Source organism: Lithobates pipiens, unplaced genomic scaffold (assembly GCF_037356315.1).
Source record: "Lithobates pipiens isolate NorthernLeopardFrog02 unplaced genomic scaffold, aLitPip1_a1.2 Scaffold_1, whole genome shotgun sequence".
NCBI classification, from domain to species: Eukaryota; Metazoa; Chordata; class Amphibia; order Anura; family Ranidae; genus Lithobates; species Lithobates pipiens.
The window spans coordinates 73,878,570-73,994,488 of record NW_027507685.1 but is presented as its reverse complement, the minus strand read 5'-3'; the positions used below and the strand labels follow the sequence as shown (position 1 = coordinate 73,994,488).

Below are 115,919 nucleotides of genomic sequence, written 5' to 3'. Positions count from 1 at the left end.
TAGGAGATAAGGAAGATTGTACAGCTTAACCAAGGAAAACATGGGGTCCCTGCCTGTGCAGTGAGAGTCAGAAGACTGACTAAACAGAATTATAAATATATACAATTTTAATTTAAAATGGGATTTAGTTTTTATGAATGGCTAAAGAGATTTGTAAATATATAGCTGATACATACAGTATTTGTCAGGTTCAAACAAACAGAATAAGCTAGAAAATTGTACAAACATTACCCAGAAATGATTGCAAAAAGCTAGTGCCATTGTGTAAACAAAGACAAAATACAAAGATATTTCCTTGCTACACCTTGTGTCCTGATCAATGGTTTGTAGATGGTATATACAGTATACGTCTCTCAGATGCAAATAGATAGCGTGGAAATTCTCCCAGATAGGTGCATGAATCATCTTAAAGTATGTTGTAAGTTGTAGCGAATTCAGCAGTGGAACTCGTCACTGGCTGATAACAGGGAAGAAACCCTGGGAATCCATCTCTCCTTTGCTGAGGAGCTTACATTGGCTAACCGTAAAAAATCGGATCACGTGCAAGACCCTTTGCCTCACCCACAAATGCGTGCATAGAGAAGCTCCGCAATACCTAATGGAGAAAATAAATCATTACACACCAAACCGCAGTCTTCGATCAGCCAACAAAAACCTCCTCCTCGTGCCCAAAGCCTGGTATAAATCCAAGGGGGATCGGAGATTCGCTGTCCAAGGGCCTCTGCTATGGAATGCTCTACCAATCAACATCCGCCTGGAAGAAAATCACCTGGCTTTTAGGAAAAAACTCAAGACCTTCCTCTTTTAGCAGATAATCAAAGCTCGCCACAGCGCCTAGAGGCGATTCAGTTCACATTGTGCGCTATACAAGTATTTCATTCATTCATTCAACTCACTTTTGATGTCCTCGCTGACTCTGTGCCTGGACAGTGTTCCCAGCCTGCTCTCTTCCCATTGTTTAACACAGGCTGGTCATCTTTTTTGGGATGACCTTTGTGTTGGGGTAGGTTGGAGGACATCTAGAAAATGCAATACCTGCCTTTTGTCATAACCAATCATGTTGTCTTTCGTTAAAGTGGCTGTAAACCCTTTACAACCACTTTATACTACAGGCAAGCCTATAATTAGGCTTACCTGTAGCTACACTGGATATCTCCTAAACCTGCGTGGTTTAGGAGATATCCCTGTATTTGCATGTGCCAACGTTATCGGCACATGTGCACTTAAGCAAACTGAAGCAAAAGACACGCACGTTTGACTTATGCTATTATTTAACAAATTGTACAGCAAAGAAGAATGGAGGCAGGCACTGTATAAGCGCCCTGGCTCCGGCGCTGTAATTGGCGGAAGCCACAATAACCGGAAGTACCCTCCCCCCGGAGAGATGTCGGCTGCCGGAGTGGTGAACGAGGACCACTGCGCGGGCTTCGATCTCAGGTAAGTAATTCATAATGAGCTAATATGCTATGCATATTAACTCAATATGCCTTTGTCTTGCAGTTTTTTTTTTGTTTTTTTTTTTTAAAGGGTTTACAACCACTTTAACTGGTTGTACACTTACAGATTTCTTTCAACCAGCCTACCAGCTGAACAAAGAAATCCAACAGATTTTTCATCCACGCTGGCAGCAAGGGTGGGCTAACCTTCCACTGCAATAAACTCCTGTTGCCTGCACCTGATTATATTTAGGTGATATTGGGCAGAAAATTTTACACCCAACTACTTTGACGAACATCGATTGAAAAATCGACTTTTGTCAATCTGGGGGTTGCTGACAGGGTCACCTGCGGTGTGAATTTTGGTAGATTTAGCATGAATAGGCCAAAATTCAATGCATGTATGGCCAGGTTTAGACGTCTTTCTCTTTATGCTGCTCATACATTGCCTGTCTCCATTCTTCTTTGCTGTATTTACCCTAATACTGCTGATTTGTTAAATAATAGCACAAGCCAAAAGGGAATACAGTGGGATGGACAGCTTTGCTTCTGAATCAGATAATCCCCTTAGATATACTTATATTAAGGATAATAAGGATGTGACATAAGCTTTGAATTTGTACTCTTCATGATATTGATAAAAGAGGAAATCACTTTATTTTTCTTCTAGAAAGCAGAGACTGCATGCTCACTCACTTGGCTCTTGGTAAGTATACCATCTATACATGTAGACAGTTAAATATGCTTTGTATAATAAAACACTATTTATGGTCGAAATCCTACAACCGAGAGAGTTATAAACCACATAAAGACACCACAAGACTTACAACATAACATAGACCTGAGGTGTGTCCTGGTCGGCTGGTCGGGGTGTGTGAAAGACGGGGAAAATGCTGTGTTTATGGTGAGTGGTACTATGATTAAGTGAAGGACTGAGTCTGAGGACAATCGTACGAACGATTCATAAGTCAATTCGCAGGTGGGGAACAACAAGGCAGCAGAACCTATGGTGATGGTAACTTAACGAATAGGAACATGACGAATCGAACAACAACACTTAAAACAAGAAAGTGTTATGAAGCCTACCTGCGACAGTGAGCAGGAAATGATCGACAAAAGCCACGAACGGGGAAAACCGCAACACACTGGAATTCTAATACACAGACTCACGAACATGCAGTGAGCTGGCAGAGTCAGCCTGGTGACGTAATACCATGCACTGGAACCGACAAGGACCACAGGTGAGCGGTCTGTTTATATAGCTCCCTGACTCCCCCCATAAATTCTTTCTTTTTTTTTTTTTTTTGTAACATTTTAATCATAACCTTTTATTTGTTTTAAATGTTTTTATTATGTTTTCAGAAGTTTAAACAACAGATGTACAGTAATATCATATGTGGAAATACATTTGACAGAATAGAAGATAATAGAAATTAAAGGGGTTGTAAAGCTTTGTTTTTTATTTTCTAAATAGGTTCCTTTAAGCTAGTGCATTGTTGGTTCACTTAACTTTTCCTTCGATTTCCCTTCTCAATGTTTTTTTTCTTTGTCTGAATTTCTCACTTCCTGTTTCTCCTCAATAAACTTCACACCATCATCCGAGCGGTGTTTAGTCAACCAAAACAGCTTACTTAGGAGGAACAGGAAGTGAGAAATTCAGACAAAGAAAACAAAAAAAAAAACATTTAGAAGGGAAATCGAAGGAAAAGTTAAGTAAACCAACAATGCACTAGCTTAAAGGAACCTATTTAGAAAATAGAAAATAAACCTTTACAACCCCTTTAAAGCAGTGTTGTACTCACATTTTAAAAAGCTCACAAGCCAGTGTTTTTCCCATAGATGCCAAAACGAACCTTTATAAAAATCTGATCGCCGCAATTAACTTTTAATTTACATTTCAAAGGTGACTTCTGGGCTCTCCTCCCATGGGAGTAGGCATGGTTATCGCCTTTCCCCAGCTCTGCAAAGTCCCCTGGGAGGTTTCTCACATTGTTCCCATGAATCAGTGGGGAACGCTGTCCTGCCGAAATCTCGTGAGATTTCGGCGTCACATGACGCCGGTCATGTGACGAGGGCGTGTCAGAAGGCACCATTGTTTATTTCGTTGCCATCACAACAGGGTGGGAACTTCCGAGGACGCCGTCCGTTGTGATGGCAACCCGAAGTTTTACAGCGCTGCTCGCTGCTATCAATGAGCATGCGTGGAATCGAGCGGTGAATGCTGGGAGCACAGCATCACCGCATCCCGGAAGGAAATGCTTGTAGGCTTCAAATGCCCACAAGCAATATGGAAACAGCCGGCATGAATTTTTAAAACTGTTTCTTCTGCAAGAAATCGCCAAGCCGGGGAGTAAAAAGCCACAAGTAGTGAGTACAAAAACACATTAGTAAACGCATAACAAAGACACAGAAAAAAAAAAAAATTCGGCAGCGGAATCCCGCTTTAAGTTTCATTAGTAATAAACATTAAAATAAGCTATAAGGTAAACATTTGTAGATGATACAAAGTTACTTGTAACATATATGACTGAAATTAGGATACTTCTTATTTCAGGAATGAGTATGGGGAATAGAAATAATTCAATAGAATATTGTACCTATGGTTTTGAGTGAAGAGGCAGGTAGGTAAAATATGTATGAGATGGTACATTAGGAGTCTTACAGGGCAATCGAGAGAAATAGGTACGTTTTCCAGGGCCAAGTTCCTGCAAATTGGCTTGGCATTATGTGGAAATATGTGTAATATTTCTCCCCCCATAAATTCAAGCCACCATACTGGTCTTCTTATTTATAATATTCCTGGAATATCTTTTTAAATCAAATTAATTAACTAAATGCGTAATTGAATTAAGCTAACATGGCAAGATTGAATTTTCATTTATCCTGGGAAAAGGTTTTGTAGTTAATATTATTTCTCTTCAGGGATGAAAGCAAGTTATTAATGGGCTTCATAGTAATTTGGCTGATATCATTTTTACTTTAATTATGGAATTAATCCAGACACAGACAATCATTTAAATAAAACCTGTCAAAGAAAAAATGTATTTGTTGAATTTAAAAGAAATCTGAATTATAAGCTGCCATCACTGATCTCGGCTTCTAAAAATGCTAATTGCCTGCATCTCAGTTCTGATAAAATATTTACATGATTTTTTGTCACTAGGAACAACACTTGTCACTTAGGAACAACAAGCAAATATGGAGGTTGGACTTGCTCTGGCCTTAGTTATTGCATGCTTGTTCCAGATAATTGTGATTTAGGTCCCATTTACACTATCAGAAAGGTTTTACCTCCTTCGTGACCAGACCATTTTTTGCTATTTATCACTGTGCTACTTAACTGGCAATTGTGCGGATACGACATGTATATAATTTTTTTCCCACAGATTTCTTTTGGTGATATTAAATTGCCACTGGGTTTTTAATTTTTTTATTATATAGATGAAAAAAGACTGAAATGTTTAAAAAAATATATATTTTCTACTTTTAGTTATAAAACATATCCAATAAAATCAAATGTCTTCATAAATGTAGGCTAAAATGTATTCTGCAAAAAAAAAAAAATCCTAATAAGTGTATAATAATTGGTTTGTGTGAAAATCATAGCGTCTACAAACTATGGTATATACTCGAGTATATTCTGACCCGAATATAAGCCAAGGCACCTAATTTTACCATAAAAAAACTCGGAAAACGTATTGACTTGAGTATAAGCCTAGGGTGGAAATGTAGCTACTACTGGGTAAACAATGCCTAATTTGCAGCCTCACTGTGCCCATGTGCAGTCTCACTGTGCCCATCTGCAGCCTCACTGTGCCCACCTGTATCATCAGTGCCCATCTGCAGCCTCACTGTTCCCATCTGCAGCCCCACTGTGCCCATTTTCAGCCTCACTGTGCACATCTGCAGCCTCATTGTGCCCACCTGTATAATCAGTGCACATCTGCAGCCTCACTGTTCCCATCTGCAGCCCCACTGTGCTCATTTGCAGCCTCACTGTGCCCATTTGCAGCCTCATTGTGCCCATCTGCAGCCTCACTGTGCCCATCTGCAGCCATACCTTTGTTAACTAAAACAGCGGGCGTCTCCTGCTGTGTAATGCAGTCTGTTCGGTGGCCGTCCATTGTAACCTCCTCCTCCTCCGTGATAGAAGAACACTGATACAATGCTGGGAAACTGTATCAGTGTTCTGTCTATCACGGACGAGGAGGAGGTGGAGCTTTATTAGAATGGACGGCCGCCGAATAGACTGCGTAACACAGCAGGAGACACACTCTGTTTTAGTTATCAAAGGTACGGCTGCAAAATAAATTTTGCCACACCTACTGTTATATGCGGCACACTATAAGCACTGCATTATTACTCTGTCACAGGCAGCTAAAGTGTTCGGGTTTGGCTTGAAGAAAAGGTGGCAACCCTACCTGCACCTCCCTGGTAATCTGCCAAACTCTTTTCTTTTGGCTCTGTCCTATATTGCTCTACCACAGCTCTTCACAGCCTGTCTCTCGCTTGTAGCTTGTCCTGGCGCACAGCTGCAGCCTTTTAGTTTCTTCACTCAGTTCTCTTGCTAGCAGCTCAGTTTGCACTGCCCTGGGCTCATGGTGTGCTAAGTCCAGCACAGCTTACTGCTGTTGCCCCATGTCCCTGGCCTCTGGCAGCTCAGTTTTGTTCCCATGGATCTTTGTTTGTACAGCAGCAGCACAATACAGCAACATGTGGCTCAGCAACATGGACTCCTCCTGCTTTCTCTACCTCCAGGCTGTCCAAATGTCCTCTGGTTCCTGTCTCTGCCTTCTTAAAATCAACCTGGGCTCTTGGCTCAGTTTACAGGGTCCCCCAAAATGTGAGCTCCTGTTTTATACTCCAGCTGTTGCTGGTCTCCCTTGCCCCCCCACCTTAGGTGGGGGAACAGTTTGTGAGCTACACTACCCAGTCATAATCCTCCTGCCCCTTTACTAGTGGCAGTGGCAGTGACAGTGGCAGCCAATTAGTGTCCTCCTTCTGCTGTCCTCCCCATGTACAGGGAGGGGAAAACAATCTACAGTGTGTCATACTGCTAGGCAGCTTAAAAGGGTCGCCAGCCAGTGCTACAGATAGACTAGAAATTAGAATTGTCAGGTTCTGGCCAAATTGGCCCAAACAAAGCTATTTTCTGCACTAATAGGTGCACTTGCCTCAGCTACATACAGCGCTTTGTTCCAGCAGTGGAATGGGAACTTCCTGGCCCACTCCCAGAACAAAATAGTGTCCGGCTGAGAGCAGCTCAGACATTTGTGGGAAGCTTTGTTTTTATGCATGAATAAAAAGTTTCCTCTAATTGGCTTGAGCTGCAAGCAGAGTAGATGATATCACAGTCTTCTCCTAAGCCAATCAGAGGAATAATCACTGTCAACTGTTTTCATTTGAGCTGATATATACAGTACTAATAACTGGCTATTCCCTTATTATTGCTCATGTTTAAAGCCATATTTGTAATTTTGATTACATAGTTAGAAGTAAGACCCTTTTTAGGTGTTTTTTTTCCTTCTTTCTGATTTGGGAAACACACAGGGAAGCCCCATACACACTATCAGATTTTCTGCTGATTTTTGTCTTCAGATTTACCAAAACCATGTAGTGCAAGGGCCTGCCTGATTGCATACAAATTGAAACTCCTAAGGTTTGACCTCATATTACATGGTTTTGGTAAATCTGAAGGAAAAAAATCAGCAGAAAATCTGATAGTGTGTATGGGGCTTAAAAGTGAATTTTTCCAATGAGACAAAGGTGGAAAAAAATACTAAGGGTCACCACAGATGTTACAATCTGACCTAAACTCACTCTTCAATCAGATAGGCCCTTGCACTACATTATTGTTTGTAGATCTTAGCCCAGGTTAGGTTCACACTGAAATGATGCAGGCTAGAAATTTTGCGAGTTCAGGTGAACTCGTACAATTTCAAACCAGCAATGCACTCCGACTTCGGGGGCGAGTTGACAGACATCTATGCGGGTGAATGCACAGATGTCTATTCAAATTACCCCCGAAGTCACCAAAAGTAGTACAGAAACAACTTTTTGGATTCGGTGGGGCACCAAGTCAGTGTCGCACCGATTAGGGCGGTGCCATTGCTGGCAATAGCCACCGATTTGGCATGCGATTTGAAGTCATATCACATTCCAAATCAGCCCAATGGGTATGCAGGCTAAAGGCGATAATAATGAAAGGGGAGGATTGGCTGGAGTGATGGTTGGTGGAGTGCCCCTGCAATCACTTACATGTGTCCCCAAAAAAAAAGGGTAAAACGGATCCTAAAAAGGAGCAGCGTCCCGATTGTATGGCATGCCAACTGTGTGAGGGTTAAGCCATAAATACCCGTCCAGCCCACGTGCACTCCAGACACCACCAGCATCACGTGAGCACGGCAGGACAGGGCGGGGAGGGTCTTCCCCCTCACACAGTTGGTGTGTCATATAATCGGGACCCTGCTCCTTTTTACTCTACGGTTACTTAGATGTGGCATGCTCCTGTTTTGTTTGTGTCATTTCACTGGCTGCTTAGTATATATACATCTTTTTACTTATTTATCAGTATACCAGGATATACTGATTATGTATCTTTCTACTCTAGATCCATCTCGGCAGTCAATATTGGTATAGTACCCTTCTTACCATGCAATTTGGCAATTCATGTTTTATGTGTGGGGGGGCTTCTGTGTATGCCCCCCGCCACGGTGTGCCCCCATTACCTCAGCTCCCGGCATGGACTACTATTGCGGCCCTGGCTCCATATGTCTCACGTCTCCCTGTATTGGTTTTATGTAAGTATTTAGGGTGGGCTTACTCACCCTTCCCTTTTCTTTTTTGATATTTGGACATATGTAAATTAATATTATTCTATTATACTTTATAGATATCTCCCAGCATCTGCCCCTGATGAGTGGAAACGCGTCGGGCAGTTGATGATGCAGACATATGGTTATATCTCACTATAAAATTTGGAACATTTTTTTTACAATCATGGTTTATCAATTTTCTATTCTACATTTGTCACCTTTGTTATTATGCTGCTATGTTGTATATATATGAAATTATTGTGTTTATTTATTTTATTGTTTGTGACCACTATGTGGCGTCGGGTTGACATTTAATTTATATACCTTTGATGTGCTGTGCAATGCGCATATATTATGTGACGTATGCATTTATGGAACAGCATTCACTATAATGTTCTTCCTTTATGTGGTTGTGCAAATGGCATGTTTTATGCATTTTTATAGTTTCAATAAATATGCAACTCAGATTCAATTAACCCACACACTGTCCATGACCTCATTTAAAGTCCCAACTTTCCAGTTTTTTAACCTTTTCCAAGTTTTTCCAAGTTTGGAAGCAAAAGATTTAGCGGGGTTTCACTCTAGATGTTTCACTTCATTTGATATATTGGTCAACATAAACATTTGGACAATAAAACATTTTTCCCTACAATAATGGTATATGTTAATTCTGGTGTTTAAGCTTCACCCACATAGGAGAAGTACTGAGCCTTGCAAATCAACAAGGAAAAGGAACTAACAAATTCACTTCCTAATTAAAAAAACAAGCTTTCATTGCAAAATATCTTGCAACCTATGTGGAAGTTATACAAGATTATCAAAGCACTTTTGCAAATGTGGTTTCTTCACTAATCTACAGATAAATTCCACACCCTTGCAAATATGATTGGAACCCTGAGAACCACAGCACTAGAATAGCATGGAGTGCACATGACTGGATGAGGCATGTTGGTAACTATTGGGTCTGGGCAAAGAGAAGAAACCAGAATCACTTTCAAAATTACTCCAAGACCTGACTAGGGAATCTATAGAGTTTTTAATATATATTTACCAATTTCAACCAAAGGTGGCAAGAACAATATAAAAGAGACACTCATGAAATGGATTTGTAATAAAAGAATAGGAGATATCAGATTACAGTGCCTTGAAAAAGTATTCATACCCCTTGAAATTTTCCACTTTTTGTCATATTACAACCAAAAACTTAAATGTGTTTTATTGGGATTTTTTGTGATAGACCAAAACAAAGTGGCACATAATTGTGTAGTAGAAAGAAAATGATAAATGGTTTTCATTTTTTTTTACAAATAAATATGTGAACAGTGTGGTGTGCATTTGTTATTCAGCCCCCCCTGAGTCAATACTTTGTAGAACAAAATTTCGCTGCAATAACAGCTGCAAGTCTTTTTGGGGATGTCTCTACCTGCTTTGCACATCTAGAGAGTGAAATTTTTGCCAGTTCTCAGTGGCGTCACTAGGGTTGGTGTCACCACCTCCCCCTCACCCCTGGTCACTGAACAAGCTGCAATCCAGGGCACTGAGCAGGCTAGCGCATCAGCACAGCTCTCCCCCCTAGCCTGCCACATTGCTCTGTCCTGCTGCTGTGGAGTGACAGTAGGAGCTGGACAGAGCAGTAGACACTGGGCAGGCTAGTGCATTGGGCTCTGCCTAGCCTGCCACAGTGCTCTGCAGGATGCTGGGCAGGCTAGTTTCAGGATGGCAGCGATCGCAGTGTGCACCCCAAACCGGCCCCTGTAAATGTCGTGGCTTATGCCAGTGCGCCAGTCCATGCATTGTCACGGATGGGGATGACACCATCACGGTCCGATATCACTTCCTTCTTAATGGTGTCACCGAGGCCTGGACTGGGACAAAAAATAGGCCCAGGCATTTTAGACTGAGCAGCCCAGTGTAATCCCCAAGTCTAAATCCCCTCCAGTGTAATTCTCCCAATGTAACAATGTAATCCCCTCCCAGTATAATCCCCCTGTGTAATTCCCCCCCCCCCCGTGTAAGCCCGCTAATGAATCCCCCCTAATGTAGCCCCCCATGTAATCCCCCTAATGTACCCCCCATGTAATCCCCCTAATGTACCCCCATGTAGTCCCCCTAATGTACCCCCCGTGTAATCCTCCTAATGTACCCCCTGTGTATTCCCCCTAATTTACCCCCCTAATGTAACCACCCCCTGTGTAATTCCGCTGATGTATCCCACTAATGTACTCCCCTGTGTAATCCCCCTAATGTACCCCCTAATGTACCCCCTGTGTAATCCTGCTAATGTATCTCCCTAATGTACACCCCCCCCCCCCCGTGTATATCTGCCCATTGTGAAAATATGTATATCTCCCCTCCCTACATTCACAGACCTCAGATCAGCATGGCTCTGTCCACATGGATGTCCTTCCTCCTAGGCTTCTCCTCCTGTTGTAGATGTACTGTCAGTGTGAAGGAGGAGCCTTTGCTCCAAGGAGCGTAATTGTGATAGGCAGCCGGCATCTCTCCCCACCTGCCTTTCACAATAATAGGGGATTGCAGTGCCAGTGTTGTGCCAAGAATGCAACACCGGTTCCTGGAGGACATGTGGGCACCTGGCATTGGGCTATGGGAACCAGAGTTGGCTGCCTCACAATTCTTTCTCTTCCTCCTTCCCCAAACATCGCTGAGCAGAGATACCTGAGTGTCACCCCTCTGTCGAGTGTCACCCGGGTGTGGCCCGCATCCCCCACTCCCCCCCTGGCGTTGCCACTGCCCCTTCTTTGCAAAATAGCTCAAGCTCTGTCAGATTGGATGGAGAGCGTCTGTGAACAGCAATTTTCAAGTCTTTCCACAGATTCTCAATTGGATTTAGGTCTGGACACTTTGTGTTGGTCTATAACATAAAATCTCAATAAAATACATTTACGTTTTGGTTGTAACATGACAAAATGTGGAAAATTTCAAGGTGTATGTTTAAAGTACAGCTGAAATTGTAAGCGATGTATAGTCTGTTAAAATACCAATTATGTTGTGTGTGTGAGGTGAAGGGGAAGAGATGTGCTCATGTAATGAACAGGGTTCAGAATAACTAGGCGTATATGAACTTCAATGCACATTATGATTGCAAGACAGACCTTGAACAGAATTGCATTTATCAAATTGTGGCCCTTCATGTGCCACCATTACAATATTTGTACTATTACTATACAATACTTGCCCACCATCTACAACACTGCCTAAAAACTTTTTCTGTTTAGTTTTGGAAACAAGCATAAAGGGTGTATTGCTGTCTGTGTCTCAAATTTTCATGTTTTTTCCCAGAACAGAAATAGAGAAGTCTTGCAATATGGACATTTGTTCTGGTGAAAACTTTCTAAATGGGGAATTCCCTCACTTTGGACAAATTTCCTCTGTCTTCCTTATGGTTTAAACGGATCATAGAAAGTGTTGGGGACTACTGAATGTGACTTCAGTGAGGTTACAGGACTGACAGTGGTCATGGTCTTGTTCTCCTCAGCTATTCTAGCTAGATAAACGTTGTTTTTGTAGAGTTTTTTGGAGTGTTTTTTCAGCAGAAACGCTCCTAAGGCTGGGTTCACACTGGTTTCCCCGCATCCATTTTGCATATCAGGAGACTGTGACTGTCTCTCAGTGGAACCGGTTCACACAGCTGCGGAGCGAATTGCAGAGGAGTCCTGTGCATCTTTTGGTGCATTTCAGGTCTGAATTTTTTGCTGAAATCTGACCTGAAATGGTGAACAGGGACACACCGGATCCCTGCTGCGACCCACTCTGCAAGGCAGTGTGAACCCAACCTAAATGCTGCTAAATGCTACTAATAACTTTTTACCCCCCTCCTGACCAGAGTACTTTTGCGATTCGGCACTGCGTTGCTTTAACTGATAATTGTGCGATTTTTTCCTCAGTTTAGGTTAATATGTATTCTTCTACATATTTTTGGTAAAAAATTGCAATAAGCGATTATTGATTGGTTTGCGCAAAAGTTATTGCGTTTACAAAATAGGGGATAGTTTTATGGCATTTTTATTAATTATTTTTTTTAAATGGCGGCGATCAGCGATTTTTATCGTGACTACGACATTATGCCGGACACTTCGGACATTTTTGGGACCACTGTCATTTATACAGCAATCAGTGCTCTACAAATGCACTGATTCCTGTGTAAATGACACTGGCAGCGAAGGGGTTAACCACTAGGTGGCAGTGTAGGGGTTAAGTGTGTCCTGGGGCATGTTTCTAACAGTGGGGGGGGGTGTGGCTGTGTGTGACACGTCACTGATCTCTGCTCTGATCACAGGGAGCAGAGATCAGTGACACTGTCACTAGGCACAATGGGGAGATGCTTGTTTACATTAGCATCTCCCTGTTCTTCCTCCCCGTGGGGCGACTTCTTCCTCCCCATGAGGCTGGCTGTCTCTTAAAGGGCAACATACAGGTACGCGATTCTGCCTGTACAAGCCCTTCTGCCAACGTATATCGGCGTCAGGCGGTCGGCAAGCGTTTAAGCTAAAAAAATGCTGGAAAAATGGCTGGATGAAAAAAACACTGGTAATAGCTTTTTGTAGAAGCGTTTTAGGAGTGTTTAGGAGAATTAGTGTTTAATTATCATTTTTGGCATTAAAAGGAAATAAAAGCTAAAAAAAAAGGCTATTAGTAGCATTTCTGCTGGAAAAACGCTACTAGAAACGCTACAAAAACATTTTTTTTATTCTCCTCCTAGACACTGAAGCTCATACAATGCTAATAGCCTAAAGTAGTGTGCATGGACACATAGGTAACACTATTTAGCTTCTAGGAGCTTAAAAAACATTGCTAAGAACAGCTTCTAGGAGCTTAAAAAAACGCTAGTGTGCCAGTGAACCATGCCTGCAGAATTATCAGCAGGGCTGCATTCATTCCCCACCGGAAGTATATGTGACTGGGTGAGAAGAGAAGAAGAGAAGAACAGAAGAACAGAGGAAGAGAAGAACAGAAGAACAGAAGGTGGCAGCGGCGACAGAAGACCGGGCCACCGCCAGGAAAAAGAGCTGGAAGAAGTGGAGGCCCGGCAAGAAGAACCGAAGAGGGGGACAAAACCCGGTGGTGGTGAAGAAGAAAGCAGGGCTCCTCCGCTAGTAAAAGAGCTAGCAGAAGATAGCGGAGGAGTCTGGCGAGAAGACCCCCCAAGACAGAAGAAAACCCCTGGAGCTGTGCAATAAACTATTTTTAACCCTTGTGTGTTGTGTTTTATTTACACTTTTTTCACAGGTGAATGGGTAGGGGTACATTGTACCCCATACTCATTCACATAGGGTGAATTAAAGAGGGCTCCCGGATTCCGATAAGCCCCCTGCCCACAGACCCCGACAACCAACGGCCAGGGTTGTCAGGAAGAGGCCCTTGTCCTCATCAACATGGGGACAAGGTGCTTTGGGGTGGGGGGGCCCCCCTTCCCCAAAGCACCTCCCATGTTGAGGGCACGTGGCCTGGTACGACTCAGGTGGGGGGGGGGGCGCTTGCTCATCCCCACCCCCTTTCTTGACCGGCCGGGTAGCGTGCTCGGATAAGGGTCTGATATGGACCTAGGGGGAGACCACCACACCATTTTTCGGGCGTAGGGCTTCCCCTTTAAGTCAATACCATGTGACGGGGCCAGCGACGTGTCAGAATGTCCGATCGCGTGTACGTGGCAAAAGACGCTCTTTCCTTCCTTTGTTCCCCTCCTCAATAGGTGTAAAACAGACACTGATTGTGTACCAATGTGTGGCCTCTTCTTTACTTTTCCTCCACTTCTTTTAATATAATCTTCATGCAACAATGTATGGTTTTCTCATATAGACAGGTATTGAATATGGGTATATGGTCTCCCCTTTTACTTCTCCTCCACTCCTCTAGTGGTTCTCCAAACTGACAGTCCCAGACGCCGTGCCTGCCCTCTTTCCGCCAGGCGCTTCTGGTAACAGATTACAATCTGCGTTCTGCTCCGGTACACACACTGCCCACTCTAGCTCCATACAACACGAGAAGCCAGGTGCACAAAATGAAAACATTTGCTCTAGAGCTGAACTGGTTAAATTAGATTGTACAGTCAGGGTATTGCCATTTTTAGCTTTAGACTGTGCATAGAATGGCTGTGGTAAGACAGGGTTCAACAAATCCCAGGCGCCAGGTCGACATGGCCCGAATGCTTCCACACCCCGCGCGTGTCCCCCCGCTATGTATCCCAGGCACCACTTGCCCATCCCTGGGACCTGGGACCAGCATTGCGGATGATGCCGGGTAGAGGGGAGGGAGGAGAGTAGACACACATCTGCTCTCCTCCATTTCTTGTTGCTGACCTGGAAGTAATGTGTATAACGTCCCTTCCGGGTCCTTGTTGACAGTTCAAGAATGTAATGCAGTGCGATGTGCATTGCATTATATTCAGTGGAGCACAGGGGAGACATGCAGCATCTTTTAGATCCTGGATGTCACATTAAAGAGAACCTGTCACCAAATGTGATAAAAAAAAAAAAAAAAAAAGTTAAAGCGGAGTTCTACCCTGAAAAAACACTGTAGTGGCTGACTATTAAGGACACTTATCTTTCCAGGGAGCCCATGATGTCAGCCCCCTGAGGCTGATCTGTCTATTGGATCGGGTGCAGGCGCCGCCATATAGCTAAGGGAAACCGGCAGTGGAGCCTTCACAGCCAGTTTCCTACTGCTCATGCGCGAGTCGCGTATCACTTTCTGAATGGCCCAGTCCTCTTCTGGGACACACACAGATCCCAGAAGGCAGTGTGGGGAAGGAGGAGGGGCAGAGCCAGAAGAGGACATGACGTACCTCGCCACAGCCAGGCTGGGACGGAAGTTCACAGTTAAACTACTAAGTGAGTGAAAAAATAAACTATCCAAAAATAAGGGGTGGAGAGGTGGTCTTTCCTTTAAGAGCAAGTTCGAAAAGTTCGGTGGAACTCTGGTTTAAGTAAAAAAAACTTTTTTTTAATTGTAAAAAAAAATTACACCCAAGCACATAAAATCTCCCCCCCACCTCACATATACACACGAACAAACGTAAACGCATCGGGGCACCTACGTCCAAAAACATTGATTGTGATACACATGTTACATATCGCCTCATGCGCTGAAATGAGAGAAATAATTCTAGCACTAGACCTCCTTTGTAACACTAAATTGATGACCTATAGGAAGCTTTTCTTGCCATCTCACGGGTGCATGCAAATTTAAGGTTTGGCAAGTTGGGTATCTATTTACTTCATGCAACCTCAGCTTTTATAGTCTACCAAAAATTGTGTCATTTATTTCATTTTTGTGCTCTTTAAAATTAACTTTAATTTGTTTTGTATTTCCTAGACCTTTGCGGTAACATCACATGACATGGCAGCACAGTGGTGTAGTGGTTAGTGGTTGCTGGTTCGAATCCTGACCACGACACCATCTGCCTGGAGTTCTCTCTGTGCCTGTGTGGGTTTTCTCCCACACGCTAAAGACATGCTGGTAGGTTAATCAGATCCTGTCTAAATTGGGCCTAGTATGTATGAATGTGTGTTAGAGACCTTGATGGCAGGGACCGATGTACAATGTATATGTAAAGCGCTGCATAAATTGACAGCGCTATAGAAGTACCAGAAATAAAAAAAAGTTGGAACTATCACTATTTTATTCTCTAGGTGTCTACTTTCAGAAAATATATAATATTTTGGGAGTTTTATGTAATCTTTAGACCTAAAATGATATTTTAGGAGGTCTCAGTAAAAATTCACAGGCAACTGTTTTTGATAAATGTTATCACAATAAATTATAGTTTGAAAACGGCAACTGGACTCATTACCAAAAAGCTTACAAGTCACATAAACAGTAATAAAATGTTTTCTTCCTTCACTGCTGTGAAAGAAATCTGTACGCTGTGTCTAAGGCAGCCGATGTACTTGGCATCGTACTAGCTCTTCTGCCCCATTGTCACATTCCTAAGGCCGCGTACACACGAGAGGACTGTCCGTCCAACTTAGTCCGCCGAAACACATTTCAGCGGACAGTCCGCTCGTGTGTGGGCTTCAGCGGACTTTTTCAGCGTGCAGTCTGGCGGACTAAGTATTTCGGAATTTCCGTAATATTGTCCGTCCAACTTTGGTTTCAGCGGACAGTCCGCTCGTGAGTAGGCTAGTTGGACGGACTAAGTATGGCGCATGCTCAGAAAGGATTTACACGGCGAAAGGTTGCATTGTTGTGTATTGGACTTCCGATTTCTAGTCCCGTCGTATGTGCTGTACACGTCATCGCGCAAGCTTTCAACGGACTGTTTGTTCATCGTGTGTGGTCAAGTCCGTTCATTCGAAAGTAGGACGGACTGTCTGTCGGATTGTCTGACGGACTAAGTTGGCCATACAGTCCGCCCGTGTGTACGCGGCCTAAGACCCTAATAAGAAACCATCCAACCTATGTACTGCTTACAATAGTAATATTAATGTGATACCTACATTATGCATTATAAAAAAAAAAACTCAAATGCCCTAATTAAACAGAACAATTATTTGGAAATATGCTGGGTGTAAGTTTTTGTGTCTGTTCCCTATTGAAGTAGTTATTATTCATTATTATTCATAAAATGAGCATAGAAACATAGTTGTCAACATTGTGAAAAAATTATTAAGGACACTTTTTATTTGTGTCTGGGCAGAAAGTCGATTAAGGGGCAGGACAAGAGAATTTGGGCGTAGCCAAAGGAAACAAGGATGTGGCGCGTGAAGAACAGCGCAGCTGTGAAAAATGGGCATGGCTAAAATGATGCTAAATACTAGGCAGTTGTACAGAGGTCCGTAGGATGTAGGATAGTGTACAGGAGGTCCATAGTATGTAGGGTAGTGTGCAGGAAGTCCATAGTATGTAGGGTAGTGTACAGGTGGTCCGCAGTATGTAGGGCAGTGTACAGGAGGTCAGTAGTATGGGGTAGTGTACAGGAGGTCCATAGTATGTAGGGCAGCGTACAGGAGGTCCGTAATATGTAGAGCAGTGCACAGGAGGTCAGTAGTATGTAGGGTAGTGTACAGGAGGTCCATAGTATGTAGGGCAGTGTACAGGAGGTCAGTAGTATGTAAGGCAGTGTACAGCAGGTCAGTATTATGGGGTAGTGTACAGGAGGTCCATAATATGTAGGGCAGTGCACAGGAGGTCAGTAATATGTAGGGTAGTGTACAGGAGGTCCATAATATGTAGGGCAGTGCACAGGAGATCAGTAATATGTAGGGTAGTGTACAGGAGGTCCATAGTATGTAGGGCAGTGTACAGGAGGTCAGTAGTATGTAAGGCAGTGTACAGCGGGTCAGTAGTGTAGGGTAGTGTACAGGAGGTCTGTAGTATGTAGGGCAGTGTACAGTAGGTCAGTAGTATCTAGGGCAGTGTACAGGAGGTCAGTAGTATGTAGGGCAGTGTACATGAGGTCTGTAGTATGTAGGGCAGTGTACAGGAGGTCAGTAGTATGTAGGGTAGTGTACAGGTGGTCCGTAGTATGTAGGATAGCGTACAGGAGGTCAGTAGTATGTAGGGTAGTGTACAGGAGGTCCGTAGTATGTAGGATAGCGTACAGGAGGTCAGTAATGTAGGGTAGTGTACAGGAGGGTCATAGTATGTAGGGCAGTGTACAGGTCAGTAGTATGTAGGGTTGTGTACAGGAGGTCCGTAGTATGCAGGATAGCGTACAGGAGGTCAGTAGTATGTAGGGTAGTGTACAGGAGGTCCATAGTATGTAGGGTAGTGTAAAGGTCAGTAGTATGTAGGGCAGTGTACAGGAGATCAGAAGTATGTAGGGCAGTGTACAGGAGGTCAGTAGTATGTAGGATAATGTACAGGAGGTCTATAGTATGTAGGGCAGTGTAAAAGAGAGGGTCAGAGACTGCTGGAGGGGTAAAAGAGAGGGTCAGAGACTGAAGGCTTAGTACAAGAGAGGGTCAGAGACTGCTGGCATTGTACATGAGAGGGTCAGAGACAGAAGGCTTAGTACAAGAGAGTCAGTTGGAAAAGCAGAAAATGCAGCTCCAGGTGATAGCAATCCCTACTCTACTAATTGGGTGCAGGTGCAGTCTGCGGTCTGGGTAAGTAAAATAAGAACAACTTGTTGACCGCACTCCAAAACATAGAAGAAATTATGTGGTTTATTCCAAGTAAAACATCAAGGTAACAACGATACAAACATATACAGGTACCAGCAGAGATTGATGCGTTTCACGAATCAAGTTTGCTTAGTCATAATCCAAGATACATCACTGAACGTAACATTTAAAATAGTACATACACAGCTGAAATATATACACTTTTTTCTATATCTTTTTTCCTTAATTTTTTTTTCTTAAAGTGCTATTTTTGGTTTGTTTTATTTATCATTTTTGCTATATTCCAGTAGGCTATATGCACAATGATTCAAGTTTATTGACAATGATTTTTTTGATAAAGTTTATTGTATATAAATGTGAACATTTGATTTGAAATATCTGTGCATGTTCCTTTTAGGTGCATTGTTTATATTTGTTTACCACTGGTTTATGCTAATATTTGTAATTACAATATGATCTATTGATTATTAAATGTTTTTTTATGATTAATATATGGTTCTCATATCGGTGACAAAATCTCTACAGAAATGAAAGGAATGCTTTTCTTCTTTTTTCTATTTGTACATTGTTTTTAAACATGTGCATTCTTTGTCCTCTCTGGCCCTGATTTATTGAAGGAGCCCTAGAAGAGGGTTAACCAGCATAATCAAACAGTCAATGATTTCATACTCTGATGTAAGGGGAAGAGGGCACACTTGTGTAAGGAGGGGGGGGTGGGCTCTGGTTACCAAAAACACTTACATCACAATCTGCAGCATTCCTCTTTACATCAGGGTCCACAGAGTTCCCCCTTACACTGTAAAGGGGACCTCTGTGGAATCTGATGTAAGGGAGAACTTTATGTTAGATGTAATCAAGCATTTAACCTTCACAGTACATAGGGTTGCCACCTCATCCCTTTAAGGCTGGGTTCACACATGTGCAGCTGCAGGTTCGTGCCTGGGGTCTAGTGTGTTCCTGTACATTGGTTCAGGTGCGATTTAGATCCAAATTTTAGCCTAAATTCGCACCTTAATCGGATTCATGGGAGGATATAAAACTTTCAGTGGCGTTCAGCTTTAACATTTTGATGGTGGAGCTTATATTGTGTTCTGCTGAATCTGAAGCTCCCTCTTTTCTATCCTCCCTTATTACCCTGCCCAGCAATTACCTTAGATTGGGTTCTCATAGCTCCCAACTGTCCCTAATTTGGAGGGACTGTCCCTGATTTGGAGCAATGTCCCTCTGTCCTCCTCATTTTAGTCTGATCTATATAGATGTATATAAAAATCACTTTTTACCTTTCAAAAGGTGTTTTCCAGTGCTAAACCTTTCATCCAAATTCTAAATGGCTGCATTTGTAAATTGAAAAGCCAATATAAAAGGAATAGTGGTGGTAAAAAAAAAAAAAAAAAAAGTCTTTGTGGATTTAATTAACTTTTTTTTTCCAGTTAGGTCTACTTTAAGGGAGTGTGTCGGGGTAGGGTGACCAGGTGTCCCTGGTTTCAGGGGACGGACCCCGGATTGAGGACACTGTCCCCGGACCAATTCTGTCCCCAGTTTTGTCCCCGGATTTGACTTCAACAGGAGCTGGGGCAATTTTCACAGACAGTCAGTGCAGAATAAAAAGAAAATCTGAATTACACACCTGCGCTCCTACTAGCTTAGGGGGTGTATCTTTTCCATTATCTGGGTCCCTTTCTGATGATGATGTGCTGGTCAGAGTGGATGGACTATTCGTTCAGTTTCCGGCACATGCCCATTCAGCTCCGCTCACATGTTCTTCCGCCTTGGCTCAAATCCCGGCCAGCCGCCTGCCTGCTTATCTCCTTGCCTTCCCCGGCAGAGTCATTTTCCTCCGCTAACCCACCCAGTAGTACCCGGGGCCCGGAGAGTGAGACCTGAGAGGCTGTGAGGCGGCAACGGGCAGAGAGAGGCAGCTGAGCTCAGCTGATGATGTCCAGCAGCAGGAATAGAGGGGAAGCAGATCCAATCGTGGGGCTGCCAGTGCCTTCAAGACAGGTGTGCTTTGGGGGTGTCTGTGAATAGACTACACTGAACTGTGTCTGTCTCTCTGGCATAATGGATGGTATCAGAACTCACAGGCAGCAGGCACTTATTGGTCATAAGTTAACAGAATCAGCACCCAGCAGCCATGTAATGTGACACACTGTGACAGAGCCAGCCAGAGCCATGGTAGAGTGCCTGCTGCCTATGAGTTATCATAATGATGATGAGCTTAACCAATTGCCGATCGCCTGATAGCATATTTACTTCTACGGGGCAGTCTCGCTGCGCAGGATCACTTATATACGTGCTCCTACATTTCTGGGTATCAGAGCCAATCAGCGGATCCGGTGGACTCGCCTAGCGGTCTGCCTATGTAAACAAGGCAGTTCGTAATTCTGTCAGTGTGGAAGACATTGATCCTGCAAAGCAAGTACAGGGATCTGTTTTCCCTTAGTAAAATCACCTCCCCTACAGTGAGAAAACACTTTTTAGGCACACATTTAACCCATTGATTGCCGTAGATGTTATCCCCTTTACAGCCAGTGTCATTAGTACAGTGACAGTACATATTTTTAGCACTGATCACAGTATTAGTGTCACTGGTTCCCACAAAGTGTCAAAAGTGCCACTAATGCCGTGTACACAGAAAAAGCCCGACAGAATCTTTTCATCGAATATTCCAATCGTGTGTGCCTCTGACTTTTTTTTTTTTTTTTTATTCTGACGGACCTAGAAATAGAACATGTTCTAAATATTTCCGGCGGAACAAATTCCTATCGGGAAAAACGTTCGTCTGCATGCTGTTCCGACGGACCAAAAACGGCGCATGCTCTGAAGCAAGTGCGAGATGCAGCTTTTGGCTACTGACTATTGAACTTCCTTTTTCTAGTCCTGGCATACATGCTGTACGTCACCGCGTTCTAGACGGTCGGACTTTGGTGTGATCGTGTGTAGGCAAGACAGTTTCAGTGGAACTCCGTCGGAAAAACCTTCAGAGTTTATTCCGATGGGAAAACCGGTCGTGTGTACACGACATTAGTGTCAGATTTGTCCACTGCAATATCGCAGTCCCGATATGAGTCACTGGTTGCTGCCATTAGTAGTAAAAAAAAAAAAAAAAGTATGTCCCAAGATTTCATTTTAAAAATCTGGTCACATTAGTCAGGGAGCGTGTCCTATGCCTACATGCGTTTGCTAGTAGGTGTCCCTCATTTATATCTCAACATGCTGAGAGGTATTGGTTCTTAGTACTACGTCAAGGCAAGCTAGTACTCCATAATTATAATTGTTAACTCTCAGATATACACCGCTACCTTCAATAGAGAGCAATACAACGAAGGAGAAGTTAGTACATTCGTGTGTCACCCCAGTAAACAACACCCAACCCTTTTGTCCTCACTGATCACATGCAAACAATCCGGTCATGTGACGCGTTAAGATATAACACACCCCCTTTTCAGGTTACAGGATTTGCGGAAATGACACCACGATCCAAGCCTCGGTTCGGCGCACAGCTGGTGGAACGCAAACCCGGAAGTCGTAGTCTCCATGCGAACAGGTAAGATGGTTAGTTGCTCGCCTTTGGCTTTTTGTGCTGCTTGTTGTTATGTCCTCCATGGCTCATAGTTGTACTTAGCGTTACATACACGTATTCTCAGACTTCCTGCAAGGACAAGAGAGAACACCTGTTCTGCCATGCAGTGTCACTACTACCCTATATTATTCTATTTTGAAGCTTTGCTGATGAGCTGGTATCTAAAAGCTGCTCTTGTCATTGTTTTAGAATCCTTTGTGCAGGGAACTTTGAGAAGGAGCTGGTAAGCAGGGATGAGCTTGGGTGTGTTGGATCCAAACCCATGTGAGCGAGCCTGATAGAAGGGTGTCACCTGTACGGGCCAAGTATTTGTGGCCGGGGGGCATTTCCTGCCGTGCAGCTGCATATATACACGCTCCTTGTATGCATGTGGTTCAAGGGAAGAGAATGCCGCAGATGATTGGCCCGTACAGGTCTTACGTGGATTCACCTCTATTGGTAAGTCTCGTTGATATGGATGGCGTTGTGAAAGCTATTCAAATCATTGTATGATTACGTAAAAAAGATGGCAAAAATCGCAAAACTCACATTTAAGGCCTCATTTACTTGGAGCAATTGTATCTGTATCCCATGCAGGGCCAGACATCTCAATCTGCAGAAACTCATTTCAGGGAGGTGGCGATTAGCGCCCGCAAAGCCCCCCCCCTTCCCGCAGCAAAATATTATTTAAATCGCTTTTTCAATATTTTTTCGCAGTGCTTCTAGGGAAGGGGGTGGGGGTGGGGGGTATGTGGACGGTGCCAGTAGTTTTATTTTTTTATGTTTAATATGTGATTTTTTTTTTTTTTAACAATTTTATTTTGTTTTTACTTCACAATGCTTTTTTTGGGGTGGGGGAGTGGTGGTAGGGCAGGGCAGAGTGGTGTCAGTAGTTTTTTTAATTTTATTTTTTTTTACACTTTTTCATTTTTTTACAATTTTTTTGGGGGGGCTTTGATGAGATATCAGGGGTCTAAACAGAACCCTGACATCTCCCCCTTGAGACAGACAAAGGGACTGAGGACATACATTCCCCAGTCCCTTTCTCTGCACTAAAGATGAATAAACAGGAGACAGCGGCTGCTGTCCATTCATAAACTGAGCAGAGTAAACATAATTTACTCTGTTCATTTATCACAGGACACAGGAGTGATCTCGCTGGTGGGAGACAGGGTGGGGGGGCAGTGAAGTACATGGAGGGGGCTCAGGAGGAGCACACAGAGCAGCTGAGGGTGATCAGTGTGGCTGGGGGGACAGCTGTGATCACTGATCTCCCTGTATAGCTTTTTAACTGACAGCCTGGGAGGGAGAGATAGAGAAGTGGCTGTCAGCTAAAAATCGATACAAAGGAGATCAGTGATCACAGCTGTTCCCCGCCACACCAATCATTCCCGGGAGATCAGGGGGCGCTTGCAGGTGTGTGGGAACAGCTGCAGAAATGCGGGAGACTTGAGATGTCTGCAGGGCCAGCACGGGCAAGGAACACCTGTGCATCCAGATGCTGGTAAAACATGGCCCGGCATAGATGTAATTGCCCTGTGTGAACAAGGCCTAAACAGGTCTAAAAACAGACATGAGAGGAGAATTCTGTCCAGGTGAGCCTGCCATCTCAGTGAATAATGTCTCACTGATGGATGAGATATAATATTTGGATTATTATAATGCAAGGTCACATAGTAGCCGTACAAGCTGTTAAAGTATATTTTTTTGGGAGGCTTTTAATTGCTGTCAGTTTATATTTTTTGCTGTCTGTGTACCTATTGGGAGCTTTCCCTTCACTTCCTTGTCTACTGCCACAACAGGAAATGACAGACAAAACCTCTAGACAGAACCTCTAGCAATCTCAGGGGGACCCTGGTTGAAAAAAAAAAAAAAGACTGGTTGAGGGGCTAATATGCCAACCAACTTTGTGTTTCCTTGGTGAAACCTTGACCACAAAAATCTTCAGTGAGCAGTAAAAATTTTGCCATTTGAAAGTTGACAAGAGGTATGTCCTAATCTTGACTGGGGCTGAAGTTGGGGATCTATTTACAGATTGGCTCTAAAATCCAAGAGGACTCCATGAGGACAAGGATTTATTTGAATAATTACACATATATTTGTACAGTAAATATCACATGACACTTATTCTCGGTGCTCTGTTACATTATACATTTTTTATATATGTGTGTGTGTGTATATGTGTATGTATGTATATATATATATATATATATATATATATATATATATAAATATATATATATATATATATATATAAAGCTTAGGCCAGTTTTACATTAAATTATTGACTTGTTTTTTTCTAAATACTTTGTTGTAATTATAAAGTTTTAGATCCATGAATCTTTAGCATGGAAAGAGAGGGAACCAGCAGTCGCTGGGACTGGTGCAGTCCTGAAACGCGTAGACGTCTGGAAGACCTGTTCTTTGATGAGCGCAGTTGCATCAAATCTAACTCAGAAGAAAGCAGAGAGTTTTGGGTGTTTTTTGAACGCTATCATCGATTTCAAAGTGTTCAGAAACAAAACACAAGAAGGAGTGAAGTGGGAGAGGAAGAAGGGCAGAAGAAGAAACTTACTGACCTTCCAAAGGAATATGATCCAAGATATCGCATTAACATGTCTATTATTTTGAGCCGAGAGGCTGAGAAAGCTCTTCATGGTCATCAGAAGAAAGGTCATAAATCCAGAGACTGTGAAGTAATACCCAAAGACAAACTGGCTGAATTCAAAAAAGCCATCCTTCACTATTTGGACTTTAACCAGAGACAGAGTTTTGGCAAGTTGACTAAGCTTCGGAAAGAGAGGTCAAGCTTGCCTATCTTTCAGTACAAAGATAAAATTGTGCAGATGTTGAGGGACCACCAGGTTGTGGTGGTGGCGGGGGACACTGGATGTGGAAAGTCCACCCAGGTTCCTCAATACCTACTTGCAGCTGGGTTTGGACACATTGCATGTACTCAACCTCGTAGGATTGCCTGTATTTCATTAGCAAAGCGAGTTGGATTTGAGAGCCTTAACCAATATGGATCAAAGGTGAGATTCCATTTTTAGGAACCCGATAATGTATCTAATGCAGAATGTTATTTTTTGGAAATTTGTTGAAGCTGAATTTCACGCAAACAGTTAATACCTAGATAAGAAACTAGTTTACTTGCCAAATTTTTATTCTGTTCATTCATTCTTGGCATTTACACAGATCTGCCACACATCACAGTTCTGTTTGGTGGGGCAAAGTTTTTCTTTCCTGTAGTTAAAGTGGGTCTTAACCCACACTAATAACTCCATATAATCCTATTTGTTTCCTAATGATATGTGCTCCTGTCTCTGTATTTTATTGAAAAAAAAATGCAGTTTTATACCTCCTTTGAGAGTGCCACTTGGCGTTGAGGTGACTGGCCAGCTCTCTCCTCTCCCCCACTGACAGCTGCAGCGGGTGGATCCGAGGAGAAAGCTGGCCGGTCACGTTAACTCTGAGCGGTGGTCCGAAAACAAGTATAAATTGCATTTCGTTTATAAAACGCAGTCAGGGAGGGGAGGGGGAAGGAGGACAGAGGGAGACACAGGAGAGCTGCAGATAGCTGTGGATGATGGAGGCACGTAATCTGACCATGGTGTCTGGGCTCAGTAGCCATGACAAACAGTGGTCAATTTCCAGGGGGAGGGCAGAATCGGCCAAGTATTTCAGGTGATACAGGGGGCCAAATCACACGGCACATGGACTTTTTTTTTTTGTTGCCCCCCCAAAAAAAGTTGTCCATTTATAAGATATTTCTAGCACATAGCATTTATATAGCAGAAATTACGCCCAAAAATATATTGTGCTACTCTTCCTGAGTATAGCGATACAACGTGTGTGAGACTTTTACACAGCCTGGCCCAACATGCAGGGAGCACCATCAGGTGTTCTAGGGACATAAATTTCAAATCTAATTTGACTACCTATTACACTTTTGTGAGAACTGATGTGGCACGGTTGATCACTGATGTGGCATGGATGAGCTAGGGGTGGAGCATTAATGAGGATGGATGAGCCAGGGATGGCGCATGAATGAGAATGGATGAGCCAGGGATGGCGCATGAATGAGGATGGATGAGCCAGGGATGGCGCATGAATGAGGATGGATGGAGCATGTATGAGGATGGATGAGCCACGGAGGGAGCATGGATGAGCATGAATGTGGATGGATGAGCCAGGAATGGAGCATGAGCCAGGGATGGATGAGCCAGGGATGGGCACAGATCAGCGCTGTGGACACTTCAGATCCAGCCCACAGCACCAGCTCCCTCCTCTCCTCACACGCTGTACCGATAAGCGTGAGGGGCAGAAAGGAGCCGAACCGGCATGCTCTAGTTTTTAGCAATTGATCATGCCATCATTGGATGGCGTGATCACATAGTAAACATCGGCCCTTTACCCAGGATGTTATAGTACGCCCTCCCAGAGTTATCTGCTCACATAGTTTGTAATAAAAACATCTTTGCCATTCCGAAGCTTCCCTCCATCACTTATGCATATTATTTTTTATATATATATATATATATATATACACTTTGATTCTTTACTTGCCAAATATGCTGCAGAAATCTCCCTCCACTAAGTTTGGCTGCAGCCATTTTAACTGTGGACAGCTGAAGCTGCTGCCTGTTCACTTCCTGGATTTACACAGGCACACCTCCATCTCTGCAGCTCTCATTAGCCCTCTTATGACTCAGCCCCCCCTCCCTTCCTGGCAAGAGTGGAAGAGAGAGATCTGTGCATGATGTCTGATGCCTAGGCTTTTTACCAGACAAGAAACATTGAAGTGGGCTGTATAAGGGATTTACTGGCAGAAAAAGAAATTTCCCTAATCGTCTTTCAGGACAGCCACTATGAGAGATAGACTCCTCCTCTTCCTCTGGAAACACTGCGCCAGCCCATAAATTCTTACTTCCCCTGCCGGACCTCAGTTATTAGTGTTTCCTCCGGCGGGGAGACACTGTGCAAGGAACCAGGCCGATCAGCTGGGGAGGCTGTGGCCGTTTTGTCGTTAAAAGAACCCGGTTGAAAGAAGCAGGGGCTTCGTTTGGAGAAAGCTGGGTTCAAACCGTTCGAAACCAACGTCCGCGTGTCGGACGGGTCGAACGGTTTACTTACCTCACCAGGTACTGCCACCCCTTCCGAGTCGAGCGCGGCTTCAGGTCGTGGGGGACTCCTATCGCGTCTACAGGGACGCAGCTGGCAAGCCGTTCGGATGATTTCCCTGTACATGGGTACAGTCCGCCCCTTTTTTTCTTTGAACCAAGCGGGCCGAACGACGGGCGACCTCGTATCCGGCGGAAACGAAGGCTTGACCTCGAAAAAAGATCGACTTCCGGTTCCGGGTCGTGGAGCTGATACGAGGGCCGGGCACAAGCTGGAGATGAGTTCAGAACGTGCACAGGCAACGTGGAACTCTGTAGTAAGCAGCCACCTGCAGTCATGTCGGAAGCTGAGGCTCAAACGACAGACTCTATCTCCAGCATTCCTAAGGTAAGAGCGCCCTGGGGAGGGGTACTCTCGATCTAGGATCCCCCCCACCCCAATGTATGGTTCTATCATGGGTGGGGGGGCAGATCCCCTGGGTGGCCAGGGGGGAGGGGAGGCTCAGATCCCTTCGTTTTAAAAAAGGGTCTAGTGCACTCCCAGGGTTGTATCCCGAGCTTTTGATTGACTTTGTCTTTTCTGTTTTTTTCTTTTTTCCTTTTTTTTTAGAAAGCTACGGAAAAAGCTAGGTCTACGCATAGCTCTAAAAAGAAGTGTGCCTCCTGTAGGGACATTTTAGGGGAATCTTGGACCAAAGTGTTGTGCAAAGGCTGTATTGACTCCCTCGTTAGGGAAAGGGAATCTGAACAGGAGTCAGGACTAGCAGCTTCAGTCAAGGAGCTCTCGTCCACCTTCTCTTCTTTTAGGTCCCTTTTTGAAAAATTTCAGCTTCCCACGGGTCCATCTCCCCAGGATACAACCCCACCTCTAGCACAGAGTTCTGCGCCAGTCCAACCTGCTAGTACAGGGGGGACAGGTAGGGAACTTCCAGACAGTTCCTCTTCCGATTCCCAGGAGGGTTCCGAGGGGGAGGACCAGGACGGGTCCAGGAAAGCCTCCAGATATAAGTTATCCCTTGATGAGGTAGAGGACCTCTTAAAGGCAATTTATGCAACCCTCGGTATCCAGACGGATAAAAAGCCCCTAACCCTGCATGACCAAATGTATTCAGGTTTAGGGGAGCCAAAAAGAAGGGTGTTTCCAGTACACGAAGTTTTAATGGAAACAGTTAGAAAAGAGTGGCAGGATCCGGAGAGAAAACCCTTTTTATCTAGATCCCTCAAAAGAAGGTTCCCATTTTCAGAGGACCCGGCATGCCTTTGGAATAAAAGTCCCAAATTGGATGCCGCGTTCTCCCAGGTCTCCAGACACACAGATTTGGCGTTTGAAGACATGGGGGCCTTGGCAGATGTCATGGACAAAAGGATTGACTCCCTGCTTAAAAAGACGTGGGACTCGGCTATCGGCAATTTAAAGCCTGAAATGGCAGTTACAGTTGTGGCTCGCAATTTAGAGCACTGGCTCTCACAGATCCAACAACATATTGAGGCAGGCACAGATAAGGAAACCATTCTGTCATCCTTCCCTACTATGCTGCGAGGGATCACTTACATAGCTGATGCCTCTGCTGAGTCCATCCGCATGTCGGGCAGAACGGCGGCTCTAGCCAATTCGGCCAGAAGGGCCCTCTGGTTAAAAACATGGCCAGGGGATAATGCCTCCAAGATAAAGCTATGTGGGATACCCCTGACGGGGGACCTCCTGTTTGGCCCAGGGCTAGAGACGGTTCTAGACCGGACAGCGGACAGGAAAAAGTCCTTTCCTCTCAAACGGAAAACCCCCGTACCAACAAAAAAGGGGTTTCGCCCGCAGGGGCGTAAGAAACCTCTAAACCAGAGGGTAAAAAGAAAACCTGGCCCCAAAAAGGCAGGGGCAGAGGAGGGGCGATTTTTCGCCCTACTATCCAGCCCCGTAAAACCCAGTGACTTTCCAGCTACAGTGGGAGGAAGACTGGGGGCCTTTCTTCCACAGTGGGAGACAATATCCCCCAATCAATTTATTTTAGGGGTAATAAGAAGAGGGTACCTCTTGGAATTCCTATGACCACCCCCTCAAAGGCTCCTTGTCACGCATCTACCCAGGTGCATGGTAAAGGCCGAGGCCTTGCTAGAAGCTCTGAGGGAATTGGAGAATCAGGATGTTATTCTCAGGGTCCCAAAAGCAGAAGAGGGAAGGGGGTTTTATTCTCACATCTTCATAGTGAAAAAACCCTCAGGGAAGTTCAGGTTGATTCTGAACTTAAAGCCCCTGAACGCTTCAGTGACATACAAAAGATTCCGCATGGAATCGATCTTTTCAGTAAAAGCGCTTCTCCCCCACAACTGCTTCATGGTATCTCTGGACTTAAGGGACGCGTATTTACACATCCCTATAGCGGAGGCCTCGCAGAAGTTTCTACGCCTTGCCATAGATCTGGGCGGAGAAATAGTACACTTTCAGTTTCAGACCCTGCCATTCGGGCTATCCTCTGCACCCCGCATTTTTACCAAAGTCCTGGCAGAAGCCATGGCCTTTCTTCGGCTCCAGGGGGTATGTATAATTGCCTACCTGGACGACCTGCTTCTGTTTGCAGCATCCCCAACACAGTTGGTCAAGGACCTGGATCTAACCAAAAGGGTCCTTACAGACCTGGGGTGGCTTCTGAACTTGGAAAAGTCCAGCCTGATCCCCTCACAACAGATCTCCTATCTAGGTTTCCTGTTGGACTCAACACTGTTGAGAGTTTTTCTGCCAAGAGAAAAGGTACGAAAACTGGACAGTGCGGTGGCCTCTCTTCAGAGCAACCAGCTGGTTTCCATAAGGGTTCTGATGTCAGTACTGGGTCTTCTTACATCCACCCTTCCAGCAGTGCAGTGGGCAGGGTTACACTTTCGTCCCCTACAGACCTTCATCCTAGGGGTGTGGGACCACAGTCAGGAGGCCCTAGACACCCTAGTACATATTCCCCACCAGGTAAAGAGATCCCTCTGGTGGTGGAGGAAAGTGACAAATCTGTCGCAAGGTCGTCTGTGGCTCATCCCGGTTTCTCGGGTAGTAACCACAGATGCAAGTGGAAAAGGTTGGGGGACACATTTGGGTTCCCTTCTAGCCCAGGGCAATTGGGAGGACGGCAAGTTGACTCGATCGTCCAATTGGAAAGAACTAAGGGCAGTGGGACTAGCCCTCAGATTCTTCAAAGAAGAGCTCCGGGGTCACCACATTCAGGTGCGGTCGGACAACTCTTCCGTAGTGGCCTATGTGAACAAACAGGGTGGCACCAGAAGCGGAGCCCTGTTGTCTTTAGCGACAGAGATTCTGTCCTGGGCCGAAACCTACACCCTTTCGCTCTCAGCCGTTTTCCTGAGGGGAGAGGAAAACGTAGTAGCAGATTTTCTCAGCCGAAAGAGGCTGAGGGAGGGCGATTGGGTTCTCAACCAGGAGGTCTTCAATCTCATAGTAAAGAGATGGGGGTCTCCAGAGGTGGACCTGTTCGCGTCCAAAAACAATGCAAAAACCCACTGTTTTTTCTCCCTAAAAAGGGGAGAGGGAGCTCTAGGGGTGGACGCTTTGAGCCAGAATTGGCATTTCAGAACTTGCTATGCCTTCCCACCTCCAGTGTTGTTGCCAGCAGTTCTGAGAAAGTTTCAGATGGAAAGCACATCTCTGATTCTGGTGGCTCCACATTGGCCAAAGAGAGCATGGTTCTCAGTGCTAAAGCAGTTGGCGGTAGAACCTCCCCTGCTCTTGCCCCCTCGGGAGGATCTCCTCTCTCAGGGGCCAGTCCTATGCCCACAGGTACGTCAGTGGAAGTTAGCGGCCTGGCTACTGAGGAGGGTTTATTAAAATCTAAAGGATTCTCAGAGAGACTAGTTTCTACCCTCCTGGACAGTAGGAAGAAGGAAACTCGCCAGATCTATGAAAGGGTCTGGTTACGTTTCAACAAGTGGTGCGCAGAGAGCTTTTTCCCAGTACGAAGCTCCTCCGCAGTGTTGGAATTTTTACAATGCGGGGCAGATAAGGGCTTATCCATTAGTACCCTTAGGGGTCAAGTATCAGCCCTCAGTGTTTATTTGGAGGATCATTTGGCTGCCAACCCATGGGTAGTCAGGTTCTTTAGGTCCCTGTCCAGACAGAGACCGGTCCAGGGTCTGTCCTTTCCCAGATGGGATTTATCTTTAGTTTTGCAGAGCTTTGCAGAACTGGACCCCCCTTTTGAGCCTTTAAAGGAGTGTTCTCTGAGAGAGCTTACTCTGAAGACAGTGTTCCTGGTAGCAGTAACAACTGCCAGGAGGGTCAGTGAGATGGAGGCCTTATCAGTCAGGGCTCCCTTTTGTGTTATCTTTCCGGATCGGATAGTTTTAAAGACCGATCCAGCCTTTTTGCCGAAGGTGGCATCCAGCTTTCATAGAAGCCAGGAAATTGTTTTGCCCTCCTTTTGTCCCAATCCCTCCGGTGAGAAGGAACTAAAGTTTCATTATTTAGATGTTAGGAGATGTATCCTACACTATCTGGAACTGACCAAGGCATTCAGAAGGTCAGATTCCTTATTTGTTTTATTTTCCGGGGCCAGAAAAGGTTGTAAAGCGTCCCGGCGCACTATTGCTAGGTGGCTCAGAGTAGCCATTGAGCAGGCTTATTTAGTTGCAGGGAAAGAAATCCCAGTGGGTATTAAAGCACACTCCACTAGAGCTATGGCAGCCTCCCAGGCAGAAAGAGCGGGAGCAACGCCAGAGCAGATTTGCAGAGCAGCAACATGGTCCAGCTATTCCACTTTCGTAAAACACTACAGAGTGGATTTGGTGTCGGCAGGTGAGCAAACCTTTGGGCGAAAGGTTTTGCCAGCTGTAGTCCCACCCTAACTGGTAAGTGCTCGCTTATCCTCTCATAGTGGCTGTCCTGAAAGACGATTAGGGAAAATTAGAGTTACGCTTACCGGTAACGTCTTTTCCAGTAGTCTTTCAGGACAGCCCTAGTTCCCACCCGAAAATTGGGGGGGAGTCTTACAAAAGACCAGAGCGCAGCAAGATAATGGTATTTGATAAATATGTTATTAATGTGTTCTTGTGTCTCCCCAGCTGGCCGGAGGTATTCTCGATATAAACTGAGGTCCGGCAGGGGAAGTAAGAATTTATGGGCTGGCGCAGTGTTTCCAGAGGAAGAGGAGGAGTCTATCTCTCATAGTGGCTGTCCTGAAAGACTACTGGAAAAGACGTTACCGGTAAGCGTAACTCTAATTTTTTACTATCCAAAGTTAAAACAACAAGGGCAGAAGATGTAATAGATGGAAAGAAGAAAAAAATGACTGAAGTTCCCTGTATTTGGTTAAAAAAACATCTCGCTACTTCCCCCACCTTATCCCTAAACACATACCTGTCTGTTCTCACACTTCAGCTGTGTCCCAGCTGCAGCCCCGTTGTCTCTTTCTTACTGGATTCATGTATACAGAGCTTCATTAAGGCTTTATGTACACTTGGCCATGATGTGCCGCAGCCAGTGGTCAAAGTGTTCCTATCCTGAATGCGATTCTTCTGCATTCAGGAGAGGGAGGTTAAGGCTTCATGTACACACAGTCTACTTTAACCGCTGGCTGCGCCAAAATGCAAAACGGAACAAAATTGCTTATCCTGAATGTGATTCTTCTATGTTCAGGAGAGGGAGGTTGAAGCTCCCGTAACTCTGGTAAGGCTTCATGTACACTAGTAGCTGCTAAACTTGCGTTTAGGAGCTTTTGGCATTTTTTTTTTTTTTTTTTGCCAAAGCTCTTAAACTCCACGGCATAAAAGCCTATGTGTCAATGTACACATAGGCTTATAGCTGGTCTAGGAGCTTCTGCAGTTAGGGGAGCTTAAACCTTCCTCTCCTGAATGTGAAAGAACAGCGTTTAGGATAGGAACGTTTTGCTGTGGCAGTGGTAAATGTAGTGTGGATAAATAAGAAGGTGAATATAAATCTGCCCATCCAAATAACCATAAAATATCACCTTGTAGCGCTAGGGGGGTCACGGACACTGATGGTGTGTGGTGAAGGCTTTACCATTACTATATGGACACTGATAAGATTTGCACATGAAAAGGATTTGATTTTTCAGATTTTTTCCTATGGACTATTGTTTTTGTTTGAAAGGATATAAACACTTGCATTGTATTATTATTTTGTGATTATCACATTGAGTTTGTTATTCACAAATATATATTTTCTTATATCTGGTTCTAGATATGTTTTCGTGAGAAACACAAATTATTGTTTGAGGGGTAACTTTAATGTGATTATTTTTTACACTAGTTTAGCGCTACAAGGTGATATTTTATGGTTATTTGGATGGGCAGATTTATATTCACCTTCTTATTTATCGATTTATATATTTAAGTAGCAGCTGGGGGAGGGGTTGTGTTTGGCGCAGTGATGATACACTTAGGTGGCGATTTTTGAGGTGTGTATCGAGTTTTATATAGGTAAATGTAGTGTACCTGAAGCCTATGGGGGTTATTTACAAAAGGCAAATCCACTTTGCACTGAAAGTGCAATCGCTCTCAATCTAAGGGGTAGATATGAAATGAGGGGAAGCTCTGCTAATTTTATCATCCAATCATGTGCAAGCTAAAATGCTGTTTTCTATTTTTTTTGCATATCCCCCTTGGATCTAAAGTGACTTTACTTCCGAGTGCAAAGTGGAATAACCCCCTATGTGTACATGGACACAGGCTTTTATGGAGTTGAGTTTAGGAGCTTTGACAAAAAAAAACACCATAAGCTCCCAGCTGTGCTGTACATGAAGCCTAATTTGTGTTTTTATGTTTGAGTAGAGCTCGGCTTTAATTTACTGTTTGAAATGTTTTCTTTACTCTTGTCAGGTTGGCTACCAAATCCGCTTTGAGAGCAGTCGTTCTCCAGCCACGAAGATTGTGTTTCTTACAGAAGGTTTATTACTTCGTCAGATCCAGAAAGATTCTGACATTCCTCAGTACCAGGTTCTTATTGTCGATGAAGTTCACGAGAGACATCTGCATAGTGACTTTCTGCTGGGAGTCTTGCGAGGGCTGCTTCCTCTGAGGCCTGATCTGAAGGTCATTCTCATGTCTGCCACAATAAACATCAAACTCTTCTCTGAATATTTTGACCAGGCGCCAGTTCTGCAGGTTCCAGGAAGACTTTTCCCTATACAGGTAGTTTGTTTGCTTCTATTTTGCTCAAGTTAATCTAATAGGTTCACACTGAATTTTACCAGATATTTTTTATATTTCAGGTAATTTATCAGCCAATTCCTCAAGAAGAAGCGGTGTCAAAGTCAGAGAAACTAGACCCCAGACCTTATCTTCGCGTGCTTCAAGCCATCGATCACAAATACCCTTCAGATGAACGTGGTGACCTTCTTATCTTCCTGAGTGGGGTGACTGAGATTAGCACAGTGCTAGAGGCAATACAGGTCTATGCCACCCACACCCAACGCTGGATTGTGCTTCCACTGCACAGCACTTTGTCCATTGCAGAACAAGATAAGGTGAGACTATTGCAATACCCATTCTCTTACTTTTTACAAATCATTTTCTTAATGCAGTCAGATTAAGGCCCCTTTCACACCAGCGGACCGATTCAGGCAGCCCCGATTGGACCATCTATTGTTCTCTATGGGGTGGCGGATGTCAGAGGACATGTGTCTGCTGTCACCTGCCAGCATCCGATCTGGCCTGCAAAAAACAGAGGGATGGGGATACGTTTGTCATCTGTATGGCGGATTGGATTGGATGGAAATGGAAATGCAGCCTGTGTGCGTGTTCGCTCTTCATTGCGGAGTGGACATGGACCTGTCATCCACCTGCTCAGCAAGGATCAGTAAAGAGATCCCTCGCTGAACAGGTGGATCCACTTGGATGGATCCCCCCCCCCCCCACATATGAAAGGGGCCTAAAACGTTTGGTTATTTTAGTTCTGCTCTTCTTCCCTTTTTTTTTTTTTTTAAATATTGTTTTATTTATGTTTTTTTGCAATATATGCTCCACAAATAATTGTTGTTTTACAAATAAACATTTATTACATGAAAAAGGATTCGCAGAGCACATTGGGTTAGCAACAGAGATAGCGGACACAAATTTCTCTGAGGATCCATTTTTCTAATTTATATTTTGGGCATCTTTTAAAGGGTGATTCACTGCTCTTGCTCAATGGGCATATAAAAAGATGGCTAGGCACCATTGAGGGCGCAAAAAGAGATCGCTGTTCTGTTCTTTTTCTTTTCTTTTTTTTTTTTTATAAAAAATTTTTTATGCAGTTTATTCTGATAAATATCATTTTTTCTACAACATGCAAACACCGCTGATCGCTCAGTTCTCCCCTCCTCTCTGAGCAGACAGCTGTGACTGTCAGCCAGTGGCTCTCTGCTGTCCTCTCCAATGCTCACTGGATAGCTGAGCTGTTAAGAGAGCTGGCTCAGTCTCCCAGCGACTCGCTGAGAGGCTGAGCCAGCTGCCAGTGCTGGGTGGATTTTGACTGTAAAGTTTGGATCAATCCAGCACCTAAACCGGCTGAGTGACACCAGAAAATGGGTCACAGGAGTGCAGAACAAACTGCAGCCCTTTAAACCAAAATAGATTTGGCCATACCTCTATACTTCTCCTTTTAAAGCTAAAGTTTAGCTAAAAAAATATATGCCCTGCATCTTTAGTCACTTACCTGTAGTGAAGTATGTGTTCCATATTGTGCAGGCAGCAGGATACTGTTGAAACCTTCACTGCAGGAATGCCTGTCCTCTTCCTGGCTCTGACCTTCAGGGGCTGCAATAGTTAACAGCTTTGGATCTTCAGGTAGAATAGCAGTTCAGATTGTCCAGTGGAGATGCATCCTCCCTTCCTTCTCTCCTTGAGAAAAGTTATTTTAATTGAATACTTCTTGTAATGTGATTTGTGAATAGGGGAGAGTATATGATATAATCGTATCATTGTTGATAATGCAAGGTCTTTGTTCTTGTATTTATCCTACCCACAGGTTTTCGACTTGGTTCCTCCTGGGGTCAGAAAATGTATAATCTCCACTAACATTGCTGAGACCTCTGTCACCATAGATGGAGTAAGATTTGTTCTAGACTCCGGTAAGTAGTCCTAGGGGGTTTATTTACTAAAACTGGAGAGTGCAAAATCTGTTGCAGCTCTGCATAGAAACCAATCTGTTTCTAGGTTGTATTGCCAACGATTAATTGAACAAGCTGAATTTAGAAGCTGATTGGCTACTATGCACAGTTGCACCAGATTTTGATTGCACCAGTTTTAGTAAATCCCTCCCATAGGATAAATGTATTAGGTAGGAGTGTTTTTACATTCGGTATTTGAGCCTGTGCAGAGTAGTCTGTTCTTTGGAAATGCAATATGGTTCACTTCATTTACATGCTATATGTATGCATCTCTGATTGCATGCCTGTTGGATCAAGGATGTCCTGCATATGCTGTCCACACAGATGGTAAAACTGAAATATCACTGAAATGTGCTCAATTAACATACATTTCATAAAATATATACTTTTTTAAATTTAGTTACAACATTGCAAATGCTAAAAAATGTCTAGTGTCAGAAAACCCCAAAATGTTCTATGTGTCATTTGCTCTAAAATGAATTGCTTTTACTTAATGTTTCTTCCATTGCTATGTTTTTGTATAGTAAATGCCTTGTTGATTCTGAGATTTCCCTCTACTTCCTTATTCAGTGTGGCAACGCTGTTCTAATTGATCCACATCTTCACATCTGTTGCCTCTCTCATTGCGCATACTCCAGTTTTACTCCAGTTTTGCCCCATGAAAGCACACATCCCAAGTATCCCTTTTAAAGTGGTTGTAAACCTTTTACAACCACATTTTACTACAGGCAAACCTATAATTAGGCTTACCTGTAGCTACACTGGGTATCTCTTAAACCTGCACGGTTTAGGAGATGTCCCTGTATTTGCATGTGCTGACATCACCGGCACATGCGCAGTTAAGCAAACTGAAGCAATGGCGTGTACGTGCCGATTCTTCAGTTAGACTTGCCGTTACCGGCGGCTCCCGTTCACGTGCACGGGAGTGACATCATTGTGGCTCAGGCCAATCACAGCGCGGGAGCCTCGATACCCGGAAGTAACCCCCTTGGAGAGATGTCTACCACTGGAGCGGTGAACGTGGACCGCTGCTGGAGCTATGATCTCAGGTTATTTTTTTATTTATTTTTTTATTTATTTTTTCGCCTTCCTCTGGATCAATTGTGGGCATAAAATTGGGTATTTGGATTGTACGGTTATTTTTTTATTTTATTTGTTTTTAAGGTTGAACTGGATGGACTTGTGTCTTTTTTCAACCTGACTAACTATGTAACTATGTAGCTAGCTCATTATGTCTTTGTCTTGCAGATTATTATTATTATTTTTTATTTTTTTATTAGGGTTTACAACCACTTTAAAGCAGGGGTCTCAAACTGATGGCCCTCCATTGCAGAACTACAATTCCCATGAGGCATTGCAAGACTGACGGTTGCAAACATGACTCCCATAGGCAGAGACATGATGGGACTTTTAGTTCCGCAACAGCTGGAGGGCTGCGAGTTAGTTTAGATGCACATGTTTCTCCCTGTTGTTCATCGGGTGTTTGAAGGCATTGGCTGTGAGATCTATTCAGAAGTGTAATCAAGCAACTGCTCAGCAAACTGTACAGTTAAAGTCAACCACCCAATGGCCAAGAGGAAAGACCCTGCAAGAGATTCCGGGAGATGTTCTTTAATTCTCAGAGGATCACCACACACTGATTCACAAACGAATCCCCACCTCAGTATAGGATAGTAATGTGTGGAGGTACATGAGCTTTATCATATGAAAGGTATTTGAACTGATTTAAGTATTGTGATTTATGGCCAGTTGTTTATTAAATCTTGGGTAATGCAATAGAGGTAGTTCCATTGGGTGTACAGACAGTTTAAAGTGAAAGTCCACAGTTGGTAAAAAAACAAAACAAATGGTAAATGTAGCAACATTGGTCTCGTGATCAGTGTGCTTTTACTAATTTTTTTATTTTATTTTTTAAATGAAGTCTGCAGAGTATTACACCCGTGATCATTGTGCAATGCACAGGCAATGTTTTCCTCCTAGTCTAAGATCAGCATAGAAATGTATCTCCCACATGCTCTGCATAGTGCCACTGCCTCAGTGGCAGTTGAGACGTGGTTGTTGCTTATAAACAACGATGGACTTGAATGACATGACTGTGCAGATGGAACCATGCACAGCGAAGCTGAATTTAAATAGAAACTGATTTCTACATGGAGAATCACCCTGCGATTCAGGTAAAGGGATGCGGGTTGGGTTTTGGGCATAGTGTACAGCAGGGGTCTCAAACTGGCGGCCCTCAAGCTGTTGCGAAACTACAAGTCCCATCATGCCTCTGCCTGTGGGAGTCTTGCTTGCAATGCCTCATGGGACTTGCAGTTTTGCAACAGCTGGAGGACCACCAGTTTGAGACCCCTGGTGTACAGTATGTGTCCATGCTGCATGTTCCATTGTTAATGTGAGTGTAACGTGAATTTTTATTTAGATTACAAAACATATTTGTTCTGGAGAAGAAGGGTTGTAGTTCTGTGCTATGGTGACAATGCTCCTCCTCCATAGATACAGTACTGTATTGAGCATTGCCTCCCCCCAAGGACAGAAAGTATGTTACTGGCAGAATCACCAGCTAAAAATAAAGCAAAAGAATCCTAAAAAGGAAAACTAGTGCAGTCACCACATCTGAAGACTGGTAAGCTTCAATATATTACATCTTTGTGATTGGGTTTAGTTATAGTTTAATAGACTGTATAACACATTGGATGTTACCGGTATGTGCATCTGCTGTGGTTAGCCCGATTGCCCATGAAGCCAATAGCTGATTACATTATCACTAAGGCTGCATTCACACCTGAGCGTTTTGTAGCTTGAAGCTTGAATAATATGTAATAATACATTAATAAATAACCTCTAACCTTAAATATTAAATACATTATTATTAATAATAATAACAAACGCCCAAACTTGAACAAAAAAATACATTCATTATAATAATGTAGGGTGTTTAGTTGATTATTATTTTTTTTTTTAAGTGGTAAGGGTTAAAGGTTAATTATTTATTGTTACTTAGTACCTATTGAATTTATTTATTTTTGTTTTATTTTTATTTGTGTATTTATTTTACATGTATTTATTATTATTCATATAATAAAAATAAATAACCCTAACCCCAACGCCTAATCCTAACCCTAACCTAAACTGAACTCAAACCACTTACTGTAATGAAAAAACATTATAATAAATGAATAATAATAAGAAGAAATAAAAGCTAATGGAAAAGCTAAAAAAGGCTGAAATACCTAGCAACAAATGATGCAACAGATATTTCTCTATTGGCCAATAAAAAAACGCCAAAGCATACAAACGAGCAAAGGCGCTACGCTCAAGTGTGAACGCAGCCTTACAGCTGAGGGGATATACCTTCTAATACTTTTTTATTTGCCAAGTAACTTTGATATTAACCACCTTCAGACCGGACCATTTTGCTGGTAAATGACCAGAGGTCTTTTTACAACTTGGCACTGCGCTGCTTTAACTGGTAATTGCGCGGTCATGCAATGTTGTACCCAAACAAAATTTGCGTCCTTTTCTTCCCACAAATAGAGCTTTCTTTTGATGGTATTTGATTGCCTCTGCGATTTTATATTTTTTGCGATAAAAAAAATGATATTTTCTACTTTTTGTTATTAGAAAAATCCAATAAACTCAATTTTAGTCATACATTTAGGCCAAAATGTATTCAGCCACATGTCTTTGGTAAAAAAAAAGTCAATAATTGTATATTTATTGGTTTGCGCAAAAGTTGTCACATCTACAAACTAAGGTACGTTTTCTGGAATTTACGCAGCTTTTAGTTTACGACTGCCTATCTCATTTCTTGAGGTGCTAAAATGGCAGGGCAGTACAAAACCCCCCCAAATGACCCCATTTTGGAAAGTAGACACCCTGAGGAAATTGATAAGTGGCATGTTGAGCCCATTGAATATTTTATTTTTTTGCCTCAATCGATTGAATAATGACAAAAAAAATTTTTTTTTTTTTTTTACACAAAGTTGTCACTAAATGATATATTGCTCACACATGCTATGGGCATATGTGAAATGACACCCCAAAATAAATTCTGCTGCTTCTCCTGAGTATGGGGATACCACATATGTGGGACTTTTTGGGAGCCTAGCCGCGTACGGGGCCCCGAAAACCAAGCACCGCCTTCAGGCTTTCTAAGGGCGTAAATTTTTGATTTCACGCCTCACTACCTATTACAGTTTTGAAGGCCATAAAATGCCTAGATGGCACAAAACTCCCACAAATGACCCCATTTTAGAAAGTAGACACCCCAAGCTATTTGCTGAGAGGCATTTTGAGTCCATGGAATATTTTATATTTTGCCACAAGTTGCGGGAAAATTACAAACTTTAATTTTTTTTTATTTTTTTTTCACAAAGTTGTCACTAAATGATATATTGCTCACACATGCTATGGGCATATGTGAAATGACACCCCAAAATAAATTCTGCTGCTTCTCCTGAGTACGGGGATACCACATATGTGGGACTTTTTGGGAGCCTAGCCGCGTACGGGGCCCCGAAAACCAAGCACCGCCTTCAGGTTTTCTAAGGGCGTAAATATTTGACTTCACTCCTCACTACCTATTACAGTTTTGAAGGCCATAAAATGCCAAGATGGCACAAAACCCCCACAAATGACCCCATTTTAGAAAGTAGACACCCCAAGCTATTTGCTGAGAGGCATGTTGAGTCCATGGAATATTTTATATTTTGCCACAAGTTGCGGGAAAATTACAAACTTTTTTTTTTTTTTTTCACAAAGTTGTCACTAAATGATATATTGCTCACGCATGCCATGGGCATATGTGAAATGACACCCCAAAATAAATTCTGCTGCTTCTCCTGAGTACGGGGATACCACATATGTGGGACTTTTTGGGAGCCTAGCCACGTACGGGGCCCCGAAAACCAAGCACCGCCTTCAGGCTTTCTAAGGGCGTTGCAGTTTTGAAGGCCATAAAATGCCAAGATGGCACAAACCCCCCCCAAATGACCCCATTTTGGAAAGTAGACACCCCTAAATTTAGGGGTACACTAGTGAGACTAGGTAATAAATGGCGGGTGCCCTGAAACTATAAAAAAAATAACTAACCAATCAGCGTCACCTGTAACAGTTATATGGTGATCACTGGTGAAAGGGTTAACTAGGGGGCAATCAGGGGGCTTTATGCGGTAGTATATGGGGGTCCCTGGCACTATAAAAAGCTGCGGCGAACCTAAATACCTACCTGCCTAACTAGCGTCACCTGTGACACTAATACAGCGATCAGAAAAACGATCGCTTATTAGGCTGGGTTCACACTGGAGCGATGCGGGAACGCCACGAATCCGCGGCGGGTTCCCGCATCGCATGCCTCCCGGCGGCAGTTCACACTGCCCTATGCGAACTGCTGGGAGTGTCAGTGAAATGTTAATGACACCCCCAGATCAGTTCGCATATCGCAGTGCGATCTGCAAACTCGGATCGCATGGTGTGAACACCCATGCGATCCGATTCTGCTGCGGGCCAAAAAAAGGGTCCCGTGCGAATTTGCGGCGGGTGTGGCGGGTGCGGCGAATGGCTGAACTTGAATCGCACAGAGATCGGATGTGATTTGCACTGCAGTGCGGTGCGAATCACATTCGTTCTCATAAACCGCTGCAATGTGAACCCTGCCTTAGTGACACTGGCGACGGGGGGTGATCACGGGGTTAAACCTTTATTGGGGGGGTTAGGGGGGCACATTAGAACTAAAGGGGGCTAACCCTAACTGCCCTAACAGTTATTACAGTCACAAATGACACCAATGCAAAAAAAAAAAAAAAAAAAAAAAAAAAAAAAAAAAAAAGCTATTGGTGTCACTGTGACTGGGGGGGCAGGGGTAATTGGGGGGTGATCGGGGGGTAAAGGGGGGGTGTGAGTGTGCCTGGCATGTTCTACTGTGTAGTGTAGTGCTTGTGCAACTCACCGATGCTCTCTCCTCGGTGCCGGAACGAAAACTACCGACACGGAGGAGAGAATACATCACTTCCTCTCCTGTGTTTACATTACAGGAGAGGAAGTGATGTCACCGGACAATTTCATTCGCCGGGAGCGATCGCGAGGGGGTGGCCATGAATGAATGGCCGTCCCCTCGTCCGGGATCGCTCCCGAACGAATACCGACCGCCGCAGGCACCGGGCGGGGGCCCGATCGGGCCCCCGACCCGCGGGAGGCAAGGGACGTACATGTAAGCCCTTATGCCTGCCCGTGCCATTCTGCCGACGTACATCGGCGTGCGGCGGTCGGCAAGTGGTTAAACATCTTGCAGCTTTCTTTTTTCAATATTGATTTCTGCAAACTTGTCCTGATTTGATCAGAAAGCGGGATCACATTGCAGTTTGATTTGTATTATGAGTATTTGTTAGCATTTGTGCTGCTTTGTAAAAAGTAGTATTCACCATGTACAGGCAGCAGCATTTCTTTGCCAGGAAAGCTTTTTTCAAACCATAGCATACCTAGTTTTTGTCACTTGATATCTGGTTGGTTATTTCTGGTACTTTTGGTATTGTAGGGAAAGTGAAGGAGATGAGTTTTGATCCCAAAGCTAAGATGCAGCGACTACAGGAATTCTGGATCAGCCGTGCCAGTGCTGAGCAGAGAAAAGGACGAGCAGGCAGAACCGGCCCTGGTGTATGTTACCGTCTGTATGCAGAATCAGATTACGATGCTTTTGCGGCATATCCTGTGCCGGAGATTCAGCGCGTGGCCTTGGATGCTCTTATACTTCAGGTATCTTTTGAATTCCGTATGTTTTAATCAGCTAGTGACCGCTATTAAAGGACATTTCCAGACTGATATATAAAACACTTCTAAAGCTGAACGTGAGGCAGATACTTAAAAACGCACCATCTAACCTATTTATGTATTCATTAAAATGTATTTTTAAATAGTGCTTATTTAAGTATCTTAATTGTGTCATAAGGTTTACTTTCTGTAAACCATTGTGTAGCACAAGACATCCTGAGACAGACAGATCTCTCTTGGGTTGTACAGGACTGTTGGTCCTCCATTGTGAACATGCTTAAAGTGATTGTAAACCCTCTCCCACAACTTTGTCCCATGTAAATCAGCATAAAAAACCCTAATGAACACTGCATGTAGAGATCTCCTTACTTGCTTAGTATTGTTTTAATCCTTGTTCTGTAGAATGAAGTCACTGAGCATGCCCAGATCTCCCCTGATTTAAGGCACACTCTCTAGGTCTTATCTATCTGTAATCCGGACTTCCTACGACACAACACTGAACTCTGCTAATCATTCAGAGCTTCCTCCTACACACCATGTGACATGACATACAGTCTAAACTTGGCCATTACTGCAGTCTTATCAGCTGAAGCTGATAAGTCTGACAAAGGGAAACAGACATCGGCACAAGTAAATGCGATTAAATAAACAAGTAAGCTATGAACAGGGAAGCAGGGTTGCCATAGAAACGTTGGGTTGAGAAGGAGGCTTGGTTAACAGTACAGGAAGTGCTCAATGTAAGGGCAGAAATACACTCCACTGTGGACTCAGAAAACAATACTGCTGCCTAACCCCTGGAAACAAGTTTTTTAAAGTTTCTTTAAACAGTAAGTAACATGCGATTTGGGCTGGATTACAGTGGCTATAGTCTGATAATGACTTATTATAATGGATTAAATGAAAAGAAGCATCAGAGTAGGAGAGTTTGCTTCCTCTTTAAAGGAGTGTAGAGCACATGGATGACTTTATGTTGTTGCTCTTTTGAATTATGGTAATATTATTTTTTTTTTTAATATTATCATCCAATCAACAGACAGGGGTGGGTCCCTTTCCAAGCTATATCAGTTGGAAATATAATATTACTTTTTCACTGACACTAACCAGCTGAATGTTAAAATCTGACTTCCAATAGAAAGGCTGGCTGTCAAAGCTAGAAGCAGAAGAGGAGAAGGTACTTAGATCCGCTCTGCAGGAATTTAGGCTTAGAAAAAGTGTTAATTTTATTTATTACAGATACTTATATAGCGCTGTTCATTCATGCAGCACTTTATATTTATAAATAAAATATATAATATTACATTTATATCAGTCCCTGCCCTCAAGGAGCTTACAATCTAAGGTCCCTAATTTGCATTCATACATATACATACTAGAGCCAATTTAGACAGGAGACAGGTAACCTACCAGCATGTCTTTGGAGTGTAGGAAGAAACCGCCATGCTCAGAGGAAACCCCTGCAGGCACAGGGAGAACATGCAGTCTTTGTGTAAGTAGTACTGTGGTAAGGGTTTGAACCAACGACCCTAGTGCTGCTAGGCGTAAGTCCTAACCACTTGGCCCTATGTGCTGCCTGCAGTAATCAAACATATAGTACAGCAGTATTTGGTGGATAAAGTGAGCCTGCGTGTTTTATTTGTCTTATCTGGTTAGGGTTAGCCTGGTTTATTAAAATGCATAGTTTGCTGTTTTTATGTGCTTATCCTTTGGGCTACTCCTAGCAGCCTCAGTTTTAGGGCCCATGCACATGGCTGTGGCTGGCAATATAGTGTAAATTCTGGCATATGCACATTATCATAAGTACCTGCATAAGCATACAACTCTGGGCACAGAAATTTTCCTCCTGAGTTATACACCTTTACACACATGTACAACAGGAAACAAATAAATCAAGTACGGCGCTGTCACATCCTATCCAGTTCCTCCAGAATACCTCTGCACAATATATATTGCTTGTTACATCCACTCTGGGTGTTGCTGCTCTTATTAAAGTCCACTGGGTGGCAGACAAACCTAAAAAGCACAGAGAAACAGAGCGCACACCAGCCCTAGTGCATTAAAGTTTATTTAACTCAGTAAAAGGTTAAAAAAGCCAGGTATGTCACTCACAAACATCCGTTGAGTAGTAGCATTGGTATTTACAGCCTCCACTGTTGCCTCCTTCCCCGATTTTAGGCTCCCTGCAGTAGCTAGCAATACGGATGGTTAAGTACTCAGTTCGCTTGCTGGCTGCAGGTACACTCTCTCTCCACGCCTCACACGCACGGACCTGCCGGCTCTGGATGACGTCACTCGCAACGGGGGGCGGATCTCTCAACGTGTGTACTGACTCTGACGCTGGCTATAACTGTTCCCAAGACAACATGTTTCGGAGGCGTGGCCTCCTTCTTCAGGTGACGCCCTAATGTGTGCTTACAGCATAAATACGCTGACACCCTCCCCGCCCTCCCTGCTAGTGCCAGTCACAGGGAGCCTAACATCTAGGGGAGGAGACAAGCCCATCTACCAATCAAGAAGAGCAACAAGGATATTATAAGACTACTATTACAATCATAGCTATTAGAAGTTCTTTCAATGTATATCTGCATGTAACCATAACAAGGAAATAAAATAAAATTATATTATATATACGGTACATAAAATTAAGATAATACTAAAAACTGAACCAACAAAATTAGTATATATAAAGAATTAAATTAGAAAAAAGAATTTTATATCAAATTAAAAATAAAAATGAAAAATAAAAAATAATAAAATAAAAATTAAAAATAAAATTAATATAAATAAAAATAAAAACAAAAAATGTATATAATTATATACATATATATATATATATACATACACATATATACATGTACACATACATACATACACACACATGCACCTAGAAAAATTTTTTTGCAAATGGATGAATGAACTATATGAATTTTTTAAAAAAGGATAAAAGATAAAAAAAAATTGAAATATATATATAAATTAGAAGTCTATTGGAGGGGACTAGTACAGATGGGTTTCTGAGATATATAGATATATAGATATATAAATTTTCTTCATATGGAGACAAAAGCTATTTCTTTGTAGCAAGTGTATATATATACATAACAAATACATCATATATATATACATTATATTATATATAATATACAAATATTCTGCATATATATCTCTCTCTGTATATACTTGCACCTCTGCATACCAGCATGCATGTTATCAGCTTGAACACTCCTTTCATCTGGTGGGCGGTATAGATAGCCTAGGGTTATATGAGGGCCCCAATTTCCAGCTCCTCGTTTAGCCCTTCCGGTGCCATACTATTTAACGTAAAAATCCAGAAGGATTCACGTTTGCACAATCTGTCAAACCGTTCACCCTCCGGTATGGACATCGGAATGGCTTCTATACCAAACAATTCTAACCCTTTGGTGCTACCGTCATGCTTGTGTTTAAAGTGGCGGGGTACACTATGTTTCTCTATTTTCTTCTCTATAAATCTCCTGTGTTCACCGAAGCGAGTTCTCATTTCGCGTACTGTCCTACCCGCGTAGAGGAACCCACAAGGGCACCTTAGCCCATAGATTACAAACTGTGTACTGCAACATATGAATTGTTTAATCTGAAACTTACGGCCATCCTTGCAGCTAAATGTTGTTAATCCATGTGTGATAAATCTGCATGCCTTACATTTTTTACTTTTACATTTAAAGCTGCCTATAATATCAAAAAGCTGGGGTATAGTACGCATATTTTGATTGTGACTTTTCACCTTTTTGATACGACTGGGGGCAATAATACTCTTTATGTTTTTAGCGCGTCTAAACACTACCTGAGGTTTTTTTGGGAGAATTTTACCCAAAATTTTATCCTGGCCCAAAATAGGCCAATACTTTTGTACTGCTCTCTTTATAGCCCAGTGTTGGTCATTAAAGGTGGTGATAAATGGTATATCACGCTGATCTTTTTCCCACATATTTTCCTTCTTGTTATCAGGGATTCCGTTCATATAGCGGTTTTTTGCTTCTTCTATTTGTTTTTCTTCATATCCCTTTTCCAAGAATTTTTTAGACAATATGGCCGCCTGAGCTTCATAGTCCTTAATATCGCTACAGTTTCTCCGTAATCTACAGAATTGGCTATGGGGTATATTTTCTTTCCATCTGGGATGGTGGCAGCTCTTACGATGTAAATAGGAGTTGCCTGCTGTTTCTTTAAAATGTGTTTTTGACATGATGTTACCATATGTGTCATAGCTAAGCTCAAGATCCAAGAATACTAGTGACCTAGCATCCACTACATAAGTAAAGTGGATGCCAAAGGTATTGTTGTTACAGTATGAGACAAATTCTTGGACTAAATCCAATGTCCCATCCCAGATGATAAGAATATCATCAATGACCTCCCATAGTACACTAGATGTTTAGCAAATGGGTTATGCTGCCAAATACAGAATTTTTCCCAGTATCCCATAAAGAGATTGGCATAGCAGGGTGCAAAATGCGCGCCCATTGCTGTGCCTGCCTTCTGCCTATAATATTTATCCTGGAAAAAGAAATAATTATTTTCTAAAGCAAACTGGATACACTGGCATATGAACTTAGACTGATTAGGGTTCATAAATTCTGCTTCAGATAGGAAGTATTCGACTGCCCTTAGTCCACCCTCATGGGGGATTGATGTATAGAGTGAGCTGACATCAAGAGATAACCAGAGGTACCCTGATTCCCACTTATACTGCTGCAACGTTTCCAACACATGTGAAGAATCTTTTATATATGCAGGAAGGGAGGTCACCAAAGGTTGTAAGAACACATCTACATACTGAGACACTCTACTAGTGATACTGTCCATACTGGCTACAATGGGTCTGCCAGGTGGACATATCGGGTCCTTATGGACCTTCGGTGTATGATAGAAATATGGCGTTTTAAAATAGTTGGTTACAAAGAAATGTTTTTCTGATTTTTGTATTAATCCTTGAGTAAAGGCTTGATTCATCAAGGTTATAAGTTCCTCTTTATAGCCTTGCAGAGGGTCATGTCGGAGTATCTCATAGGTAGCGCTATCCGATAGGAGTCTATGTGCCTCCTTTAGGTATTCATCCCTATCCTGGATCACAATACCACCTCCTTTATCCGCCATACGGATCACTAGGTCTCCATTTTCTTTGAATGCCAACAACGCCTCTCTCTCCTGTTTAGATAGATTATGTGTGTTCATTTTGCCATGCTGTGCCTCGCATATTTTCTCAAAATCTGTATACACCATGGCACAGAATGTTTTAATATATTCATTTTTCACATGATGTGGGTAAAATGTTGACTTTGGGCGGAATGTGGACTCAATGATCTTATTGGCATAAGGTGTAGATATAAATGCCTCCGTCTCCATTCCCCCCTCCCATAGTAGATCCTCAAGGATATATAGAGCTTCTTCCTCTGCTTTATTAATTATAGTGTTTCCGCAAACTATTTCAGGAACACTTTTAGATTCTTTTTGGGTATCCCTTAATTCACCCATAGTTATATTCCCATCCTTTTTTGGATTTTCATCTATTTTTGAATCTGTTTTTATTTTTGAATCTGGTATTTTTCTTTTCTCGGATAGGGGAGGGGGGTGCACTAAAAAATAGCGGAGGATAACATTGAGCATACTGGGGAGATGATCGGTAATTTTTTAGTGCACCCCCCTCCCCTATCCGAGAAAAGAAAAATACCAGAAGAAGGAGAGGAACTAGAGGAGGGGTTAGAGGGAGAAAACAAAAGAGTATCAAAAAGAGGGAAGATAGAGAACCAAAATCTACAGTAAAAATCTTCAACCTCTCGTCACATATACTAGCAGAAGGTGAGATCAGTCTTTTGCAGAAAGGCTTAAACTTTGCCCCAAGCAGTAATGCAAATCTATTTGAGCTATTTAAAGATCTACACAAATATATTAGAGATATCACGGTGAGGCGTTTCTTTGGTCTAAAAACAGATTCAAAAATAGATGAAAATCCAAAAAAGGATGGGAATATAACTATGGGTGAATTAAGGGATACCCAAAAAGAATCTAAAAGTGTTCCTGAAATAGTTTGCGGAAACACTATAATTAATAAAGCAGAGGAAGAAGCTCTATATATCCTTGAGGATCTACTATGGGAGGGGGGAATGGAGACGGAGGCATTTATATCTACACCTTATGCCAATAAGATCATTGAGTCCACATTCCGCCCAAAGTCAACATTTTACCCACATCATGTGAAAAATTAATATATTAAAACATTCTGTGCCATGGTGTATACAGATTTTGAGAAAATATGCGAGGCACAGCATGGCAAAATGAACACACATAATCTATCTAAACAGGAGAGAGATGCGTTGTTGGCATTCAAAGAAAATGGAGACCTAGTGATCCGTATGGCAGATAAAGGAGGTGGTATTGTGATCCAGGATAGGGATGAATACCTAAAGGAGGCACATAGACTCCTATCGGATAGCGCTACCTATGAGATACTCCGACATGACCCTCTGCAAGGCTATAAAGAGGAACTTATAACCTTGATGAATCAAGCCTTTACTCAAGGATTAATACAAAAATCAGAAAAAAATTTCTTTGTAACCAACTATTTTAAAACGCCATATTTCTATCATACACCGAAGGTCCATAAGGACCCGATATGTCCACCTGGCAGACCCATTGTAGCCAGTATGGACAGTATCACTAGTAGAGTGTCTCAGTATGTAGATGTGTTCTTACAACCTTTGGTGACCTCCCTTCCTGCATATATAAAAGATTCTTCACATGTGTTGGAAACGTTGCAGCAGTATAAGTGGGAATCAGGGTACCTCTGGTTATCTCTTGATGTCAGCTCACTCTATACATCAATCCCCCATGAGGGTGGACTAAGGGCAGTCGAATACTTCCTATCTGAAGCAGAATTTATGAACCCTAATCAGTCTAAGTTCATATGCCAGTGTATCCAGTTTGCTTTAGAAAAGAATTATTTCTTTTTCCAGGATAAATATTATAGGCAGAAGGCAGGCACAGCAATGGGCGCGCATTTTGCACCCTGCTATGCCAATCTCTTTATGGGATACTGGGAAAAATTCTGTATTTGGCAGCATAACCCATTTGCTAAACATCTAGTGTACTATGGGAGGTACATTGATGATATTCTTATCATCTGGGATGGGACATTGGATTTAGTCCAAGAATTTGTCTCATACTGTAACAACAATACCTTTGGCATCCACTTTACTTATGTAGTGGATGCTAGGTCACTAGTATTCTTGGATCTTGAGCTTAGCTATGACACATATGGTAACATCATGTCAAAAACACATTTTAAAGAAACGGCAGGCAACTCCTATTTACATCGTAAGAGCTGCCACCATCCCAGATGGAAAGAAAATATACCCCATAGCCAATTCTGTAGATTACGGAGAAACTGTAGCGATATTAAGGACTATGAAGCTCAGGCGGCCATATTGTCTAAAAAATTCTTGGAAAAGGGATATGAAGAAAAACAAATAGAAGAAGCAAAAAACCGCTATATGAACGGAATCCCTGATAACAAGAAGGAAAATATGTGGGAAAAAGATCAGCGTGATATACCATTTATCACCACCTTTAATGACCAACACTGGGCTATAAAGAGAGCAGTACAAAAGTATTGGCCTATTTTGGGCCAGGATAAAATTTTGGGTAAAATTCTCCCAAAAAAACCTCAGGTAGTGTTTAGACGCGCTAAAAACATAAAGAGTATTATTGCCCCCAGTCGTATCAAAAAGGTGAAAAGTCACAATCAAAATATGCGTACTATACCCCAGCTTTTTGATATTATAGGCAGCTTTAAATGTAAAAGTAAAAAATGTAAGGCATGCAGATTTATCACACATGGATTAACAACATTTAGCTGCAAGGATGGCCGTAAGTTTCAGATTAAACAATTCATATGTTGCAGTACACAGTTTGTAATCTATGGGCTAAGGTGCCCTTGTGGGTTCCTCTACGTGGGTAGGACAGTACGCGAAATGAGAACTCGCTTCGGTGAACACAGGAGATTTATAGAGAAGAAAATAGAGAAACATAGTGTACCCCGCCACTTTAAACACAAGCATGACGGTAGCACCAAAGGGTTAGAATTGTTTGGTATAGAAGCCATTCCGATGTCCATACCGGAGGGTGAACGGTTTGACAGATTGTGCAAACGTGAATCCTTCTGGATTTTTACGTTAAATAGTATGGCACCGGAAGGGCTAAACGAGGAGCTGGAAATTGGGGCCCTCATATAACCCTAGGCTATCTATACCGCCCACCAGATGAAAGGAGTGTTCAAGCTGATAACATGCATGCTGGTATGCAGAGGTGCAAGTATATACAGAGAGAGATATATATGCAGAATATTTGTATATTATATATAATATAATGTATATATATATATGATGTATTTGTTATGTATGTATATATATATATATATATATATATATATATATATATATATATATATATATATATATACACTTGCTACAAAGAAATAGCTTTTGTCTCCATATGAAGAAAATGTATATATCTATATATCTATATATCTCAGAAACCCATCTGTACTAGTCCCCTCCAATAGACTTCTAATTTATATATATATTTCAATTTTTTTTTATCTTTTATCCTTTTTTAAAAAATTCATATAGTTCATTCATCCATTTGCAAAAATTTTTTTCTAGGTGCATGTGTGTGTATGTATGTATGTGTACATGTATATATGTGTATGTGTATATATATATATATATATATATGTATATAATTATATACATTTTTTGTTTTTATTTTTATTTATATTAATTTTATTTTTATTTTTATTATTTTTTATTTTTCATTTTTATTTTTATTTTTAATTTGATATAAAATTCTTTTTTCTAATTTAATTCTTTATATATACTAATTTTGTTGGTTCAGTTTTTAGTATTATCTTAATTTTATGTATATATAATATAATTTTATTTTATTTCCTTGTTATGGTTACATGCAGATATACATTGAAAGAACTTCTAATAGCTATGATTGTAATAGTAGTCTTATAATATCCTTGTTTCCTTGTCGCTCTTCTTGATTGGTAGATGGGCTTGTCTCCTCCCCTAGATGTTAGGCTCCCTGTGATTGGCACTAGCAGGGAGGGCGGGGAGGGTGTCAGCGTATTTATGCTGTAAGCACACATTAGGGCGTCACCTGAAGAAGGAGGCCACGCCTCCGAAACATGTTGTCTTGGGAACAGTTATAGCCAGCGTCAGAGTCAGTACACACGTTGAGAGATCCGCCCCCCGTTGCGAGTGACGTCATCCAGAGCCGGCAGGTCCGTGCGTGTGAGGCGTGGAGAGAGAGTGTACCTGCAGCCAGCAAGCGAACTGAGTACTTAACCATCCGTATTGCTAGCTACTGCAGGGAGCCTAAAATCGGGGAAGGAGGCAACAGTGGAGGCTGTAAATACCAATGCTACTACTCAACGGATGTTTGTGAGTGACATACCTGGCTTTTTTAACCTTTTACTGAGTTAAATAAACTTTAATGCACTAGGGCTGGTGTGCGCTCTGTTTCTCTGTACCTTTACACACATGCATGTTTACATAGGTATGCCGATAGATAAAGAGAGCCGGTGTCTTGTCAAATAACGTCCTCCATCAGATAGTGTCCGCTGCGTACTGCGCATGCGCAGTACACAGCAACACAGATTCCGAAAATTGCAGAGGATGAACGGCGCCTGTGCCGTGAGTCCAGGTTCTATCCCCACTATCCAAGTGGACATAGAGTTGGAATAAAAAAGAGCCGAGCGCAGTGAGCGAAGCTCGCCCGCGAGGGGCCCTCTAAAATTCACAACCCTATGTCCGCTTGGATGGTGGGGCTACCACCTCCACTCACGACGCAGGCGCCGTTCAGCTTCGGAGATTTTCCGAAGCTTCGTCTGCTCGGAGCAGACACTATTTCATGGCCGGACACTATACGGCAGAACACCGGCAACTTGCACATCCGTATCAAAGTCTTCAATATAGAATAGTGATAAGAACAGCTTACATGTTTCAGCAAATATCTACGACTATGACTAAAGGCCCCTTTCACATGGGTGCCTCTGCTAAGCGGAATTCACTTGCTCAGGGGGGGATCTCTCCGTTGATCCACTCTGAGCAGGTGGATGACAGGTCTGTATCTGCCCTGCTACACAGAGTGGACACTGACAGTCCTGCTCTCCTCTATGAGGCAATTGGGGGGGCAAACCGACTGTCCGTTTTCTATCCGATGCAATGCGATCTGCCAGACCGATGGGGATTACATTACACACTTATCTTTACCAGTAAACTCCACTTATATGGTGAAATTCAATATTTTGAAATCTGTAACACCCGTTTTGATGTTGAATTTTAAAAGCACTGGCAAGCCTGATGATCTCGCAGGTTTGCTAGTCTGACAATACTGCTGCCTTTATATTTATAAACTGAGATTACTGGTAAAAAAAAAAACAGGTATGAAAATCAACCATGTTCATACATACATATACATAGAAATATATAACCACGTGGAGGCAAAATATTGTGTATATAAATGTATAGTGCCCCGTCGTTGGTGTCAGTGGGAGCAATAATGCCCCGTCGTTGGTGTCAGTGGGAGCAATAGTGCCACATCGTTGGTGTCAGTGGGAGGACTAGTGCCCCATCGTTAAAATTAGTGGGAAGAATATTGCCTTATCATTAGTTTCTTTGGTGAGAATTATGCCCCACTGTTCATGTCAGTGGAAGAAACAGAGCCCCAGTACTAGTGGGAGGAATAGTGCCCCAAGGGCCCCGATACAGTCTAGCAAAGGGCCGCAGTTTACAGACCACTGCTCTACTTCATCTGCACTGATCGTTGACTTGCAGATTAGCCCCTGCTTGTTTGGACTGCTCCTTGATCGTCACATCCGTCCATGTTCTCACTGTTTCTGGACCCAAGACTTCTGTTCCTTCTCTGCACAGTATATCTATTATACTCCTATCATCAGTTTTCTTATATGCGTTTTATTTGTGTGTGTATAGCCAGTTGGTTAGAGTGGTCTCACATCTTCTCTGTGATATTTTTCAGATGAAAAGCATGGGCCTGGGAGATCCCCGTATTTTTCCATTTATTGAGCAGCCTCCTATGTCCAGTGTAGAGACAGCCATTCTATACTTGAAAGATCAAGGAGCATTGGATGTTTATGAGGAGCTCACGCCAATCGGTAACCTGCTGGCAAAGCTTCCGGTGGATGTAGTTATTGGTAATAATGCTTTTTTTTTTATTTATTTATTTATTTTTTTACTATTTTTGTTTCTTTATTTTGAATCTGAAGTCTTCCAATACATAAAGATTTAAATGTTCAAGTAACAAATTTGTAAAGTTCAGTAGCTCATAATTCAGTCAGCAATCCTCTTTCCCTGGCCTAACTGATGTTAATCTCATTTGCTTTGGGTTAATAAACTTTGAATGTCACCCTTGCTCCTAATATATAACATCATTCTTATTATCTAACATTGCCCTGCAGGAAAGATGCTTATCCTGGGATCACTGTTCAGCCTTGTGGAACCGGTCTTGACTATAGCAGCTGCCCTTAGTGTACAGTCTCCATTTCTACGAAATGCCACCAACAATCCAGAATGCACCACAGCCAGGAAACCCTTAGAGAGTGAGCTTGGAGATCCATTCACATTGCTCAATGTCTTCAACGAGTGGCTCCAGGTGACTGAGTGCAATCTAAAAACATTATAATTATGAATTTGTATAAAAACATATTGTGAAGTTTTGATTTGAAAATGTGATATTAGCATTGGTGAGAGGGAGATCTTATTGATAACAAGAAAAGAGAGCACTCGCATCATCCGTGAATAGTTATGGGAATACAAAAAAGAAGGGTCCCAAAAGGTGACTCAAGGTCGGGCTTTAACGACACAGTAAACAATAAGGATATAGAAAAGTAATATTTATTGAAACATAGAAAAATACACAGTATATAGTATAAAAAAAACATGAAAAAAGATTAAAAAACCATATGCATAGAAATATATAGTATGTAATGTGAGCCCTAGTGCGTCAATGCGTTTCACCGTTAAGCTTCATCGGGACACATTCGGGATTCGTTAGTTGCAAGAAAAAGGAAAACGGGTCTCACCGTCTTACAAGAGAGTAGGTCTTGTTCAACATATAGTTAAAGAAGAATTGTCCAATGTAGGAAAAGAGTTGGCTCACAGAAAGAGAGCAATTCTCAAGGATTCATAGAAACCAGCTACTGGCTCATAAATTAAAGCGTCCTTGTAGTATACACTCAAACAGGGGGTGGTACATATGAGGAAAAATGAGAAGATAACCATATATAGGTTGTCACAATATAAATGGATACAATCTTCCAATCCAAGATATCCAATAAACAGACATAGCAGATCATTTCACTCTCTCCCAGGGGGTTACGTTGATGTTTTCATACAACCAACTTGTTTTGAGGGCAATAGCATGGCCTTTAGTACAACATACTCTTGTGTTTTGGATTTAGCTGAGCTTGTCTGTTTATTGGATATCTTGGATTGGAAGATTGTAGCCATATATAGATTGTCGCAATATAAATGGATATCTTCTGGTTGTTACTCGTATGTACCACACCCTGTTTGAGGCTATAATACAAGGATACTTTAATTTATGAGCCAGTAGCTGGTTTCTATGAATCCTTGAGAATTGCTCTCTTTCTGTGAGCCAACTCTTTTCCTACATTGGACTATTCTTCTTTAACTATATGTTGAACAAGACTGACTCTATTGCAAGATAGTGAGACCCTTTTCCCTTTTCTTGCAACCAACAAATCCCGAATGTGTCCTGATCATATTAACCATACAATATTAGTGCAACTAAAAAACTATTTTATATATAATATATAAAATGCAATTGGTGTTTGGTGTGAAACAATCCTTGGTGAACAATAAGTCCTTGTAAATATAGTTGATGACAAAGTTCCAGACCATGCTCCCCTCTTATGTGCCCACACTCACCAGCTCATAATAGATTAATCGCCTGTGTTGAAATGGGATCTGCAGTTGCCCAAGCAATGGCTGTATAGCTTTTTCCTGATACTCCAGCAGGTGAGTGGTAGCTCCTCATATGGATATAGGACCAAAGAGATTCATAGTGTAATTCCATTTTTTATTGGTAAAAAGAAAAAGCATAAATGCAAAATGCGCACTTACAATGTACTCCTCTTGTATGTAAGCATGTAAAATTGCTGCTCTGGAAGCTCGGGACCGTGGTGGGTGTTCCAAAGAGCGAACGTGACTTAACCGAAAGTGTCCACCAGCTTAATACATTTTGCTCCAGGTCAAGTGGTTACATTTTGTTACCCAGTATAGTCAAAATGTTTGCATATTGGTTTTATAAAATATAAATAGGCAATTTACTGAAAATTATTTGAAATGTTTTGCGCCAGATCAAGTCAAATCGTGGCAGTAACTCCAGGAAGTGGTGTCGAAGGCGAGGGCTGGAAGAGCAAAGGTTATATGAAATGACAAACCTGCGGCGTCAGTTTAAGGTAAGTGAGGTCCTTTCTCTTGATATTTCCTCGTTGAGTGATGAAGGTAGAAACAAACAGGTTTATGTAATTAAACCGCTGAAATAGTAATAATGTTGTATATAGTGCAGTAAACCTAGCAAGTTGTCCGCTCTTACCTTTCATCAATACAGAGTTCGTAAAAACAGGTCTGCTTTAGCATAACTTGAATGGGTGTCAAAATAACATACTAGGATACTAAATTGTGGAAGATTATTTTGTCTTTATTCCCTAATTTTAAAAAGTCTGATGCCTGCATGTAAGCTGTAATTTCAACTATCCGCAGGTTTCTTAAAGTGGTTGTAAAGCAGGGTTAACCAATCAATGGCCCACGGCACCCTCTGATGTGGCCTGCCACCTCCTGTTCTGTGATGGCGGGTTGGCAAGCCCAGATTGTGGGTTCCTGACCCACCATCCCCAAGCATCAGTGTGAAGAATGGAGCCTTCAGTGGAGGAAGCAGAGCGGAGGCTTCCTGTATAGCGCCGGCTCCTGTCACAGGCGGAGTGATACCAAATGTACTCCACCTGCGACAAGAGCGATACAGGAAGCATCAGCTTTTTACTGCTGCTGCATGCTTCCTCCAGAGCTGGCTTCTGTCACACCGATGCTTGGGGATAGTAGCCCTCTCTCCTCAAAAGGTTGGGCACTCCTGCTGTAAAAACTTAGAGTTTTTTACCTTAATGCATTCTATGCATTAAAGTAAAAAACCTCTTCTGCTGCATGTGTTTCCCCAGCCCCCCCCCCCCCCCTCCCCCTCCCATACTCACCTGATCCTGATCCCACAATATGCACAAGAGCAGCAGCTCTCCCGGCTCTGCTCTGCTTTACTGCTCAGATTGATAGCAGTGGGCACCATTGGCTCCCACTGCTGTCAATCAAATTCTGTGCTGGGCATGGCCGAGCCACCTTGTCTCTGTCAATGGATGCAGACAAGGCGGCTTGAAAGCGAGCCTGCATGAGTGCCCCCCCAGCGAATTCCCATGGGGGCACTCGCCGAAGTGGAGGAGCCAGAACTGCCATCGGGAGACCCCAGAAGAGGAAGATTGGGGCTCTTTTGTGCAATACTAATGCACAGAGCAGGTAAGTATAAAATGTTTGTTATTTTAAGAAAAAAAGCCTGAAGATAAACCGCATCAAAAAAAAAGTTCCCCAGAGCAGTTAGTCATATTGTGCTAGTATGTACTTGCCTGACAATGAAGCCCTTGAGTCGTGCACTGCCACCACTGTAGGTGCTTCCATATTCACCCAGTCTTCCTCCCAGGTTCGTGGGCCTCGGCCATATGAATGGCCAAGCTGCAATGTATGCGTGCAGAAGTTATGGCCGCGGCACAGATTTCTGAATGGATGGCACATCCCATTCAGAGCTCAGTGCACCGGTGATCACTGGCTATTGCTAAAGTAAATATCTCTTAAATTGTGCACATTTAGGAGATATTTACTGTACCTATAGGTAAGACTTATTACAGACTTAGCTATTGGTAAAAATAAACCACTTAACATTCATTGTAAACCTCTCCATACTGTTTTGTGACTGTATATGTGAATTATCCCTTGAGTTTTATCCCTTTGTGAGTTATTTTTAGGGTTCATTTCTTTCTCTAGGGGTTACTAAAGGACCATGGAATGCTGCAGGAGCGTGAAACCCGAACAGTTGACCGCTACAGCCGTCAACGGCAGCACAAGGAGCGTAAGGAGCTTCACCAGCTGAAGAGGGAGCATGAGCACACAGAAAAACGTAAACGCAAAGTGCTCAAATTGCAGGATGAGGAATTGGGAACCTCCAGTGATGAGGACAGAAAATCTAGTAAAGAAGGAAAAGATTCAGTAGATATCCAGGCAAGTGATGAACATAGCTTTCACTCAGGGAAGGTCATTTTCTTACACTTAAAGGGATTGTAAAGTGAATTTTTTTTATTTATTTATTTAAATAACAAATACTTACCTCCACTGTGCAGCTCGTTTTGCACAGAGTGGCCCGAACCTGCTCTTCTGGGGTCCCTCGGCGGCTGTCTCTGCTTCCTCCCGCAGGTGCTTCTCACGTTCATGCGAGCTTCCTTGCATGGTGAGAAGCATCTGCGGGCGCGCTCCCGTGATACAGCCGGCGGCTGTAGCCGCTCGCTGTATCACACGGCCCCGCCCCCCGGCACTCCGCGTCAGTGGATGTGATTGATAGCAGTGCGAGCCAATGGCTGCGCTGCTTTCCATCCATCCACTCCAGCCAATCAGCAGCCAGGCTGAACGGTGGAAAGAACGTCGGGGGACGAGCGCGGGACTTTCGAGGGGTGAGGTAAGTAAAACGGGGGGGCTGGGGGCACAGGCAGTGTCAGATGTTTTTTCACCTTAATGCATAGAATGCATTAAGGTGAAAAAACATTTACCTTTACAACCCCTTTAACTATAACAATTATCATGAGAGTTTGCATTACTTCAAATTATGATATATTACCATCCTAGTGTTCTAGCTTGTTGTATCCATGACTACTTCACTTCTTTTTTTTATTTTTTTTTGTTTCTTGCTGACATTGGAAATTTGATAATATATCGCAGGATGTGAAGTTTAAATTAAGACACAATGTGGACGAGCTGCGAGAACTATCTGGTGCTGGAGAGGAGCTGTCAAGCAAACAGCTGTCCTTGCTCAAGCTTATTGTGTGCCATGGATTGTACCCGCAACTGGCACTACCTGACAGCTTCAACAGTTGCCGAAAGGACTCTGACCAGGCGAGTGGTATTGCATTTTTTTTTTTTTTACTTAAAAATATATGTCCATCCAAAACCTTTTTTGCTAGTTTTTTGGATTTAGTGGGTTAGGTTTAGAACTCCTGTCAGGATTGTATTGCTATCTGGAGCTCTGTTGTCAGGGGACATCTCTCTAGAGGAAATCTCTATAACAAAGCCCTGAATAGCATTAAAAACCACAGACGTTCTAATCCATCCCCGCTCTGGCACGGTTAATCCATCGTATTGACATAAACTGTAGGCTGCTTTTAAAACTTTCCAAATGATCTTTCCTCATTCTCTTTGTAGGTCTTCCACACAAAAAGCAAGCAGGGGATTGTCCTACACCCAACATCTGTCTTCTCCAGTAACCCAGAGCTCCTTCAAGTAGACGAGGACCAAGAGGAAGTCAAAGTGAATGGTATTTTTATTTATTGTAACTCCATCTCCTATGACCTGGTTCAACTGATTGTTCAAAACAAGCATAATTCATATAGAAAAAAACTGAAACAGCTTAAAGTGGTACTAAATGCTAGGTGTTTTATTTTACTTTAACACATTATCTGCATTAAAGTAAAAAATTCAACAAATTCCTCCGTGCCCGGAGGAAGTAGCCAAGGCAAAGGCTGGAATAGTGCCCGTACAGGTGTCTCCCTAGCAGGTGGCTTACTAAGGAAATGCCTGTAAACCAATAAGGAGGGCTAACCGTTTGGGGATTCCAGTTGCAGGAGGTAAAAAGAGGAAATTTGAAAAAGATATATTGTATATTTGTAAATGTTAAATATCACTTTATTTGGATAAAAGTAAAACAAGCATAAATATTATGGATAAATAGTAAAGGATCTGAACAGAAATCTGTTATGGTTGCTCAGTTAATCATAGCGATTAAAATGAGCTGATCTAGAAAGCAGTCTTTGGTCTGCCCTTAGAGCAACTGTAAGAAAAACAGCAGTGTGCAATCTGAGTGTAGTATGTTAACAGATTTATTGTGGCAAAAAGACAAAAATCCAGCTTACATTGTGACAGCTAAAATCAGGCTCATCACATAGTAAGTGCTTCTGATGGACAGCAGGAAACCCCAGACCAAGATAGGAGTACTGCCTGCAGGACCAAGAGAGCACACTGGGGGGCAACAAATTGCAGAATTAATAGTATTGAGAAATACTTGTAAATTAGCAACTCACATGGGAAGAAGAATCTGGCGTTAGGCTGGATCACAGCTTAGATGAGGAAGTGGAAACCAACAAGATGGTGGAGAGCTTCTTGTGGGATGCAGAGTAGACTGGAAGTGATGTCGTCTGGATGTTGGGGGTGGAGCCATGAATTTCAAGGCTGCCCAAGACTCTTTCCCAAGCTCTTGCTCTCAGGCTTTCTCAAAAGCTTGAGAAAGAGCCATTGCAACTCCCAGTTGTGACATCCCCAAATTTCACTCCACATTTCTTGAGATGAACAATCAGAGGCAGAAGTGCCTTAGATTTCACACTACAGATATACAGCTGTGGGATCCCCCACAGGGGGGACCCCTGGTTGCTCAGCACTGTCAACATCATTGAATGCCTTGTGTTTTTTCAATGCATACAAGGAGTACTATGATCATGTGTGGTGGGGATTGTGATGTCATTGTCCCTCCTCTCCACTTCATCCAATTGGAGAATGCTCTATGAATGTTTTCTATACCGATTAAGCAGTCATTGCGCAGTGGGACAGCTGCTCACATAGAACCTGGGTAATTGCAGGTATCGCTGTATTAGCACCAACTACTACAGGGATTTTCCAGCTTCCTTGCAACTCATCAGGTATGAGATAATCCATACTTGCATTGTGAAAAAAAATTGTAAACCACCCCCGTGCAACCATGCCCTGTCTGATATAACCTATCCCTGGACTAGTTCATGGAAAAAACACAATACGCAAATATTAATAAATATGAGCTGCACCACCTCAGTCTTACTCTCTTTATAACATATAATCTATAAATCGTATAGAGTGCAAGCGCAATAAAAGTGTCAAAGTGCTTTAAATCTTCTTAAATAAATAGTGCTACCATCCATGCCACTGCAACACAAATCTTGCTGCACTCTGTGGTTAGTGCCCTTCTGGGACCGAACTCACCAGATGGTGTTGACCACCTGAGCTTACACTGAGGTAGGTCAGAAAGCGCTGGATCACAGCCCCCCCGTGTGTGTAACTAGGGTCAAGCAATGCGAGATGCCTCACACCCATATATGAGACTAATCAAACAAGAGAAAGCTTCATAGTGTAATACGGTTTGGTGTTCCAGATGTGGCAAAACACATGGGAGCAGGTGACTTCTGGTTCATGCACCACTCCTGCCTTGTGTCACACACGCCAGTTCCCATGCTGGCCGGAGTGGCGCCAATCAACACTAAGCTTTGGGAAATGATTCCAGGGTACCAGGCTGGCCACCAAGCATTGTGAGTGTGGTTTTATCTTTTAAGTTTAAAAAAAAAATAATACATTTGCGCTATGAAGCTTTCTCTTGTTTGATTACTCTCATATATGGGCATGGGGTATCTAACATAGATTGACCCCTTTCAAATTGCCACACACACACAGCGTGGCTGTAATCCAACGCTTTTTGACTTGCCTCAGTATGAGCTCAGGTGGTCATCACCATTTGGCGAGTATGTATGTATGTATGTATGTATATATACATATGTGTGTGTGTGTGTGTGTGTGTGTGTGTGTGTGTGTGTGTATATATATATATATATATATATATATATATATATATATATATATATATATATATAATGTATGTGTGTGTGTGTGTGTGTGTGTATATGTGTATGTATGTATATATAATATGAATTTATGATCTATAGATTATATGTTATAAGAGGTTAAGTTTGAGGTGGCGCAGCTTATATTCATTAACATCAACTTACATTGTGCTAAGCTGGACCATTGTAAGTATGCAATACAAAAAAAAGTTTAGCTTTAAATAATTGATTTAAAAAAATAAAAATAAAAAAATAAGTTACTTTACTGCAGGCACAATGGTAATGTTTTAACCAGTCTCTTGGTTTTATTTGTCTACAGATTCAAAGATTCGTGGGCTAAGCAATAAGCACCAAATTGTAGGATTTGTGTCACTACTAGAGACCAACAAACCGTATTTGGTGAATTGTGTAAGATTGCCAGCTTTGCAGGTGAGTCTCCTATTGCTCAAAATGTAAACAGAGAACTTCACTGGCTTTCTGTCTCTGTAAAACCATACCAGGCTTTGATTACTAGCAAAGCATGGTCCAAGGGATCACAGCTATCTGCTGCTTACTTGTCTACTTGGGAGTATTGGGGTTATTTATTAGGGCAGTATTAGGGGAGTGATTGTGCTTTGGGCGCCTAAACCAAGTGACAAGCAGATAGATACAGCTGTCATTGTGTCATCATTGTCTATGTGGTAGGGTCTTCTACTTCTGGCTCGTTCCCTGGACACCAACACTGACTGCTGCCGCATTGTGTGTGATGGCTGGATAGAGGTGAACATGGAAGATCCTGAAGATGCCCTGCATCTGATCTCTGAGGCTGTAAAAGTGCGACTGGCTTGGGAAAAGGTATTACGCTCCAGGCTGGAAAAATCAAACAGATGTGATTTTGATGAAGATGACAAGCGTCGATGGAGGAGAGAGATTGATGGCTTAGGGCAGCGTCTGGTTGCCTATGTTCGCTCAGAGGTAGGTCAGTTAATACTATCAAATGTATTCAGGTGCAGGGGACATTTTTAATTTTTTTTGTAGTAGAATGCATCATGTCTTTTCTATAAAGAGTTTTACATATTAAATAAATTCACTTTGATATCATTTAAGTTATCATTTAAGTTTTGAGAACATATTCTGTTGCTATCTCCTTTCCATACCTTCTTTCACAGCAGATGTCCTTGCAGCTTATAATTTTTATAGGATTTTACACCCTACTGTGTGGTGCAGAACACTTGTATTTGGGGTAGATCTTTCCATATTTGGCCAAGATTTGATGCAAAAATGCAAGAAAACAAAAACAACAAAATAACATAAATGTGCTATAAAAGTGCAATGCCAGCTGCTAATTCGTTAAACAAAGCAAAATATACTTTTTTTTTTTTATATTTGCATAGTGAAATGATTCATCAATTGGTGCAAAAACATTTAAGGTGACCAGTGCTACAATTTTATTACTCCTTTAGTGATTCAACCAAAAGTGACACGTGCTATAAATATGTAAGTCCTTGTTGTAGTGCTGCAAAATGTATGTGCTGAAACATATGATAAGTCCTTGATCTAGTGCTGCAGAATAAACCATGCTGTGTGCCGGATGTCTGCACACATGCTTCCCCCCTTTTTTGCTACACTCACAAGAAAGCTCTCCCTTCACAGGGGTAACCAGCATTCACAGCACCACCTGGCTGTATATGGATCTCCCAGATCCCACGAAAGGGATTGTAAGTATTGCAAGCATAAACTTTGTGTCTTTTATGCTTGAAAATAATTTGCACCCATGTAAGTGCAATAAATTTTGCTATACTGAGTCACGCTATGGAGCTTGTTTTTAATATTTTCACATGTGTATGAGACTGCTGGGGCAGTGGAAGTAAGGAAAAGGAAAGGCAGCCTTTGATCTGGATATCCATATATATATATATATATATATATATATATATATATATATATATATATATATATATATATATATATATATATATATATATATATATAGGCAGGTGGTGCTGTGAATGCTGGTAACCCCTGTGAGGGGAGAGCTTTCTGGTGAGTGTAGCAAAAGAGGGGGAGCACATATGGAGACTCTGGGCACGCCGCATGGTTTATTATGTGATCTTGTGCAGCACCAGATTAAGTGATTTAGGGCTGCAACTAACGATTATTTTCATAATCTATTAGGTGCCTGATTATTGTTTCTATTAATTGGGTAAAAACCTCAAAAAAAAGTTTGGTGCATAATTTAGCTAATATGTAAAGTTTAAAAAAAGATAATTTATTCTTGAATATTTCTATGCAATGGTAAATATAAATGACCTGCTATGTGATTGGGGAACAAAATGTCTAATCCACTCTGAAAATAACAGACACAAGAGATGGGTCTAATCAACATTCGTTTTCTACCACAGTGACAGTAAAATTCAAAGGAGCAGAATAGAAAACTTTTTTCAAGGCTATATATATTTTAATTATACTGCACAATGCTGGTAAACATTTTTACTTTAAATGTAATTGTAATGCCTTATATTACCTCCAGTCTATCACAGAGCATTTAAAGTGATTGTAAATGTTGGATTTTTTGTAATAGTTTTGCACAGAGCATCCCTGATTCTTCTCTTCCTGGTTACCTGCCGATGCTTCTGGCTCCTCCTGCATTTAGAGTGCCCCTATAGCAAATACTGTATGTCAAACACAGGCCCGCGAGCAGCATACAGCCTTCCATGCCTTGTCATGTGGCCCTAACACCCAGTTTAGCAGCCAGAATGTTGTGAAACTCCATTTCACCACCTCCGGCTCTCACCGTCCGCTCCCACTCTCAGCTGTCACTTGTAAACACAGAAGCTCTCTGTGTTTACAAGAGACAGCTTTGCCCTCAGCAGCTCCCAGATCTAACAGATTCCTGCACGCACTCATGGTGGGGCACGGCGGGGACAGATCTCCAGAACCTAAGAGAAAGAAAGAACGATCTCCCTGTAAATACACTAGTAGTAGAGCAGCCTACGCCAGAAGGTGCTATAGCCGGGTCAGGTAAGTGGAGGAGATTAGCAGAATCTTTATTGGGGGGGCGGCGGAGGGGGGGGAGTTGGGATTACAAACTGTGCACAGTGCACCCCTAAACCCTGCACTCTGTACATAATGCCCTCCTGAACTCTGCACTCTGTACATAGCATGGCCCTGAACTCTGCAGGTAATGCACTCTGTACATAGCTTGGAGTTTGGAACCCCCAAAGTATAGTATAGAGTAACCCTATAGCAAGGAAAAAACTTCTACCTTTTAAAATCACTTCCTTCTGCTGCCCAGGACTACATGTCCTACAAGGCAATGCTCCTCACACATTCAAGTTCTCAGGCACTTACTGAGATGTATGGACAGTGCACTGTGTATACTGACATGTAAACAAATAATGCAATCTGTATACAGGCCAACTAATCGATTATGAAAATTGACAACTATACAGGCCAAGTAATCAATTACGACGATTAGTTGTTTCAGCCCTAAAGTCATTTTCTGCAGCACTATATCAAGGACTTATCATATGTTTCAGCACATGAATTCTGCAGCACTATAACAAGGACGTGTATATTTTATAGCACGTATCACTTTTGGTTGAATCACCAAGGTAGGGCTCGCACCATTGCGAATTGGATGTGGGTCTCCCCGCACCCAATTTGCATGTTAAGAGATTGTGACTGTGACTGGTTCTCTATGGAACCGGTTCACAGGGGTCCATTGCATCTTTTGGTCTGTTTCAGGTCTGAATTCAGCCTAAAATTTGGGCTAAAATAAGACCTGAAATGGTGAGCGATGACGCACTGCTGACTCTTGCTGTGAGCTGCTCCGTGCTGCGGGTGATAAATTGTAGCACTGGCCATTTTATTGTTTTTGCACCAATTCATGAACTATGCATATATTTTAAAAAGGACATTTTGTTTTGTTTAATGAATTAGCAGCTGGCGTTGCACTCTTATAGCACATTTTGTTATTTTGTGGTTTTTGTTTTCTTTTCTTTTTAATTTCACGTTTTTGCCTTTTTGCACATTTCTCAATGAGGCACATCTTGTTATAAAGCAGTGCCATACCCACTTTATCACACCCTATCTATTTCTGACTCTAGCCTTACGGCTTCAGTTCCCGGTTCCCTACTGCGCATGAGCGTGTCGTGCAGCGCAATGAGAATGGTCCGCTCTGTCTCTGTGACCCGTGTGTGTCCCAGCAGACAGTGCGGCGGGACAGGAAGAGGCATAGACTCCCATGGGAGTCTATGCCCGGAAGTGGTTGCAAATACCTGTCTTAGACGGTATCTGCACCCCCTCACCCCTGAAAGGTGCCGAATGTGACACCAGAGAGGGGTAGGGTTCCAAAAAGCGTAGATTAAATTTTTGTGTTAACCTCCGCTTTAAGGCCTCATGCACATTGGACATAATAAAAAAGCCAGGAGGTTAGCTGAAGAAAGTTACAGCTGAAGAGTGAGGTTTTTTAGTGTTCTTTAGCTTTTTTTTTTTTTTTTGTAGCAAAACTATACTCCCATACAAGCTTAGCGCTCAAAAACGTGGATAAATGGCGAATAGCTGTTTTACGGTGTTTTTTTAAGCTGTTTTCAGCTTTTTTCAGAGTTGGAGAGTTTTTACAGCTGAAAAACTCCCCTCAAAACCCACTAGTTCTGGGAGGTTTTTTTTTTCCAGCTAGAAAATGCCCTTGCCAAAAACTGCTGAAGCCTATGTGTGCATGGACCCATAGGATAACATGCTGGGGAGTTTATTGACTGCTAGGCCATAAGGTGGACTTGATGTTAAAAGTTCTCCACAAAATATCCTGTAATTTTTTTTTTGTCATGATCCATAAATATATGCAATTGTAAAAAAAAAAAAAAAAAAGAAAATCTTATGGTGCTGGTTTTATTGTAAATGTATTTCTATTCATTTTAGCAACACAAAATATCTCTTAAGCTGACATTTACACATGTGCGTAACATTTGAGATAGGTATTGGCACATTCATATGCCCAAGAGTGAATGTAGACCATGAAATATGGCAAAGTTGTAGAAAATACGCTTCAACTTCAAAGCTTGGCACCAAGCAAGACGAAACATACACGCTGTAAATCAAAACTGAGTTGTTGTATTCATCAAAAATTTCAGTAGGCACTGTGTAATCAAAGAAAGTTAAAAAAAAGTATCACACTTTGCCACAAGTTGGCTGAAATTACTCAAAATGCAACCCCATCCCCCCCAATGCCAAACATTTACAATTCTACAATAGATTCATTACAGCTCAAAAATCTCCCTAAAGTACGAAACAGTGTCTTCACTCATCAGCCCCATCCCTGTCACTGTCATCAGGCTATCGTCCAATGTAGCTCTTTTTTCTTTTTCTTGGTGAAACCTTTGCACAGTTTTTTTGCACCAACATAAATCAGTACAAGACAAGGTTCATTGACTTAGCTAATGTGTCATTATCTATTGGCACCAGTATGTGATTGGTACTAATTACGATCCATACCTTCTCAGGTTGTGACTCTACAAGCGCCTTTTATGGCAAAATTACAAATAACAGGCTTTTTTTTTTTTTTGCTTGCGAGAAAGAGGAATAATTTACATCATTTACAAATCCGGGTAGCAGTTTTAACCAGGGCCAGTCTACCTTTGACCTACTTTGCAAATGTGTGTTCCACCTGTATGGCCAGTTATCTGCAAAAAATGTGAACGATGCAAGATACAAAGCATTCTGCATGGCATCGTCGGCTTTGCCAGAACTATCCATGCCTCTGACAAGTAACGCCCTTTACCAACACTGTAAAAGGGGCAAACTACCAAGCAGCCATGATGAAAAGGTATAATTTGTGCCCTGTCACCCATTGGCAATGGATGGCATCTTAAGGATGGGAAGTAAACAGTGACCTGGATGACTAGAAATCCTGCCCCTGAAAGTGTGTTGCAGGTAGTCCACTGCAGTTGCAAGCAAGGCAAAATGTGAGACTGGAAGATGTTCCTGTATGTCTGCAAGGCTGTCTTGTATTGATTTATGTTGGTGCAAAAATTGTGCAAATGTTTCCCAAGAAAGAGAGAAAAGAGCTACATTGGACGGTAGCTCTGATAACAGTGCTAGGGATGAGACTGATGAGTGAAGACACTGTTTTGTATTTTAGGGTGATTTTTGAGCTGTAATGACTCTATCTGATTTGTCAATTGTTGGCATTGAGGGGGATGGGGTTGCATTTTGAGTCATTTCAGCAAACATGTGGCAAAGTGTGCTACTTTTTTAACTTTCTTTGATTACACAGCGCCTACTGAAAATTCTGATGAATACAACATCTCAACAAGTAAAGATGTGCTGTGCTGAGCTCCGCTGGAATATCCTTACTGGGGCCAGCTATGCAACCGGATCCATTCAAAAAGTCTTTTCCAGACCGAATTGGATGGTACCCGGGCCTCGTGTCTGAAGAAACAAGGTTTTACCTGTAACGCTTCTCTTTTTAGAGAGCTGGACCCTGGGATCCAGTATTTGTTTTTTTTTTCAGCCATATTCTTGGCAGGGTGCTTTACGGGCCCAGAACTGCGGAATTCCCTATTCAAGGGGGCCCCAGTCTCTGAAGGTTTTTTCCTAACGGAGCCAACCGTGAGAGGTGAAGATTGGGTCTGTTATTCAGACCCTGCAGCTGGATAAGGTAAGCGAGACTCCTCAAGGCACTAGGCTACACAGGCTTTAACCACTTTCAGACCGGACCAATTTGCTAGTCAAAGACCAGACCACTTTTTGCGATTCGGCACTGCGTCGCTTTAACTGACAATTGCGCGGTCGTGCGACGTGGCTCCCAAACAAAATTAACGTCCTTTTTTTCCCACAAATAGAGCTTTCTTTTGGTGGTATTTGATCACCCCTGCGGTTTTTATTTTTTGCGCTATAAACAAAAATAGAGCAATAATTTTGAAAAAAACGCATTATTTTTTACTTTTTGTAATAATAAATATCCCCCAAAAATATATAAAAAAAACATTTTTTTCCCTCAGTTTAGGCCGATACGTATTCTTCTACATATTTTTGGTAAAAAAAATCGCAATAAGCGATTATTGATTGGTTTGCGCAAAAGTTATAGCGTTTACAAAATAGGGATAGTTTTATAGCATTTTTATTAATAATTTTTTATTATTTTTTTTTTTTACTAGTAATGGCGGCGATCTGCGATTTTTTTTATTGTGACTGCGACATTGTGGGGGTCCCATCGGACATTTTTGACACATTTTTGGGACCATTGTCATTTATACAGTAATCACTGCTATATAAATGCAGTGATTCCTGTGTAAATGACACTGGCAGTGAAAGGGTTAACCAGTGGGTGGCAGTGATCACATGGAGCAGAGATCAGCGTCACTAGTTGCTAGGCAGAATGGAAAAATGTTGTTTATACAGCATTTCCTCCATTCGGCCGCTCCGTGAGACGATCGCGGGGATGCCCGCGGCGATCGAGTCCGCGGGTCCCGCGACCGGACTCACGGGGGTCCCGACCAGCGCGCTCCCGATGGCACGGTGGCAACGAATATTGGACGTACATGTACGCCAATATGCCTGCCCGTGCCATTCTGTCGACGTACATCGTCGTGCGCTGGTCGGGAAGTGGTTAAAGTGCACTCTTTTTCAGATGCACACCGCCTTTGGAGGGACACAGAGCTGACAGGCGCATGTAAGTGTGTGAGACACAGGCATTCCCAGGCAGCATTTAATTGACTGAGTCTTAAGTAGTAGCGGCAGTTGCTGAACTACAGGGCTCAGCAGTCAGTGCATTTTTTTTGTGTGGTACCTCTACCTTTTGTTGCTTTGCACTATGGGTAAAAGAGGTACAAGTACCCCAAAGAATAGGGGCTCAAAGGGGTCCCCTTCAGGCTCTGAGGACCCCCCCTCTGTAGCACCTTCCCCCCCCCTGCAGGACCCGGGGAGGCTGGCCAGGGAGAGCCATCGGGGTCAGGGGCTGCAGTTGCTTCTGGCACTTCAGCCCATGTGTATATTACACAGAAGATTTTTTCCTCAACCATAAACTGTTTAGAGGAAGGATTCATGGCCTTAATCGCATCTTCACTCAGTGGAAGAAAATGCATTAGGCCCCCCATCTGTCACCCAGGACCCTCAGAGTGAGGAACTCTGGGATAAAGGAGAGGAATCGGGAGGAAACTGATGATTCCACTTCTGAGGAATCTAGTGGAGAAGGGCCCTCTTCAGCTTCTCAGGATGAGAAAATGTCGGTGCAAATTCTTGCTGGATTGGACCGTTCCCCGTTTAAGTTACCCGTACCTGAGTCAGTTAAAAAACCCACTTCTTCTCTGGGTTCACTGAAACCTCCTCAAACTGCACATGCTTTTTCCGTTCATGGTTTGCTGGAATAGCTTATCTATTCTGAGTGGCATCACCCAGATAAACATTTTTTTCCTCCTAAAAAGTTTTCTACATTTTATCCTATGGAGAAATACTAAGATGTGGGTTATAACGGCAGTTGACGCTGCCATTTCCTCTGTAAACAAAAGCCTGACTTGTCCTGTTGACAACGCTCAGATGCTTAGGGATCCAACTGATAAGAAAATGGAATTCCTATTAAAAAATGTTTTCTCCTTGGCAGGTTCAGTAGCACAACCTGCAGTGGCAGCAATTGGAGTCTGCCAATATTTGAGAGACCATGTTAAACAGGTGCTTAAAGCCTTACCTAAACAGCAAGCCCGGGGGTTAGCTAACCTTCCAGCGGCTCTGTGTTTTGCTGTTGATGCTATCAGCGATTCTATCCTTCAGACCTCTTGCCTCACGCTTGGATTGGTACACATGCGTAGAATCTTGTGGCTGAAAAATTATTCAGCCGAATCACCATGTAAGAAACTCCTGGCGGGATTTCCCTTTCGTGGTGCAAAACTGTTTGGAGAGGACTTGGACAATTATATCCAAAGGATCTCTAGTGGGAAAAGCACCATTTTACCAGTCAAGAAAAGGAGTAAACGTCCCTCCTTTAAACAGGCGCTTTCTCCAGCACCAGGGGCATCAGCCTCCAGGCAGTCACGACGGCCTCCTCCGTCAAGCTCTAAGGTTAAAACTCAGAGTCAACCCCAGGGACAAAAGAAGTCCTGGGGGAGAAGGTCTTCAAGACAAAACGCTAAGCCTTCCTTATGAAGGGGCGCCCCCGCTCACTCGAGTGGGGGGGAAAGACTACTAAAGTTCTCAGGGCTCTGACAGGAGGAATTTCGGGACAAATGGGTGGTCTCCACAATAACTCTAGGTTACAAACCTAGAATTCCAAGAATTCCCTTCTCCTCGTTTCCTCAGATCAAATGTACCCAGAGAAAAAGAAGTCTCTCCTTCTAGCGTTGGAGCGACTATTGTCGCAAAAAGTTGGTAGTTCCCATGCAAGAGCAGGGAATGGGGTTTTATTCAAACCTTTTTACGGTACCGAAGCCAAACGATGTCAGACCCATTCTAGATCTCAAAGATCTAAACTGATTTCTAGAGATACGATCCTTTCACATGGAATCGATCCGATCGGTAGTCTGCATCCTACAAGGAGGAGAACTTCTGGCATCAATAGACATCAAGGATGCATACCTGCATGTACTTATTTTCCCTGCTCATCAAAAGTTTCTGCGTTTCGAAGTAGAAAAACGCCACTTTCAGTTCGTAGATCTGCCTTTTGGGCTAGCTACTGCACCTCGGGTGTTTACAAAGATCTTGGCCCCTCCTCTGGCCAGATTAAGGGCCCAAGGTATAACAATAATAGCATACCTAGAAGACTTGCTCTTGATAGACCGGTCGGTAGCCCACATGGACCAAAATTTGGTCACCACAATCAACTACCTGGAACGCCTAGGTTGGGTCCTCAACTTGGAGAAGTCTTCTTCTTTAAAACCAATAAGAAGACTAAAGTATTTGGGTCTGGTCATAGATACAGCCCAGCAGAGGGTATTCCTACCCCAAGCAAAGATCAGTGCTATAAGAGAACTGATTCAGGTAGTCAGGGCAAAGAAGGGTCCTTCTATTCGTCTTTTTATGAGGTTGTTGGGGAAGATGGTGGCTTCATTCGAAGCAGTTCCCTACGCTCAGTCTCATTCAAGGCTACTGCAAAACAGTATCCTATCGGCCTGGAACAAGAAGGTTCAGGCGTTAGATTTTCTGATGCATCTGTCCCCTACAACGCGTCAGAGCTTCAGCTGGTGGTTGATACCCGAAAAACTGCGGAAAGGAAAATCCTTTTTACCAGTTACCTGGACAGTGGTAACAACAGATGCCAGTCTTTCGGGTTGGGGGACAGTCCTGGAACAGTCGACGTCCAAGGGAGATGGTCCAGGACCGATAGGGCCTTACCCATCAACATTCTGGAGATCCGTGCGGCGTATCTAGCCTTAAAAGCCTGGACACTCAGGTTGCAGGGTTGCCCTGTCAGGATCCAGTCCGACAATGCCACAGCAGTGGCTTATATCAATCACCAGGGGCGCACCAAGAGTCGTGCAGCTCAGGAAGAAGTAAACCAGATCTTAATCTGGGCAGAAAGACATGTGCCATGCATATCTCCAGTCTTCATTCCGGGGGTAGAGAACTGGCAGGCGGACTACTTGAGCCACCAGCAGTTAGTGCCAGGGAATGGTCTCTCCACCCCAATGTCTTTTTGGCCATATGCCAGAGAGGGGGGGGTTCCGGATGTGGATCTCTTTGCGTCCAGGTTCAACAACTTTGTGTCAAGAATGAGGGATCCTCTTGCATGCGGGACAGATGCGTTGGTTACTCCATGGCATCAGTTCTCTCGGATTTATGCATTCCCTCCTATTCTGCTACTGCCAAAACTGCTTTGCAGGATCAGGCAGGAAAATAAATCGGTGCTTCTGGTGGCCCCAGCATGGCCCAGAAAAGCTTGGTATGCAGAAATAATGAAGATAGCGGTGGGCTCTCCTTGGACCCTACCGTCCCGTCCAGACCTGCTATCCCAGGGACCGATATTCCATCCTACCTTACAAATGCAAAATTTAACGGTTTGGCTATTGAAACCCACATTCTGAAGAATCGTGGGCTTTCGGGCCCTGTGATATCTACCTTGATTAATGCAAGAAAGCCAGCTTCCAGAATGATTTATCATAGAGTCTGGAAAGCATATGTCTCCTGGTGTGAATCCAGGGGTTGGCACCCCAGAAAATATGTCATAAGCAGAATCCTTGAATTTCTGCAAAATGAGTTAGAGCTGAAACTGGCCTTGAGTACCATCAAGGGCCAAGTCTCTGCCTTATCGGTTGTGTTTCAACGTCCACTTGCTTCACATTCTTTGGTCCGAAGCTTTATATAAGGGGTAACGTGCCTTAATCCTCCAGTTAGGGCGCCTCTGAACCCCTGGGATTTGAATTTGGCTCTGTCAGCTTTACAGAAGCAGCCTTTTGAACCGATACATCAGATTCCCTTAGTTCTGTTGACCAGGAAATTCATTTTTCTGGTGGCCATTTCTTCTGCCAGAAGAGTATCAGAATTAGCAGCCCTCTCTTGTAAAGAACCGTATCTGATAATGCACAAGGATACAGTGATGTTACACCCTCATCCTAGTTTTCTACCGAAGGTGGTCTCAGGTTTTCATCTAAACCAAGATATTGTTCTGTCTTCCTTTTTTCCAAATCCCTGTTCTACGGAAGAGAAGTCCCCAGATTCTTTGGATGTAGTGAGAGCAGTCAAAGCCTATCTGGAAGCGACGGCTTAGGTTCGCAAAACTGATGTTTTGTTCGTATTGCCAGAGGGTCCTAAGGAGAGAACAGGCAGCATCAAAATCCTACCATTGCTAAATGGATTCGACAAGTAATTGTTCAAGCTTATGGTTTGAAGCAAAAGATTCCGCCTTTTCAGATCAAGGCGCACTCCACTAGAGCTATTAGTGCTTTGTGGGCGGTGCATCACCAGGCCTCCATGGCTCAAATCTGCAAGGCCGCAACCTGGTCATCAATCCATACATTCAACAAATTTTATCAGGTGGATGTGAGAAGGCATGAGGACTTCGCCTTTGGGCGTAGTGTGCTGCAGGCAGCGGTACAGGGTCCTCAGATCTGAGTATACCCTATGTTGTGTGGTTCCCCTCCCCTCAGATAGCATTGCTCTGGGACATCCCACCAGTAATTACTGAGTCTCTGTGTCCCGTGATGTACGAGAAAGAAAATAGGATTTTTATAACAGCTTACCTGTAAAATCCTTTTCTTTTGAGGTACGTCACTGGACACAGAGGTCCCTCCCCTCTTCTAATACACTTATATTGCTTTGCTACAAAACTGAGGTACCTCCAGTAGGGGGAGGGGTTATATGGGGGATTGAACCTCCTGTCTAGGGTGTGCCAGTGTCCAATCACCTAGTGATACCCTATAACCCACCAGTAATTACTGAGTCTCTGTGTCCCGTGATGTACCTCAAAAGAAAAGGATTTTACAGGTAAGCTGTTATAAAAATCCTATTTTTCTATAAATTTGCCTGTGTATACTAATGCACCAATACCTGTTTCAAATGTTACACATGTGCAAATGTCCGTTTGAGAGATATTTTGTGTTGCTAAAATGAATAGAAATAAAGTTACAAGCAAAACCAGCACTATGAGATTTTCATTTCTTGGTCCACAATTACATACAGTTATGGATTGTGACAAAAAAACTGCAGGATATTTTGTGGAGAGTTTTTACCTTAATGGTAAAAGGTCCATAGGGGTGCTGTGTATGCAAAAATACATTTAAAATAGTAGTGTCCAAGTGTGGGACCGAACATTCATTTTTTTCCTAGTTCACCTGTGCAGAAAAACCATCTGAAGCCCAAAACGGCAGCTGTAAAAAAACCTGCAGTGTGCATGAGGCCCAAGCCAAAAATGTATTTTACACTTTGCTGACACTTTGCAGACCCCCTTTGCTGCTTGCTACCCAAACATGCAGATGAAAATTATGAAATACCTATAACCCAGGATCGTTTCCTTCCTGTGACAAGGCGGCAATAAAAATCCGACAGGGATTCTAGACTTGTTAGATATTTATCCTCATGCCAGTGAAACTACTGTCATTGGGCCAAGAAGTGATGGAAAATCTTTTAATGGAGCCCTGGATAGCAGCAAATCTTTGCAATACATCAAATCAGATCACGCAAACATCTTGTAGACTTATCTGTAGTTCTCTGATCATGTTGTGTTTACACTCCCTGACAGGTAAAGTACAGTATGAGGCGTCTGGCAGGTTTAGAAATGCAGAACCTGTATGTGGGTCCTCAGCCAGTCCCTGATGCCATCAGCTTAAAGGGTGTTTTCAGCAATGAGGATATGAAGCCTGATGATGTGAAAGGTGGATACACGGTGACCAACTTCCTGACTTATAACTGTTTGAGGGTAAGTGGGAATATAGATATGCATCAGTTATTTAACCGCTTCCCGCCCGCCCTATAGCCGAATGACGGCCTTAGGGCGGGCGGCTTCCTACGCCTGGCCGTCCCTGGACGGCCTGGTGTTTACTTCCGCGATGCGCGCCGCCGCGGGCGCGCATCGCGGAAGTTCTGTGTTTGCCGTGTCCCCCGGGGACAGGCAAACACAGATCGCTGTAAACGGCCAATCACAGCGGCCGTTTACAGCGTGATCGGCGTGTCCAATGGGAGATGATCTCATATGTAAACATATGAGATCATCTCTCAGCGCCGCTCTCCCTCCTCACACAGACAGCGTGTGAGAGGGGAGAGAAGAACGGCTGCAGCAGCCGTCAGTGTACAAAAAAAAAAAAAAAAAAAAGTGTAAAAAAAAGTTAAAAAAAAGTGCCATCCTCCCCCAGTGCCATCCCCCCCCCCAGTGCTATGCTCCGCCCCAGTGCCATCCCCCCCCCCCAGTGCCATCCTGCCCCAGTGCCATCCGCCCCAGTGCAATCCACCCCACCCCAGTGCCACCTGCCCGCAGTGCTATCTGTCCCCAGTGCCACCTGTTGTCAGTGCCATTTGTCCCCAGTGCCATCTGTCATCAGTGCCACGTATAAGTGGCATCTGTCATCAGTGCCACGTGTTATTAGTGCCACATAGTGCCATCTGTCATCAGTGCCACGTATTAGTGCCATCTGTCATCAGTGCCACGTATTAGTGCCATCTGTCATCAGTGCCACGTATCAGTGCCATTTGTCATCAGTGCCACCTGTCAGTGTCACGTGCCATCTGTTGTCAGTGTCACGTGTCATCAATGCCACTTATCAGTGCCATCTGTCATCAGTGTCACGCGTCATTGGTGCCACGTATTAGTGCCATCTGTCACCGGTGGCACGTATTAGTGCCACGTGTCATCAGTGCCACGTATTAGTGCCACGTGTCATCAGTGCTACATATTAGTGCCACGTGTCATCAGTGCCACATATTAGTGTCATCTGTCATCAGTGCCACATATTAGTGCCATCTGTCATCAGTGCCACGTGTCATCAGTGCCACGTATAAGTGTCATCATTGCCACGTATCAGTGCCATCTGTCATCAGTGTCACGTGTCATTGTCCTGGTATTTCAAAAGTGTAATAAGTAGTCAACAAGTTAGATGTGTAATTTATGCTTCTAGAACACGTGATGGCGCTCCCTGCATGTTGGGCCTCTCTATGTGGCCAGGCTGTGAAAAAGTCCCACACATGTGGTATTGTAATACTCAGGAGGAGTAGCAGAATTTTTTGGGGGGTGTCATTTGTGGTATACACATGCCACGTGAGAGAAATAACCTATTACAATGACAATTTTGTGGAGAAAAATAAAAAAAATGAAAAATCTTCATTTTGCAAAGAATTGTGGGGAAAAAATGACAACATCAAAAAGCTCACCATGCCTCTTACTAAATACCTTGGAATGTCTACTTTCCAAAAAGGGGTCATTTGGGGGGTATTTGTACTTTCCTGACTTGTTCGGGTCACAAGAAGTGAGATAGGCCACCAGTAAATCAGATGTGATCAATTTTGTGCGATTCGCACCACACCTTGTAGACTCTCTAACTTTCACAAAGACCAAATAATATCCACTAATTTGGGTTATTTTTACCAAAGACATGTAGCAGTATAAATTGTGGCCAAAATGTATGAAGAAAAATTAATAATTTGCATAATTCTGTCACAGAAACAAAGAAATATGCGTTTTTTTTCAAAATTTTCGGTCTTTTTTCATTTATAGCGCAAAAAATAAAAACCCCAGAGGTGATCAAATACCACCAAAAGAAAGCTCTATTTGTGGGAAAAAAAGGACACAAAATTCATTTGGGTACAGTGTTGCATGACTGAGTAATTGTCATTTAAAGTGTGAGAGCACCGAAAGCTGAAAATTGGTCTGGGCAGGAAGGGTGTTTAAGTGCCCAGTAAGCAAGTGGTTAAACACCATCTGCTGGTAATGTTAAAGGCATCATTGTTTCTTTCTCGTTCTGCTTCTCTTACCAAATTCAGAGCTGTGGAAGTGATGATTTTATTCTAAGGGCAAAAATTACAGCATTTATTTTCCGGTCGTTAACAAGATGGAAAAATAGTCCTATTCTTTTAAAAGGTCTGGAGTACTGCCAAAGGTAGTACAGGAGAGTTGAATAAGGTCCTAGGCCAACATTTACACACCTGTGCTTTTAAGAGTAACTCCGCTTTTGTTGAGAAAAAAAACATTCCCCTCTGGGTGGTCTATGTACATTGCAGGGATTTTAACAAACTGTGTTGCAGATTCTTACCTTTTGTTATTCCGAATATACATCTGTTTATGTCCCATGTGCAAATGGGAGTGACTTGTTAATTATTAATCAGCTGCTGTACTTGCAGGGTTCTAATGAGGAAAGTGGGTCTGAATCCATTTAGACATGATTAGCCCTTTGGAAATATCTCGCCAAAAATAACGTTGCAGAGGATATGAACTCCCGAAATCAGATTTGTATCTTAGTTCAGACTTCTGGGAAAATCAGTGAGCCAATCACAGCAGGAAATTACATTTCTGGGGGTGTTCATTACACCATCTGCGTACAGAACGTTTCCTGGTTGCTATATTGCATTGCATTTTATAGAAAATTGCAGCACTGAGTTTTGATCTTGGAGGATTTTCGAGAATAAATTAGAGTACATACAGCTAGAGAGGTTGTTTTAAATCTCTCTTATGTTTTAAAAGCCAATTTAATGCTAGCTAAGAAACAAAATATTTTAGTGCCCTTGGGCACAATTTTTAAAGTGGTATTAAAACCAAAAGCAAACAATTTTTATATTGCAGCTTACCATTTCTTATGTGGTGGCTTAATTCATATTTATTTTTTAGGCTTTCTTTCTTCTATTTTCACCATGTGTTCCAGCCAGCAAGTCAGTTATTTTTCAAAAGAACAAGCTCTCCAGCAGAATATATCAGTAACAGAAATGGGACAAACCATTTATGTAAAACCTTTATCTTAAAAAGAAAAAAAAAACGTTGCAGCTTGTTCAATTAAGCTTTGACAATAAAACCTGGAAGCTGATTGGTTTCTATGCAGAGCTGCACCAGATTTTGCAGGGCTCAGTGATCTAATGATTGGCAAGCTTAAATACATTATACACTGAGCAAAATTATAAACTCTATTATAAACTTGGTCCATTACTCTTCAATGGCTGTGCAAAGTTGCTGGATATTGGCAGTAACTGGAACACGCTGTCTTATACTCCGATCCAGAGCATCCCAAACATGCTCAATGGGTGACATGTCCGATGAGTATGCTGGCCATGCAAGAACTGGGATGTTTTCAGCTTCCAGGAATTGTGTACAGATCCTTGCAACATGGGGCCGTGCATTATCATGCTGCAACATGAGGTGATGGTCGTGGATGAATGGCACAACAATGGGCCTCAGGATCTCGTTCTGGTATCTCTGTGCATTCAAAATGCCATCAATAAAATGCACCTATGTTCGTTGTCCATAGCATACGCCTGCCCATACCATGACCCCACCGCCACCATGGACCACTCAATCCACAACGTTGACCTCAGCAAAAAGCTCTCCCACACAACGCCATACATGCTGTCTGCCATCTGCCCTGTACAGTGAAGAACGGGATTCATCCGTGAAGAGAACGCCTCTCCAAAGTGCAAGATGCCATGGAATGTGAGCATTTTCCCACTCAAGTTTGTTACGATGACAAACTGCCGTCAGATCGAGATCCTGATGAGGGCGACGAGCATGCAGATGAACTTCCCTGAGACGGTTTATGACAGTTTGTGCAGCAATTCTTTGGTTATGCAAACCGATTGTTGCAGCAGCTGTCCGGGTGGCTGGTCTCAGATCTTAAAGGTGAAGATGTTGGATGTGGAGGTCCTGGGCTGATGTGGTTACACATGGTCTGTAGTTGAGGCCACTTGGATGTACTGCCAAATTCTCTGAAATGAACATTCCATTCAAGGGAAACAGCTCTGGTGGATATTCCTGCAGTCAGCATGCCAATTGCACGCTCCTTCAAAACTTGCGAAATCTGTGGCATTGTGCTGTGTGATAAAACTGCACACTTTACTGTGGCCTTTTATTGTGACCAGCCTAAGGCGCACACCTGTGCAATAATCATGCTGTCTAATCAGCATCTTGATATGCCACATCTGTGAGGTGGATGGATTATCTTGGCAAAGGAGAAGTGCTCACTAACACAGATTTAGACAGATTTGTGAACAATATTTTAAAGAAATGGGCCTTTTGTGTACATAGAAAAAGTCATAGATCTTTGAGTTCAGCTTGTGATAAATGCGGGCAAACACAAAAGCGTTGAGTTTATAATTTTTGCTCAGTGTATTTTTGGTTTTGGGTTTAATACCACATTAAGGGGAAGTGAGAAAAATAGACTGCTGCATTGTGTACTATGTATTGTATTGTACAGTGAGGGGAAAAGTATTTGATCCCCCTGCTCATTTTGTACATTTGTCCACTGACAAAGAAATGATCAGCCTATCATTTTAATGGTAGATTTATTTTAACCGTGAGAGAGAGAATAACAGCAAAAAAAATCCAGAAAAATGCATTTCAAAAAAGTTAGAAATTGATTTGCATTTTAATGCGTGAAATAAGTATTTGACCCCTTCGCAAAACATGACTTAGTACTTGGTGGCAAAACCCTTGTTGGCAATTGCAGAGATCAGACGTTTCTTGTAGTTGGCTACCAGGTTTGCACACATCTCAGGAGGGATTTTTTTCCCTCTCCTCTTTGCAGATCCTCCCCAAGTCTTTAAGGTTTCAAGGCTGATGTTTGGTAACTCAAACCTTCAGCTCCCTCCACATATTTTCTATGGGATTAAGGTCTGGAGACTGGCTAGGCCACTCCAGGACCTTAATGTGCTTCTTCTTGACACACTCCTTTGTTGCCTTGTGTTTTGGGTTATTGTCATGCTGGAATACCCATCCATGACACATTTTTAATGCCCTGGCTGAGGGAAGGAGGTTCTCGCCCAAGATTTGACGGTACATGGCCTAGTCCATTGTCCTTTTGATGTGGTGAAGTTGTCCTAGCGTTATCTCGTACCTCTTCAATCTCATCTAAAATGGAGGAAACCAATTACAAACTTTTGACCAGATGGCATTACACTCCAATTAAGTTACATTGCATTTTCCCTTCCAACTCGCCGTTTTGCTGGAGGAATTGTGGGAATCATGCCTCTCATGCCCATATATGGTGGGACTGCCCTAAATCCGCCCGTACTGGTCAGGTGTACTTAACCTCATCAACAAGATCATAGTTCTCACTCTTCCCTCCATGGACAATTCTTTTATGTCATCTCTGAACCAGTCCGACCATATAAACGTTCCCTTATTACACATCTTTTGAATGTGGCCAAGGCCCTTATACCTGCTTTATGGGGTGACCTAAAGATTCCTGAGAAGCTGGCTACAAAAAATTTACTAAGTTTGTCTGTTAGAGGAGCTTACCCACAGAACCCAAGACAACGTTAGCCATCATACAAACATTTGGGCCCTTTGGTTCACATTTTAAACCACTTCAAGATATAAAGACATCGTGTACCCTTCCTCTATGGACCAACCAAATGATACTCCTTAACGTTCTAGGTTCTCTACTAGATTATTATTGCATTGTGGTAATTTCTGTTGATATGCTTTCCCAGACTAAAATGCCCCTTGGAACCAGCTACTATATTATTCCGCCCCCCTTTTTCCCTTTACCCCACCTCTTTCCCTACTTTCCCTCCTTTTCTCCTTTCTCTTGTCTCCCCCCTCCCTCCTATTCTCCTTTTTGTGACATAATCCAAGCTATATATAGTGGATATTATAATAAAGTTTGTTACATTGTTTACCCAGACCCAGGCTTTTGACTATTACCGGTACAATGCTTTCAACTTTTTCTATTTTTGAGTTGCTTGCCCCTGCTGGTCTACGGGTATTAGCCACCTGACTTTGTATTTGTATATGTTCATCCATAATATGTGTACACTATTTGCGTCTTTCATTATTATTTTTCTGAAATAAACAGATATTTAAAAAAAAAAAATGTATTTCAGTCAATGAAATGCAAATCAATTTATAACTTTTTTTAAATGCATTTTTCTATATGTATTGCACTATGTAGCTTGCCAAAGAGCAATTACAGCAAGCCTTTTGCCTCTGCATAGTTATTTCAGGTACAGTTTTAAATTTAAAGAATGGTAAATGTAAAGCAAAAGGTAACTATAATGAAATAGCTACTGGTAATATTCCCCTCCAATATATTTAAAGTGTTCACTGTTTTTCAGAAAAAAATAAAAGGTGAACTAACACTGTACACCAGTGGTTCTCAACCCCTGTCCTCAGGACCCACTAACAGGCCAGGTTTGCAATATAACTGAAATACATCACAGGAGATATCATTGGTTGCTCAGTGATTACAGTATTCTAGTCTGCATCTCCCTAAGGTAATACTTCAATTTTGGTCTGTTAGTGGGTGTTGAGAACCACTGCTGTACACTCTCCTCACCCCCAGTCCCTGCTGCATTTACCACTGTGGATGATGAGCTGTCAGTGCCCACATAGTTGATGCAGTGGTCCAGGGATTTGAAATCCCCTCTCTTTTTCCTCGTCTTCCTGCAGCGCTTCTGTGATTGATCAGAATGATGCTCTGTAATACAGCTGACCAATCAGAATCACTCTGATCTGTTCTGAAAGCACTGCAAGGTGAAAGAGATTTCAAGTCCCTGGACCGCTACACCGATTGCATAGGCACTGACAGCCCAGCATTCACAGAGGTATTTAAAGTGGGGGGCTGTATGGTTTTCACCTTTTTTAATGATTTTTTTCTGAAAAGGTAAACTAACCTTTTAAAAATATTCATGCCTAGCAAATGAGAGAGTTGATATTGGTTAGTATTTTTTCAGCATTTTGGTCTAGCTTAGTTGCCATGTAAGCTAATGGGGAGTACAAAACGAAAGTTGTCAGGTCCCCCTGCAGGAAATGTGCCCATTCTACTGCCTGTTGATTGTTGATTTCCACATAATGCCATCCTCATTTTATATGCTAATAACGGTCTCATGCTTTTTCAGTTTAAAAAAAAATTTGATTAAAAACATTTATATAACAGCTTTATGAGTTTTTTTTCTTGGTATGAGTTTACGTACACTCTATCTTGAAGTTCTCAGTGTGTGTCAATTACCGTTCATGTTTGTTTCATGCAGAGTGCTGCTGATTTGTACAGTGACTGTTTGCGCACATTCTGGACTTGTCCTCGCTGTGGCCTATACATGCCATTTACACCTCTAGAACGCATGGCACATCAAAACGGCTGTACAGAGGAAGAGAATACTGGTAAGTTGATATCGGAGAATCTGTTTCAGTTTTGCACAATTGTTGAATCACATGCTGATAGCTTACATTTCTGTGAGATCTTCTCTTCAAGCTTTTTCAGGCTTTCTGGTTCTATGCAACTGCATCCATTGTATGGATTGAGTCACTTGCTGCTTCATAGCTAGAAGCAATCAGTATTTTCTCACTGCTAGCAAGTAACAGCATGGCAGGGGGGAAAAGTAGAGGTAAGTATGTGATGCTGGCGAGGAGCAGTGACTCTGTTGGCTTGCAGAATTTATCAGAATAACACTGCAAAAGGAGAAAAGGAATTCCTGCCCTTGCAACAGGCAGTCTGTTAAAGGTTTTTGATCTATGGCCACCACTACTATCCAACACTTATGGGGGTTTGTCAGATAGTGTGTCCCCTGCTGCATGCTATGGTCCCTCCTGTTGACCTCCTAAATTACTACAGGACACAGTAGTGATGCAGAACTTGGTGAGAGGAACCACAGTGCTCAGCAGAGGACACACCTCTGGAAGCGTTGGATAGCAGTGGTGGTTGTAGCTCAAAGTGTGGTGATTTTAAACGTACTGCCCACTGGAAAGTATTCATCATCTTTTTAACGAAGGCTTCATTTAAAGAAGAACTCTCATTGCGTTTTTTTTAAACTTTTACTTAATCCCAAAGTGGACCAAATGCATATACAGTGGATATAAAAAGTCTACACATCCCTTTTAAAAATGTCAGGTTTCTGTTATGTAAAAAAAAAAATGAGACAAAGATAAATAATTTCAAAACTTTTTCCATCTTTTAATGTGGCCCATAAACTGTAATAAACTCCGTTGAACAACAAACTGAAATCTTTAAGGTGGAGGGAAGTAAAAATAAAAAAATAAAATAATGTGGTTGCATAAGTGTGCACACCCTTTAACTAATACGTTGTTGAAGTACCTTTTGATTTTATTACAGCACTCAGTCTTTTTGGGTACAAGTCTATTAGCTTGGCAGTGATAGAAAAGTTTTTTTTGGGAGGACAGGGGTGACCATCCCTATCTACTACTCAGTACTAGTGATTCACACGCGATGGTGTCATATCCTCACATTTGTTGTTTGATTTTATTGTCTGGTGCTCTTGTACCAACATCTTTCTATAGCAGAGTCTTCCTTGGCCCCTGTATGCCCCTGTGGCTACACAGAACCGCCTTCACTGCGATTTGTGGGCTGTCTTGGTATGTGCTTCTTGGGGTCTCTCTGAGCCTTTCTGATCAAAGATGATCTGTATTATCCCCTGAACAAGCCACTGATGGTGAAACATGTAGGGATGTGATATTCATCAGTGACTACTCTATGTATATGGATATGTTGGCCAGTAGAACAGTCTGTATATTCACGCCTACTTTTATGAACCTTATCTCTTGTGTTTCTATGTAATAAAATTGTTATATTTTTAGCAATTTTTCAAGTTCCTTTTGTATATGTGGCACCGTCATAATCCCCCAAAAAAAAACTTTTCGATCATTCCTACTACTGTAAAGAGATGAGGTGCCAAATCTTTTAGGGTCACTCAATCCACCCCTTTTTGCTCTTCTTTGCAAAAACACCCCAAATCTGTCAGATTGTGCAGGCATCTCTTGTGCACAGCCCTCTTCAGATTACCCCACAGATTTTCAATGGGATTCAGGTCTGGGCTCTGGATGGGCCATTCCAAAACTTTAATCTTCTGGTGAAGCCATTCCTTTGTTGATTTGGATGTATGCTTTGGGTCGTTGTCATGCTGAAAGATGAAGTTCCTCTTCATGCTCAGCTTTCTAGCAGAAGCCTGGAGGTTTTGTACCAATATCGACTGGTATTTGGAACTGTTCATAATTCCCTCTACCTTGACTAAGGCCCCTGTTCCAGCTGAAGAAAGTGTCACAAAGCATGATGCTGCCACCACCATGCTTCATGGTGGGTATGGTGTTCTTTGATGTACAGTGTTGTTTTTGCGGCAAACATATCTTTTGGAATTATTGCCAAAAAGTTCATTCTTGGTTTCATTAGACCATAACACATTTTCCCACATGCTTTTGGGAAACTTCAGATGTGTTTTTGCAAAATGTGGCCGGGCTTGGATGTTTTTCTTCATAAAAGGCTTGCTTATTGCCACTCTACCCCATAGCCCAGACATATGAAGAATACGGGAGAATGTCACATGTACCCCACAGCCAGTACTTACCAGATATTCCTGCAGCTCCTTTAATGTTACTGTAGGCTTCTTGGCAGCCTCCCTGATCAGTAGTATTCTCCTCTTTTCATGACTTTTGGAGGGACATCCAGTTCTTGGTAATGTCACTGTTCTGCCATATTTCCTCTACTTGATGACTGTCTTCACTGTGTTCCATGGTATATCTAATGCCTCAGAAATTATTTTGTACCCTTCTCCTGACTGATACCTTTTAACAATGAGATCCCTCTGATGCTGAGAGCTCTGAAGTTCTCTGCAGACCATGGCTTTTTCTGTAGGATGCGTCTAATGCCGCGTACACACGATCAAACAATCCGGTGGAAAAGTCCGGCAAACTCAAGTCCGCCAAACAATCCCCCCGCGTGTAGCCTCCGGCATACTTTTTTGACCCGAAAGTACGGCAGACTTAGAATGGCGTGTTGCACTCCAATCTTCCCGCCGGACTCGCGGACAATCTGGCCGTGTGTATGCCAGTCCGCCGTACTTTTGAAATGAGCAGACTTTTCCCGCCCGGAGAAAAGTCCGCTCATTTTGAGCGGGCCTTCAGGTAGGCGGGGCCCGCGAAGGAGACGTCGCTGGCCCCGCCGCCTGGTATGGACTTAAAGGGGAACCCCAAGGCCGAAAAAAATCGGCGTGGGGGTCCCCCCCAAGTCCACAACAGACCCTTGTTCGAACACGCTACCCGGCCGGCCAGGAAAGGGGGGGGGCGAGCGAGCGCCCCCCTCCTGAGCCGTACCAGGCCGCGTGCCCTCAACATGGGGGGTGCCTTGTCCCCATGTTGATGAGGACAAGGGCCTCTTCCCGACAACCCTGGCCGTTGGTTGTCGGGGTCTGCGGGCGGGGGGCTTATCGGAATCCGGGAGCCCCCTTTTAATAAGGGGGCCCCTGGATACCGGCCCCCCCACCCTATGTGAATGAGTATGGGGTACAATGTACCCCTACCCATTCACCTGTAAAATAAAAGTACAAAAAAAACACAACACACGAGATAAAATACTTTATTGCACAGCTCCGGGGGTCTTCCGTCTTCGGGGGTCTTCTCGCCGGACTCCTCCGCTATCTTCTTGTAGCTCTTTTGCTAGCGGAGGAGTCCGGCTTTCTTCCTCGCCGCCGGCCTCTTCTTCTGACTTCGGGGGTCTTGTCCCCCTCTTCGGTTCTTCTGCCGGGCCACTGCGCCTTCTTCTAGCTCTTTTACAGGTGGTGGCCCGGTCTTCTGTCGCCGCCGCCGCCTTCCGTTCTTCTTCTTCTTCTCCAGGAGATGTTGACTCGACGATCTCTCCGGCCGCAATGCCAGGGACGCTCTGCGCTGCCACTTATATAGGGACAAGGGGCGGTGTCACATGGGTTTATGTCACATGGGTTGATGAAGAAGAAGAACGGAAGGCGGCGGCGGCGACAGAAGACCGGGCCACCGCCTGTAAAAGCTAGAAGAAGGTGCGGTGGCCCGGCAGAAGAACCGAAGAGGGGGATAAGACCCCCAAAGTTGGAAGAAGAGGCCGTCGCCGAGGAAGAAAGCTGGACTCCTCCGCTAGCAAAAGAGCTACAAGAAGATAGCGGAGGAGTCCGGCGCGAAGACCCCCGAAGACGGAAGACCCCCGGAGCTGTGCAATAAAGTATTTTATCTCGTGTGTTGTGTTTTTTTTTGTACTTTTATTTTACAGGTGAATGGGTAGGGGTACATTGTACCCCATACTCATTCACATAGGGTGGGGGGCCGGTATCCGGGGGCCCCCTTATTAAAGGGGGCTCCCGGATTCCGATAAGCCCCCTGCCCACAGACCCCGACAACCAACGGCCAGGGTTGTTGGGAAGAGGCCCTTGTCCTCATCAACATGGGGACAAGGTGCTTTGGGGTGGGGGGGCCGCGCGGCCCCCCCCTTCCCCAACTCACCCCCCATGTTGAGGGCACGCGGCCTGGTACGGCTCAGGAGGGGGGGGGGGGGCGCTCGCTCGCCCCCCTTTCCTGGCCGGCCGGGTAGCGTGCTCGGACAAGGGTCTGTTGTGGACTTGGGGGGGACCCCCACGCCGTTTTTTTTTCGGCGTTGGGGTTCCCCTTTAAGTCCATACCAGGCGGCGGGGCCAGCGACGTCTCCTTCGTGGGCCCCGCCTACCTGGAGACGCACTCGAAATGAGCGGACTTTCCTCCGCGTGTGTGGGCGAGTCCGTTCATTTCAAAAGTAGGGCGGATAGTACGGCGGACTTAGTACGCCGTATTAGTCCGCTGAAAAAGTGCCGTGTGTGGGCAAGTAGCCCGTTCGGAAAGTCCGACGGACAGTCTGGCGGGAAGTCCGCCAGACTAAGTACGTCGGACATACCGCTACGTGTGTACGCGGCTTAAGAAAATGTCAGGAAAGACCTAATAGAACAGCTAAACTTTATTTGGTGTTAATCAGAGGCACTTTAAATGATGACACTTATGCAGCCACAGTATGTTAGTTTTTATATTTTTACCCCCCCCCCCCCCCAAAAGATTTCCGGTTGTTTTTCAATTGAGTTTGTACAGTTTATAGGTCACATTAAAGTTGGAAAAAGTTCTGAAATGATTTATCTTTGTCTAATTTTTTTACATCACAGAAACCTGCCATTTTAACAGGTGTGTAGACTTTTTATATCCATTGTAGCACTTAGTCCTGTCTGGATCACCTTGTTGCGGATTAAAAGCCCCAGTACCATCATACTGTACAATGAGAGTTCTTTATATTCTCTTCTTTTGAGTATGGCCGCATATGCAGGTCCTAAAAGGGACCATAACACGGATATACTGGTGGAAATGTACAAGAGGCTTGGAATTATCCATAAATCGAAGAGATCTTGCTGGATGATGATATATAGGCACAACACTTAATGATTGGAGGTGAGAGTTCTGTGATCATTGAGCTGTTATTTTTTTTTAACCACTTGAGGACCGCCGTATTGCCATTGTACGTCAGCACAATGGCACAGGCAGGCACAATCGCGTACATCTACGTGATTGCCTTCCAGCACCCGCTCCCGCTGGTTACGGCGGTCCGATTCGGTCCAGGAGCGCTCCGTGATGAGGGGATGGCCGTTGGTTTTCGGCCACCCCCTCTGGATCGCTCCTGGCCAATGAGAAGCTTCCTCCCCTGTGTATTGTTTACACAGGAAGGAGGAAGTGATGTCATTCTCCTCGGGGCGGTCTTTTTGACCGGACTACGAGGAGAAAAGTAAAAGTAAGTGTGCACCAACACTACACTGACATGTAGGTACACACAGGCACACAAACCCCCCCCGATCGCCCCCCTCCCCCCCCAGTCACAGTGTCACTGATTGCATTGATCATTTCTTTACTGATCAATGCATTCAGTGTCAGTTGTGACAGTAAAAACTGTCAGGACAGTTAGTGTTAGGTCCAGGGTAGCCCCCTATCACCCCCCAATAAAGATTTAACCCCCTGATTGCCCCTAGAGTTAACCCTTTCACCCCCTTTTGCCAGTGTCACTAAGCGATCATTTTTCTGATCGCTGCATGTGTCGCTAGTGTCGCTAGGTAGCTAGTTATTTTTTTAGGTTCACCGCCAGGTTTTTATATCGCTAGGTACCCCGATATACTACCCAATAATGTTTTTAACCCCCTGATTGCCGCTAGTTAACCCTTTCACCCCCTTTTGCCAGTGTCACTAAGCGATCATTTTTCTGATCGCTGCATGTGTCGCTAGGTAGCTAGTTATTTTTTTAGGTTCACCGCCAGGTTTTTATATCGCTAGGTACCCCGATATACTACCCAATAATGGTTTTAACCCCCTGATTGCCGCTAGTCAACCCTTTCACCCCCTTTTGCCAGTGTCACTAAGCGATCGTTTTTCTGATCGCTGCATTAGTGTCGCTACAGTCGCTAGGTAGCTAGTTATTTTTTTAGGTTCACCGCCAGGTTTTTATAGCGCTAGGTACCCCGATATACTACCCAATAATGGTTTTAACCCCCTGATTTCCGCTAGTTAACCCTTTCACCCCCTTTTGCCAGTGTCACTAAGCGATCGTTTTTCTGATCGCTGCATTAGTGTCGCTACAGTCGCTAGGTAGCTAGTTATTTTTTTAGGTTCACCGCCAGGTTTTTATAGCGCTAGGTACCCCGATATACTACCCAATAATGGTTTTAACCCCCTGATTGCTGCTAGTTAACCCTTTCACCCCCTTTCACCAGCGATCACAGTATAAGTGTCACTGGTGACGCTGGTTAGCCAGTTAGTTATTTAGGTTCCCCGTCAGGTTTTTATATAGCGCCAGGGACCCCCATATACTACCTAATAAAAATTTGAACCCCCTGATTGCCCCTAGTTAACCCTTTCACCACTGATCACCGTATAAGTGTTACGGGTGACTCTGGTTAGTTTGTTTTTTATAGCATTTTATATTCAAATCCGGAAGGCAGTGCTTGGTTTTCGGGGTCCCGTACGTGGCTAGGCTCCCAAAAAGTCCCCCGCATGTGGTATCCCCGTACTCGGGAGAAGCAGCAGAATGTATTTTGGGGTGTCATTTCACATATGCCCATAGCATGTGTGAGCAATATATCATTTAGTGACAACTTGGTGCAAAAAAAAAAAAGTTTGTAATATTCCCGCAACTTGTGGCAAAATATAAAATATTCCATGGACTCAACATGCCTCTCAGTAAATAGCTTGGGGTGTCTACTTTCCAAAATGGGGTCATTTTGGGGGGTTTTGTGCTATTTTGGCATTTTATGGCCTTCGAAACTGTGATAGGTAGTGAGGAGTTAAATCAAAAATTTGCACCCTTAGAAATCCTGAAGGTGGTGTTTGGTTTTCGGGGTGCCGTGCGCGACTAGACTCCCAAAAAGTCCCACACACGTGGTATCGCCATACTCGGGAGAAGTAGCGGAATATATTTTGGGGTGCAATTCCACATACAACCATGGCATGTGTGAGCAATATATCATTTAGTGACAACTTTTTGTAAAAAAAAATATATATTTTTTTTTTTTGTCATTATTCAATCCCTTAGGACAAAAAAAATAAATATTCAATGGGCTCAACATACCCATCAGCAATTTCCTTGGGGTGTCTACTTTCCAAAATGGGGTCATTTGGGGGGGATTTGTACTGCCCTGCCATTTTAGCACCTCAAGAAATGAGATCGGCAGTCATAAATTAAAAGCTGTGTAAATTCCAGAAAATGTACTCTAGTTTGTAGACGCTATAACTTTTGCGCAAACCAAAAAATATACGCTTATTGACATTTTTTTTACTAAAGACATGTGGCTGAATAAATTTTGCCCTCAATGTATGACTAAAATTTAGTTTATTCGATTTTTCTTATAACAAAAAGAAGAAAATATCTTTTTTTTTTCAAAATTTTCGCTCTTTTTCCATTTATATCGCAAAAAAAAAAAATCGCAGAGGCAATCAAATACCATCAAAAGAAAGCTCTATTTGTGGGAAGAAAAGGACGCAAATTTCGTTTGGGTGCAATATTGCATGACCGCGCAATTACCAGTTAAAGCAGCGCAGTGCGAAATTGCAAAAAGACCTCTGGTCCTTAAGGTGTTTATTGGTCCGGAGCTGAAGTGGTTAATCTATAACGTTTTTTATTTTAATTTTTGCCACTGTCATTACATGAAGTGACTACATGTCAATCAATGGTTAGAACCGCCACATGGGAAACAGTTGATCACAAGCTCTCAGGAATTAACGGCACCAATTCACATTGTATACAGTATTACATATCTTAACCAAAACTTGGAAGAGAAAAGAAAAAAAGCAGCAAAAAAAAAAAAGTGAAAAAAGGAACCCGGGACTTGGTACTAAGTTTAGAAGTTCAGAAGAAGACATTGTCATCAACTAGCAGATTTTGAGGAACCAAGTACTCTACTACTTGAAGGCAAAACAATTTCAGTTCTTTTTCTTTATCTCACCCCTCCACTCACAATCTGCAGTGGGTTACAGTCGCAGGAGTTTGTCCATCACCTACTGCGGTGGGGCTAGGCTAGGGTCAGCCAGCCAAGACTGCCAATCAAGGTCACATTTTTTGGCAGCATTCCTGCGATAAGCCATTTGCACCCTTATCAGAAAGAAATTGACATAGGCTATCCATTGTTTCCCAGTGGGCACTGCACAAATATAGTAGCCTGGTTATAAGATACATTCCCCCCGGGTACATCTCAACATCGGTAACCCCCAATAGACACACTAAAGGAGTCAAAGGAACAGGCACTTGAGCTAGGTTATTAATCTAGAAGGACTTCCGCCCAATGCAGTTTTGGGCATTTCCAGATTAAATGTATGAAATCACCTTGATGTACCTTACATTTTGGACATAGAGGGAGTCCCTCCGACCCCATGTGTGAAGTTGCTGAGGAGTCCGGTATACTCTGTGCAGAATGAACAACTGCAAGAGCTTATGAACGGCCGAAACAGAGACCGCAGGGATTGATTCAATGGCCATATCTAATTGTTCTTCATCTATACCTCCAATATCGGTTACCCACCGCTTCCTACATTTCAGGGAGGCATGGTCTTGTATAGAAGACAGCAATATCGAGTAACTGAAATTTAGCACATAGTTCATAAGATTTCAATTTGGTCCCCTTATAGATTTGTGAAAAGTGCCAGACCCCCTTTTTTGTCCATGTAGAGAAGCCCTGCAGCTTATACAATTACGGTTAGTTCAGATTGTTCCATATAGGGGTGAATCCCATTAGACCTTCAATAGATGGAGCCCTCCGAAATGCTTTCCATACTTTTTTCAGGAGATCAGCTGTCGGTGAAGAAGGGGGTACACTCGTCAGATCCATCTCCATATGGGAGTCAGCTGTCAATTTGGGGTTGGAAGAAGTCACCAATTGTACTGTGGGGTCCCTGTTACCATCACAACCCCAGCCAGCCAATTACTGCATTTGGGATGCCAAAAAATACATTTTAGGATCAAGGACAGCAAGTCCACCCTGATACTTTACAAATTGCAAAGTATACAGGCTGATTCGAGCCCTTTTTCGTTTCCAGATGAGATCTCGCATCTGGGAGTCTACTCGCTTAAACCATTTATTAGAAAGCCATACGGGCGAATTGTGAAAAATGTATAAAAGTTGTGGGGCCCAGATCATTTTTATTAAATTCACTCTGCCCACCATCAACAGATGGCACCAGCTACGAGATTTTTCCAGTTGTTTATCCAGCGATGGGCCTAGATTTAACCAGAAACAGCTAGACGGGTCTGGGGACAACACTACCCCCAAATAGCGAAAGGAGTTTGCAACGGTTATTTGACCAGCTCCTATTGGCAAGGGTGTTGTCATTTAGTTCAAGTGGCATCAGGATTGACTTAGACCAGTTAATGGTAAAGCCTGAGAACCTACCAAACTCAATAATAGTCTCCATCACTGTCCGCAAGGAGGCAGTAGTGTCCTCCAGATAGAGCAAAGCATCATCTGAATAGAGAGACACCTTCTCTTCCAAAGAACCTCTGCGGAACCCTATAATTGTGAGTGTATTATGGATCAGTATAGCTAGGGACTCCACCGTCAGAGCAAACAGCAATGGGGACAATGGGCACCCCTGATGAGTGCCTCTGTGTAAAGATAGGGGAGGGAAGAGGGTATTATAGATACGGTGCCTAGCCCTAGGCGCAGATTAAAAGACCTTTACCAATTGATAAAGTTTTCTCCTAAACCAAATCTAGTCAGAATCTCCTAGAGGTAGGGCCATTCCACTATATCAAAAGCTTTAGCGGCATCCAAGGACAGTATGGCCCTACCCCCAGGGTTGTCCACAGGCATTTGCAAATTTAGAAACAATCTGCGGATATTATCAGCTGTGGAGCAAATGGGAATAAACCCAGATTTGTCTCTGAATCAATCTACCTACAGTGGGGTAAAAAAAGTATTTAGTCAGCCACCAATTGTGCAAGTTCTCCCACTTAAAAAGACGAGAGAGGCCTGTAATTGTCATCATAGGTATACCTCAACTATGAGAGACAAAATGTGGAAACAAATCCAGACAATCACATTGTCTGATTTTTGAAAGAATTTATTTGCAAATTATGGTGGAAAATAAGTATTTGGTCAACTACAAACAAGCAAGATTTCTGGCTCACACAGACCAGTATCCTCTTTAGAGGTCCTTCTGTCCTCCACTCATTACCTGTATTAATGGCACCTGTTTGAACTTTATATCAGTATAAAAGACACTTGTCCACAACCTCAGTCACATTCCAAACTGCACTATGGTGAAGACTAAAGAGGTGTCAAAGGACACCAGAAACAAAATTGTAGACCTGCACCAGGCTGGGACGACTGAATCTGCAATAGGCAAGCAGCTTGGTGTGAAGAATCTCCCTTGATCTGGGGCTCCACGCAAGATCTCACCACGTGGGGGTCAAAATGATCATAAGAACGGTGAGCAAAAATCCCAGAACCACACGGGGGGAACTAGTGAAGACCTGCAGAGAGCTGGGACCAACGTAACAAAGGCTACCATCAGTAACACACTATGCTGCCAGGGACTCAGATCCTGCAGTGCCAGACGTGTCCCCCTGCTTAAGCCAGTACATGTCTGGGCCAGTCTGAGGTTTGCTAGAGAGCATTTGGATGATCCAGAAGAGGATTGGGAGAATGTCATATGGTCAGATGAAGCCAAAGTAGAACTGTTTGGTAGAAACACTCGTGTTTGGAGTAGAGAGAATGCTGAGTTGCAGCCAAAGAAGACCATACCTACTGTGAAGCATGGGGGTGGCAACATCATGCTTTGGGGCTGTTTCTCTGCAAAGGGAACAGGTCGACTGATCCGTGTACATGAAAGAATGAATGGGGTCATATATCATGAGTGCAAACCTCCTCCCATCAGCAAGGGCATTGATGAAATGTGTCTGGGTCTTTCAGCATGACAATAATCCCAAACACTGATTCACTTTAGTAAGTCTGGTGGCTAGGACCCTCACAAGGAGTTTGGCATCAGTATTTAATAAGGAGATGGGACGGTAGGAGTCCGGGAGAAGTTTATCCTTTCCTGGATAAGGGATCACTATAATAATGCACTCTTGCTTACTAGTGGGCAGATGACCCGTCTCCACCACCTCTGACGAGGCCTGCAACAATCGGTGGCAGGAGAACACCCCCATACCGTGAGTAAACTTCTGCCGGAAGGCCGTCCGAGGCAGGAGATTTATGTGGAGGAGCCTTCGCAAGGTCCTCTGTCAGCTACTCCAAAGTAATTGGAGCATTCAATAGAGTTCTTTCATCGTCGGATACCTGAGGAAAGGGGCAATTTTGCAAAAAAAAAGGCCAGCATAGCAGGAGCTGCCTTTAGATTCATAAAGGTCAGTATAAAACTGGTGGAAAACATTAGAAATATCAGGACCCTGAGTATATAGCTCCCCAGACATTGACCAAATAGCAGAAATGGAAGCAGTATCTCTCTGTTCCCTAGCCACCAAAGCCAAAAGGTGGCCTGTGTTTTCACCTTCCTCAAAGTAGCTCTATTGAAGGAAGTATTTTAGCTGCTGACATTATGATTGAATTATACAGAGATTGAGCCTCTGCCCATGAATCCTGGTTAAGTTGGCTGGGGTTAGTTACCAATGCCTGCTCCCTGCTCTGTAGGTCATATCGCACCCTAGCTTCCCACACCCCGGATCGTTTTTTTTTTAATACTTGTAATCTCTCGGATAAGGCAGCCCCTCAAGAATGCCTTGAGAGGATCCCACACAACAGCCTCACTAGCGGTATTCCTGTTAAATTGGAGAAACTCTCCCAGAGCATCAGGTATACTATCTGGGGATGAAAACACAGTTAGCCAAAAGGGGTTCACTCGCCACATTGGTCTAGTTAGCGAGACTGTTATATCCAACCGCACCCAGAATGGAGAATGATCTGAGAGAAGGTGGGGTTCATACGCAGAGTCAAAATCCTCACTGTAGAAGTGCCACATTTCCCAAACCCAAATCTATACGGGAAAGACCATTATGGGATGCTGAGTATTAGAAATAACATTTAGTCTGAGCATGCCTCTTCCGCCAAACATCACACAGACCCAGATCCGAGATTAAAGAAGCAAAAATGAGTTTATCTACAGTAGATTTAGCTGTATGGGAAGTCCAGGTGCGGGCCAAGAGTGTTATTGAAATCCCACAGAGCCAATACCGGTACATTAGGGTGTAGGGCCATAAATTGGGCCAATTTCTTAAGAGGGTCTGTGGAGAAAGGCAGGGGGACATGCACAGCTGTAATAATACAAGTAAAGTAGTAAGTTTGCATAGCAAAAATACGTACCTGCCCTCCTCATCAATTTGCTGCTGCACACACTCAAATGAAATGGTATGAGAGATTAATACACTAACACCTAATTGGGTCTGTAACCCAGAGAAATATTTCAAGATTGCACCCCGTTTAACCTCATCTCCTATTCCTCTTATGTTCCATGAGAGGGATAGTAATCGCTTAGTATTATTCGACACTGGAGACCTATTTAGAATGGGAGGAGAGTCCAAGAGACTCTTCCTTATAATCGGATATAACCTTCATGTTACACAAGCTGACCTCCAGTTACATGCACGTATAATATACATTGGAGCATAACAATTCTGTAGAGAAATCACAACTGATGCGCCACCTAGTGGAAGCTCGCGTCAACCTCAGTGATGCACAGATAGAACATAGTCCCACCTGTAGAAAAAGAAGGGCAAGAAGAGGGAAAAAGAGAAAAAAATAGAGTCCATGCAGGACCTTTCTTTGGGGGGCACTTATATAGTGGGCAAGAACTTGGAGAAATTGTCCATGGGGAAAAAAAACTAAATTTTTCCTCAGGACATCAATCAAGTAATTCAACCAGCATTAAAGAACCCAAGTCAAGGTAGAACAAATCGGCAGTTCAGAAATCAAACCTTCAGAACTGTCTCCACCGAGCTATGGAGTATTAACAAAGCACCTGTTGATACAAGAAGAATGCAAGAAACATCTTTCTGTTTTTATGGAGGGTGTTGTGCCAGAAGCTGTTCTTCTCTGTCTAGCCAGTGCAGTGCAGCAACTGGGTTGTCGAAGAAGTGTGAGGTTCCATTGGCAATAACTTTTAGCTTTGCAGGATATAACATGAATTTTTGGACATTAAGTGCACGTAACTTTTTCTTTATATCCAAAAATTTGGATCTTTGCCTCTGCACCTCTGCTGAGAAATCCGGGAACAAGGATACTTTTGCATTGTCCATTTTCAGGTCTCCAGCTGACTTAGCTTTAGATAGGACAGCATCACAATCTTTGTAACTCAGGAGACTAAACAAAAAGGGAAGCAGTGGGGTCCCACTGTGGTGGTGGATGGGCAGGGTACCCTATGGGCCCTCTCCACTGCAAACATTGGTGAAAATGCATCTTGGCCAAAGGTAGCAACAAGCCAGGTCTCAATGAATGCTGCTGGGTTTTTACCCTCCTCCCATTCAGGGATGCCCACCGCCCGCATGTTATTGCGGTGCAGGCGGTTCTCCATGTTCTCCAACCAAGATGTGTTGGCAGAGGACACAGATTGCACATGTCTGACATCTCTCTAGAGGTTGCCACTTGTCCTCTAAGGTACTGAGGCGTCCCTCCAGGGCAGAGGTGCATTCCCGCAGTTTCTGCATATCATGTTGGATCAGTGAGATTTCCACTTTCATGCCCTTCACCTCCCCTGTTAAGTCAGTGATAGAAGAACTGCAGTTGGTAACGGCAGTGAATATATCCCTTAGTGTGGGCTCTGAGTCAGTGTCACATGGGAGGAGGCCTGTGTCTCAGCCAGGAGCCAGGGGATACCATCCAGGGATCCCAGGTCAATATTCAGAAACTCTTCATCAGGATCAGGCAGCTGGAACATCGGGGGATCCTTGGGTAGGTTGTTTTTTGGCAAAGAGACGTTGTGCGGCCTCCTTCGCCAAGTGTGGCGGTAGGCCACCATCATGGCCGGGAGGAATCTGGGTTCTCTGTCCGTGTCTAGCCATCATGGGATGGCGATAATGCAGGCCAGAAGTAGTGGTGTAATTGCTGGCATGGGGGCTGTGTGTCCCTGGTCCAGGCGAGGAAGGATGGTGGTGCTATTAGGAGGATTAGGCAGGATTTTCAGCGGAGCTCGTTCCAGCACGTCCTACAGCATGCTGCACATAGCCACGCCCCACTGAGGTGTTATTGGATATGCAATTGAATGAGTATAGAAGAATTTGCACTTTAACTGCACTAGATATGAAGAGACTATTCACTTTAATCCTATGTGGGTGTTGATTTTGATAATGTTACTTTAATAATTATTTAAGATACATAAATTATATGGTTGCACAATGTATGCATTACACATTGTTTGTTTTATTTAGCAAGTTTATTTTTGGTGATGCACCTACACCTGAGAACTTTGATTGTGATGCACATGTATACATATCGCTGCGCACACTGGAATGAGAGCAATAATTCTAGCACCAGACCACCTTCTTAACGCTAAACTGAGGACTTATAGGGAGCTTTTAAAGTGTTGTGTATGGAAAATATAGGGTATTGACATGTTGGGTATCTATTTTCACGGTTTTTATATTTTATCAAAAAAATGGTAATTGTGTTTTCGTGCCCCCTAAAATTAAAAACCTTTGCGCTAATATTGTGTGACATAAAAAAATTGGAACTACCACAATTTTATTCACTAGGGCAGGGGTCCTCAAACTTTTTAAACACTGTCCCTCAGACTGTTTGGGGGCCGGACTATAGTTTTAAAATAATATGAACAAATTCCTATGCACACTGCACATACCTCATTATGCAGGGTTCATAAGTGTATTGCACCCAGAATGCAGAGTTCAGGGGTGCACTGCGCTCAGAATGCAGGAACACTGCCCATAACAGTGTCCTCTGCCCCTTTCACATCACCCCAGCCCCCCCAGAAGGCATTACAGTTCTGGACAGAGGCCGGAAGCAGGAGCCAGCAGAGTGACTTTCCATATTAGCAAGCTGGTGTTTGGTTGCCCTGTTTCCGAGCAACCAATCACCTGTAGCTTAATTTAAATTAACAAAAGGAAATTTGGGCAGTCCTCCTCCTGCCCTATGTACTGAACTAACCTGCCACCTGCTCTCCACTGATCGCTGATGACAGCAGTGGAGGAGGCTTGCGAAAACTTGTGGGAGAACCCATGGAAGGGCTGGCTGGGTAAATAGTGGGCCATAGTTTGAGGACCCCTGCTCTAGGGTGTCTGCTTTCAGAAAATATATAATGTTTGGGGTTTTATGTGTGCAAAAATGACTCTGGCAGTGAAAGGGTTAAATGAGAAGTTCACCTTCGAGAACATGTTACATGTTCCACCTGTAAGATTTAGTTCCTAACTTTTTTTTTCAGCTGGCTCCTAGATTCAAAGCAAATTTGTCAAGCTGTGTGTGTGTGTGTGTGTGTGTGTATATATATATATATATATAATATACAATCTCAAACCGTGAATTGAATGTGACCTGGCACACACTATAGCACACGTGGTGACCTCCACCCCTAAATTAGAAAAAGAGAGGTGTGGGACTTTAAATGAGGCAACCGCCATGTTGTCAGATATGGACAAAAACAACATAAAGTTGAAGTAACAGTACATGATTTATTGTTAAATTGAAGAAAAATATTGTATCAAATAGTCACATGACTTACACTAAATATGCTGCTACATAGCATGCAATACAAATAGGAATTAGACATAATAACTATACATGATAAGATAAATGGGTTAAAAAAACATGTATTATAGGAACAGGTAACTTTGGGAATCTTGTGGCACTCAATTTGTTTCCTGGCATTACAGCCATTCAGGAGTGTTGTGAAGTAATATACTGGAAAAGAAATGGACAGGGGTTAATGATAATGCCCTTAGATTAGAATAAGGGAGGACAGGGAGATTATAACCCAACAAGGTGAAGATAATTTGGGATACTAACTACACAGGCTCAAGCCCTGGTCCGGTATCCACCAAGGAAGAAAGGGGTAACAGGGATGTCTCCCCCGGGGTTGAGATGGGGGAACTCTCCAAGGATAGAGAACAGTGCTCGGTGGTCACAGCCTGGTCCAATAGACTATGTGTGCACAAAAAGTGCATAGTGTACCTGGAAAAAATGTGTCAAAAAGAGATTAATTGAAAGTGTAAAAATAATGTGGCAGAATAGCTGTGTTCTCAAAAAAAAAAAAAATATATAATATACAGTTTCTTATTACTCTACAGCACAACACTTTTTTTTTTTCTTTATATATACACTTACCTTTGATGTGGGAACACACAATAGTTGATTGCAGCTGTGGGCATTTTATAATTTACAGGCACGCTATCACTGTAGGTTAATATTGGTGGTGCATGAATTACATACATTTAATTGTTCCAGTACCATCAGTTTTCTTTTAATTGATATTATATTCTTTTAATTGATCTCAGAAGGGTGCAGCAACACTGAATAGAATCGGAGCCTTATATTTTGATGCCATTAAACCTTGTGCTACTTGGCTCCTTAAAAACAACCCCCATAACATATGATCAGCACCAAACAGATAATTTGACTATGCAGAGGTGACAGTTTTCTCTGGTTGCACTATAATCCTAAAGACATGCATGCACATGAGCAAAGCAGATGTACAGTATGTTATTATCTTATATTGCAGCACTAGACAGGACTTGAAAACGTCTACATATACATTACAATGAAAAGTGTTAACTCTTAATATTGTTCTTCTATAGAGTCAGAAGAACCAGGAATAAAGCCCTCTTCACTGACTTCTCTACACAAGAAATATCACTGTGATATATGTGACAAGGACCTCACCTTGACGCCCACTGAGATTCTCAAACACAAGAGGCAGCATCTGAACTCTTAGAAAAACACATGCTGGGAATCATCACACCTGTGTGTTCCTTCACCTACACTGCATATATTTACTATCCTAGATATAATCAAGGACTTTGTCACCTGAGGCCACAACAATATCAGCACAGCCTTGGTCGGTTTTATCAAAGATATTCTAAATATAGATACCTGAGAGGATGGTTGGTCTACAGGATTCACACTAGCTATTGCCATGAAGGTGCTGTTTTTTTGTGTTTTCTGCTGCCTCTGTTCTTTGAGGGTCTCCTGTCTCAATGCCCGCACCCTCGGAACTGGTAAATGACACAGGGAGAAGCTCTGTGCCAGCATGTTTGAAATCAGCAACATGTACTTTGTCAAGTCCTGCGGAGGGGTCTACCTCGATGTCAAGAATGGAGATGACTTTCCCTACATGCCATCTGGATCAGGTAACAAGATCCCATCTCTGGTTGTGGGCAACCACTGTGCCCTGTAAGTGTGGAGAAAGTCGGGTAAAACTGGAAACAACTGTTCCTTTCATTGCTGGCATGGTCTACCAGTTAAAGGACTTTACTAATGGACGGCTTGGAAACTGGAATAATTCCATCAATGCGTACTACTGTACCTGCACATAAGGAGACACTGCAAGTGTACTGACTGGAGCCAGAATGTTTGCTACTCAATAAAAGTCCATCTACACATTCAGTATTTTATTCTCATTCTAACTTTCCAACTCTCTTTTGGTGTAAAAAGAGAAAAACTGTCTCAGACAGAATTTGGAAGTGTCTCACATGCATTCTAAACGTGGAACAGCATTAGCCAAATTCAAGTACAAATTCTTGACAGGTACATGAATTTGCACATTCTTTACCACTTGCAAAATGCACGAGAGACACTTTTTCATAATCTGCCTGCGCCAGTTTTTATTAATTCCAGGGCATATCTTAAAGGGGTTGTAAACCCTCATGTTTTTTCACATTAAAGTGAAAAATCTTCTGACACTGACCGTTCGTTCCCATGACAGAAACTCGCTCTACCTCTTGGCCTGTTGTCCCGGCTCTTGATTGAATAGATTGATAGTAGCGCAACCATTGGCTCCCGCTGCTATCAATCAAGTCCAAAGATGCGGGCGCCGGGGGCAGGGCCGAGTCCGGCATTCTATGTCTATGGATGTAAATGCTGGTCTCGGGGAGCGTGCCCGCACGATTACCCCCCAGGGAGATTGCTTCTCCTATGGGGTTTCCCGATATGGGGAGGAGCTGCAAGCACTGCTGGGGGACTCCAGAGATGATGATCGGAGCCACTCTGTGCAAAATGAACTGCACAGTGGAGGTAGGTATGTTTGTTATTTATGTAGCCATGGTGTTGCAGCTGTTAACAAACAATCCGCCAAATCACCCCACTGCCAGACTTCATACATCCTTTGCAGAGACAATGAACATTCTTTTGTAAGCTTTGTTTTTGTTGTTTTATTGGGGGGGGGGGGGGGGGGGTACAACTTGGATAGTGATAGGAATATGGGATGCCCATAGGATAAGTAGAGCCAGAAGATATAATGTTCATACGGGATTTAGTATTAGTTTTCTCCTGCATCTACATGCAAACTGTTGCTCCTCCTGCAGCTCAACCCACGCAGACTATTCCAGCTAAGAGTTCTCTAGCCATCCGACCATGTGGTGGCAGACACATCACTAATGACCATGTAAAAGCAATGTTCTTACATCTTTCACCTCCTGCCCATAACTTGTTTCCTCCTGCACAAACTTGTAGTTACTGTAGTGAAATATGACACATCCTCTTCTATTGAATAGTAGGGGCCCACTCAGAATAAGCCTCTCTACTGTGGGTCTGACTGCTCGCTGCCACTAGGCCTGAGGCCTGCAGAACCTCTCCCCGGAGGCCTAGTAGGTTAAAAGCCTGTCTTCTAGGAAATGGACTACTGCTCCCAGCCAGTCCAACTTGCAAACCATGTGCCCTCCGGCCACACTGATTTGGCACAGATCCCCCACAGTCTCTTCTCTGATCCAGGACTCCTCACTATCCACCGTGTGTATAATAAAGACTCTGCTAACCGTGTAGAAGCACCGCCAGCCATGCACTGTGGTAACACTCACTGACCTTCCAGCCCTGAGTCCTTCTCCTGACCCTCTGCTCCAGGAGTTCCCTGCCACCGAACGTGTGGTGACAGAGACATTGCCAATGACTGTGTAGAGGCACGGTTCCTTCACAGCTCTCCCCGGGCCTCCTCCTGCAATCAGTACACCCCCACTCCATTCCTCACTTCACCCAGTCGACTTTTCCTCCCCGTGACATGTGACCTCAGCTCATATAGGAGGCCTGCCCCCTGCCAACACCAGATAGGGATTGGTCAGGGCTCCAACATGTGCTACCTGCCACTCCATCTCTTGGCCCAACCTCTCCTCCAGAACAATCTTCCTGGAAACAGGGGAGGCGCCTCAGAACTGGAGCACGAGTGATCACACCCACTGCTACTCTGACCACTCCCAGCCCCAAGATCAAAACAGATAGGCCTAGCTTGCAGCATAAGCCTGCCTAAATTTGCCTTTGCTGAACAAACCCTAGTAATATAACCCTTACTAGCACCTACCTACTAGTACAGGGTGCTACATTTTTTTTTTTAAAAGAGGGTTTACAAAATGCAGGAAATTTCTGGTACTGTGTTAGGAGAGAGTTCACTGGTGATATTTAACACAGTGTTTCTAACATTCTGTCCTAAAGACCTGGTATATAGAGCTGATTAATATACTATATAATTACCTCTCTATACCCTGTAGGGCTGCTTTATTTAATGACCATTAGGGACTTTACCACTGATGTATAAAATACGATTTCTTCTTGGAGATCTATTGCATAGAACTGATCTTCCTTACAATCTACATAAATGGAAATCTGCTGTATAGGACCAGTAACTGCTTGGTAGATTTATTATAATATTTTAAATAAAATATGTGCCGTGATTGTAAAGTGATATCATTACCTCTCAGGGTAATGCGGATTGTACCACTTCAGGTAATCATAAAACTTCTCTTATTAAAAAACAAAACAAAAAACAGTCTGCCCAGTACCATCCAATCTAATAAAACCTGCACTTGAAAATTACATTGACGCAATGAAAGGTTCAATCTGATTTGTTGCTACTGGATAACACCGACAGTTGTTTTCTTAGACAAACAGCTCTGGTAGTTTGCAAAAGTTACTTATCCACTTGCCTGCTGGGCACTTTCACCCCCTTCCTGCCCAGCTCAATTTTCACTCTCACCACTTTAAATGGCAATTGCTTGGTCATGCGTCACTGTACCCAAATTAAATTTTTTGAATTTTTTTTTCACACAAATAGAGCTTTCTTTTGGTGGTATTTAACCACTGCTGTTTTTTTTTTAGTTTTTTTTTTTTTAAAAATTAAGGAAAAAGATAGAAAATTTTGAAAACAAAAAAAGGTTTTTCTTAGTTTCTGTCAGGAAATTTAGTAAATAAGTAATTTTTTCTCCTTCACTGATGTGCGCTGATGAGGCCGCACTGATGAGGTGGCACTTATGGGCACTGATTAGACGGCACTGATAGAGGGGACACTGATGGGCAGCACTGAAAGGCGACACCGATTGGTGTTACTGATGGGCACTGCTGGGGCTTTACTGTAATTAGTGTGAGGTGAAGAGAGCCGATAAACATTACTTCCACATTTACATGTGACTGGCTGTGATTGGACACAGCTGAATACATGGGTAAAGAGCCGCGTCACCGTCCTAGAACACGGCACGGCCATGATCACTGCTCTGTGCGCCGGAGAAGCTGTTCTGTGGCACCGTCATATGACATCGTCCCAGAACGAGAGCCATACCGCTCCGCCGTCATTTGACAGTGGGCGGGCGGGAAGTGGTTTAAAGTACAAGTCCAGCCAAAAACAAACTAACTCTAAATCTACTGGCAGCCACATTCTAAGACTAATCTATTTAACCCTGTAAAGTAAAAATTGCTATACATACCTGTTCTGAAGCTGCTCTGGTCCAGTCCCACACTGAGCTGTCGGCGGGGGCTTCTCGGTGTAGGTGTGTGCAGAAGAAGCAGCCGACAATGGAAGTCTATGGGTGACGTCACTTTCCAGCCGTTGTCGGCTGTCTCTTCTTCACAGCATCTGCCGCTGGAGACAGGACCGGCTTCAGAAAAGGTATGTATAGCGTTTTTTGCTTTGCAGCAGGGATATGCAATTAGCGGACCTCCAGCTTTTGCAAAACTACAAGTCAGCTGGAGGTCCACTAATTGCATATCCCTGCTTTACAGGGATAGATTTGTTTTAGAACGTAGCTGCCAGTATAGTTAGAGTAAGTTCGTTCTTGGCTGAACTTTCACTTTAAAGTGCAAGTAGAGCCCATCACCAACAATTAGAAGACTTACAAGAGTAAAGACCTCATATACAGAGCTATATTGCACTCAGAATGTATTGTATTAGCCTTGCATCACATAAAGGTACTTCTCCTCTGCTAATACTAAACAGGACACAGATGGAGCAATAGTATCCAACGAGCAGATCTTGGCTACAACATCCCTAATCGTCTCATTCATTTCAGACATCCCTAATATAATATATATAAGGGCAAGAGAAAACTCTCATATTGTGGTAAATCCTGACATTTATTTGTGTAAAGACATAAAGCCAAGTATAAAAACAAGCTGGTAAAAAGACACTTTCTTAGAAAACAGGAGACAGCAGACCTAGACTTCAGTATGCATAACAGACTCCTCCCAACAAGTTTTGTCCAATAGGACGTCTATGCAACCACTGGCCAGGCTGACAGACTCACATTTACATTGGTCTCCTTGTGAGACGCCTTTGAATTTCAGTATAGTTAGTGCTCTTGCAGGAATGGTGACAGCCATTTCACTCATTTGTGAAATTTTCAGCCAGAGCAGTGGCATCTAAAAAAACACATATAAAAAAAGTAAGTCTGTCTGATGAACAGATACAGACATGGGAACACAAAAATGTTTTCTTCACACAGAAAAGAATACGTAAAAAAATAATATGCGGCACTACCCCTCTTCCTCATACACTACAAAATCACAAAATGTATAAAAAATGGTGATACACCTATGTGCAAAAAAACAATGTGCAAATAGGCAAAACCGAAATAACAGCAAAACAGATAATATTGTGCAATATAATACAATATATAAAGTGCAAATGCAATATAATAAAAATATGAAAGTGCAATAAAGTCCATAAAAACCACACAAATGATCAGTGCAGTGCAATCTCCAATTGGCAGCAGTGTTCATATAAAAGAGTGCAAATAGTTAATAAACTACACAAACAGTCAGTGCAGTGTAGATTCCAATATAAATACTGTGATCTTAAGGTAAATCCATGCAGTGGAATAAAAATAAAAGCAGCTCCAAAATTATGTGACAGTCCACCATTAGTTGAGTGCTAATCTTGTGCACCACCTGTTTCCCCCAGCCTCTCACCTCCAATGGAGACCATCAATGGTCAAGTCTAGCGTAATACAGGTGACCCACTGGCTATTTTCTCCTCTCCTCGTAATACCAGCCCGTCAATGTAGGTAGTTCACCAGTCATACACCAGATAATACAAAAGACAAGAGGGGGGCTCCCATGTGTAGAACGTAGTATAAAATAATTTATTCAAACAATATCACAATTTTTTTATACATTTTGTGATTTTGTAGTGTATGAGGAAGAGGGGTAGCGCCGCATATTTCTTTTTACGTATTTTTTTCAGGTGTTGAGATCACTTTCTATGCTGGCTGCTTCCTCTTATTTATTTATATAATTTTTTTTTAGTTTTCATCAGGATAATAGGCAAGTGGAGCGCACTAGTATTTTTGTTTTTATTCACACAGAAAATACTTTTGTTGCATATAATTATTTAGCAACTATTAGCCATTAGTGGACTTCTTTATTACATAGTTAGGTTGAAAAAAGACACAAGTCCATCTAGTTCAACAACTAGATGGACTTTTGTTGAACTCTAAGCAGATACAAAAGACACAATTGAATGCAGGCCTGTAATCATTAATACATTAGGTGTATATGCAAGCAGTGTAATTACCCATACCTCCCAACTTTTTAAAATGGGAACGAGGGACACCTATTAGCAAAGGTATGTAGGCATAGGACACCCCATCCCCCCCACCCCCCCAAGGAGAATTATGCAACAAAAAAAATAAAATAAACGTTTAGTTAAACCCACAAGCTTTTTTTGTTAACCACTTATCTTCCTTTATATTGTTTTTTTAAATTTACAAATGCAGCAAATTAGAAATTAGATGAAAGGTTTAGCACTGGGAAACACTTTTTGAAAGATAAAAAGTGCATTTTATATACAACTATATAGATCAAAATAAAATGAGGGACAAATGAGGGAGTGAGGGACTTTGTTTGAAATCAGGGACAGTCCCTCGAAATCAGGGACAGCTGGGAGCTATGTAATTACCAGCATTTGACCTGGAATCAGTCTCTTGCAGTCCCTGTACATCAGGGTTGAATGTAAGGAGAACAACAAACCAATCCGTTCATGTGCTGACATAAAGCATACTGATAAGAGGAGAGAGTGTAGAAGAGATGAATCATCACTGTGCTGCTTCTCCCTTGTCCAGTCACAGGCTGGGACAGGTGGAGAATGACCTGGACTCAGAGGAAGTGGGTTGAAAGATGCTGGTTCCTAAGAAAAAAAAAGTACTGCATTGGAAATCTCAGGATTGAGGGTGAATATTGCAGTAAATGCTGGTTTTGTTATTTTATGTTTAGCTGGACTATCCATTCTCAGTTGTGGTCCTGGGTTAAAGGAAACTGTTTCTAAGCAAAATATGTAGACTGCCACTGCTGATCTTTCCACTCAGAGAATGCTAATTACCTGGCTGTCATGCTAATTCACTGGCTTCTATCATTTCTCCTTAAAGTGTTTTTTAACCCAAAAAAAATTCAGATCCTGGCCCCGTAAAACAGCTTACACAGCACAGTGCTTGTGCTGTGTAATCTGACCAACTCTAAAAAAAACTCCCTGAACCTGCCACTTCCTGTATCCCCTCTCTGTACTGACCACAATAATCAGGGCTGCTAAGCCCTGACCACCGTGGTCAGGGTAAGTCCCCTTTGTCATACACAGCTGTCCTCTCTGCTCTTCTCTCTCCCCCTCACTCCCTCCTCCTTGCCTGTCAGCTCCCTTTCCCTCAGTCGTAATTGTGTATATTGTGATTTTTGCTTTACAGGGTTAGATTAGTTTTAGAACACGGCTGCCAGTAGATTTAGAGTAAGTTTGTTCTTGGCTGAACTTAAACTTTAAAGTGCAAGTAGAGCCATTATGGCTAGAGCAGGGAAGGATTAGAACCCCTCTTAAGTTTTATTGGGGTTTGTGTGCCCACTGGGTATATTTACTCTCTCTGTTTGACCTGGTTACCCCTTTTGTCACAACAGAGAGTGATTGAACCTCCAAAATTTTAGAGTTGCCACCAGAACAAGAGGTGAAGGGAAATCTTTCAGTGGGGACACCTGTTCCTTATGACAACTGCTTAACAGGAGAGTTCCCTGCTCAGTTTGTAGAGATTTCCTGTTGTGTGTCTGGGACAGGAAGTGAAGGGAAATCTCCCCCACGGGACACAGACAGCAGAAACTAAACTGACAGAGATTCATATCCTTTCATATTTTATTCAAAACGAAAAAAAATATTTATGTTGCACATACACATTAAAATTATCCTAGTTATGCTGGATTACAGGTGATACCATTATGATTTATTTTAGAAGTGGAATAGTGCCATAATTATGACCCAGAACAAGCATGCTGCCTGTGTATTTGAATAGCTGTACCAGTTCAATGACAGAAAGAGGACGCTGAGCTAAAATAGCCAGAGAAAACAGAGAAAAAAAAAACTTTTTTAAATACTTTAGAAACAGCTTTTTCTCTTAGGATGGGTTATGCCACTTTTTGACAGCAAAGGTCCGACGGAACGAGTCCGTCGGACAATTCGATCGTGTGTGGGCTCCATCGGACCTTTGCTTGCCAAAAATGTGGTGGACTTTAGAAATAGAACATGTTTTAAATTTTACCACCGGAACTCCGCCGGACCAAGAAATACATTCGTGTGTATGCTAGTCCGACGGACAAAAACCGACACTAGGGCAGCTATTGGCTACTGGCTATGAACTTCCTTATTCTAGTCCGGTCGTACGTCACCACGTTCGAATCCGTCGGACTTTGGTGTGATTGTGTGTGGCCAAGCCCGTTCATTCGGAAAGTCCGTCGGAACTCCGCCGAAAATCCGTCGGAAATCCCTTCGGACCTAGTCCCTCTAAAAGTCCAGTCGTGTGTACGCGGCATTAAAGGATAAGTTCAACTTTAAAAAAACAAAATGCACATCTTTTTGCAGGTATAAAACAGTGTTTTTTTTTTGTTTTTTTTTATTAGGAGCCTGTACATTGCACTCGCAATCAATAAATTATGGGTGCATTGTAAGGCTCCTGCAGACTCAGTGTAGCTGTCTGCCCCTCCCACTGTCACAACAGGGGCTCGGGGGGGGGGGGGGGCTCCTGCATCAGTAACATGTTACACCCTGAATACAGGTGTAACATGCAACATGTTGTTTAACTTATCCTTTAACTTTTTTTTTGTTTTTTAATTTCTACTATGGGCACATGACCTTCTTTGGCCGATACTGTGCAATCTTAAGTAAAAAAAAAATAGTTCATGAAAAAAAAAAATTTCTACTCTTAAAACAGGGGGCATATTTATAAAGCTGTGAATCTGACGTTTTCAAAACATTCACTGCAGGGGAGTTTAATTTGTGCACTTTTAATGCAACGCTTAATAATAATAATAATAATAATAATAATAATAATGAAACTAACAAACATACATTAAAAATGTTTACATAGGAAAGGTAAAAAAAAAAAAGGCTAAAGAGAGAAGGAATGAAAGGTGTTAAACCACTTCAATACCAGGCACTTTCGGCCTTCGAGCCAAGGATACACTTTTAGCTTTCAGCGCTGTCTCACTTTGAATGACGGACTCAAATTCTCAAATGCGTGGTCATGCTACACTGTACCCAAACAAAATTGTTATTATTTTGTTCCCACAAATAGAGCTTTCTTTTGGTGGTGTTTGACAACCTCTACGGTTTTTATTTTTTGCTAAACAAACTTAAAAATACCAATGTTTTTTTCTTTGTTTCGATTATAAAATTTTGTTTTCTCCTTCACTGACAGGCACCGATGAGGCGGCACTGATGGGTTGGCACTGATATGTAGAATTGATGGGCAATTATAGGCGCTGGTGCTGATGGGCACTGACTGGCGGCTGTGATGGCCACTGACTGGCGGCTGTGATGGCCACTGACTGGCGGCTGTGATGGCCACTGACAGGCAGCACTAATTGGCACTGATAGGCGGTACTGATTGGCACTGACAGGTGGCCCTTATGGGCAGCACTGATGATGACGTACTGACAGGTTTTACTTCTGGGCACTGATTGGCACTGTGATGGGCACTGACTGGCAGCTGTGGTAGCACATCTGATGGGGCTCTGCTGATAACCAATGTGCTGATAACCAATGTGCTGATTATCAGCAAAGACCCCTCTGACAGGGAGAGCCACCGATCGGCTCTCCCATCAGTGTGAACTGAGGAATGCCGTTTACCGGCACTTCCTGGTTCACGTGATGATCAGCTGTGATTGGTCACAGCTGATCACGGGGTAAGAAGCCTCTGTCAGGTGCCGCGCGCGTGGGGGGGGGGGGGGCGCCGAAGGGCCAGAGTGCTCCCCTCCCTCCTTCTCTCCTTGTGTGCAGTGGCGTAGCTATGGGGGCAGCCCACACCGGGGCACCAGTAATGCTCTTTTCCCCACTCAGTCCGCCATTATACAGAAGCAACCGCGCTGTGACAAGGGGGAGGCGAGCCACAGGATGTCAGCGTATCTCCCCTGCTCGCTCCCCATTTCTCCTGTCAGCAGTGGAGAAGAGAGAGCGGCTCTCTTGTTCGCTACCAAGCTTGGTGCTTCCCTCTCCATTGGCCACAGCGGAGGGCCAGTCAGAAGAGGCTAGGGGAGCATCATTACACATGTAGTCCCGGAAGATTGTCTGCCCCATTGTTGTCCACAGCCAGCAGACTTCAGCCCCCAGCATGAGCCTGGAACCCAGGAAGAAGCTGAGTGACTGCTACAGGAAGAAGAGTGGATTGTGCTGGGAGAAGCCAGAGAGTGTGCCACTCTGTAACCGCACCACCAGAGAGAGAGCACCATGCTGTATCCATACCACCAGAGAGAGTGCCACGCTGCTGCCTAGCAGCACCAGAGAGAGCGCCACGCTGCTGCCTAGCAGCACCAGAGAGAGGGCCACGCTGCTGCCTAGCAGCACCAGAGAGAGGGCCACGCTGCTGCCTGGCAGCACCAGAGAGAGTGCCACGCTGCTGCCTAGCAGCACCAGAGAGAGTGCCACGCTGCTGCCTAGCAGCACCAGAGAGAGGGCCACGCTGCTGCCTGGCAGCAACAGAGAGAGTGCCACGCTGCTGCCTAGCAGCACCAGAGAGAGGGCCACGCTGCTGCCTAGCACCACCAGAGAGAGGGCCATGCTGCTGCCCAGCACCCCCAGAGAGAAAGACTGAGCCACTGCCAGAGTACAGATATGCTACACTATTGACCAGAGTCACCCTGGGCAACCCAGAGTGAGAGAACATCCAGCCAGAGGAATTACTGCTGCAGTTTCGCTGGGTCTGGTAAGAGGGCCTGTTGGCCATTATCCATTATTGCTTCTAGGGACTGAGCAATTGGAAAGTGCCTAACCTGCTATCCTCTAGGCCAGTGCGGGGTGTGAGACACACACAAGCAGTGGCGTCACTAGGGTTGGTGTCACCTGGTACGGTAAAACATTATGTCACCCCCCCACCTCCTATTTTTGGGCCAGCAGCCCGGCATTGGAGCTCGTTGACGCATGTTGTGGCATTCAATAAGGCCTAGGCCAGTGATAGCGGACCTTGGCACCCCAGATGTTTTGGATCTACATTTCCCATGGTGCTTAAATATATTGCAGAGTGCATGAGCATCATGGATAAGGTAGTTCCCAAACATCTTGGGTGCCAAGGTTCGCCATCACTGCTCTAGGCCTTATTGAATGCCACAACATGCGCCAACGAGCTCCAATGCCGGGCTGCTGGCCCAAAAATAGGAGGTGGGGGGTGACATAATGTTTTACCGTACCAGGTGACACCAACCCTAGTGACGCCACTGCTTGTGTGTGTCTCACACCCCGCATGATATTTGGTCTGAAATGCCCGGCGGTGCTGTAACAAAGTCCTGCCTCCCGTGAGATAGGCGGAACACTGATCCAATGCAGTGAAACTGAATCAGTGGGACGTGTATCGTGGAGATGGTCTAGAAGGTGGGACTTTGTTATGGTGGCCGCCCAGGAGATTCAGATCAAAGCTCAATGACAGCAGGAGATTGTCGACACTCTGTGTGATCCAGGGACACTGGTAGCCTACATTTGGTGGACACTGACAGGCTGTAATTGGTGGGCACTGATGAGGCTGCATTTGGTGGGCACTGATGAGGCTGAATTTGGTGGGCACTGATAAGCTGCATTTAGTGGGCACTGGTAGGCTGAATTTGATGTATTGGTCTCTTGTATCATTTCTGCAGTCTCTGACCATCTCCTGTGCTATGTGGTCTCTGACAATCTCTTGTATCATGTCTGCAGTCTCTTATCATCTTCTGTAGTATGTCTACAGTCCTTGACCATCTCCTGTACTATGTCTGCAGTCCTTGACCATCTCCTGTACTATGTCTGCAGTCCTTGACCATCTCCTGTACTATATCTGCAGTCCTTGACCATCTCCTGTACTATGTCTGCAGTCTGTGACCATCTCTTGTATCATGTCTGCAGTCTCTGACCACCTCCTGTACTGTCTGCAGTCTCTGACCATCTCTTGTATCATGTCTGCAGTCTCTGATCATCTCCTGTAGTATGTCTGTAGTCTCTGGCCATCTCCTGTATCATGTCTGCAGTCTCTGACCATCTCCTATATTGTGTCTGCAGGCTATAACCATATTCTGTATTGTGTCTTCAATCTCTGACCATCTCCTGTATCATGTCTAAAATCTCCTGACCATCTCCTGTAGTATGCCTGGTTGCTCTTTCTAACAGACTCTCTAACACAAGCCCTCTCTGTGTCCATTAGAGAGAACCCTCTCCAGGTCCCATTAGTGTACTCTCTTTCTGAATTTTATTTATTGTTAAGAGATCATGGGTGGATCCCAGGGTAATGAAGACTTCTTAGGGGAGCATCTCTGTGTTTGAGTCATTGCCATAGAAACATTTGTAATGTGGAGGAGTTAGTAAGAAGACCATGCCCATGCAAGGGCGCCAGAAATATTTCTGCACCCAGGCGTCTGTGACCCTAGGATCAGCTCTGGCCTTGGGGTTGTAATGCTCTCAGTAAAGGTTTCCTAAAAGATGAATAAACACAATAAAGGCTCATTCAGGGCAATCTGCGGTTATCACCAATGAAGACCAGTGATTCTCACTGGCAGATATGCACACAATGAGTGCAATTCTGATTCTGGCCAACCTTGGATACAGAAAGTTTGCATTCAGGGATGATTTTTCTGGTCGCAGCTAATCTGCCAGTTTGTATGCAGACGCAGCAAATACTGCTGCAGCCAGAGGGTAAGTTTAGCAGTAACCTAACTGCCCTAGATCATCTCTCTGAATGAGCCCTAAGCATGCACACTACCCATACCTGGAAACAATTTCAATATCTGCCACCTTGGCATGTGTAATTTACAAAAACTAAACAATACTGCTTTCAAGGTCCTTCAAAAATGCTTTGCAAACCCATGTCAGAAGCAAAACACAAATGTCTGTGTAAACTGCATTAAGATAAAAAAAAACCTGTGTTCAGCAGCCCCCCTAATGCTTACCCGAGCCCCATCTTGATCCAGTGATATTGCAAGAGTGTCTCGACTGCCCGGGACTCCCCTCCTTATTGGCTGAGACCGCAGCGCCATTGCCTTCCACTGCCATCAATCAAATTCAGCTAGCCAATGAGGAGAGAAAGGGGCGGGGCCAGGCTGCAGCTCCATGTGAGAATGGACACAGGTAGCTGTAGCTCAGCTCGGGTGCCCTCATAGCAAGCTGCTTACTGTGGGGGGACTCAACAATAGAGAGGGGCCAGGAGCGCCGAAGAGATACCCGAGAGCCGGAGGATTGGGGCTGCTCTGTGCAAAACCATTTCACACGGCATGTAAGTATAAAATATTTGTTACGTAGTAGGTAAGGTTGAATAAAGACAATAGTCTATCCAGTTTGACCTGTGTAGATGGACATGTGTCAGTGTCTATAGTTATTTCCCATATCCTTGTATGTTGTGTTCTTTAAGATGCACATCCAAGAGTCTCTTAAAAATATCGATACTCCCCGCTGCCACCACCAGTTGTGGAAGAGAGTTCCACAGCCTTATTGCCCTGATGGTAAAAAATCTCCTGCGCATTTTAAGGTTAAGCCGCTTCTCTTCCAATCTCATTGTGTGGCCCCGTGTCCTCTTAGGCTCCATGCATAATGGAGCTCAAAAACGGCCATTTGTTGGCATTTGGCCATTTTTTTTAACAGCCCATAAACTCCACTCTATGTTACCCTATGTGTCTATGCACAAATTGATGTTTTTTAGCTTTTATCAGCAGTGGAGTTTATGGGCGGTTGTCTGAACGCCCTAAGATTGCATTCAAGAGCAGTCCTAAAAATGCCAGACACTGGTAAAATATTTTCTTTTACAAAGGTTTTTATTAGTATTAAAGGACAAGTTTATATTCCAATACAATAGGCTGTCGTACAAATAACAGTACAGGTGATTCACTGCATGGTAGTAATTAAAGCAGGCTGTTGCCCGAACGATTCCAATGTGCCCTGCGTTCGGGTGAACCCGGGTTTTCACATGACTGCAACAGAAGCATGTCATACAGTGCATTAACAGCCCATAGTAATCATCTACTGGTAATTGGTGAGACAAGAGAGAGAAGGGGAAAAGAAGATGTAGAGTGAGTCAAGGGAGGATGAAAAGAGGTTGTTGAATGAGAAGCAGGGGAGGAGTAGGGAGGATCAAAAGAGAGGAGAAGGGGGGGTCGAGGAAGAGAGAGGGGAGGGAGGGAAGAGAATGGGTTCACAGGGTGCGCACCACCGGTCCCTTCATCGATAATAAAGCAACATCAAATCTAGGAGAATAATTATATGCTATCCAGGGCTGCCAGACACGCAGGAACTTGGCGTGAGTGTCTGAAAGAACAGAAGACAATTTTTCATTGACCATAACATCATTCAGGCGGTTCTTGACTGCCTCGAAACTCAGAGCCGGGGTTCTCCATGCTTTGGCTATTGTCAACTTAGTTGCAGTAAAGAGATGTTGCGCCAATTGGCGCTCTGGGCGTAACAGCTCAGTGATTGGTTTGCCAAGGAGTGCCTCAAATGGATCCTTTTTAAGATTTACTCGAAGTAGGCTACGGAGCAATGCGTACACCCTGACCCATAGTCTGCACACCCGCGGGCAGGTCCACCAAATATGGGCCATAGTGCCCTCTTGGGCACATTCTCTAAAACAAAGTGGGGAACAGGTTGGAACAAAGCGAGCCAGACGCGTCGGGGTATAATACCACCGGTATAACACCTTATATGCATTTTCCAGAATTATCACATTGCGCGAGCATTTGGATATGGCTAGGGTCATTGCCTGCCATTCCTCCGGGTCCAGCTTCTTCCCCAACTCCCTCTCCCATTGCAAATGGTAAGACCGCACAGGAGGTCTCCGCCTAGAAACCAGAGCTGAGTATATCATAGATATCAGACCAGGAGAGTGGGGCCTGGATCTGCAGATGCTCTCAAATGGTGTCAACCTGTACGGGGCGTCCTGAGATTTAATGAGACTCTGGAGGAAATGACGGATCTGGAGATACCTGAAATACTCCCGTAGAGGTATATCGTGTGATGAACGCAATACATCATATGGTAAAATTTTTGTGGGAGTAAGCAAGGAGTGTACATCGCCGAAGCCATTCATGATCCACCACTTGAATTGCACGGAGCCATGAAGGCCTGGAGGGAAAAGTGGGCAACGTAGAAGTCGCAGCAGCGGGAGGTGGGGAGAAGCCAGCCCCGCCGAGTACTTCACAGAGTCCCAAACTCGTAACGTATGAATCATACAAGGCCCTGTAATCTTAGGGCGATGTGCAGGTGGGAGCCACGGTAATGAAGAGATTGGGACAGGGTCCGTCTCAAGCAAATCAATAGTCGCCCAGAGCGGGAGTTGATACGTCTCATGAAGGTGAGAGAGCGGAGCAATGGCAGCAGCCACGTAGTAGTCTCTTATATTCGGGACCGAGAGGCCCCCACTACTTTTGTTGGCGAATAGGATTTGTTTATTAATACGGGGGCGAGACGATCCCCAGATAAATTGCAGGATCCTACGCTGATGGATATTGAGGACATGGGAGGGAATTGGGATGGGGAGAACCCTAAAATAATAAAGTAATTTTGGGAGATATGCCATCCTAATGGCCGTTATTCTCCCAAACCATGAAAGAGGTAAGGAGGACCACGCCGACAACATATCCGTTAATTTTTTGAATAATGGTGGATAATTCGCCTGATATAAAGCCTGGTATGTTGATGTGAGACGGATTCCTAAATAAGGCAAAGAGGAAACCCATTGGTAAGGAAAGGCCGACTGCAAGTCCCCCAGTAACTCCACAGAGAGATTAGTCGACAATGCCTTCGATTTAGATGAGTTAATTTGGAGTCCTGAGAGAGATGCAAAGGATTGCAACAGTGTGTGTAAGTTTGGCAGGGAAGTTCTAGGAGAGGTGACAGAGAGGAGAATGTCATCAGCGAATAAGGAAATCTTATGGGGGCAACCTGCTATTTCTATGCCCCGGATATCTGGGTGAGCTCTTATTGCCTCCGCCAGAGGTTCCAGTGCCAACACAAAAAGAAGGGGTGACAGCGGACATCCCTGGCGGGTTCCCCTGTGGATAGTAAAAATGGGGGATTCAAATCCGTAATATTTCATTTTTGCTCGGGGGGAATCATATAGGGCCGACATCCAAGTCATAAATGAAGTCCCAAATCCATAGTGCCGTAGGACAGACATGAGATAGGGCCAAGACAAGGAGTCAAAGGCCTTATTCATATCGAGGGAGAGAAGCATGGACTCCTGGGAGCGAGCCTGGGCTATATGCTGGAGTTGAACTATACGTCGAATTGCATCTTCCGCCTGTCTCTGTGGTACGAAGCCAACCTGGTCCTTTTTTATTAAACGGGG

The 115,919-nt window shown here is 43.3% G+C and overlaps 1 protein-coding gene and 1 long non-coding RNA gene across 2 annotated transcripts; one reads left to right on the top strand and one right to left on the bottom strand.

The window, feature by feature from the left end:
* Nucleotides 1-21,792: 21,792 nt before the first annotated feature.
* On the top strand, nucleotides 21,793-100,293 carry DHX34 (DExH-box helicase 34). The gene is made up of 17 exons (XM_077456315.1): nucleotides 21,793-21,883; nucleotides 24,224-24,930; nucleotides 33,850-34,161; nucleotides 34,242-34,496; nucleotides 35,978-36,080; nucleotides 42,655-42,872; nucleotides 53,967-54,141; nucleotides 54,406-54,599; nucleotides 56,329-56,430; nucleotides 58,052-58,285; nucleotides 58,997-59,170; nucleotides 59,477-59,588; nucleotides 62,231-62,340; nucleotides 62,596-62,865; nucleotides 75,056-75,232; nucleotides 82,477-82,606; nucleotides 99,486-100,293. The coding sequence occupies exons 2-17, from the start codon at nucleotides 24,247-24,249 to the stop codon at nucleotides 99,620-99,622; spliced, it is 3,387 nt and encodes a 1,128-aa protein (XP_077312441.1). The 5' UTR covers nucleotides 21,793-21,883; nucleotides 24,224-24,246; the 3' UTR covers nucleotides 99,623-100,293.
* On the bottom strand, nucleotides 98,344-99,486 carry LOC143933483 (uncharacterized). Its single transcript, XR_013263106.1, has 2 exons — nucleotides 98,698-99,486; nucleotides 98,344-98,592 (listed from the first exon to the last, which is right to left on the bottom strand). It is a non-coding gene; the product is annotated as an uncharacterized LOC143933483 (long non-coding RNA).
* Nucleotides 100,294-115,919: the final 15,626 nt, after the last annotated feature.

Coding starts and splice junctions, on each gene's coding strand:
- DHX34 (XM_077456315.1), top strand. CDS start 24,247: ATGGAAAGAGAGGGAACCAGCAGTCGCTGGGACTGGTGCAGTCCTGAA. Junction 54,142..54,405: donor TCCGGTGGATGTAGTTATTG/GTAATAATGCTT, acceptor ATTGCCCTGCAG/GAAAGATGCTTATCCTGGGA. Junction 59,589..62,230: donor AGAGGAAGTCAAAGTGAATG/GTATTTTTATTT, acceptor ATTTGTCTACAG/ATTCAAAGATTCGTGGGCTA.